The sequence below is a fragment of the Pogona vitticeps genome, chromosome 1 (genome assembly GCF_051106095.1).
Source record: "Pogona vitticeps strain Pit_001003342236 chromosome 1, PviZW2.1, whole genome shotgun sequence".
NCBI lineage: Eukaryota > Metazoa > Chordata > Lepidosauria > Squamata > Agamidae > Pogona > Pogona vitticeps.
This window is the reverse complement of record NC_135783.1, coordinates 82,123,991-82,236,446: the sequence shown is the minus strand read 5'-3', so window position 1 is coordinate 82,236,446 and position 112,456 is coordinate 82,123,991. Positions and strand designations below refer to the sequence as shown.

The following is a 112,456-nucleotide window of genomic DNA, read 5'->3' as shown; positions in this document are numbered from 1 at the left end:
GAGGCAAAAGAAATGAGTACAAACACCATGGGAAATGATGTTGGTGTCCTATCACCTTGAGTTCTCTCAAGAACTATTGTCTGCCTCCTGCCTAAATGGTTTCATGACTAAAACCTTGCAAAACGTAGCTGCCTATGTCAGCCTCATTCAGTCATTACAAATGTGGATGAAAAAAAACAACAGAGCTGTTTCCAAAGAAGTATCTACATACATTAATCTGTCACAGCAAATTGGCAAAATTAAAAAGAAGAAGAAAAAAAGATGTTAAAAAGCAAGGACAAAATATTTTGTCACTTTAAAGACTGACACATTTGTTTCACTGTCAGCTTTCATGGCTCAATATCCATGTGTCTGAAAAAGTTGATTTTGAGCCATGAAAGCTCACATGGAAAGAAGTGTGTTATAATGCCACAGTATTTGGTCCTTGTTTCAGTCTCCTTCCTCCTCTTTAATTTCACCAACACAATAGACAGAATTTGAAGATGGGTGTGCCGGTTATGTCTTGCTTCATTCACAGAATTTTATTGGGGTTCAGACAAGATTGTATTCAACTTGTTACACCCCCGTTTTTACATTGCTTGGTTTTTTAAAAATCCTGCCAAATCTCTGGTGTGAGGGAAGGACAGAATACGTACACAATGTCATTTCATTTATCTGGTAGCAGCTCTTCTTTTATAGGGAAAGTGAAGTTCTGAAGCCTGTTTGAAGGGAACATGTATTGTTATATGCTTTACAATGAGCTGGAACTGTATAAAGAAATATAATGATTACCCTTCCTGCACCCTTTTAGCACATTGTTGCACAGTAGGAATGATTTCTCAGAAGATGCAGTAATGATTGTGCTATGTAACACCAGGAGGATATTACGATTAAAATATAAACATTTGAGGAATACAGAGCATTCTTTTAAAAAAAAATCTGCCTCTGCCAATATGTATTCTCAAGTGTTTTTGGGGCCAGGATTAAAAATCATTTGTTAAAAGAAACATCATTAAGGAAGAGGATTTCATCAGAGGTCCCTTGGTGGCATATTGTGACAGCCACCCAGGTAGGCAGTGAACACTGATGGTTGTTAGAATATGGTGAGGAAATGTCTCTTCATATCTCTGTGTGCAAGGATACGAGGCAGTTGAACAACCTTAACCAGTGTGGTGAATTAAGTGACACAGAAATCACCAATACAAAATCCCCAAGACTTTCTCTTGCCAAAGTGGATGGGGAATGGCTTTCTTCCTTCTTTTTTCCCCTCCTGGCAGGTGGTGTTTTCGTTTTTAATTGTCCCTTGGTTTACATCAGCTCGAAGAGGGTGTAGTTGAGGGACTCAGTTGCACTGATTCTCAGGCAAATGAAGGACTTTGTTGTAGTGGATCCAGGCTTGCTTATCGCTCAGCAGAAACACCAGGAGCAGTTAACTCTACATTCATAACGGTATATCTTGGGCAGAGCTTCCCATCAGCAGAGAGGCACTCATGATCCATCCTAACCCTCACTGGCCAGTGGATTTGGAGGTTACGATTGCTGTCCAAATAAATAAAGAGTGTATTGACTTGTCTAGCTGGAATGTTGTTGTTTTTTAGGTTGTTGTGGTTACCTTAGTTTAGGTACTCATAATTTTCTGCTGTTTTAATATTTAATTGTAACTTTCTTTGATAATGTATCTGAGGGATCAGCACACATTTAAATAATAAACAAACCTATTAAAGTAAATCTCAGTTAATTTTATATACATATTGAACATTTTTCTTGTTTGCCTGTCAGAAAGGAAGTTTTCATCGTTTATATGATTACAAAGTTACTAAATGTCTACATACAAATCAAACTTCGGGCTTCTGAATTTTTGAAAATTTTTAATACAGGCTTGTAGAGGGTCTTTTTAAACTCCTCTTTTCTTATCTTTCTCAGTGAGCACTGTTACAAACAGCTATGATGTCACCTGTCCTTCAAGGTTTAGGCTGGAGTGTTAACATCCAATGGTGGTCAGAAGGTGGGACATCAGGGGGAGGAGCTGGGATATATAGGGGTGTGTATGTGTGTGAGGGTCAGATCAGGATCTGTGAGTGTTGAGATGAGATAGTGATCAGATTATGTGGAGATATGAGTCTGTGTGAGCTAGAGCCTTTCTTTATGTGATTACCTGATTTATTTGTTATACCAATCTTAATGTACCAATCAATAAACTTTAGTTATTTTGTTTGAAATCCATTCCGGCCTGAAGATACTTATTGCAGGGAACGGTTGGTGGCAGACTACCAGAAGAGTAACAGTGGAGTGACGTAGCGACCTTCCTTTGTGAGGTAGAAGGAGGTAGTTACAAAAATAATTCCATCTTCCACATGCCTTCCATCTTCTTCCAGACCACTTGACCCCTGGAACTGTCATTCCACTGAACCTGCAGTGGAATGTATCTTGGATGTATCTTTAAAGCTGGCTTTCCAGAGGAGTTTTTCCTGTAGTTTTAACTCTGTTTCTAACATCTGAAAATGATTGGGCTACTAGGCCAGCACGAGGTCCTGCTGGCAATATTTAGGGCAGCAAGTATGCTTTGAATTCAATTGAGCCAACTCTGGACGAAAAAAAGAAATGCACCGATAGGTTGTTTCAGCAAAAATGTCTAACAGAAACTCTAGTGAAAGAAACTTATCAAAGATCTCAATGTGAAAAAAGATCAATGCACTTTAAGTGACAATATATGTCCTTTCTTCCAAAAACAACCTTTTAAAGGAAAGAGTTAATTTAACCTATTCATTCTTGAATTCAGTCCAGGGCTATGCCATAGACATGTTGGTCCTCAAATTCGATTATTAGCATTACAGCAAAAGTAATGGCATTTTGCCTCCCGATGACATTGCTCTCAGCTTCACTGACACACTCAAACCTCTTCATCATGTAAAGGTGTGCATCCAAGGAGGCTTTTCTTTACAAGAGCTGAGCAGGGCTGTTGAGGACAGGATGTTTTGCAGGTTACTCATTCATAGCGTAGCCATGAGTCGGAGGCAGCTTGACAGCCTGTAACAAGAACAAAAGTAAAGTCTTGATCCCCCCCAAATGGAAATCTAATAACATTTTGCTACAGTGGTTGTGAGACGTTTGACCCCTGCTTAAACTACAAAGTTTAGGGCAAATGAGAGCCTATTCAGGCATCAGGAACCGTGGTGAAGATTCGCCTGTAGAGAGGAGTATTCTACCCTGCTCTCTCTATTGTCACTGCAGTCACTCTTCTGAATGTTCCAGCCATACTCCCTCTCCTCTATTTCATCACCCTTTGACATGTGGAGGGAGGATGGTCGATGAGTTTGAAGAGGAAGAACTCTGCAATCCACAGGGCCTCTCCAGTGGATTACAATCCTGATTTTCCAGTCCCAGGTCATGTGGAGAGCCCTTACAGATAATGGTCTTTCCCTCTTCAGACTCATTGACCTCCACATGTAAGCGAGTGAGAAGGCTAAGGATGGGACTCACACACTCTTCTACTTCTGAGAATTCGCCACGGCTCCTAATGTGTGAATAGGACTTCAGTAGAACAGAGTAACTGAAGAGGCACGAACAGCATGAAAGAAGAGGACAGAGATTGCTGAAGAAGCGTGGACAGAGAGGATACAAAAGCGGCTGCCCAAGAGGTGCAGAAAGGGTGAAAAAGAGGAAGAAGTCATTGATTGCCACAGAGCTGTGAACAAGGAACAAGAAGGAACAAATGCATGTCTCAAGCAGAGAGAAAAAGTAGGTTGTGGCTGCCTTACCGGAGCTCAATCAAGGGCCTTATCTTCCACCTTAACTCTGGTGGCCTCCTTAAGGATGGGAGATTAATCTTCCCATTTCAAACCAGGTTATTAGATAAGGAAGGAGAGATTCCCAGGTCCATTCTAAGACCTTTTCCCTTCTTGCATAGATCCCCGTTGAGCCGGGGGGAATTAACTTCCGTCCTCCCAGACGCTTCCTTTAGCATTCATACTCCAAAATATCTGTCACCAGCACTGAGACCCACAAGGTCTTTATGATAATTAGCTATGGAAACGCTTCTTTTATTTTAAAATTAGCATTTACTGTATGGGCACATTTTGAAGGCAGTGATCTGTTACTCAGAAGGCTTGAAACCTTGGCACTCTACGACACAGATATTGTTACTTCATGTGTTTTCAAATCACATCTGACTTATGGCAATTCTAACAGGGTTTTCAAGGTTTCCAACTGTCACCTCAGGACCTTCCATGGCCAAGTGTGGATGTGAACTCAGGTCTCCTGAGTCCAGCTCCAACACTCTATTCATTAGACCATGCTGGCTCAACACAGATATTACTGTATTATGTTTCTTTCAGGATATTGGTGCTATCAGTTTACATGTTGCATGTTATAAAGTAGGGAAAGCAAAAGAGAGTTCCTGCCCAAAAGAGTTTAGAGTCTAAAATTATACTGCACGGGGCTAGCAACTAGGGCATCAGAGACAAATCTAAAACGAAATCTGATGGACAGAACTCATCATTAAACTCAGGTCCATAGCCTGGCAGGATTGGACAGATCATGGAAGAAACCTGGCAGAAAGTAAAGTTCCAGCCTTTTGAGATTCAGTATTGGCTAGTATGACTACACAATTCAACAGGACTCTCTAACTGCCTGACAACTTTAGCAGCTGGTTGAGGGGTTTTGGAAAGCATTCTGAGTGCCTACTGGCACTAGTTTAAAGAGAGTCACAATTTCATCCGTGATTAAAACCGGTTCTATGTAGCTCATTCATGCTTACCTAGGAAGATGCATTGTGAAGTGGAATTGACTCTAATAGTTTAGTCCAGGTCATTTGGGAAATTTCACTTCAATGTTTGCTTGCTGATTTTAGTCGTAGGAATTTTAGCTTTACTTCTCACAAGGATGCTTCTTTACTGTTAGGAGGCTAGGTGGGAAAAAGGGGAGACTGGCATATTGGAAAATTTCACTGAACTGGAGTGATATAACATTCTTGAACCCACCAATTATTAAAATAAAATGGCTGTTGACTTCCACCTGGAATGGAATATTAAATTCAAATTTGGAATATTTAACTGCTTATATAGGGGAAACAAAGGGCTTTGTGGCACTTTGAAGACTAACCAATTATTCATGGCATGCACTAGAGCACGAATTTTTCATGCATCATCTGATGCTTAAGGCTTTTGTGTCATTTTCCTGAGATAAGGCTAATACTGTTCCCCAGGGAAATATATTTATATAACAGACAGGCTAGAACAAGCCCTGGGATCCTCTTTGCCTTCCTGTCTTGAGAGTGACAAAATATTTTGGAGAACGATGGCTGAAAATTAAAAGGCCTCTTTTCAGTGAGGTGAGGGCTTGCACCCATCCACGCAGTGGGCTTTTTCCACATTTAAAATTACTTCTGAAATTCAAGTTAATTTCCAGACTTGTTTGGCATGTGGGACTGCTGTATGGGAAATAAAGTAAAGCGCCCCTTGGAAGAGCAAAAATAATGGCACTCTGATGCTGGATCAGGTACGATCCCATTAGCTACCCAGACAGTTTTGAAGCTGTACCTGCAACATAAGAGAAAGGAAAGGAATCCATCAACATATTTTTGTATTTATGGAGTGATTTCTCCAGAATTTCTAATCCTACAGGTATGTGCAGTAATCTTTTCAGATCTTATAATCAATACACATAAGTTGATGTGCATTCTGCACTCATCCATGGATTTATTGTGCATGTGAAGAATGCCAGCAGAAAGTACAAGTCATGCTCCTTGTATCTGAGCCATCCAAGTATACTTGGAAGTGATTGATGTACACAGAGAATCGCTCACAGTATCATTTAATGATCCTTTACAGCTGAACATGTGAATGACATTAGCAGAAATAAAATTGTACTTAGGATGATGTAAGATGCTTTGAAAGCAGACTGGACCTAGTCTGCTTCATGAACAGGGATGGAAATGGATTTTGTTGGATTTGGTTTTGATGAAAGTACTGTAGTTTTTGCTCCTTCCAAAACCCACTGTGAGGAGAAATTTACCTCATGTTAAGAATCTGCACTTTTCTGAAAAATAAAGTGTCCATAAAATACTGCAAACATTTTAAAATACAAACAGATACATTTAAGGCAATTGGGGAAAAACCATATCCAACATATAGTACTTTAGGGAAATGTATAAATTAGGTACAAAAAGTAAACAAATGTGCACATTAGGAAAAATATTTAAAAGTATATATATTTTAACATAGGAAGATGAACCTTGCAATCTGATATTAAACAGTGCCTGAAATCCTGTAGCTTGCCATAGTAAGTCAAAACTAGAGTAGGCCTATTGAATCAATGAAACTTATAGAGCTGACTCACCAAATCGCCATTAATTATTTTTATTTTCCATTTTAAAAAGTTTTTCTTGAATGAACAACAACGACAAAAAACAAAATAATACTACAGATTGTTCACTGGAAATGTATACTCTGATATAGTTCATTCACACCATTGTAATCTGTGTGAGAAAATAAGCTGTTATTCTTATTAATATAAAAAATAAAAGGAAACCATGTGTTGAAAAAGTCATCTTGGAAATGAGGTTGTTCAAGTAATTTAAACTGGTGTTTTAATTTTTCCATTAGGGAAATATCCCATATTCAGTTTCTCCATGCATGTACAAACAAATTACAACTTCCCTTCCAGTTTGTGGCAATGAACCTACTGTAGTTGTGACTTATTACACTAAGCAACAGGATTTCAGCCAAAGAGAAAGAGAAAAAATACAGGTGGGATGCAGTAAAACTGAGAGAGATTTTCACATCCTGGTGCCCAGTTAGTTTACATTTGAAGTGTAAGGGGACATGTTTAAAATATTAAGGTTTCAAACATCACATTTTGTTAAGTGAAAAGAACCAGATGGCTTTTTTCTTCTTTCTAGCCCCAATGATTTCATTTTCTGTCTCAAGAGTTTGTAGAAAAAGCTAGTCTCTTTACATTTTATGATATTAATCACACCTTACATTTTAGTATTTGACATTTATCATGCAGAAAACCAGAATGAGCCCCCCCCAAAAAAAACCAAATTGTACTGGCGTGTGGAACTAGTGTTATTCTTTGTAAATCATAAGATTCCCTTCTAGCTCAGATATTCATTATCTAGTGTACTACTTACAGTATGGCCTCTTTGTGTGTGTTTTTTTTAAAGGATTGACATGTCAAGGACTCTAAGCTATTCCTTCAGAAGCTACAGAGAGGAAAGTGGAGAATCTGAAGGAAGGTATTTCTAAGTGGGAGAGCAAAGAATTATGAAACTGGGTGGGGACAGAGGTAGAATGAGGTTCACGTGAAAGACCCTACTGCCTCTGCAATTGTTGTGTGACCACAGCACTGGCTACTAAAATTGTGCAAAGCTAAGCTCTTGCCGCATTTCCTTCTCTGTGATTAAACCTGTGACCTCCAATCCTTGTTTTGAGTTGTTGAATATTTAGGACTGGCTGCAAAGCAATGAAGGAAGCAATAACTTCACAAAATGCTAAAATCTAGCATTACAGTCAAATGATAAGCCAGGAGTGACAGGGCTGGTTTTTGAGGGATTATATTTGGAGTTCTTAGCCTAGAAGACTTACTGTTGAAAAATACACCTATTTAAAGGCTGCACTGCTTCCACATCCTTTGCTTCAGACTAGAGCACAAGGCACGTCCCTCTAATTGTGTGTTTGATCCACTGGCCCTGTGTAATTTCCCCTCCTACAATCAAGTCACTGTGGCAAGCAGGCAATTCATATGTCATAAGATTATAACAAAGCAAAGTGTACTGCTTATATACCACTCTCCAGCACTGAAAGCACTCTCTGGATGACTTACAATTTAGTCATGCAGGTTACACACTGCCCCCTCCCCCAGCAAGCTGGGAACTAAAGTTTATTGACCTTAGAAGGATGGAAAGATGAGTAAACCTTGAGCCGTCTACCCAATCCACTGGGATTGAAAACAAGTTGTGAGCAGAGTTTTTTTAAAAACTTTTTTTTATTATATAAATCCATCCAAATTGGTTTAACATCGTGTCACCAGGGTACAGCTTATAATCATTTGTAAAACAACTACTACACACATTACACTCCTAATCTATACAACATCCTTCTAACCATTGATAGAATAAGTCCCATGTTTGATAATATTTTGTATCTTCTTTTCCTTTGATTTTTAGTGTTAGTCTGTCCATTTCGGCGCAGTCCAATATCTTTTTAATTATTTCTTGAAAGTTGTGAGCAGAGTTTTGACGGCAGAACTGCAGTACCGTGCCATGACGCTCCTGATCGTAAGATTACAATACTGTATGTGGCAGTCCTTCATGGGGAAGTACTGTTGCATGTACAGAGATTTATGCACACAGAGTATCAACATGCAGACACGACCTCACACAGTAAAATCTGATGTGTAGCACTGCTGCACATTGCATTCTACTCTTACACATTACTGTCTTTCATGTTAAAACAGTGTCATATGTGAAATAGTTCTTATTTCTCAACAGGACACCATTTTGGAATACTAGGTTTGTCACTATATTTGGTGTTGGACAAAATTGTGCCCCTGTAACATACAAAAAAGAAGCAGAAAAGGGTATTAAACAGTAATGCTGAAGGATCAGCTCCTTATTGCAACAAAACATAATTGCAGAAAGTAAGCAGGATCAGTTATCTTTCTATCAAAACAAATCCCATGGATACCATTTTCTATTGGTACCAATACACTGTTGGTGAGATAAAGGCCTATATCTAACTGCTACTGAATCAACTGCTAAACACTGAATCAACCAACATGTATGTAACTCCCACTGAATCAATGTCTGCTCCTGTTGGGACTGCCAACTGAATTTAGGCCCTATTTGGGACTCAATTTTTTAAAAACACTTAAAATTTCAGAGCAATCCTATTGGTTTCCATCTTGAGGTTGAGTCCCAAGTTCAGTTGTTCTTCTCAGCTAAGTAAGTAAGCTAAGTAAGTTCAGTTGTTGTTGTTTAGTCGTGAAGTTGTGTCCGACTCTTCGTGACCCCATGGACCAGAGCGCACCAGGCCCTCCTGTAAGTTCAGTACTTAGGCCTTTAAAAGCTGAAATATGATTAGTACTGTTTTTTGCTTTTCCAATCTTAAAATTTATGCCATCTTTATAATTTCCGCACTTCAAGATAGAGCTGCAGTCAACTATTTATACTCTGGAAGACTGAATTATATTATAAAACCAAATGTCTACAACTGCGTAGGCTTGTGCTTGGCAGCCATTCTAATTATTTTGCTGAAAGGGGCCTGTGACTTTTGTCTCGATGGCGTGCTCTGATGGCACCACTTAGCAAAAGGCACTTCAAGGAACTAACACCTCAGATTTCTGCACATGTACTGGGAAGGAAGTCTTGCTGTCTTCATGGTAACAACATATTTTCGCATAAGTAGGCTTAGGAATAGAGCCTAAACCACTTAAAGGTGCTAAGTTTTTAGCTGTACTGCTTAAAAGGAGAACGTTTGCATATTTCACCAATTTCTTTCAAAATGTGAGTCATTTCTGTATTTTGCAAAGTATCTTCTGAGCCACTTTAGAGCATATCAGACAGTCTCCTACGTTAGCAGTAAGAACAAAAAGTCTACTCTCATAAACCGAGAAAAATAAGGGTAAAAAATCCAAGTAGGACTATCATTCAAAGTCAAATACTATTACCTCTTTTTTCACTAATGCTGCCAAATCATTCATAGCAATCCCTCCCTAAACACAATTTTATCCTTATTATTAGTGTTTTTAAATTTTTTTGGTAGAGATTTCAAACAAGAGCAACGTAGTGTTTAAATTGAATAGGAACATACCGGGTAGGTTCCAGAATGTGCTTTATATTGACTGAGAATGGCTGCACCCACAAATAATCCCTCTGAGTGATTTTGAAGGATTCGCCACTCACTCCTGCATCACAATTGACTCCATTCAGCAGAGTCCTCTAAGGCTCTTATCTGTGTTTTTAGGAGGCTACAGAGACTGCCATGCAGAGAAAAAAAAGGGCAGGATTCACCTTCTGTCACCCAAAATGTCTGCCTAACTTATTATACAGAACAGGGGCAAGTGATTTCTAGAGGTCTGCAGGCTGCATGCATCCTGCCAGGACATTGGAAAGCCATTCCATTGATTTTCTCACCCAGATTTTCCTTACAAAAACTGGGTTTGTTTGGTTTTTTGTAACTGATAAGGACTCTTTATGCCCACACTACCTACACACACACAGGAACACACATAGAGAATATTGGGAGCATGTTAGAGGCTCCTTGAAACATGACATATGACTCCCATGCCCCTAGAGGGCAGAAGAGGACTTTTGCACCAAGAATCGTCTTCAAAACCAATGTCAGAAAGTTGGGGCTGTGGGGGGGGGGGTGCAAGGGTACCAGAAAGGCCACATGTTGCCCATCCCAGATATGGATGCTCACCTACAGATCATATTCATACAGATTAACAGGGAGCTCTTACTTATAAATATAACTCACCTATCATAAACTGCAGCCACATAAAACTCATCTAGGGATAACTACCACCAAATATATTTGAGGGGGAATCATTTCTACATAGTTATGCATAATAATGAACGGTTAAAAGGGTAAGAGTATTGAAAAAATTACAGTCTAGGGCTGTTTTGTACTGTTTTTGAGAAACACATAATAGAAAATATGTCCACAAATCTGTCATTGGGCAAATGCATCAGATAGATTATCACAGAAGGGAGAATTGTATCATACACTGCACTTGAATATAAGTGTGAGGATAACCTTCTTCACACATGCAGATGGGAATCCTTGCACATGAATATGACAAATGTGTACTCCAGGGATTTACATGTATGAGAAGTGCCCAGGTTCTCTGCAAGTTCTCTACAGTTAACTTGCAAATCCACGCTGACTCGTATAAATGTGTAGTACAGTACAAATATATCTCAAACACACATATTCACCCACACTGCAAGCTTGACATTTATGAAGACAACACCTCTGTATTCACAGATGGCACAAACTGTTTGTAAACACAGAAGACCTTTGGAGACATAAAGAACTGGTTCACTTTCTAAAGCAAACCCACACAAATGAAAATAGGAAATAAAAATGTATTATCCCTGTGTGTTTTCCTAGTGGACATGTGAGTAGGCTGCTAAACTTTCCATTGCAGCCCACTTGTAGATTCAATTCTAGAAAAAAACACAACCAGTCCTGGAAACTGGTTCCTTCTACACACACTCCCACGTAAATATATTAAAAGAAGCAAGCCATAACATACATGTACCAGATTTGCTCTACTTCAGAACAGTTCATGTACATTCTCGTTTCGTCGTTTCGTCGTTTCGTCGTGTCCAACTCTTCGTGACCCCATGGACCAGAGCACGCCAGGCCCTCCTATCTTCTACTGCCTCCCGGAGTTGTGTCAAATTCATATTGGTTGCTTCGCAGACACTGTCCAGCCATCTCATCCTCAGTCGTCCCCTTCTCCTCTTGCCATCAAACTTTTCCAACATCAGGGTCTTTTCCAGGGAGTCTTTTCTTCTCATTAGATGGCCAAAGTACTGGAGCCTCAGCTTCACGATCTGTCCTTCCAGTGCGCACTCAGGGTTGATTTCCTTTAGAATTGATAGGTTTGTTCTCCTTGCAGTCCAGGGGATTCTCAAGAGTCTCCTCCAGCACCACAATTCAAAGGCATCAATTCTTCGGCGGTCTGCTTTCTTTATGGTCCAGCTCTCACTTCCATACATCACGACAGGAAAAACCATACCTTTGACTATTCGGACTTTTGTTGGCAAGGTGATGTCTCTGCTTTTTAAGATGCTGTCAAGATTTGTCATGTACATTCTAAGAACAGGAATATACCACACAATTATATCTGGTGAAAGACAATATACAATGAGGATGTCTGTGATTTCTTTATGGCTCTCCTTCCTTGGTGAGAAATCAGAAGAAGAGCAGAAAGCACTACAGACGTGTTCAGCTAGGACTTTGCAATTAAACAGCTATGAATTCAGTGGGAACTAGTTCCATAAAGATGCATTCAGACCTAACAGTTTCTCCTTTTTTAAAACTTTATTGAAAGAACATGGAAACAACAGCAACAAAAGAATAGTACAGATTGTTCAACAGGAATGTAAAGTCTGATACAGTACCTTCACACCTTTGCAATCTGTATCACATTAGAATATCACTCAAAAAATTCACATGGGAAGCTGGTGGGAAATAAGTCCTGTCATTCTTATTAAGATAATAAGAACTGTTTCTTTAAAAAAACCGTAAAGTCTGTATTCCAGTTTCTTATTAATTTGTTAATTAATTAAAGTTTCTTATTACTATGGAACTATACATTATATAAAATAGAAGGCTGTGGATATCAAACAGCTGTCTTGTGTCAATTTCCTCTCTGCAACATTCAAGTACTTATTTATTTATTTATTGGACTTATATACCGCCCCATAGCGCTACAAGCACTCTCCGGGCGGTTTACAATTTTAATTATAAAGGCTACACATTGCCCCCCCAGCAAGCTGGGTACTCATTTTACCGACCTCGGAAGGATGGAAGGCTGAGTCAACCTTGAGCCGGCTACCTGGGATTTGAACCCCAGGTCGTGAGCACAGTTTTAGCTGCAGTACAGCGTTTTAACCACTACGCCACGAGGCTCTTTTTCAGCTGAAGTCTTGAATGGCAGTATCATAGAATCACAGAATACTGTAATTGAACTGAAAGGAGTCTATAAGACAATAATGGTGAGCCGATGGCACGTTTGCCACAACTGGCATGCAGAGCCCTCTCTGTGGGCACATGAGCCATAAATCGCCATCGAGAAATACTTACTCGTCCTCCAGTCCTGGATTTTGGCACTCCCCTCTGCTGGTGCTAGTTTGTCAATTGGCAATCCTTACATTTCCGCAATGGTGGCCATTACTGGTCTAACCCAATGGGGGATTGGAGGACCAGAAAGTATTTGTTAATATAGCCCCTGGGGGGGGGGGGGGGAAACCCAAGCATTTAACCCTTGCAGTCTAGGGGCAGTTGTTTTTTTCTAAACTGAAACCTCAGTATTCAGGTTAATTGCAGTGTTGGCACTTTGAAAGAAATAAATTGGTTTTGTGTTACAGTTTGGGCACTCGGACTCAAAAAAGGTTCGCCATCATTGCTATAAAGCCATCAAGTCCAGCCCTCTGTTCAATGTAGGAAGATCTGACAGATGGTTGTCCAGTTTTCTCTTGAAGGCCTCCAAGCACTGAAGCACTCACCACCACGCAAGGTAACTAGTTCCACTGTCACACTGCTCTAACTGTTACATTTTACCTGATATTCAGCCTAATTTGAGCCCATTATTACATGTCCTGTACTCTGGGATGATCAAGAACAGAATCTGCCCCTCCTCTGTATGACTACCTTTCAGGTATTTGAAAAGTGCTATCCTAGCTTCCCTCAGTCTTCTTTTCTCAAGGTTGAACATACTAATGTCTTTCAGTCTTTCCTCAGAGGGCTTAGGTTCCAGTTCCCTGATCGTCCTTGTTGCCCTGCTCTGAACTTTCTCCAATTTCTTGGAATCCTTCTTAAAGTACAGTGTCCAGAATTGGACACGGTATTCTAAATGAGGCCTAACCAGTGCCAAGTAGAAGGGGTTAAGTACCTCACAGGATTTGGAGACTATACAGTACTTCAATTACTGCATCTGAAAATACCATTTATCTCTTTTTTTGCACCCACATCACACGGTCGGTTCATATGTAGCTTGTGATCTACCACAATTTCAAAATCCTTCTCAAAATCGTCATCATTATATTACTGCGCCAAGTATCCCTCATCTTGTAAATGTGCACTTGGGTTTTTCTTCCCCTAGGTGTAGAAGTTTGCACTTATCTCTGTTAAATTTCATTCTGTTGTTTTCAGCAAGGTGCTCATGCCTATCAAGATCTTTTTGAATTATATACCAAGCACTTCTGTACTCCTATCAACAGCAGTCATGCAAAGAGAACAGAAGTACATGCAGTATATTGATGACAGCCAGGACATAAGGAAAGTTGTAGCACACATTGGAGAGGTGGGGAAGGAAGCTTGACATGGGCCCCCCATTAACAGTAGCAGCAGTCCTATAACACCTCCTGCCATTAGGATATGACTGTACTAGCATTTCTCTGATGCATTTCCTTTCATTTTGATTTGCCATCTGTCATTTCTTTGGCCCTCTTTATTCCAGAGCTGCTTTTTACAGTGCCTGCTGATATATCAATCATCACAAGAATAAAAGTGTCATTTGAATCAGCAGGCTCAGGTACCGTATTTTTTGCTCCATAAGATGCACTTTAACCCCCCAAAATATGTGGGTGGGAAAGTCTGTGTGTCTTATGGAGTGAAGGCAGCAATTTCGTCCCTGCTGGCCCTGTGGGGGGGGCATCGCAAGGGTGAGCCTTCCAGGACCCTTGTGACGCTCTCCCCACCCCCCACGGGGCCAGCGCCGGCAAAATCACCAGCTTCCAGGTGGGGGAGTGTCGCAGGGGTCCTGGAAGGCTCACTCGGACCCTTGCAACGCTCCTCCTACCCCCGCATGGGGCTAGCACCAGCAAAATCGCCAGTTTCTGGGAGTTTTTTGAGGCTTCCCAAGCCTTAAAAGACTCCCAGAAACTGGCGATTTCCCCCCTGGCCCCGTGGGGGGTGGGGGAGCATCGCAAGGGTCCGGGTGAGCCTTCCAGGACCCTTGTGACGCTCCCCCCACCCCCGCATGGGGCCAGCGCGGGCAAAATCGCCAGCTTCTGGGAGTCTTTTGAGGCTTGGGAAGCCTCAGAAGAGGCCCAGATTGTGGCGATTTAGCCCCCTCTGACCCCCGGGGGGGCAGGGTGGGTCTCTAAAGGGTCCTGGAACACACCCTAGGACCCTTTGAAGGCTCACCCTCCCCCCCGCTGGGCCAGAGGGGGCAAAATCGCCAGCTTCTGGGATTCTTCTGAAGCTTCCCAAGCGTCAAGAGTCCCAGAAGGTGGCGATTTTGCCCCCTCTGACCCCTGGGGGGCAGGGTGAGTCTCTAAAGGGTCCTGGAATACACCCTAGGACCCTTTGGAGGCTCCCCCTCCCCCCCCACCAGGCCAGAGGGGGCAAAATCGCCACCTTCTGGGACTCTTTTGAGGCTTGGGAAGCTTTAGAACAGTCCCAGAAGGTGGCGATTTCGCCCCCTCTGACCCCCAGGAAGACAGGGTCAACCTCCAAAGGGTCCTAGAGTGTGTTCCATAAGATGGACCTCTCCATAAGGCTCACCAATTTTTAGGAGAAGAAAACAGATATTTTTTCCTGTTTTCTTCTCCTAAAAATTTGGTGCGTCTTATGGAGAGGTGTGTCTTATGGAGCGAAAAATACGATACCTTCTTAGAACCAAATTTGCCCCAGCCTGTAAAATGCAAGCAGTCTGCTTGGAGGGGAGAATACAGTATTCCTTATTCTGTTTGGGACACTGCTGGAAAGTTAGCATTGCTCTTGCTAGTAAAAAGCAGTCAAAAATGAATCAGGAGATAGATCAGGGGTTTTGAAGTCAGTTTAAAGGCACCTGGTAGTCACATAGTTTTTGGGTCAGTGAGTGCATCCTCTTGGGGAAATGTTTAATCCATTTTTAAACTGTGTTGGTCAAGAGGGCTTCCTGAACTCTTAGAATCATTTGAGGCTTTGTCCTGTGCCCACCTGCCTTCCTGTTGGCTGGCTCTCACAGCCACTAGCTGCTGTTGCTATTATGTTGTTTTTAACATTATTATTTCTTGCAGTCTCGTATAATGCTTGTTCACTATGACACAGAGAAAAAAACATTCAAACAGAGGTAGGGAACCAGCAGCTAGGGCCGGCAAGAGGGAAGGAACACCAATGAACAGCAAAAATAAACTGACAGAGAAATTGACAAGCTTGTTAGCTTCTAGGCTTGTCAAGGAGAGAGCACTTTTCCCCACACAATTTTTCTCTTTTTTGCTGGCTCCCTTTTCAGATTGGACTGCAAGGTTTTCCTGCAGCCCAAAACCTGTGATCCTAGCATCCATCAATTGACAAACCTTACAGACAAAATGTACACTGACAGAGCTGTTCACATATGCCAAAATGATTCGGAATAAATCAATTTCACAAGCAATTTGAAATAACAGTAAAATACCTTGTTTCCTGGGCAAAAATAAAAAATAAAAAATCCATGCTTCCCAGTGCATCATGTAGTACAATTTTTTAAAATCAATTCAAAACATGTGAAATCCAATTCAAAAACAGGGGTCTTTTTTCTCCATGTCTAACCTAATCTGAAGTACAATGGTGCCTCAACTTACGGATGACCCTACTTACAAAATTTCGACTTACGAAAAGCTCCAGTCGCAAAATTTTGCTTCAACTTGCAGCCGGAGCTTCCACTTATGAACGGAAAAAGGCAGGGGGAAAGGGCGGGAAATTCAAAACATTGGTGGCAAAGAGGCTGCTTCTTTGCCCCAACGGTTAGGAAAAGGGAGGCTCTGCCTCCCGGGCTTCCAGCGCTGCTGCCACCACCGCCAGGAGGCAAGCCGCCGGACCATCCTGTCTGGGCTCAGCCTCCCAGGGTTCCCCGCTACTGCAACCACCACCGCTGGAGGCCTCCCCGGCTTCCCTGCCACCATCGGAGGCCTCCCCGGCTTCCCCGCCGCCATCGCAGGACTCCCAGGCTTCCCTGCTGCGGGGAAGCTGGTGAGGCCTCCGGCAGCAGCAGTCACAGCAGCAGAGAAGCCCGGGAGCCTTTAGAGCAGTGGTGTCGAACTGTGGCCCTCCAGATGTTCTTGGCCTTCAACTCCCAGAAATCCTAGCCAGCAGAGGTGGTGGTGAAGGCTTCTGGGAGTTGAAGTCCAAGAACATCTGGAGGGCCACAGTTCGACACCACTGCTTTAGAGGCTTCAGACTGATAAGGTGCTTTTTCCTTTTTAAAAAGTTGTTCTGGTTGGGTTTTGAAGGGTAGGTTTGGGCTGGGGGAGTTATGTTTCTGTGTTGTTTTGTTTTTTTGATGATTTTTTTTTTGCAGTCCCAGCGTAGGACTTGCTCCAATGTTTATTTCTGGATTTATTTGTTTTTGGGGTTTTGTTATTGTTGTTTTTGTAGTCCCAGTGCGGGACTTACTCTGTTTATTTTCTTTTCCCTTTTTTGGATTTTTTTTTTCTTTGGCCGGAACGGATTAATTGGTTTTCAATGCATTCCTATTGGAAATGGTGCTTCGACTTACGAAAATTTTGAGTTACGGCTACCGTTCCAATATGGATTAATTTTGTAAGTCGAGGCACCACTGTACCTAATTCTATGAATATGGCCATTCATGCATTGCACATGTCTTTCTTTACATGAGTCATAAAGACATACTAAAAACTCACCAAGAGTCTGTTTCAACTAATTTCACACATCCCCAGCCCAACCATAGAAGCAAACTATGTTACCCTCTGGATTGGAATGGGCACCTGGCGAACCTCCAGGTGTGATTACACTTAAAGTTCTGCAAGTCTTCACCATTAGTTATGTTGACTAGGACTTACAGGTGCAGTAATCTAGCAAAATCTGGAAGGCTGCAGGTTAGCTGTCCATGACCAGAAGTAGGCAAGGTGTGACCCTCCAGTTGTTGCTCGATTGCAGCTCTCATCCTTAGCCAGTCCAGAAAATACTAAGGAATAATGGAGATTGCATTCCAACAACATTGGGAGTGTTGCACTCTGCTGTTAGGGTCTGAAATCCCAAAACTCCACAGTAGCTTTGTAAATGTCTTGGAAATCCATTGCTTCCATTTTTGGAAAAGGCAGATAGTAACAAATGGACAGCTTGTTAGCTGCATACTGAAAGACACACAGTTGAGAATCTTCTGATGACACTTGGTCAGAGACCACCATGCATGACAAGAATTACATGTCATCAAGTCAATTCTGACTTATTGTGAGTCTTGTAAGGGTTTTTTTTTTTAGATGCAGAAGACTCAAAAGTGGTTTACTACTCCCTTCTATCGGTGGCCCTCTGGGACTGTGCAGCTTTCCCAAGGCCACACAGGCTGGTTCTTCTCCTGGGAGGCACAGCAGGGAATCAAACTCCCAGCCTAGACAGATACCTAACTTTCTAAACTATTCAGCCAAACACAAAGACAGCCATAAAAGTGAGAAAATAAACTAGCACCAGACATTTAAACGGAATGGAATACAGTATAAGCACGCTGGTCGACTCTTGATCCTGCAGAGACAATGCAGGATGCTTCTGGTAAGATGGAAACAAAAACACTATTTGCCCAGAGCAGCAAAAACCTTGGGCTAGTCTTCCTCAAAAGAATGCATAAATTGTTCATCCACCCACCTGCCCTGTGTATCACTAGTTTCTCTCATAGATAACTTGGCTGCTGAGAGATAACAGGATAGCAGCCACAAAACAGGGGCACTGAGAAGGCTGGATGATGACTTTATCTGACCACTCAAATCTCACACACAGATCTTCTGTATATGAGATTTTAGTTCATTGACTCTGCAACTCTGAAAATGTATTTCAGGGTGCAAGGAGGGAATGGAATGGAATTATCTGGAAAATCCTGGGGGTGGGGTGGGCTGAGAATGGTTGTTTTGCAGCCGGTCCCTCTCATCAATTATGTACATGGAGTTCACGAACTTAGATGTGAAAAGTGACCAGCGTTTCAATGTTTGCAGCTACCTGCAGAAATTCCTTGCCCACTTTCACGGGTTCGTCTTAACCCGTGTGCAACGGGTGCCTGCTATAGCAGAGAGGCCACTCCCGGATGGGAGGTATGATTTCAAAACCTTGAGGTGGTCTGTCCGACAGCGGAGCGCTAAACACGGCTTCCTGCAGGCTTTCCTCTTAATATCCTTAATCCTAAACTTGCTCTCACAAAACCCGAAGCAGAGTTGCCGCTCTTCTCCCCAGACCCCCCCTCCCGTTCCGTCCCTTCTTTACAGAAACCCAGGGCGTGACATTCTCCTCCTGATCCGGGTGAATTGACAGGAAAAGCTGCGTTCGCACGGTTGGAATCCTCGCCTGCCGGGCAGCTGTTCCAGGCGCGGAAGCCTTCCAGTACGGGGGGGGGGGGTGACCCTCATATTCTCGTTCCAGCCCCCCAAACGACAGGTGGACCTGGCGAGGAGTGAAGTTACACCTTCGAAGCCCAGCTTCCTCCTTGGCCAGCGAGGTCGGGCTGCGCGCCAAGGAAAGTTTTCGCCCCACGCTACCCGTGCCCGCTCCGAAGGGGGTCAAGGGGGGGGAGAGGAGGCGACGGGCGTCCCCCTCATGGAGTTTGACAATGGCGTCACGGGCAGCCTCGACTCCGCTGGTGCGCGCCCGAGGCAGCCCGGGCTCATGCGGCCCCACCGACAGCGTGTGTGTGTGTGTGTGTGTGCGCGCGCGCGCGCGCGCGTCTCGGGAGGGCACGTCTGGGCTGAGCGGGCATTGTGCAGCAAAAGGCGCCTTTCCCGCCGGCTGGCTTGCTCTCCGCCTTGAACTCAGCGCCAGGCTGCTGCTGCTGCTGCTGCTCCTACCGCCGCCACAACCGCGCGCGGCTAGAGCGAGCCACACACCGCGCAGAATGGGGCTGGAAGGAGTTCCCCAGTACCAGCCAGCCAGACCCACGGCCAGCGGCTCCAGAAGCGCCTGCGCACTGCAGGGGCGCCAGATTTGGCGGGAGGGGGAGTGTCCAAAAAGCCCTTTGTTTGATGGCATCTGTTTACAGAGTTTACTCTTTCATCTCAACCTGTTTCCTCCTCCCCTCTCCTGCTCCTGAGAACTTTACGGCGGAGGAGCTCTTTTTAAGAGGCAAGAAACGCCAAGCACTTCTTCCAGCCGCATAAAGCCCTCTCCTCCCCCACCCGCCCTCCCACTTTTCGCCTTTTCCCCAGTGACTAATGCAAGGATGGCCAGGAGACCTAGGCACAGGTAAACAGCAAAAGCCAAAAAGCAAACGTCTTTCCAGCTCGATGCATTTATGTCTCTCTCTCGTTCTTTTTCTAGATATATTTGTCTGTGCGGCGCGCGCGTCTTGTTTCATAGCTGCAGGATTCTTTGGGGAGGGGAGAAGCGCAGTTTGTGTATTTTGAAGGAGTTGCAGATACAGTGCGAACTTTAAGGGAGAGAGCTGGGCTCCCTTTGCACACCTGTCAGCGCGTGCATTAAAACGGTTGCATTTGAATAAAATGCAGGATCTCATGAGTAGATGTGTAGCAGCTTACGTTCTCCTCTGGTAGCCACATCTCTACTCTCTTCCCCCCCCCCCAACGTCCTCCTTCTCACGACCTTCCAAGAGTCTGAAAGAGTGGGCGAAGTTCGGTTCTTTGCAACGTGCAGTTCGAGTGGTGCGGGCTCGGGAATGGGGAGATTTTTTTGTCCCCGTCTACTTGTTGGACGCGGGCCTAAATAATTACATAAAAGCGTAAAGGCCTATTCCCCACTTGCAAAGAAAAACCCGTTGCCTTCGGCGATCGCGACGAGCGCGAACGGCACACGACACGTTCAGAAAAGGGGCAAAATGTCGGAGTTGCTCGGGAGACCTGCAGGTACTAGATCCGCGTTTTCATTCATTCGTCCACTCATTCGTACGCTATGCATGACTGTCAGGTGGATGACAGGCGACGTGGAAGGCGAGCCAAGTCTTTTAATTTTCGCAATTGGGAGCGGGTGTGTGTTTGTGTTATTTAAGGACTCCAGATTCTCCCCAGTTCGTATCTTGCTTTAAAAAAGGTTGAGGAAGATCCAAAAGAGAAATCGGCTGTGCAACCGGGGTCGTGTTCCTAACGCACCCGCCGTTCTCCACATGCAGAAGCCCGAGCCTTCTTTGCAGCGCCGCGTTGGGACTGCCTTGACCGGCGATGTAGCGCAAGGGGAGAGAGAGGAAGGGGGGGGGCCTTGTCAAGAACTGTCACTCGTCGGGCGAACGGTGCCCTTGAGCTTGCACGATCATCGCCCGTTTCTTAAGGGACAACTTTGCAAAAAGAAAATCTTGCAAGGCGCGCGTGTGTGACTGGCGGTATTGGTGGTGGTGGGGGAGGCTAAGACGGCGTCCCGGGCTTAGTTAGGCTGCTGGTTGTGCGGAGGTGCCGCAGGGCTGCCCGTGGCTGCTCCCTCTCAACAACTCCTCCCTTGCCACTCCGCTAGCGTGGCGCGCAGCAGACTGGCCACGAGAAGCAGCGCCTCGTGGTTTGAGGGACTGCTCTGCACACAGTAGTGCGGGATTGTTTTTCTGCCTATCCCGGGACAGCCGCTCGTCCACGTGGAGCCACACTTGCATTTTCTCTTTCGCCGTGCAGCGCTCGCGGGGACGCTCGCCCTCCCATGTCCCAGCCCTTCCCCAGCCCGTCTTTCCGTGGCACCGAAAGCCCAGTCTCTGAACCTCGAGCCCCCATCCCAAAAGTCCCCCCCCCGCGATCTCTGGGGAAAGAAAGGTTAATAGGCGAAGAGGGGGGAGGGAGCGGAAATGCCTCGGTGTGTGGGGAGTGTGCATGGCTGAGGTGAAGCCGAAGGGAGCGCAGCAGCAGCGGCGGCAACCTCCTCACGCACGCAGACGTGGGGTGCCCCTTCCGTGGGGAAGGACACAGACGCCGGCTGATGGGCCCTCACGGGCTAGCTTCCTTCCTGCAGGTCGGCGGGGAAGCGGCGGGCCAATTCAGCCTTGCATTTGCGAAGGGCAGGGCATTCGGGAAGGGCGGCCGAGGGGGAGAGAGAGCGAAGGAGTTGGACGGTGCCAGAGGCGCGGCCTTTGAAACGCGGCGCGGGTATACTTCGGAAAGGGGACGGTCACTTCCTCGGTTGTGCGCCTAGGAAGAGGTGGCTTTACGACCAGGCCCCCCGGGGGGGGGGAGGAGGAATGGAGATTTTTTGGAGGGGAAGGTAGAAGTCAGTTCTCCGAGGGGAGGGGCCGTGTCACAGCCAGGCACTCCCCCCTCCCCCGGTGGTGGCGGCTGGCGAGGCGGGAGAAAGAAGGGGAAACCCTCCGGCTTGCTTCTTTCCAGCACCTGCCTCGCCTCGGAGGGCTCGGCGAGGTGAGAGCGCGTCAGAGCAACGACAGCCTCTGCCCTTTGCCTCACTGGCGGTGGCGCGGCTGCCTTCAATCACAGTGCTACTGATACTTCCTCTCCGGCCCCTCCCTCACTCCCGTCCGTCCGTGTCCCCCCCCCCCCGTTTCAATGAGTTGCACAATCCGGTTTCCTTGGCAAGCGCGTAGCCTTCGTGAGCGCGGCGCGTTTAAAGCCAGCCTGAGCAGGTGGGGTGCTCTGAACCCCATTCGGGGCTTTTCAGACGGGGTTTGTCCCGAGCACTTCGATATGGCACCGTCCGTTAGAGCCAGCGATTTTTTTAAAAAAAAGGAAAGGGGGAATTAAAACGGCGGACCTGCTCCTGGATCCACTTGGTGCTGCTGGCACCTGTCTCGTGGTGCCACCGATTGAAAAAAATTGCTGTGCTTTGCTCAGTCCCAGGCAGCGGGGCCTTGAAGCCCTGGCATGCTTCATTCTTAAGTCCCCCTGGCCCGGCAAGACTTAAAGGAAGTTGCCATCCTGAGCAACTGGAGAGTAAGTGTATAGAAATCAGTAAGATTTCCAAGTAGGTTCCGTGAGTGTCACTGAAAATGAAAGTTCTTAAGTAACTCAGATCTGGACAAAATTCTGTTCAACACAGTGGCTGAAATCCTATTGCTTAGCACAGGAAATTGCAGCTAGAGTAGGCCTGTTGAGTCAGTTGGGATTTGGTGAGTCAGGTCCTTAAATTCCGTTGAATTCAGCGGGCCTGTTTTAGTTGCAATTTACTCCATTAAGCAGCAGGATTTCAGCTAGTGATTATTTATTTATTGTAGTTGTATTTTGCTTCAGTCAAGATTGTCTTACAAAGTGGTTTAATATTATACGTCGCCGTTTAGTTGTTTAGTAATATGCAGTAATCCATCATAAAGTGCCATAAAGTGGGGAAGGTGTTTTCCAAGGAGTAGGATTATACAGTAATTTCAAAGAGCCTTCCATCTAGTTTGGTGATGCTAACTGGGGATTCTAGAAAGTGCAGCCTAAAAAATGTAACTTTTTGAAGCTGTTATGGGAAGTGACTAGTCTTTTCTGGCTTTTGGTGACATAGTCCCTGGTACATATAGTGTGGAGTGCTTTGTATACAGTTGGATTGTGTTATTAAATATTATGTAGTGCTTAAACTCTACAAGCAGTTTTACAGTCCTCAAGGCACTGTCGAGTGAATCACTCAATACTATTAGGAAAACTGAGGCCAAAAGCTAGCTTCTTAACCAGAGATATCCAGGAACAACCAAGGTACATGACCAGCAACCTCAAACATGATGTATCTGCTACTGAAATGTTTAGTCACTTTAGACTGATGATGGGGTAGTATCACCCACATAACATTCTCTCTACCTACAAGATGCCTTGCCAGGGAGAACAGTTCTAACATGGCAGAGATATTTTAAGCACGAAAAACCAATTAAAATAGCATGTGGTGGACAGTAGGACATGCAATCTAAAATGGTACAGCCTAACAACTTATAAACCATGGGAGTCTACTGATGGTATGTTTTGTCTCAAGGGCTTTGTTGGAGCTTGGATTCAAATTTCAAGTGACCCAAACTGAATCCTTACACATGTCTAGCTAGTTTCCTAAGCCAGAGTCTTAGCAGCAGGCTTACCTGTTGAATGGCATGACAGTTTAGTGGCTGGTTATTAAAAGGTGAATGCAGTCAGTGGCTTTAATTAGTGTATACCTACTGTAGGCCTTTAGGAAACTTAAAAACCAGTTACTGTTTTTGTAAAAACCATTAATGTACACTAAATCCCGGAGGTTTTATATCTTTAACAGTGGTGGTGTTCTCACTGTTGTTTAAACCATACTGCATTTATTTGGAAGCTGCTGAGCTTTTGGAAAAGTAATCTGCCCTCTGATATTAGTGCAATTAAACTACAACTTCTCTATTAGTACTTATGGGTAATCCCATTGAGCTAACTGAGACTTCTTCTTTGTAGCTTCTTTAAGGGGCTTGGTCTTAAATATCAGATTGTTTCTGTATTAGACAGGGTTGCTGTAAAAAGTTTGCTGAAGACACTTCAAATATATTTTTAAGTTCTCTCTCTCTCTCTCTCTCTCTCTCTCTCTCTCTCTCACACACACACACACACACACACACACACACACACACACACACACACACACACACACACACACACTTAGTCTCAAACCATCCATATGTCTTCTCTTGCAGATACAGTCTGTAAGCAGAGGTTTCAAAAGTTATGTTTATGTTTTAAAGTTGGAAATAAAAGGTTGCTCAATAGAACTGGCAACTTCTGTTGCAAAACATGATTTTAAATTTACTAAATTTGATGGGTTCAGTGGATGTTTGTGTTTTGTTTTGTTTTTTCCTGCTCATGTTCTGCCTTGGGAGACATCCCGGGGCAGTCAGTTGCCAGTGGAAAATATGTCAATTGGAGTAGAAATAAGAAACTGTTTATAATGACAAAATATGATTGTTCATTTCAGTGCTGTGAGCACTTCTGATTGTACATTTCTCCTCCATTGTAACTGCAGTTGGTCAGAGCTTTGTTGATATTACTCTTTATTTACAAAACAAACCGATCACTTGATGTTGTTAAGGGTTTGATTTGTTGTGAGAGGCCTCTGCCCTCAGATATTTTGTAGGCTGTAGATCTGTGTTTATGTGCAGCTTGCCCCCTGTGTGTGTGTATTTAGGAAAATCCCTCTGAATTAAATGAGAGACATACTTCCATGATTTTCAGTCTTACTTCCAAGCAAGTGCATAGAAATTTTACTTGGCCTAAGTCCAGTGGAACTTGGTAGGACTTGTGGTTAAATACGCATAGAATCAAACTATTAGTCTTCCAGTAATCTGATAGTAGTTTATTAAATATTTTCTCCCTTTTATTGTAGATGCTTATCCCTGTAGTATTAAAAGGTCATTTTAAATTTGAGATTGATTATGCATGGTCCTTTATGAGTAAAAAAAAAAGCATGGCATGTTTTTTAAATGATTGGGCTTAAGTTAAGGATTCTGAGTATGTACTTGGGCAGAGGACACAGCCTCTGCTCTTTTTATTGTCCTCAACATTGTATTTTAATTTGAAACCATCATTGGTTGAATGGCTGCCAAATGTCTAATTTGCCACTGATCTAACAGTATGAGCAGGTCTAAACATGCACAGTAATGAGAAGGTTGCCAACCTTTTGCTTGTATCTGTGGATACCAAAAACAGCAGAACCAGTTCCGAATACTAGAACAGAATGTAGAACAAAATCTTGCAGTGCAAGTTTCTGAACAATTACCCTTGTAACCTTTTCAAAGGCTCTCATGTTTTCCTAGATTTTTTTAAAAAAAATTGTTAAGTCTTGTTCTTCTAAAAAGCCTTGGCATTCTATCCTGTTTTGCCTTTGTCCCCTGTTTCTCCAGCATTTACAGCAGTGATGATGAGGACGAAGATGTCGAGGTTTATGATCACGATTACGACGGTCTGCTGCCCAAAGGTGGAAAACGACATTTAGGCAAAACCCGGTGGACTCGGGAAGAGGTAAAAAGCAGCTCATGTCTCATAAAGAGAAAAGTATGACAAACACCCAAACATCAGTTGTCACAGGGTTTCCAAGGGGAAGTTGCTCTCGTGCTAGCAAATGCAAGGCTAAGCATGACTTGAAAGCTACTTTGGATGGGCTGCATCCAGAAAGGTCAACATTATTGTTCTTATGAATAAATAGTTTAAAAACAAGCACCACATCTTGAAGAAAAATCTCTTTTTAAGGTATGGTCCTGTGGCCCACTGAAGGAGTGTCCATTCACATATGGCCATCACATATGACCATTAAGTGTAGCCATTATGGCAGGAAAGTGGAAGTGAAGGCAGAGGAGGAGACGCAGGTACAATAGGATTCAGAGAAAGATGCAAGAGAAGCATTGATGGGTTCATATGTCCCTTCACTTAAGAGCCCAAGGCCCAGAGTTCCTGGAGCAGATTTGTCGTTAAACAGGGTAATCATAAAGCGGGGCACGACTGTACTAACTGATACAAAGAAAGGGGACGGTTCTGGATGTGACACACCTGTAGCCTCTTTTATTTTAGTCAGAAGACTTGGAAAACAGTGGGAAAACATTAGCCCCTCATCTGGACTTTACTGAAATGACTGGAAACATTGCTGGACATCATTTGTTGTTTAGATTTATATGCCATGTTTTGAGTAAGTTGCGCTATTTCATAGAGTCAGGCCATGAAGCAAAGAAGCATGGTGCTTGGAGTCCGTCACCCTTTAACTTCTGTTTGACTCGTATTAATGCCACTTCTCATGTGTAATGGTTGCTGTTTCTGAAACAAAGACAGCAGCATCTGAGAGCTACAGATAATAGAGCATAAATGCTTGATCTTTTCTGGATGAGTCACTAATCTCTAGGTGTTGCAGTAGCAATGATGAAGGGTCAGTTTTCTGTTTCTGTGCAGACCAGTTTACACAATATTCTTTCATCTCATCTTATTTGAGTGTTAGATTGTGATTTCCCAGATACATCTATGAAAGTTTAGACTGCATTTTTCTATAATTCTCTTTACTCTTCTTTTGAGCTTACTGTTTTGCTTCCTAAACTCTTTGTTAAGGTATTGCTTAACTTATCAGAAGCAGTCCTCAGCCAGTTACATTTAATTGCTGTATTTTGTCAAAAGTAGTTGGAGTTTGCAATCTGTCGCTCAGATCAATAAAACTAAGCCTGTAATTACATATACTGTAATGGTGAGGATGTCAGTTGCAGCATGGCATCTAAACGGGAGGTCAGAGACTGCTAGAGCTGCTGGAGAGCTCAGTGGTTTAGGTCTCTGGCTGCAGAGGCAGAGGTTTGGTGTTCGATTCTCTGCTGTGCCTCTTTGGCTGGACTTGACAATCCATAGGGTCCCTTCCAGCCCTCCACTTCCAAGGTTATCTTCTTCATCAAAAAAAGTTTGTGCTTGCTAATCCTCCATATCATTCCAAGTAGTGACCAAGGAAGAGGGCTTGAGCTTATAGTGAACAACATAATGAAGTTGTGGGCCTAGGTTGTGGCAGCTGTGAAAAAAGCAAATGCCATATTGGAGGAGATCAATGGGAAGAGAATTGAAAATAACCCTGGCTGAATAGTAATGCCCTGCATGCTTATTTGAAATATGGTGTATAGTTTAGATCACTGCACCTTGAAGATATTTTTGAAAACTGGAAAAGATAAAGAAAAGGTCAAATGTGAGTGATCAAGAAGTTGTGTCAACACCCCTGTGAGCAAAGGTTACACCCCTTAGAGTGGGGGGTGGGAGAGAGAGAATAGTAGGGGTTGTAAAATTGTGATTGTAGTAGAGAAATTAGATGAAAGCCAAAGAGAGATTCAGGGTGGATTAAAAGAATCACTTTTTCAGACACTGCAGAATTAAATTGCACAATGTTCTGCCACAAGGTAGAGTAATGTGGAGATCTTTTAAAGATTAAATGCGTACATTGCCTTTGGTGTCAGAGGTATTATACCTCTTACTACCAATTGCTGGGGGACATGAATGGAACAGACAGCTGGAAAATCCTGAGGGATATGGTTTGCCATTACTGTATAGGGAGAATGTTGGACTGTATGGTCATTGGGGCTAATCTGTATGGTTCTTCTGTTTAATGTTTTTGTGCTCCCTTACTGTGCGCATTTGTCCAGTTGAATGTACCATGACTGGCAATCTAGGTAGTTCATGGTTAAGGTATCTGGCTGCAGAGTCAAAAGTTGGCAGTTTTGATTCCCCACTGTGAATCTCAAGAGAAGAGTCAGCCTGTGTGGCCTTGGACACACTGCAAAGTCCCAGAGCTCCCCCAGAAAAAGGGAATGGTAAACTACTTTGAGAACTGCGTATGTAGAAAACCCTGAAAAGGGTTGCCATAAATCAGAATTGACTTGATGGCACATAATTATTATGTACCATACACACACTTTAGCCGGCATGCATGGGAATCTGTTGAATATGGGGTACTTCCCATGTATAGCAGCAGTATGCGTGGAACTTTTTCAGTAGTATCTGCCGGAGGACAAGTTCTTTAAATTTGGCTTCAATCACATTGAGTTGATGAGTGTGAAGTGTCTTGGCTGTGAAAGGATGGCAAAAAGTGGCATCATGACAGAGAAGATTGGTCCTTCTCTATGGTTACTACCACTGACAAAGTGTTTGCCAGTCACATATCTGCTGTAAACAAGAGGGTGCATTAGTGAACTGCCCCATTATGGTTTTTAAGCTTTGTAAACATACTGTTTAACTGTGACAGGATAGAACAGGGATGAGGTGTGGAACTTGGAATGGAAACAATTGTCTTTGAGTCCCTGCTCATACAAAGTTCTTTGTGTGGGTCTTAAAATTACTGTCCGCCTTGAAATAAATGTGGTGATGTACCTCCAGAACTCCAGTTGTTGATTTCATCCCTGTACACAGTTTCAGGGCTCAGATTTCTGAAATGTGCGCCTCTGATCTGAGTCAAAGTTCCTATTTTGAAACTTGTTTTGAACAGGCCCACACTTCTGAACATGAATTTTTGGAATATTGTGTTTCTTTTGCACCACCCACAGTTCTGAATGAAGATCCCATATAGTGTTGACAGTTTTTTGGTGATCACTCATCCCTGCCTTTGGATTGTAAGCAAATAGTTTTGATTGAGTCCCATGCTCGGCATATGACCCAACCAGGCTGTTTTTGTAATGTCCTCAGTCCCATCAGATCTCCCTACTTCTCAAAAATGGGTTTTCCCAAGAAAGAAAGGTGATTTTTCTGTCTTATTTTTAATAAGTCACAAAAGACTCCTTCAGTATTTAACACCATGCAATCAAACTGCAGGTTTCCTTTTTCATATTTGTCAAAGCAAATCTGCATCAACATTCAGTAGCGCATAGTATTTGGCTTAATTTTTATCTTCAAAATGAAATAAGAAGCTCACTTAAGCTTATATTATTGTTCCTTAAAACATCTTAGGATGAGAAGCTAAAGAAACTTGTGGAGCAGAATGGCACAGAAGATTGGAAAGTTATTGCCAATTTCCTTCCTGTAAGTAAGCCTCATTTTCTGTTTATAACCACATATTTATCAGTGGGTGAGAGAGGGAGAGGTTGTTTCATAATTACAGACGGAGACTTAATACGGTAATAGCAATTTGGAAGGTTTGCAGAACTCTCTGCTGTGTACACTCACATTTAAATTTATTTCTTTCACTTCTCATATGAAATGAAGAAAGGAAAATGTTAAAAGCCTTTTGGGGAGAATTTCATGTACAGCAGATGGTTAGTACATCATATGTATGAATTGAACAAAAAAATTACTCCGCTCAGAGTAGAAACTGGCTTTGATCTGTAGTTGCTGCCACTTATTAAATATACTGTTTTGTTAGTAATTTTATTTGATTTAGTAGTCGAAATGTTGCAGTTGAAGCTTATGATTTATTTAATTGTAAATAATAACAGGTATGTTAAGATGCAAGGATAGTGGTGTCAGTGTGATTAGGTGTGATCAAGAATTAGCAGCCAAAGTGTCCATTACTTCCCATTGAGGACTAGGTTTTAGCTCTTTTTGTAGCCCCAGACTTAGGCTTTGTGTCTGGTGGTGATGTGGACAATAAAACAGTGCTCTACAAGAGCACGTTTTGTTCCTGGGTCCAGCCACTCCTGTTGCTTTCCTCTGTTCTGCTTTTGTTTTCTGTTCACAACCATTTCATGTTATAAACCATTTTATGTTAGATAAAATTTATGCCTAATCCCAACCACCTTAAAATATTTTATTTCTCCACTGATGTCTATGAGTAGCTAGTGCTTCCATATCTGTGGACATTTTAAGAAATGACCCATCTGGATAATGTGGTGAAGCAGTTTCCCTCCCCCCCCCTCGCAACTCCATTTGATTATGTACCCCCACACACACACACAGAACTACCTTTGTCACCCTGCCGCCCCTCCACATCTGTCAGCATTCTGTACAGTTGAATTATTTCAGTGTTTTGGGTGAAGGGTGGGTTCCTCCTTTTTTCTGGTTGTTTGGTGTCCAACATTTTTCTGCAGTAGGATTAAGGGAGCTGTGCTGAAATTGCTCAGGTAAGGATGAAAATGCTTAACCTCTTGAGGGAAAAGCAAAATAAATTTAGAACTGCCAACATAATTCCAGAACTGACAGGGACTTGAACTATGCCTGGCCTCCCTGCACCTGTGTTTCCACATAACTCCAGTTTATAAGTGTCACCTAAACTGTCGTTGAGAGAGCTGACATAGTCCTTGATTTTAGCTGGGATGTGTTTTGTGTATAAAATGAATATTTAAATGCCATGACTCATTGCCATTATATTGCATGCAAGTAATTGCAGCATGGGACTTCTGCATACAGCTGAGTGTTTGGTTTGACTTAGCATAGTCAACTTAAGTTTCCCTGCCTTAGGTCCAAAGTGTAATGGTATACTACCTTGCAGGGCTGCTGTATGCCCCTTCTCAGCACAGATTTCTAGTCTGCAGTGGAGGTGTAGAAGTGAGCTGTGCTGGCATGTTCTTTCAGCCTGATCGCCTGGAAAAGTAACATTGATGGATAAAAATGCAGGTTGTTATAAACTACAGTACTTTCCGTATATGCCATATCTCTAAGTATGACTGTGTAGTTGTTTACTCAGAACCTGACCTGAAGTAATCAGTGTGCACTGTACTCCAGCGCTGTCATGAGGACTTCTCTGCCTCAGAAGCAGTTATGGAGGACATTTAACAAAGGTGTATTGTCTTCTTCATACAACTTTATCATTTATGTAATCCGGTTATTTCCCCCTCCCCCCCCCATACTGTTAGAATCGTACAGATGTACAGTGCCAGCATCGATGGCAAAAGGTGTTAAATCCAGAACTTATCAAAGGTCCATGGACTAAAGAAGAAGATCAACGGGTAAGTATGAAAGCAGTTTTAATCTAATTGCTGCATAAGCATGAAATGTTGCGTGACCTTCGAATCTGCATCTGCATGTATCAGAACAATGTCTCTGCTTATTTATAGTCTTGACTTATTTTCATGTAGTTGTATAATTAATCTGTATAACCCTTAGGATTTTGTTTACAATCCAGCCATGCTTAAACCATGTCTCAAGACCTGGTGTAATGGACAGTGGTTGGAAGTCTGAGCTATGAGTCAGAAAGTCCCGGACTCAACCATGATACCATTTAGGTCAGGCTTGTCCAACCTGCGGCCCGAGGGCCGCATGCAGCCCAGGTCGGCTCATAATGCGGCCCAGTGCAATTTTTTATTTTAAAAGAAATTTCAAAGTTTCAAGTTACACTGCCGGCACTTGCGGCCGGAATGCGGCTGGGGCACGTCACAATGGAGGGGGGAGAGGGAAGGAAGGAAGGAGCGGGAGGGGAGGGGAGAAGGGGGCTGTGTGACTGCATTGTGCCATCCCCATCAATAGGTGGACCCCCTCCCAGCCCCATAATGCCGCCGGAGTTGAAGCTGGCAGCCTCTGCTATCTGAGATCGCAGCTGCCGGTAAGCGCGCTTGGAGCGGGGCTGCAGAGGATGGCTAGGGCTGCACCCCCCATGTGGCCCAAACCAAATTTATGTGCGGCCCAAACCAAATTTTCATCTTCTAATGTGGCCCAGGGAAGGTGAAAGGTTGGACACCCCTGATTTAGGTGGTCTAGGGTGAGCCACCCTCCTTTGGCCTCAGCCTTTTCTTCTTTTGGTTTTGGAATAAATTTACTAGGGAAGCTGTGTAGGACAAGACAACAAAAATAATACAGTTTAGCTTTGTTTCCTGCATATTTATTCTATTCCTGTTTTCCTTCTCATTGGGCTGTTGTAAACAGTTTTGATGGGATTATGCACATGCAGCTCTTCAAGGATTTATGAAATGTACCGTTAATGATTATGATGATTATGATGTAAACTGTGATTATTATGGTGGTGATGACTAGAAATTGGTTGAACTGTCACTAGGGCTGCAGTGCTCATTTGAAATAACCAGTTAGTTTGGTAACTAAATATTTTAACCAATTGAATAGTAGTTGTTAATTTAAAAAATTACTGCTTTGATACAAATATGTACAGAAACCACAGCAAACTCAATTTTAGAAGGGGCATTTATCTTTCTTTCAAATAAAAGGAACACGTAAGGGTGATGCCTGTTGTGACGTGTATATATAACCTAAAAAATGAAGATATTTTTCCTCATCAGAATTAATTATTTTATGCATAGTTAAATTTGTAGCCTGGTCTCATTAGTTAAGAGTAAGTGTCATTGTGTTCTAGATAACTTACTTGTCAAGCTAGTGTGTTTAGAACAGTAGCCTTAATAAATTAAAAATACGGGAGCCAAAGTCCTGTTTTGTAGGTATACTGGTAAAGGATACTGTACATGGGAAACTACTGTTAATTAGCAAGTCTCTGTGTAGATTCCTCATTGCATGTGGATCAGGTGGCTTGGTGCATGATCGAGAATCCAAGTGAGGACTCATTAATGAGTGGCAGCTCACTTCTGCAAGTTTACACCATTTCCCTTCTGCCAGTGTTAAGTTCACAACAGGATTTTGGCCAAGGTGAGATTCAGTAGCACTCATCTGCCCACAAAAAATGGACACTATGGGTGAAGCAGATGCACCTCCTTGTGCAATCCCTGGAAGACACTTCAACCAATTAAAAGGTGATCCCAATTAATTGGGTGGTAGTTGGGAACATGTAGCAGAGAAGAGAAGAAAGGAAGTCCCTCATAAAAGTGAAGGTGTGTTCATGCACTGTTGGAGTTCACCCATCTGATTATCCACCTAAGATACCTGTTTGGCAATTAATCCTGAAAGGTGACAGCCCTAGTCTTCACTCAAGCAATAGAAAATAATTACGGTTTGGTGCTATTTATGGAAACATTTAAAGGCTAGAGGCAATGCTTTTGTGCTTGTTTGAAGGTGATAGAGCTCGTGCAGAAGTATGGCCCCAAGCGCTGGTCTGTCATTGCTAAGCACTTGAAGGGAAGGATCGGAAAACAATGTAGGGAGCGATGGCACAATCACTTGAATCCAGAAGTCAAGAAAACCTCCTGGACGGAAGAAGAAGATAGAATTATTTACCAGGCACACAAGAGGCTGGGAAACAGATGGGCAGAAATCGCCAAGTTGCTACCTGGGAGGTAATGAATAACATGTAGCAATGTACAGAAAGGTCTATTTGGGGGGGTGGGGGTTGCGGACTGATGAGACACTTTCTCTTTGCTATTCTTCCCAGAAAAACACATTGTATGTTAAGAGTGAAATGTATGCAAGCTGCTACAGGGTCATGCCAGATGACATAAGTGTGCAATATTATTAAGGTGACTGGAAGATAAAGCAATTTACTTTCTATAGTTTCTTTAAATGATAACTGTGCATTGGAACAAGCAGCTTGGATGCTTCTGTGTAAGGAGTGGAGAAAAACCTGTTGCAAATATTTTAAGATGGAGTGACTCTCTGGAGATCAAAGATCCCTGCCATATGACCATGTTGGTTATTTCTTATGTGACAGAGAAGAAAGGAAATGTCATCTTCAGCATTTCGACCGTAATGGGGATTTGTGGAGCGCAGGACCTATGGAGGGTCTGTTTCCCGCTACCCAATTCTGGGAGAAGGGAGGAAAGAGGAAAAAACATGACTGACTTAGTACTTCCTTTTTGGAAACATACGAACACCTGCAATAAATAGAAATATATTTGACATAACAGCATAATCACAAAATCCATCCGACTTAATAGCACAAAATAATAACGATAAGGTTATGATGATGTTAACTCTACCTAAATATCTTTTGGATCTTCAAAGGGCTTTGCAAAAACAAAACAGCTCTTTAAATGATAGTATTTCTTTAGCATTAATTGCAGTGTCATATAAGATCTGTCCTAAGATTTTTGGAGGAGTAGCGAAGGAACAGACCTAGATGAAAGCAATCTTTGGCTACTCATCTCTCACTTTTTAAAAATAGAAATGATTAACATGTTTGTTTATATGTTTGTTTGTTGCTTTTCTCCCAGTGAAAGGACTCAAGGTGGGAGACTGGGTAAATAGCACCTAGGGAGAAAGTGTTTGAAGTTCTATTCCTTTCTTGATCCTGTCAGAGTTCAAATTCCTGTCATATTCAGGTTTCTGAAATCATTTAGTTAAGAAGATCATACGTTACTTAGTTTTAAGTGTTTGTGAAGGTAGCTGGCATTTGAATTTCACTCTTAAGTTGCACATACAGCTTGAAGCTAGGTAGAACTTAACTATGCTCCTAGAAAATTTGTTTAGGGAATCACTGTTTTCTTTGCATGATCTCTGTGCTTAATTCCCTTTGGAATGGCAGTAGGCATTTAACAAAGTTGATGGGGCCGATACACCAAAAAACCAGGAAGTTGCTCCACATGCTTGTTGCATCACACACAGCATGAGGGATGAGGTACAACTGAAGTGATTAATTCCCCTAGCTGGAATATGGTGTGACAGTAGAGTAATAGCAGCTGGCGTCAGAATCTGAATCAAGAATGCACCGAGACTTGTTTCGTATGCCAGTATTTGATTTCCTTAGTTTTTAATTCACCCCCCATCCAAAAAAAAAAAAGATAAAAGAGTCTGTTGAAATTGAGTATGGATAGCTGCATATTTTAAAAACAGCAGTAGAAGTTCATGCCATGTGAACATAATGGCATAATGTGATATAAGCACCGTTAAATTGTGCAAGAGATTCCTAGATGATTATGGAAATGTTGCATGTTAACTACTGTCTCTTGCCAGTTAGCCAGAATCATGCCTGCAAATTCAGTAATTTTTTTTCATGTACTTGTGTTTTTGTGCAGAACTGATAATGCTATCAAGAACCACTGGAATTCTACAATGCGTCGAAAGGTTGAACAGGAAGGTTATCTCCAGGAGTCTTCTAAAATCAGCCAGTCATCAGTAGCCACAGCTTACCCAAAAAATAACCACTTAATGGGCTTTGCCCACACGCCGCCTTCTGTGCATCTGTCAGCAGACCCCGCCACTCCGGCTACTAGTGACTACTCTTACTATCATATTTCTGAGGCACAAAATGTAAGCTGATGGAAACAGTTTTAATGGCTTGAGACGAGCTAGATTTCCAAGTCACTCTTGGCCATGATTGAAAAATGATGTGTGTACCTGCATAGAGTATGTGTTTATATGTACATGGACCTACTAGTCTCTGTGGTTGGGAAAAGTACTTGGGTAGGATATCTCAGTGTAGATTGCAGCTCTGTACACTGAATAGAAATAAATTGCACATAAAATAGAAGTAAATTGTACAGGGAAAGATCTTAGACGTGCTCTGCCAAGCAGCATTTTTTTCATCACTTTAGAAATAAGCCCCAGTAAAACAATGGTATTTACTTCTATAGGATTGCCTAAAACATGCTTAGTAATTTTTTATCTTTTAAAAAATACATTTCCAACTTGAAATCAGTGAACTTGTTTAATCGCCATTACTCAGGGAGACTTACTTTTGAGTGTAAACATAAGATTGGCTCACAGGGCATTTAGTGTTAGCTACTAAATGCTTTTTCAATTTTGAATTTTTGACACAAGCTAGCTATTGGTCCAATGGGTACTGTGAATCGTTATTAAGTACCATATTTTTCCTATGGCCAGTATCCTGTTGTGTCCTGCTTGTGCAACACAATTTTACACAAGCAGCTGGACAGTAACAGAGCTTCTGTAAAGAGGTGTCTGGTTCCTCCTCAGAAAATTTTTATTAATGGGTACTTTCCACAACCCATGCTTATAGAATGGAAAGCACATAGGTTAAGCACAGCATTCCATGCCCATGCAAAGAAGATACATTTCTAAGGAAATATTTTGAAGTCCCTTCTCAAAGAAACAAAACAAAAAAATCTGGCCAGAACCCATCTCTTGATGTACTGTATTTGAACTGGAAGTCAGTTATACAGTGGTGCCTCGACTTAATTGGTTCCGGAACTCCAGTCGTAACTCGAAATGGTCATAAATCGAAGCACCATTTCTCATAGGAATGCATTGAAATGCAATTAATCTGTTCTGGCTGAAGAAAAAAATCAACAAAAAAACCCACAACACTGTAAGATCCATCAGAAATGCAATTAATCTGTTCCAGCCGAAGGGGGAGGGGGAAGGAAAGAAAAGCAAATGAACTATGCAAGACCCTTCGGAAATGCAGAAAAAGCAAAGCAGAAAGCAAACTGCAAGACCCATTGGAAATGCAAAAAAAAAAAAAGCAAAAAGAAACCGTGAAAGACCCATTGGAAAGGCAAAAAAAGGAAAAGCAGAAAGCAAACACTCTGCAAGACCCATCGGAAATGCAAAAAAAAAAAGCAAAGCAGAAAGCAAACAAACCATGCAAGACCCATTGGAAATGCAAAAAAAGCAAAGCAGAAAGCAAACAAACTGTGCAAGACTCATCGGAAATGCAAAAAAAGCAAACTGTGCAAGACCCATTGGAAATGCGAAAAAGCAAACTGCACGAGCCATCGGAAATGCAAAAAAACAAACCGTGCAAGACCCATCGGAAATGGGAAAACACAAAAAGCAAACAAACCGTGCAAGACCCATCAGAAATGGGAGGGAAAACCCCAAAAAGCAAACAAATCGCGCAAGACCCATCGGAAATTGGGGGGGGGGAATAAAAAAGCAAAAAAACCCGCAAGACCCATCACAGCAAAGAAACATAATCCCACCACCTTGCATTACCAAGCAGTCCAAAGCCTCCTCTGATCACACTCACTAACCGTTGGTGCGAAAGAGCTACAAAGAAGCCTACCAGTGGTTAGCAGTTTGAATTCCCTGCCTTTTTTCCCTGTCTTTTTCTGTTCGTAACTGGAAGTTCCAGCTGCAAGTTGAAGCAAAATTTTGCAGCCAAAATGGTCGTATGTCAGGACGTTTGTAAGTCAAGGCACCACTGTACACCATGTTCATCTTCCTCTTATTAAGACTTAAGTTCTCTTTTGTTATGCTGTATGTGTGGTGGATTCAGGGATTGTGCAACAACATATTAACTTAGTTTGAATGAACAAGAAAGATTGCTTGCTGAATGATAGGAAGATAAACAGTGGCCCATCAAATCTGTAATCCCTGTTTCCCACTCTGGCCAAGCAGATGCTTATGGGAAGCAGGACTTTTATTCCTTTCAAGTATTAGAAGTCAAGCCATGCACTCATTTACTCTCAGATGCTTAGCTTGCATCCCAGCACAAAATGTCCTCACCCCATTTGTGTCTTGTTTGGTTACATCCCTTTGTTGTTGATAAACAGATTCTTGCTATAAGGTAGTTTGAGAACTCCTATATTAAGGAGATATTGACATGGTTATGTATGAAAAGGGATATTGTTTTTATTTCAGGAAAGACCTCAGTATGTTTGATGTTACCGTCAAGCATGTCCACCACAAAAATAATTTGGACCATTTTGTTTTGTTTTGTTTTGGCCTAGGTCTCTGCTCAGATGCCGTATCCAGTAGCACTTCATGTAAATATTGTTAATGTTCCTCAACCAGCCACGGCAGCTATTCAGGTTGGTCATTTTAAAGATAATTTGAGGAGTCAATTTGCTATATATTTCAAATGCAATTTGGATGCAGAAGCCTTAGCTCTTCCCCCTGGATAAATAAATAATTAAAAGGCACAACTCTTTAACATAGGGACCTGTCCGTATGCAGCACTGTCCAAGCATGATGGCAGCAAGTGGCGTGCCAGTCTAGAAAACTCACAGTCCTTCCTTGCAGCTTCTCTCCCTTCTGGGAAACAAATGTTTCCCTACCCAGAACCCACTTCACACATTCGTCTTAACGCAGGTGGGTTTGAATGGGTAGTAATGCCATAGGCGGCACACTCATTAGCCCTGCCCAAAGATGTCTCATGCACCCAGCAGCACCGTAGGCCGTAGGTTTAGCACAGAGGCCTGCAAACAGCTTTGTAACCATGTTCAGATTGTATTTACTGGAAATCCTGTGACCAGGAGAGCTAATGTTTGAGTTCCCACGTGTTCAAGTGAACATGGTAACAAAGCCTTCTGCAGACTTTCACACTCAGTGTGTGGAGGTGTGAGTTATTTAGCAGCATGTGCAGATGTTCAGAGGGCAGAGCCTGTGTGCCCATGTCCCTACCCCTTTTTTTAGTCCTATATGTGTTCAGATAAAGGCCTGAACTGGGCTTGTGTGATTTAGCATTTTGTCGTCGTTCATAGCAGTTACGACTACTCAAAGATTTCCCAAAACCAAATTTTGGATTGATATTGCAAGAGATGTCCTAGCTAGCTTTAAATATACTTATCTTTTGTACAAATAAACTACAAGGGGTTGTAGCTCCAGGAAAGAGGGGAAGCAGACATCCCCAAGACTGGCTTCTGATTTGCTTGCCATATTTAACAGGAGCCAAGTGGCAAAACGAAAATGGGACTGGGGGAAAAAGGTTTTGCTCATAAATAAATGGTTAGCAGGGCAAACTGTGTCCACTTCAACAATAACCAGAATGCTGTCTTTAAAATCTCATGCTTCTGACTATAACATCTGTGGACAGGTTTAGCAGAGGCATCAGATTTTGCACAGCAATGGCTAGTTCAGCTGTAATTCTTCAAGGTAGCAAGCCATCGTTACCGTTTTGACTGCAGCAGCCAACCAGGCCTTTACTTTCTCTTTTTCCCTACCTCTTAATTGCAGAGACACTATAATGATGAAGATCCTGAGAAAGAAAAGCGAATAAAGGAATTAGAGTTGCTACTTATGTCGACTGAGAATGAACTGAAAGGGCAACAGGCATTACCAGTAAGGATGTCACCATGTGCTTGGATGGAGGGATAACAGCTTTACCCCAGTGCTTCTTTCTTTCTTTCTTTCTTTCTTTCTTTCTTTCTTTCTTTCTTTCTTTCTTTCTTTCTTTCTTTCTTTCTTTCTTTCTTTCTTCTGGCACTAATCAAGGCTCTATATTTCCATTTGAATGGAACAAAACACCGTGGCTTGCATCCCTCACCTGCTGCCTGTGTTTGCCACCCACCTCCAAATTATAACAAAACTGGGGAGATACAGGTTCTGGTCGCTAGGTGACCTCGGGCCAGTTACTCTCTCTACATTAACAAGATTTCGGAGGATAAAAGTGGAAGGAGGAGAGAGCGATGCATCTTGAGCTCATGGGAGGGAATGTGGGATGTAAATGTAAGAAATAAATAATTGGGAGCAGCAACAGCCACCCACTGTTTCAGCTTTTCAGAATAGTAACAATCAGTCTCCGCCTGACTTTATACTCTCAGGGTAAAATCCGTGTTTCTGACAGCTTGAAATGCTTTCCATAATGAAAATGTAGTGCCTGTTTTCTTGCCTATTTCCCGTCTGCTGTGTTCCGTTGCTTCAGTGATATATTATGCCCTGGGCCTTGATCCTCAAACTACTGAAGACACTTCGGTTCAATAGGTTGCATGTGTGAAATGGTGTCTACTCTAAAGAAGTATGCCATTCCTTGCTCCATCCCCCAAAGTCTTGGAGTGGTTTTGTTTTTAGTCTGCTAAGCCAGTGGGCGTCTGTGCATGAAGTAGATAAACAAAGAGCACAGGCCTGGATCTGTCTACACATGAGGCCTGTTTGCTCTGTCCATACCACTTACATGCCACTGCTTGGGTATGCACAGTCAAACTTAAGTGCCTAGGAAGACTTAATATTCCAACTCCAGGTGGTTTGGGAATCTCGGCCCAAATAACGTCATGATTTTTGCATGTTTGGTAATGTTTCTGCATGGAGAAAGTTAGATTCTGCAACTGCGTGTGTGGAACTAGAGCTGGCCATTACTTAACTCCTTTATTTTATTTCTTAAATAAAGTTTATATATTTATTGTGTGATTGTGAGAAATAGCAAACCAACTTACATATTGAATTAATGTGGAAATTGCAGATAATAGCCAGCAAAGAAGTTGGAAGTATAATTAATTCATTAATTTGTTTTATAGTTATCTTCAAAGGAATGTGTGCATGACATGTTAGTTTGGCCACTTCTGATTTCTAATTCACGTTTTGCAACTTCTTCTTTTGCATGGTCATCCTGGAAAGAGACTTCTGTTAATTTGCTCTTCTGCTTTCCTAACCACATCGATTGTACAGCCTTTTCACTGCATTGGTGTAAGCTGTAATTCTAGACAGAAATAGGAGAAGGACAAAGAGGTGTGCAAATGAAAAGTGCAACTCTTCTTTTAATCCAGGTCTGCAAAAATCAGCAGAAAGTTCAGCAGCAGCCTTAAATGTGTTGTGGATTTTACCATCTTTAATTTTTAAATCCTACAGGTTAGGCTGAGTTCATGACAGGAAAATCTTGCCAGTTTTGAATTTCTCAGAACACCTCCCCCCCCCAAAAAAAACCAGGCTTTTCACAGACCTTGCAGGTAGAGTGTATGAGTGTAGCTATAGATTGCTCATTATCCTATATAGATTCGTGCCCAGGATGCAGAGCTGTTGCACAAGATGAGGTAATGCCAAAATGAGAGCAATAAATTCACTACCCTTTCAAACAAACTCTTGCTGCACTGATGAAAGGAAACATCTTGACAACTGTTTCATAGGCATTAAGTGCTTAAATGATGCAACCACATTTATCTTTTCCTTCAACAGTCATCCGATGCCTTGTGCAATTTCATTGCTAAGTTCCTTCTACCTCTCTTCCTCCCACCCCACCTCCCTGGCTTCCCCCCTTCCTTTAGACACAGAATCACACTTCAGATTACTCAGGATGGCACAGCACCACCATCGCAGATAGTGGCAGAACTAGTGGCAACAGGGCAGCCATTTCCTCTCTGGGGGAGCATCATCACTGCACTCCATCTCCACCAGTGGACCACGGTTGCTTGCCTGAAGAAAGCGCCTCTCCTTCAAGGTGCATGATTGTCCACCAGAGCAGTTTCCTGGATAATGTGAAGAACCTCTTAGAAATTGCAGAAACACTTCAGCTAATAGATTCTGTGAGTAAAATGGTCATCCTCTAAGACGTGGATCGCATTGGGTTGGCGTTGAATGCCAATTTTACATTAATATTTTTGTCATATACTGTTCTTCAGTGAATGATATGGTGTCCAGTGTTAGTACAGGCAGTGATGTATAATTACAAAGGAAGGGCAGGGGGAGGGAACTACACACTGCAAAAAGAATGTTTGCAGACCATCCTGATCATGATGATTTGATGGTAAATCCTGTTGAATGACATGAGTAAACATTTAATTCCTGAGTAAACATTAGGCAGAGTTTACTACAGTATAGTAAGCTTGGCTTATGGTTTGCAAGCTCCAGCATTCATCAAACATGGATAGAGAGTTCTCTTTAAGAAGTGTATGTAAAACCCTTGTAGTAGATAATCAGAATTTGCCCACTTGTCTTCAAAAAATAAATACTGTATAACAATGAAATTGTATTGTAGGATTTAAAAAAAAGATGTGGAATATATTTCTAGTTTTCTTGAATAGAACTGAGGTATATGAACTATGCATACTTACTTGGATTTCTATATTTTATTTTATTTTTATTTGTTTATTTACAAATACATAGCATTGGTACTTTTCTTTCTTGAAAATATCAAGGAACCACACAAGATCTTAAAAATTGTTTCTACTGAGCTGAAGAGTGTAATATTCATATAGTGGTCTTTAGGCCAAATGTTTTTTGAAACAAATCCGTCACAATAATATCATGAAACGTTGATTCATTCTTTTTTCATTTAGCAGGACTGCTCACTTGTAAGCACTTTTACCACACAGCACATTTTTGTGCAATGGTAGCTTTTTTCTTTTACAGATTGAACTATTGGTTAAGAAAAAGTCTTAATGTTTATAAGAATCCATAATTTGGATGGTTTGCTTTTGATTTTCATGCATTGGCTGAAATCATGTTGCTTAGTGTCATAAGTTGCACAGGGCCCTCTGAATCAGTGGGGATTCAGTGAGTCAACACCTCCTTGATTCAATGCTACAGTAAGTCACAATTAAGGTAGGCCCATTTGAATCAACTTATGGGGGGGTTGGCTCACCAAATCCCCACTGATTCATTGGCCTACTCTAGTAATTTATTACACTAAGCAGCAATATTTTAGCCAAAGGAAAAATTCAAAACTGGATAAAAATGGATTTAAATGACAAACAGTGGGTTTTTCCTTTCCTTTTCTTCCTTCTGTTGGAGCAAATTACTGCTTTACCTATTTACTTATTTTTACAAGGGAGGGTGATGTACTGTCTCATAGACCTGTGGCTTCCCCCTCCCCCCTCCACATTGTTTCCAGGATCCTTCATCATGGGGTGATCTCAGCAGTTTTGAATTCTCTGAAGAAGCAGACACCTCGCCCAGCCAAGCTCCCTCAGGCAAAACAGAGGCCAGCGCCTGTAGGCCTGAAGAATGCCCTCTCTCAAACATGAGCAAAACCCCGTTGAGTCAGGATTCCCTTGCTTTGCCAAAGTTCTTGCCTGACTCAAAATGCAGCACAGCTCCGTTGGTCATTCTGCGCACCAAGAGAGGGCATCCCAGCCACTTAGCCAGTGACCATAATAAGTTCTTCATGCTTGCTGGTGTCAGCAGCTCAACTCCTAAGCGCTCCCCTGTCAAAAGCCTGCCCTTCTCTCCCTCCCAGGTAGAGCAAGATTTCTGCGCCCATGCTACTAATTCTCAAAGCTGCGGAGGTGTTAACATAGAGAAACTAATCTTTGGAGCAGTTGACTAATCAATGTTGCACTCGTCAATGACGTTTTGATTTTGAATCTCCTGCTCACTCTTTGTCATTGACTTCAGACTGTGAACAGTCTAACTGACAATTTCCTTTTCCCTGTGTGTCTGATTCCTGGTGCTTTTTAAGGGGTTAGTGGCTTGTTTGCTTTGCACGTAACTTTAAATTCCTTTGGCTGTTGAATCTAACATTTCTCTTCCTGATAACTGATTATTATTCTGTGTTTTTCAGAGTAGGGACTCCACCAAAAGTCAGACTAAACAGGCAGTATAAAATAGTCATGTTACACCACAATGTAACAAGTTTTGTTTAAAAAATTCAACATTAAATTATTATTGATATTGAAAACATTTGGGTGATTTAGAAAGTACATGACTGCATAGTGTCATCTGTAAACCAGCTTGAATTGGACATACTTGAACTGTCTTCATCTTACTGAATTCAGTGGGATAAAGCAGATTTAAAGATGCATTAATTTAAGTGCATTAATTAATTTTGCAGACTACCACCTCAAAATATGAGTTAAAATACATTTAATTAGTTCATCTTTGCTGCCACTGAAATTCTGTTTCCAAAATTGTACCGTAACAGCTTTGTCTTTCCATAAATGTAAATTCTACACTACAAAATGCTGTTTACATTCTTTACTTATTATAATATAGAGGAAATAGGACTGTGGTGGTATTAGGCATTTTTAAATACAGTACTTAATTGCATGATATAGTATTCAGTATTATTCAGTGGGCAAATGTCAAAGTCCTATATTATTAGATTTCCTAGAATGGGTCAAGTACCCAATTAAGTTCAATGTGATAAAACAGAAATACTAGGTTCCATGCATTATCTTGGAGTAGAATTCATTTGCATAGACCTAAGAAATAGAAACTTGCCTTTGGGAGTCCTACAAGCAAGTGTTACCCTTTTGCCAGGCAGTGCTAGTCCTGATACACACAGTTAGAGTGTGAGTCAGTAGAAGCACTTCTCTTCATTTATCTTGAGATTACTTTTATTTTGTATGATATACTTACCTCTGAAAGCCATCTTTTAAATTTTTTTTTCCAGTTTTTGAACACCTCGTCCAGCCAAGAAAGTCTGGATCTTGACAATCCTACTTTAACTTCCACTCCTCTCTGTACTCATAAAGTCACTGTCACAACACCGCTTCACAGGGACCAGGCATTTAAGACACAGAAAGAGAACAATATGTAAGTCATTTTATCTTTTTTCCTCAAGCACCTCTGTATCATTATCGTCACCATCACCAACAACACAATTATTGGCTACTGTTGGTATGGTTTAGAGATTCTTCCATCCAGATCAAATGCTTGTTGGTATACACAAAATCCCCAGAGGTTTTGTAAGATGATTTATCCATTCACTTCAATGGAAGGCAACTTGACACATGTGCTTGTCTGCTCATTTGGAGCTGCTACTTTTGTATAGATGCATTTTGCACCAACTATCTCTGATACAGCTTACTTAACCAATTCAGCAGACCAGTTTTAAAATAATAAATAGTGGCCAAAATCCTCTTGTGTATCTACACAACTGGTGTAACTTCGAGGGGCAAATTGCCCCAAATTAAGAAATCACCATACACATTATCAGTTGCATGCTGGATCACACAACTCAGTTACGCCAGGGGTTGCACCATTTGTTTTACACCACTGTTAGTAGGCAAGAGGATTTGGGTCACTTTTTTATATCATATGTTTCTTAAGTATTCACAGAGCTTTCTACATATCGTTTCACAATCCATGAAACAGCCTTGCAAAGCAGGGCCTTGTGAGCATCCTTATAGTATGGAGAGTTCACAGGAACTGGGAAATTGTTGTTGTAACTATTGCTAAATTTTAACTAAATCAGAATCATGACTATTCAAACTACTTTATGTAATTGCTCTCTTTTTGTGTCCTTTTTTCACATTGTGGTCTCAGCTTCAGAACTCCAGCTATCAAAAGATCAATCCTGGAGAGCTCGCCAAGAACACCCACCCCATTTAGAAATGCACTTGCAGCTCAAGAATTCAAATATGGACCCTTAAAAGTTCTGGTAAGAAATAAAGGCAGTGTGATATAAATGAAATTCATCAGGAAGAGGTGCTGCAAGGAGTTTCCTGCTGCTGAAAAACTCATTCTCTTCACTTTGAATGCAGTCAATTTGGATCACTTAAGTATGGATTTTGCTTCCCCCCCTCTTTTTTTTTAAGCCTCAAACGCCAACTCATCTTGTAGAGGACCTGCAGGATGTTATCAAGCAAGAGTCTGATGAATCTGGCATTGTGTCAGGCCTACGTGAAAGTGGATCTCCTTTGCTGAAGAAAATCAAACAGGAGGCAAGTAAAACCGTGTATTTACTTTAGGCCACACTAAACCAACCTCAAATTGCCAAGAAATGGCTATAAATCAGATTATTTCCTGCAACAAGAAGTCAAGTTAGCAAATGCTTTCAGAAACTTGCCATATTTTATTTGTCGAGGTAGTTAGGAAATGAATTGGATTATTCATAGTTAGATTGTTAGAAGCAAGCAGTAATGATAAATGAGGGTAGTAGACAGAGGGTAATAGCCCTAGTACCTTAATTAGAACTTCTGCCTTCCGTTTTCAGAGACATCCATAACTTCTACAGTAAAACATAAGTCATTTGTGTCTGGTTCTAACTCTTGAGATTAGATTGCTTCTGATATGGATGTGCATCTTGCAATATCCTGCTTTGGGCAAGAATCAGGAGCAAAAACCCTCTTTTCTCTTTGCAGGAAGATTTATTTGTGCAAAAGTCCTGTTCCCCTCTCCCCTCCGCATGTGAAATCTTGTAGGAAATTGGAAGAAATGCCAGACAGTGCACAACTCCTGCACAGAATGGCAAACATTCCTACACAGGATTCATCTGGAAGGAGCAGAAGTAACTCCAAGATGTGCATAATCATTATAGTTCCTATGTAGGATTCCCTGAAAAGGGAATAAAGCTGTACAGAACAACAGATGAGAAACAACAGGGGTGGTGTAGTTTCTAAGACAGAGTCTCATTTTCAGCGGGGAGCTGGGAACTCTCATTGGTGCAGCAAAGAAATTTGTTATGTCAAGATACAGAAAATGAGGGTGAGATTTTTATTTTTAATTTCCCCCTGACTGAGGTCTTTAAAGCACTGCAGTAATTTTCTACTTTACAACAGGCCTTATTTATTTATTTATTTATTATTTGATTTCTACCCCGCTGCTCTAGACAGAGTCTACTCGGGGCGGCTTATGAACAGTTATAAAACATAATTAAAATTAGTCCCCCCCAAGATGGGGGGGGGAAGGAAAACTAAAGAGAAAAAAGCAAGTGTTGGCTGGAGGGAAGGCCTGCCTAAAGAGCCAAGTCTCTTCAGTGGCCTAACTGAACCAGTTACAGTGGTGCCTCGCTTAGCGATCGCTCTGTTGAATGATGAAATCGCTTAGTGATGGGGTTTTGGCCATAGCCATAGCCAGAGCGATCACTTAGCAATGGCCCCTATGGGGAAAAATTGCTTTGCGATGATCGCGGGGAATGAGTTTCTATGGGCTTTTTAAAATCGCTTAGTGATTAAATTGCTTAGCAACATTTTTCCTAGAACGGATTAACGTCGCTAAGCGAGGCACCACTGTACTGAAATTACTTAGAGTATGCAGTCTTTGAAATGACCCTGATGGCTTTTGTGACTATCTCAGGATTAATAAGGCTAAATTGAAAGCTAAATCTTAGAAATCTAGTTATGCAGCGTTATCTGATATAATCATGTTTCATTAATGATCATCATAATTGCAAGTTTTCCATGATTTAATGGTAGTTGTAATAATGTTTAAAATAAATGATTGAATACTGAATGCAGATTCATTGGTCATTGCTTAGGTATTACAGAGAGAGAGAGACTGTCCTGGAAATTATATACCAATCAATTTCAGTGATAATAAGATTTATCTGAAAATAATGTTGGATCCTTTTTTCTTCTTTTTTACTTGCAGGTGGAATCGCCAACAGGCAAAGCTGGAAACTTCTTTTGCACAAACAGTTGGGAAGGTGAGGGGCTGAACACACAGCTCTTCACGTACACATCTGTTGTGGACGATGTGCCGGTGTGTATTAATTAGCACAATGGATCTTGTAATTTTTGCAACCTTCTCTGTTCTGAAGCAGAGAGACAGGCAAGGTATTGCCCAGAATCCCCTACCTGGCCATGTTGCCACTGGGAGATCTTCATCCCACTGCCACGTAGCAACTGACCAAGAGACTCAGGTTTTCTGCAGAAAAGGTGTGTGGAAATGCTTTTCCACATTAAAAGCCTTGGCACTTGGGATGCAGCCTATTCTTCCTTTGCCCATCTTGCCCCTATAGCACAGGCCGTCCTGTCACAGACAGACACACTGACCTCTCACTGGTTTCAGTCTTAAGACAGTTCAACTCTCCCAATGAAACCAACAGGGCACAAAAGTATAACTTCGGTTGGATTGTGCCAAAATATCATGTTGTTTTCTGCTCCTTCCCCGGCAAGTCCCTCTGCTCCTCTTCCTATTTTTATACAAAAAAGAGAACTCTGCTGGTGAGTGGTTCATTTAAGATGTATAAAAAGCCGAGGCAAAATTTTACCTTTAATTGGATCACTGAAGTGTTTGCTGAACTCAGTGAAATTATTAGGCAATGAAATGTTTACTTCCCTTGCCCAGCATCCTTTGTAAATGACAGAATCTAGTTTTTAATATAAATGGGATTACAGCCTAATATAACCCGATCAGCAAGACAATTTAACTAAGTACTTGAGCCAATTTTACTGCAATTTAACTCTTCATTTATGCTGTTCCAGTAAAGAGACTAGTACCGAAAGCAGCCCCACGTATTTTCAGTATGACTGTGCTGTGTGCGTCAAACACTGTCTCAGTGAAGCAGTATGTGTTGCTCTCCAGCAAATTAGGACAACCAAGTGATAATCAAAGTCCTGAATTGGTACAGGGGGTGTGCCCTCACCTTTCAGTTCAGTTATTTAGCATCAGATATTCTCCAGTGAACAATTTACTTTCTTCCCAGGCCAAGATTGGAGAAATTACTTTTTCTTTTGAATGGAAACCCCCAGAACCCCTTTGCCAGCATGGCCAGTGGCAGTGAAATATTTCCTGATCCTTATTTATTTTGCCTTTTTTCTCATCTGTTCACTGCTCTTTGCAGCTACAGGTCCTATTCTCATATTTGTAGTAGCTTCCTTTCAGGGGACTTTCAGGGACCGATTATAATTAGAGGACTGTAGGGCTGGAAGGTACCTCTCGGGTCATCTGGTCCAGTTTCCTGACAAAGCAGAAACTCCAAAGCCAAAACAGGACTGACACGTAGCCCTGTAACTTTTGCTTTAAAAACCTCCAACAGAGAGAGTCCACCAGGCAACTTAGTGTCAAGAACCTTTTCCTAAAGTTTAGCAGAATTTGTTTGAACACAATATCATGACCCAGCAGCCATCAGATTGAGATAATGACACCACAGCAGATGATTTCAAATGAGACTTCTGTGTAAATTTACAAAGAAGTTTCATTTGAAAAGTCCTTCCAGCAAGTTTTGCTAAGAGGAGGTTCTTCATCGTGGTCTTCTGTGAATGCACACAAAAGGGTTAACCAAGCGCCAGCGTTGGTCCTCTCGGAATATTCTCGAGCTGTAAGAGAAATGTAACAATTGTAGGGCTGCCTACATTGCGCATGCTCCGCCCACCCGAGCCTTAGTTCCATTTTTCCGCGTTGCGGTTGGGACCTCTCGTTTCAAGCTCCATTCTTTTTCTCTCTATTTCGTGAAAAACTACCTGGTTTTGACCCAGACTGTTCTTCGACTCTGTCTACTTCTGTGCCCCTTGACTCGGACTGTTTTTTTTTTTTTTTTTTTGGACCATCCGATTCGGTTTTCCCTTCAATAGAGCGGCTTCTATATTTTCCCGCTCTTTTCTCCTTTAGCGCAACGGCCATTAATCTAGCCTATGCCTTCTGGGCCCTTTAGCCGTTGTGTGGACTGCAGTAGGAAGATTCCCCATCAAGATCCCCACAATCGCTGCCTTTTTTGTCTGGGTGAAGCTCACCAGATGAAGTCTTGCTGCCATTGCAAAACTTTTACTAAGGCAGCGCTTAAAGCAAGGCAGCAGCGGCTTAAATTCCATCTGTGGGAATCAACCCTCGCAGCCACTAAACCGACCGATTCCGAAATGGCGTAACCGTCGGCAGCTCTCCTGTCTGAGGCGAGCGTCTCTTCACAGCCTGCACCATCCAAGGCTGTACAGCAGAAAAAGACGATCCCTTCGAAAAAGTCATCGGCGAAAGCCAAGACGAGTTCCTCCTCGATGCCTGTAAAACAAAAAGCAAAGGCGTCTGAAAAATCTAAAGACACGACTGCTCAGCTCCCTCCAATATCGCAGTCTCTACCGTCGCCTATCTTAGAGGACTCGTCTCGGGATCGAGATTTCTTGTCGGAGATAGCACCCTCTCTGCCTCCTCGACAAGCAGAGCCGACTTTGCCGCGCGGAGAACCCTCTCCGACGCCGAGTCAACTCGCTGGTGTTACAGCGGGTTTGACGTCTGCCCCTAACAGCCCATCCTCTCATGGGCGGGGATCTCCGGCTCCTTCGACCTTGTTGGCACCTTCGAGGTCGAAATCACCTAGAAAGAAGCGTTCCTCGAAGAGGAAGCGCAGCCCATCCAACCGGCGCCGAGACAAGCGCCGGCGTTGACGGAGTCCCTCCTCGTCGAACGACTCCGACTTGGTCCGCAAACATCATCGACGCTGATCCAGTTCCTCGACGTCTTCATCCACATCGACAGAGCCGCGTCGGAAGAAGCACAGGAAGATTAAATATATCTACATCTCATCTTCCTCCAGCTCTCCCGAGGTGCATTATCGACGCCAACATCGACGTCGGGAAGTCGGTGCCAAGATGCATGCACCACCGCAGCCGCAGTTGCCGGAGCCCGTCCCGCCTATAGCTCCCCCTATTACTGGTCCTCCCGTACAGCCGATGACGTCGGCCCACATCGTCGGGGTCGAAAAAACACCCCGAAAAAACAAAGGAGACGTTTTTTCGTCAGACCCCGATGAAGCTTCCCTCGGTCCTTTCTTCTGACTCGGACCAGGATTTACCAGTGCAGTCTGTCCCTGCCCCTTTGCCTGAAGGAGAAGTGGTTGGGTCTGACATCGGAGATGCGAACGGCTCTTCTCCATCAGAGGACTTTTCATCCTACTCTCAGACGTTGGGAAGACTAGCTTGAGCCCTAAAGTTAGAACTCGACCAACCTACACTCCCTGCAGAAGACCTCATTTTTGGGGACATAAAGGAGAAGTCTCCACCACCTAGCTTAAATTTTGTCCTGGTGATCATGGACATAATTAAGGAATGCTGGGAACAACCGGCTAATACACCTCCATTACCTCGGTGTACCGAGAACTTCTATAGGGTACATGGGCCCGATACATCCAATTCCAAACTCTTTGGTTGTAGAAACTAGTTGCACTAAACCTACTGGTAAATCGCATGTTACACCGACAAATAAGGAGGGCAAGAAATTAGAAGTCATTGGAAGGAAGATTTACTCTCTTGTCGCCTTCTTGTTGAAAGTCATTAACTACCAAACTGCTCTCAGTGCTTACCAAAAGCAGCTTTGGATGAAAATCTTGGCTGGCCTTAAACTAATTCACGAGAAATTTAGACAACCCTTCTTGAATTTTTATGAGGAGGCTCAGACAGTGTCGAGGTATCAAAGGCTAGCAACTAGGCATGCGGCGGAGGCCTCCGCCAGAGTTCTTATGTCTGCTGTAACTTTGCGTAGGCATGCCTGGCTTCGGGCGGCTAACATCCTGGAGGACGTCAAAAATAAAGTAGAAAGTCTCTCCTTTGATGCTGTTGGCCTCTTCAATGAGAAAACTGACTCTCACCTTGAAGAACTTCATAAAGCTAAGAAAACGGCCAAATCCTACTCAATACAGCCACAACCTCGCTACCAAAAGTTCCAGTGGCGTAGGTCCTATGCGCAATACCAACAGTCATCACAACAATTTAGACCATACTCCAACTTACCTCATCAGAGATCCTCTCAGGCTTCTTCTTCTGCGCCCAGCTACAAGTCCCAGCGTTCTCAGCGCAGACAATCCTTTAAACCTCCTGCAAAGAAAACTAGGCGTTATCTTTGACTCGCCTCCAAGTTACTGTCCATACACAAACAATACAAGACTTTTTCCATTTCTTTCAAACTGGCGCGCGATTACAAACGACACATGGGTTCTACACATCATCGAACATGGTTACCGTCTAGAGTTTATCGAGTTACCACCTTTAGGGTACGTAAATCCTACCTCTTACAACGTGGCCCTTGAAGAAGAAGTATTCTCACTCCTGCGAAAGGTGGCCATTCACACCAGCAGCAGACTTAAAAAACGGTTTTTACTCGAGATACTTTGCCGTGGCGAAAAAAGACGGAGGAATAAGACCTCTCTTAGACCTAAGACTTCTCAATACTTACCTTCGTCCTCGACGGTTCCGCATGGTCACGTTAGACTCCATTCTCCACCTGCTAAAGAAAAACAACTGGTTCACAGTCATAGACTTAAAGGATGCTTACTTTCATGTGACGATCCAACCCTCACATCGCAAGTACCTCCAGTTTTTCTTCTAGGACACCATTTATCAGTTCCTAGCCTTACCCTTCGGACTTTCGACAACCCCCAGAACCTTCACGAAAGGCATGGCTCCTGTAGCAGCGTACCTAAGGCTCAAGGGTATTCACATCTACCCTTATATAGACGATTGGTTACTAGTGTCAATGTCCAAGAAACAAGCTATCAAGGACACAAAATTTGTCCTACGACTGCTCCCACAACTCGGCCTCACCATCAATCAGAAAAAGTCACACCTCTCACCGTCCAGAGTGGTACACTACATAGGTGCCCGCCTCGATGCGACCAAGGCAAGAATTTTCCTCCCCAAAGAAAGGATAAGAAAGATTCAAAGAGCCATAAGAAAGTTCTATCCAGCAGCGCGTGTTACAGCAAAACATGCTCAACATCTGCTGGGCCTCATGGCGTCAACTACCTCGACACTGGCTCATGCTCGGCTCAAGCTACGCTCTCTGCAGTCATGGCTGCTAACGCTATTTGACCCCATGACAGACAGCCAGCACAAACGGCTTCGGGTGACTCCCGAATTGGCCAGCCAGTTACAGTGGTGGACTTTTCCTCCTCACTTACAAATTGGCAGACCCTTCAAACCACTGCAGTTGACTATACAAGTGACTACAGACGCCAGCCCCACAGGCTGGGGTGCGCATTGTGCTCACCACAAAATGCATGGCCTCTGGTCTCCTCGGGAACTGACTCTTCATATCAACCACCTAGAGATGCTGGCGGTCATCAAGGCATTATGCACATTCCTTCCCATGGTGCAAGGTCGTGGTGTTCAAGTAATAACAAACAACACCACGACCATGCACTATATCAACAAACAGGGAGGGACCCGCTCCCAGTCTCTGCTGTATCTCACCATACACCTTTGGGAATGGTGTTACCTCCATCAGGTTTTCCCGGTAGCCATACACGTGTCGACGACGGACAACACACTGGCAGATCGCCTCAGCCGCCTCCCATATCAGATGCACGAATGGGAACTCAACCAGCGGGTGTTCCGCGACCTCTGTTACCTTTGGGGGACTCCTTCTGTAGATCTTTTTGCCTCGGATTGCAACGCCAAGTGCACAGCTTATGCGTCTAGAGCCGGGATCGGCAAGAACTCTCTAGGGGACGCCTTTATGATTCACTGGAATCTGGGGCTCCTTTATGCCTTCCCACCCATGCCGTTAATACAGAGAACTCTGGTGAGGCTTCGACATTTGAATACGACAGCGATCCTCATAGCTCCTTATTGGCCGTGTCAGGCATGGTTTCCAACCTTGACAAGCATGTTCATCGAGTTCAAGAGGTTACCTCCGATTCCAGACCTCTTGACGCAGGATGCAGGGACGGTACTACATCCAGATGTGCAAACATTACAGTTGACAGCGTGGAGGATCTGCCCCCGATCAAGGAGGTGCGAGACCAAGCAAAAAAGCCATCCACAAATAAACTCTCTCATAAATGGAAAGGGTTTGTTAAGTTTACAAAAGACAAGGGACTTGTGTCGTGCCCTGTGTCTCTTTCCACGTTGTTACTGTACTTACGCTATCTCTTCGATTTCCAGTGATCCCTTTCTACAATTAAGGTTGATCTGGCCGCCATAGTGTCATTCCAACCCAGGAATTCTACTTCTGCAAAACTTTTTTCTCATCCTACGGTTAAATCCTTCCTGAAGGGACTTTCTAACCTACGGCCTCCTGTGAAACCGCCGTTGCCGCAGTGGTCTCTACAATTAGTTCTCCGGCCCCTTACCCGTCCTCCTTTTGAACCTATGGCCACATGTGACCTTAGGTTGTTGTCTTTTAAGACATTGTTTTTAGTAGCTGTTACGTCAGCAAGACGAGTTAGTGAACTCGCTGCATTACGTTCTGACCATCCCTTTTTACAATTTTTCAAGGACAAGGTTCAGCTGTACCCAGACGTTTCGTTCCTACCCAGAGTTGTGTCGGATTTCCATCTCAGTCAACCTCTGTCTTTGCCTACTCTGTTTCCTGAACCTACTACTGACATCGAACGCATGCTTCATACACTGGATGTCAGGAGGGTTCTAACTTTTTATGTGTCTAGAACGAAGGATATCAGGGCTTCTACCAGGCTCTTCATTTGTTACGCTGGTCACAAAAAGGGTTTACCTACAGCGAATTCTACACTCTCCAGATGGCTCGTCTCTACTATCGCGTTGGCATATGAACTTCAACATAAATCTCCACCTGACGGACTGCGCGCTCATTCAACCAGAGCTGTTGCATCCTCTACAGCCTTGGCGTGCGGTGTCGATGTTCCAGAGATCTGTAGGGCTGCCACGTGGTCTAATGTGTCAACGTTCATTACTCATTACAGGCTTGATGTCAGAGCCAGACGAGAGACGAGTTTTGGGAGAGCTGTACTAACGTCGGTACTTCAGTGACATCCCACCGTCCGGTGAGTAAGCTTGCTAATCACCCTTTTGTGTGCATTCACAGAAGACCACAATGAAGAAAGAGAGGTTACTTACCTGTAACCATGGTTCTTCAAGTGGTCATTCTGTGAATTCACACAATCCCGCCCGGCCTCCCCTCTATCTGTCACTGTGTTTACCTCATGTCCAGGTACCAGTGGCAGATAAATGGAACTAAGGCTCGGGTGGGCGGAGCATGCGCAATGTAGGCAGCCCTACAATTGTTACATTTCTCTTACAGCTCGAGAATATTCCAAGAGGACCAACACTGGCGCTTGGTTAACCCTTTTGTGTGAATTCACAGAATGACCACTTGAAGAACCATGGTTACAGGTAAGTAACCTCTCTTCATAAGTGACACTTGGCATTATACCTTTAAAAACCCTTGAAATAATATTTGATGTCAGTTTCATTTGTAGTCTCTTGCTTTATGTAGTAAGTTGCAGTAGAATAGGTCCATTGAATCAATGGGGATTTGCTAAGCCAACTACTAAAGTTCCATTGATTCAAATTGCCCTACTTTAGTTACAACTTACTATGTAAATTAAGTTGCAGACAGGACAGGCCCATTGAATCAATGGAACTTACAGTACAGAACTATTGACTCACCAGATCTGTGCTGATGCAATGGGTCTACTCTAGTGCTACTTACTATGCTCATGGAAATAACATTTCAGCGATAAACTTGCTCATTCGTTTTCTTTCCCTTTGTGGCTGTTTGCCTTGTTTCTTCAGAATCTACTTACCAGTTCTGGTCTAAAGATGCCTCTATCAGAAGAAGAGGAGAACACTCATAAATTGTTAACATTACACCGAAACAAGTCATCCGGAAGCCCGCTGCAGGTAAAATTCCACTTTATTTTATGGTAAAAGTAAAGGTTCCCCTGGACATTTAGTCTGGTCATGTCTGACTCTAGGGTGCGGTGCTCATCCCCCCTCTCCAAGCCATAGAGCCAGCGTTTGTCCATAGACAGTTTCCATGGTCACGTGGCCAGTGCGACTAGATACAGAACACCGTTACCTTCCCACCGTGGTGGTACCTGTTTATCTACTCACATTTGCATGCTTTTGAACTGGCAGGAGCTGGAACAAGCTATGGGAGCTCATTCCATCGCGTGGATTCAATCTTATGACTGCTGGTCTTCTGACCTTGCAGCACAGAGGCTTCTGCGGTTTAACCCGCAGCACCGCCATGTTGTTTTATGGTAACCCCCACCCTCCAAAAAAAGGAGTGAAGCAGTTATGCTTGGCTAAGGGCTGAATATAAACTTGGTTTGCTATTGGATGCAATAGAAAGTTTCAAGAAGCCTTTGCAGGAAAACTGACTTGCGGACCTTGATGACATCTTGGCACAGTGATTCAGAGATGGCATTTTTTTCTTCTTCTGCAACATTGAATAAGAGTTCTTTATGGTCTCTGTGACTCTCACACACGGGCCACCTCTTGAACATCTCACATACCTCAGAAACCCTTTTAGGATAAAGCCCCACTCCCTGGCACACCCAGGAAGCACTTGGCCAGAGGCTCCTGACTGCAGTCCTAGAGAGCTACCGTCATTGGCAGCAACTAGACACACATAATACTACAACAGTGTTCCTAATAAACAAAAAGTTCTAGTCATAAGAATAGAAACAGCACCTGGCAAATCAAACCAAATGACTCTCCCAGAGGTGAGCAGTCTCCTGCCATCCTGGAACCAACATTCAACAACCAGAATGCATCACAAGCCTTACGTGGCCCCAGAATGTAGGATAAGTTAAAGCTGGAAGTGGCCCAGTGTCCAGTTCCATCTTCCTTGGAAAAGGGAGTGCTCTGGGGGAATAGATAAAGTACTGGGTAGGCCTGCACCTTGTTCTGACAAAAAATAATTGATTCTGTGGTCTTTGGGGAATTTTTTAAACCTTTTTGCAAATAGATGCTTTTGAGGAGAGAATGGGAAGATCTGAAGACCCCCTTGGGACCTTATGTGACCCCCCCAAGCTGCACTTTGCCAGCCCCCCAGCGTGTCTAATTCAGCACTGTTTCCTCCCTCTCTCAATGGCAGTAAGATGCCTGTGGCAACCCCACAGTCCCATTCTGCTGATGCCCCCCAGCAATCAGCCTTTGGAAGCATCGTGCTTCAGATTCTGAAAGTAGTCCTTTGAGGAAGAGCAGCTTTACACCCTGCCTCTTTGCAGTTTTCTCAGCCAAAGTGGTGAAGGATTCCTTTCTGCAGAGGAAGAAATAATGCACGATTAGAGTGACATTTCAAGTGTGTGACTTGGAAGGTTTGAAACAGGGTAGTTTGCCACCAGCTTTTATATCTGCAGAGATAAATTGAATGGCAGTTGCCCATAGAATAGTTTTACTGCTCTGGCTGAGTACTTCTTTTTTAAATCACCTCTACAAAGCTGAGCCAACAAAATATGTAGACTATTTTATTACTGCTACTTAGGCAAATAAGCACATTATGACCAATTATTCCTTAAGTAAATGAAGGAGAATTGGTTTATTGCCTTAACTTGAAATTTGCATTAGATTTTTATTTGTTAATCAAGTGCTGATAAACGAGCTTGCTCCCATCCCAGGAAATGGGAGGCAGGAAAACTTAAGAACTATAGATTTATGTGTAATTGTTTTGACCTGCAGATATGCAAAGTCAGCAAAAGAAAATGTACAAAAGGCTACACTTCCAGAACTCCCCTTCCTCTCCCTCAGAGAGACCCACAGCTGCCTGTCAGGTCATCCGGGAGATTGCCAGGGAGAAATAGGGTGGTGCCTGATCCTGCACTTTGTGTGCCACTTCACTCCTTCCTTAATGTAGAATAGTTAGGGAGCAGCATTGTCTCTGAGAAGAAGGGAGCTGGGTACACAAGCTGGATGTCATTCCTCCACCTGGCTGTCCTAGTCACATCAGGTGTGCAATGGCACTGAATATTCATGAATAAATTGCTATTTCTGGGTTACAGTTGTTTGCTTCATTACTAGGGCATTCCATTGCATTATTGCAGGACATCGATTATGGAACTGAGGTTTTTGATGGCATTTCCATTTTCTCTGGAGGAATAAGTTTTAAGGGGGGGGGAACTATATCTGTATGCAGGGTAGAAAAAGCTTACTACCTTTTCGTTCATGGTTGGCATGGAACCCTAACTGTGCGTGTCTCGTTTTGACATCATGATGATTATGTTTCCTAGTGGGATGGATAGGTGAGATTTTGTTCTTGACAGAGCTCTTATGAAAAAATGGTTTGAGAAAATCCATGGATTACCTTTTTGTTTGTAAATCTGAGAAGTGCTGCTGCTGAAAAAGAAAACCTGAATTAATAAATAGTTTGGAGGTCACACTTGTCTAAAAATCACTTGAGAAGATATAATCCTAAAATTTTGATGGCAGTTTTGCAGTTTAGGAATCATGGACCGCAGCCATTTTGTTTTCATTAGTTTGTTTCTTTGTAAAACAATCAGGTTAGTGTTCTGCTCATTTGCATCTGTTCAAGTGCAGCGTGACTGAAGACAATGCAGTAATTGCTGTTACTTCACTAAATTAATTGTTTGTGTTGGCCCGAGGTAAAATCCAGCTCCAATTAAAAAGTGTTTCTCCTGTTTGATTCCATATGGAAACCCATTGTTTTGAATGTGGAGTTGACAAAAATTAACACTTCTATGTACTCCAGATTCATATAATCACTTATTTTTCTTAAGAGTTATGTTACAGAAAATATAACATGTGAATCAGCCTTTAATGTATAGAGCAGGGAAACGAACACACCTTTTCACAGACTTGCCTTTACCTCTCTATTTTTCCCTGGAGGGTTCACTTTTCTTTAAAGTGCTTTAACTGGATATCCCAGTTAAAGCTTTGGCTTTTGTTTACTGTTCACTCTTGCCCGAGGCAACAGAAGGCACGTTACAGGATAAGTGAGTCAATTGTGCTATCAGCAGAAGGATGTGCTGGTAGAACTACTGATGTAACCAAATGAACTGAGGTGACACAGCTGAAACTGTACCATGGTTTGACAATCAAATATGAACTTAATGTAGTTAACTTTTCTTATCTATAATTTTAGCATTGGAAGTATAGCTAACAGGAAATCTGATATAAAAGAATTAAAGATGTTGTTTTAGAAATACTTGTAGTAGATTAGCGAAAGACTTCTCGTCACTGTATAGCTAAAGGTGCTGATCCAAATCAGACAGGTGTCGATAGATTTGTGCCAGCTTTGGGTTACGTGCCCTTTGGGTTATGTGCATAATGTGTGCAGAAACCTGTGACACAATCAAGCAAGAAGCAGTGGTGACTTAATTGTGCTGAAGTCAATGGAAGGAGGAGTAACAACCAGCTTTGCTTGGTTGCCTTTCCCTTTTTGCACAGCATGTTCTCACAAACAGTGGCTATTCTGTCTTTGGACCAGTAGCAGCTTGTGCAAGGTACAGAATGTTAAAGAAGGGTTTCTGCTTCTGTGAAGGGACATAAAGGGACTGGGCTACTGTGCCTTTCCCTGTGAACATCTTGGGATGGTTAGATGGCTCTCCTGCCTAACTAGGTGATGGCCTCCCATGAAACTGCCTTCAGGATGAAACAGCTCATGGAAAGAGGCTGCCAGCTTTGAACAATGTCCTAGAGCAGCGTTGCCCACCAGTTGTAGTTTGAACACAACTCCCTTCACAAATGGCTGGGCAGATTTGGAAGGCCCACACTTCTCAACTCTTGTCTTAGGAGTAGGAGAAGGTAGCCCTGTAATGTCTCAATGAAAATGTACACGCTCCCTGGAAGGAAATCATTCATGAGTGATGCTGAAGACCCATTCCTTTGCAGCTAAGAGAGAAAGAATTGTGTTTACAACTCCCTGTGTTTCTGTCTGTAGAAGAGCTTGATTCTGAACCTTAATGACGACTTGATGCTTTGCCTTTTATTTCTATGTACTGTATATGCTAGGCTTGGTTTTTCTGTTCAGGAGTAAAAACATCCTTTTAACCTAAGCATCAGCAACATAGCTGTTAAACTGCCAGCGTCACAACAGTAGCCCTTCATGTGAACTTCTTTTAAGTGGCTTTTCAATTACGTATCATAGCTTCCTGGATGCACTTACTTCTGTTGTGAAAAGTGTGTCCCAGATTTCAGTGGCTGATCAGTGTTTCATTAGAGAAGTTCATAAAAGAGTAAAACAAAACAAACAAGTATTTATTTATTTATTTATTTATTTATTTATTTATTTATTTATTTATTTATTTATTTATTTATTTATTTATTTATTTATTTATTTATTTATTTATACCCCGCCTATCTGGTCATTCCATCCACTCTAGGCAGCTAGAAGTGAAACAGTAGCTACAACATTATATTAAAAACTGCACACCCTAGAATAGAAATGTTTGGATTGCTTCTGTGGCATGGTACATACATACACATATGCATGCATGTATGTACCATGTTTGCAAAACTAGGCACTAAAACTTGCTTAACAACAGCAACTGTAATAAAACTCAGCTACCAAGAATGAGACAGTAGGATTCCTCTCCTCTCTCTTACAATAATGGAGTCATGTTTTTTTTTTGAGCTGTGTATGTTGGATTTCCAGATGTCTACTATTCGATTATTAGTCTGTGCCTACACCTCAGGGGGGGCTGGCGTGCTTTGGTCCAAGGGGTCACAAAGAGTCAGACATGATTTAAGGACTAAACAACAACAACACTTCAGGGGTGCTGGAGATAAGAAAACTGCTTTGATCTTCACCTCACCCACTGCTGTCATCTTATGCATAGGGAGGAAATGATGGAAAGCATTCATTTCTGAACTAGGCCAGAATTGTTCTCATGAACAAGCCGCCTTTGTTTACACACTGAGAGAATCCCAGGGTATCATAGTAAGCAATAGGGTGTGGCTACTGCTGGTTACTATCAGGTCACAGTGAATTTCCAGTAAATTCAGATATCTACCCATTTCTGCATATTTTAGATAGTGGAGCCCAACCAATGTTTATATGCTGTCTTATCACCAAAAGAAGCTGCAGCTAGACTTAAGATCCTCTGTAATGTTCCATCTACTTCATCATATTTTATTTATTTATATTGTTTGTGTTATTCATTTATTTATTTATAACAGTTGCTGTCTTCACTTCTTACCAAAATACAGGACCCAGGGCAGGTTGCAAAATACAAACAACATATTTAAATCCCAGGAAATAGTTCCATAAAATTTTTCAACATATTCAAGATAATAGTGCTTTTTGAATTTACTTCATTCTCATTAATACTTAGAATAAGCAATGATGTAAGCGTTTGAAGAGAATTCCTATAAGTAAGCAAGTGGGTATTTTTTAAAAATGTAAAATGAAGCACACGGAAGGGGCAAAAAAACAACAGCAAAGTAATTATATATAGACTTAATGAGACGTTTCAGCTGGTAGCAACTAACCAGGAAAGAGATCAGAGATCTTGGGGTTGTAGATGATAACTATATGAAAATATTTACTCAGTATGTATCTGCTTTGAAGAAGACACATTTCTTGTTAGGAGGAGCATGATTCAGAAAGTAATAAAAATAAAGCTGCCAATGGCATAATATTTCCTCTTTCATAGTACAGTACTACAACTGAGAGCCATCTACTGGAATTGAAAGGTGAGAATTTCAGAAGAAATAAAAGGGCATGCTTCACAGAACAGATAGTTCCTCTGTGGAATATAGACTACCTCAAGCTGTAGTTCTGTGAGCAAGGTTCAATGGCCTTTTAAGGGAAATTAAATACATTTATGCAGAATAATGCTACAGCAAGTTGACTACTAGCTATGATGGCTCTATGTCTCCTCCGGTATCCTAGGTAGCATGCCTCAGAATATTAAGTACTGGATAGTATTGGGTAGTGTGGGCGGCATATAAATTAAATAAATAAATGAATAAATAAAAAGAGCAGGTGAGAGAGAGGGCTAATGTCCTCACATTCTGCTGGTAGGAATCTTGTTGTCAGTGGTGGGAAACAGTGGTGGACTTGACAGGCGTTTTGTGATCAGACACAGCTCTTACATTCATAATGGAATGGTTTTGTCAGTCACACCTACAAAACAATTTCAGATAAGACTGCATAATTGTGATTTGCTGGTGTTTTAAAACTTAAATTGGAGTTCTGGAATTCTAGCAAGAGATGGATTTGTTGAGGCTCCAAGCCCAATGAGCTTTCCATGCTATAATTATTAAGGATGTGCCATTTGGACTCCAACTCCTGGGGTTTTCCCAGAATTCCCCCAGTAGAATTTTGAGAGTTTGATCTATAGGCCCAAACTTACAGACACCTACAGTTTGCTCACCTGGACCAGATTCTGTCTTGTAGGCTCTATTCCTCTATTTTTAATGTACACAAAATATAAACACAGTGCTTTCTGAGAGCTGTTGTCTTGCTGCCCTTTAGATTCTATAGAGCAGTGGTTCCCAACCGTGGGTCCCCAGATGTTTTTGGACTGCAACTCCTAGAAATTCTTCTGAGAATTGTATCCCAAGAACATCTGGAGACCCATCTTGGGAACCACTGCTCTATAGAGTACACCTGAAGAGCTGTGACATGTAGAAAGCACAATAGCAGCTTCCATTTTTATACATTAATAACAGGAAGTAGGCCTGAGACAGACATGGAGCCTCCAAGGTAGGCCCAGTTCAAGTAAACAAAATTTAGGTGTCTGTAAGTGTGGATATGTGGGCTAAAACTCCCCAAATTCTGCCTGGAAAATGCTGGGAGCTGGGGTCCAAAATCTGAAAATTTAGTGATCATATGTCTCTCTTCTACATAAGCAAACCATTCTCTTTAGATCTGCTTAGTAGATATTTATCAAGAGCAACTAAGGTGAGTTTAAAAGGTCTACCAAATGATCTATCATGCATATTCCTTCTAGTTTGATTATTACAATGTGACCAAAAGCATAGAAAATCTGGCTGCCATGTTCACTGGAGTCCTGCACCTGAGAATAAGTTGTACTGAGTCACCAACAAACATTATTACGTAAACCATAGTTCTAAAGAGTAATATACAATATGTGTAAATAAAATGTAGATGAATTTCCATAGAGATGCAGGTATATGTAGACTAGCATTTAAAAGATCTGAAGGAGGACTGTTCACCACATTATTTGGAACCTCAAGGGGACTTCAAACCCAATTTTCTCAGCCCTTTGATAGAAAAACATAGTCATAATTTTTTACCCACATGCTTTTTCCCAAGGGGCAGCAGCTTCATCCTTCCAAGAATTCCTCAGACATATTTTACGAAAATAGGTTGGTCATCCTGACAGCGCTTGCTCTCTCCCCTGTGCTGTTGGACTTTTACCAACGATTAACATTGTCCAGAGTGTGGCAAGATTCCCAAAAAGGTGGACAATGCTTGTTGAATCTCTAAAGAGCAGACAGTCCTGGGTGGCATGTTTGTAAAGTGAAAAGTATAATACACCACCTCTAAACTGTGATTCACAATATCCCACTTTGAATAACATCTAAGGGAGTGGGATATACTATGCCTCTAACTTACAGACGTATAATTCCTGTTCAGTTTAGTGGCCCAGCAGTTTCGAAATGGATTTAATATCGCTCTCGAGGGGGCATCAGATGGATTGCACAGTGTGAGGACTGTTCAACGTGACCCAAAGTCCTTAATGGAGAATGAGAAGCATATGCATCAAAGAGAAATTACTTTAGTCACATCCTGTCCTTTTATCATTGGAAGAGTCATCTTAATAGGCAGCCTCTTTCACCATGTGAATCATTTGTTTTCCCCTTTGACGAACTGCGATACTGAATTCCATGTGTTGGTGATGTACCATGTGTATCTCAAATTTTCTGGGCCACAAGAAAACTACAACCATCAAGACATAAACATTTTAGTTTTGTTTTACCTTACTACATGTTTATACATGTATGCTAGATGTAGCTTTCTTGTCTGAAACAGTTTAATGGTTCTTGGCTAGAAACTTGGTTATGTATGCAACCCCGTGCTTAGATATAACTGAAGCTCCAGTAGTACCAGGGCTAATTAATTTATTTTTCATCTCACCCAGAGGCTTGTTAATGTTACAAACATGGTAAAGTAAAATGAACCCCTAGTTGAGTTAACCTAAGCCATGGTATACCAGCTTACATAACATTGTGTCCTGTCAGTATTCATGGCACTTGACAGAGTATTATAAATTTTAAAAAAGCTCTTGCCTTCAAAACCTTACAGCCCCATGTTTGGTAGTGATGGTAACTCTTGTGCTTGCATATACCGGCAAAAAACTTGGATATGTTCACAACATATGGTCCAAAGTCATGGTTATTTAGCTCAAACAGTAGCTGCTCACTTCATCGATGGAATGTAATGGAGGATCTGACTCCTAGTGGGTAAGGCTGTAGTTCCCATCATCCTACTATACATTATGCTTTGATGTGTTTTTCACAAAGGCAAGGAACTGACTGCAAATCTCCTTCATCACTTCCTCCTTTATAGATGTCTGGCATTTGTGTGGTCTTTTTTATATTGTGGTTATGTGCCATCAAGTCACATCCGATTTATGACAAATCTTAATGAGAGTTTTTGAAGTATGTGAGATATATACGAAGTGGCTTTACCCGGTCCACACACACCCTGGTGACTTTCCATGACCAAGCAGGGATTTGAATCCAAGTCTTCTGCGTCCTAGCCCATCACTTTACCCACAGTGTGACACTGTCACCTTCTCCTTTACTTGCTCACTTATAAATTTACACTCTGTTGGTTGTGATTGTAACACAGTTGTGTTTATTTCAGAGCATGGAGGCCTTGGGTAGCTAGCTCCATATATTAGAAAAAGGGCTTTAATGGCTTCAGCAACCTGAATAGTTCTGATAGCAAAGCAACACATTAAAAATGTGCTGGGGAAGAAATGGATATCTGTATTGACAAATTCCATGGAGCACTGAAACTTTTACTACGCTTGAGGCACTAAAAGATATTTCACGTGTCTGAGGAACAAACATGTCTCCTGGATACAGCCCTCAGAGTAGATAGGTTTATCTCTTTGCAGCAATGTGCTAAGTAGGTCTCCCAGCCTTTGTCAATAACCACAAGAACAAAATGGTCCAAACTGTTCATTTCCTAACCATAAGAAGTAGCTTGTTTTTGCAGTACTTTTCACTGTGGAAGATTTACATTTGGTTATGTGCCAATACATGATTGAAAATACCTTTAAATGATGAACTGTTTTGTTACTGGATTCTTAGGTCAAGTGAGCTGAATCATCACCTGCGACTAGGCTGTACAAATAATCTCACACTTAACCCACAAGTCCAGCAAGTCTACATAGTTGCATGCTTCCTAAAGTAGTTCATAGTGCTACTATTACACTTAACCTGCTCTGAAATATTTTTTGCATTTCTTACCTGTTTAGTTGTTCTGTATATTTTCCACACACCACACTTCAAACAAAGGCTCAAAGAGCAGCCAACTAATTTTGTAAAGAACAACAGTATGTCAAAAACAGTGAAACATAGTCAAATCATATTAAAACCAGCAGCTCATGTTACATAGGATTAGAATCACACATCTAAACAGGAGATGTGAATGGGCTTGGTAGATAAAGATCTTTGTCTTCGTCTAAAATGTCCCTTTCTAAACAGAGCGTTCCCAACACTGACCATGTCTTGGTTTACCATTTTCCATTGGAAGGAACAACAACTTGAAACAACTCCTGAAGAAGGTTAAAGTGAAGAAGCAGGATTGAAGTAAAAAAAATTTATAACTAAAGAACTACATAACTTTAATGTTGACAATGAAGAAATTGAAGATGTTAGAAGAATTCTTGCATCTCAGTTTAATCATCAGTCCAAATGGAGACTGCAGCTGAGGAGTCAGAAGAAGACAGAAGGGCAGCTGTGGAGAAATTAGAAAAGATCATCAAATGCAAAGGCACTTAAATTGATACCAAGATCATCCATGCTATATTATTCGTAAGCACTATGTACAGATGTGAAAGATAGCCCGTGCAGGAAGCTAATAGGGAAAAAAGATTCATTTGAAATATGGTCTTGGAGGAATGTTTTACAGGTAGCTTGATCTGGCAGACAGGCAAACAAGTGGGCCTTAGATCAAATCAAGCTTGAACTCGCCCTAGAAGCAAAACTGATGAGACTGAAGCCGTTGTAATTTGGGCACATCATGAGAAGACAAGACTTGCTGGAAAACACAATGCTTGGAAAATAATCATGTCCTCCTGTATAGGTCCTAAATGATCATAACATCCAGGCAGCTGGGTCTCAGTAAGCACAACCGATAATTCTTCAAATATGGTGGTAGAAGCAAACTAGATCAAAGGCATATAACAAATACCTGTAGTTTCTAGGTGGAAGGACACAGAGGTTTAGAGAGAAGTGCCAGCCATGGTAGAATGTCTCTGTTTCAAGTTGACTTAGCTGTGAATAGAGCTTGGAAACTTGCCAGTTGTTATGTTAAAATCCATAACAATCTACCAATAATTCCTGATGCTTCTGCCCACCCTGTGCCTGTAGCATGTCCATGTTAATGGATCTTCATTCCAATGCATACCTTATTTTTTAAAACTAAAGTGCAAATGTACTGGAGTTTGTATGAAAAGGCCTTCATGATATACTTGCAAATGTGAATGAATTTCCTTGAACTGAAAATAACTCATCTGAAATAATTGTGATAGTAAGAAGGATTTACTGCCTTGATTAATCTTGACGGAAGTCTTCAGACATTGGAATAAATGCATAATCAATATGTGTTCTCTTGGCTTCCTTTTGTTTGAACAACAGTCACAAGTGCAGCTGATCTGTTAGATTGACAAAGGAGTTTCTACAGGATACCTGTATTTTAAAAGTTCAAAGGTTGGCCAAAGTTTCTTGTTCTAAAGACAAGGTCAAAACTGTGAGAAATGTCTCTATCCAAGGTCTTGTTGGGTTTCACCTTCCTTCAGCCTAGTCAGCAAGTTTTGTTCTAGTGCTAACAAGCAGTGGAAGTCGTGCATTTAAACCTTGCCTCTCTAAGTTTCCTCTCTGTTTATTTTTAGCATTTTACCAGCACGTGGGATTCAGCCTCCTGTGGGAAGACGGAGGATCAGCTGACCTTCTCTGATCCAGCCCGCAAATATATGAATGCATTCTCAACTCGAACACTGGTTATGTGAAAGGGGTCCTCCATCAAGCATTATGTTTTCTTTACAAAACACTTCCAGTTGATTTGGATTTACTGTTCCTCTACATGGGAGAATAGCCTTTTGTCGTTTGTTGTTGTTGTTGTTATTGTTATGGTACAACATTTGGGAGCAGCACCAAGTGCATATAGTCACAAAAGCATATATGTATATATTATTCATGTTGGATTTACCCAACTTTAAAAAAAAAAAGAAAGAATTCTCTTTATTGCTGATGCTTACCTAAATTATTAGGTACTGAATTTTATGCAATTAAATAATAATAATATGAATGCTCTTCTTTTTTTAAAAAAACACACTGATTTTTTAAATATGATTTCAAGTGAACTTTTTTGGGAGATCAAGTGCAACAGTATTAATTCAGTGAGGAGTGGCTACAGAAGTTTCCATGCCAGTGAAGATGCTTTTCAGGGTTGTTGAAGTTTTCTCGTTTCTCTTTTTAAGAGCTGGCACCCAATCAGTAGCTTATTCTGAATCATTGAACCAAACATCTTGGGAGAAAATACTGCAAGAAAGCATTACTGCAAATGCTAATCTAAAGGTATAGGCTAGAGGCATATCATGAGACAGTGAATGCTGACACGGCCGTGCCGTTTGAAGTACTGTCCCACACATTAGAGTGCTAGACTGTTGGTGTGTGTGTGTTTTGTCCTTGTCTCACTTAGCTTGCTTTTTAAAATTATTACTGTATGAAAAATAGTTTTGAGAACAAATTATATTTTTTATTCTATAATTTAATTTTGTAATGCCAAATGGATACTGTGGATGTTGTGTTCCATTTTGTTCTGTTTTGTTCTCGCTGCTACAGATGTACAGCATGCAGATGAGCTACTAAAGAGCCACAGAGGTTTATGAAAGAAAAAAGAAACTGGGGACTAGCTATGCACTAGGATTTCTGACTTTTGAAAAAGTACTCCTTTTATCTTTTCATTCCCTGTTGCCCTTCCCCCACCTTTTTTTTCTTTTCTTTTTTCCCCCCATATTTTTTTAAAAAAATAAGCAACACTTAGAAACACTTCTTGGGAGATTTTACGTGCCTATATATGTATACATTCTCACAGGTTTGCAACAAGAAAGAATGCAGACTTCACACATTTGGGAGAAGGCGGTCTTGCTTATGTATTCAGTTTTTGTCTCATGTTTAAATCTAAATATGCCCTACCTTGGATTCCACAGAAGCCAAGGTAGAGACAGAGTTCCTTTTTAAAAAAAGAGGATGGTCTTCTAGACGCCTGTGTCTAAGCTTTGCCCAATACTAAAAGAAGGCTGCTTTTTTTCTTTCTTATTACAGATTCTGACTTTGCTGCCTTAATAGGATTAGGTACAGCCTTGTCTGCACTTAACTTTTTATGATACACTGTACTGCCTTGTAGATAAATAAAGCGTGTCATTTTGTAAAAACCTACAATTTGCCGTACTATCTTACGTGTACTTCAATTTAAGTGTATTCATCAAACACGTTCATAGAATCATAGACTAACGAAGTTGGAAAGGGGTGTATAAGGCCATCGGGTCCAACCCCCTGCTCAATGCAGGAGTACAAATCAAAAGATATCTGCCAGGTGGTTGTCTTAAGTTTCTCTTGAATGCCTTCAGTGTTGGAGTGCTCAGCACCTCTTGAGGTCATTGGTTTCACTGTCGTACTGCTCTAACAGGAAGTTTTTCCTCATATTCAGTCACAATCTGCCTTTCTGTAACTTGAACCGATTGTTGCATGTCCCGCACTCTGGGATGATTGAGAACAGATCCTGTCCCTCTGTATAACAGCTTTTCAAGTATTTAAAAAGTGCTGTTATATGTCTCTCCCCTCAGTCTTTTCTCAGGACTAAACATACACAGTTCTTTCAGTCTTTCTTCATAGGATTTGTTGTCCTCCTCTGGGCTTATTCCAATTTGTCAGCAACCTTCTTGAAGTGTGGTGACCAGAACTGGACACAATACTCAAGATGAGGCCTAACCAGTACCAAATAGAAGGGAACAAGTACCTCGTGAGATTTGAAGATGATATATTGGAGATTTGGAGATGATAATATTGCTGAGCCAGGTATCCCCCATCTTGTAACACTGTGTCTGGGGCTTTTTTTCCTAGGTGCAGTACTTTTCACTTATTCCTGTTGAATTTTATTCTGTTGTTTCCAGCCCATGTTGTTTCACTGTACCCATCTGATTGACAGTGAAAACTTGCACATAACAAAATGGACCAGCAGCACTAGTGTCAAACAGTAATGGAGAACTGGAAAAGTAGGGCTGTGCAAAATTAAGTCTGGTTAAGGAGCCCAGCAAATGGGAAGGTGCAATATTATACAGTGAGAGGAGGACTGACAGAACAAGCTTTATTGCTTAAAACCATAGGTCATCACAATATATAAACAGCAACACAAAACATAAGGGCACTAACATTACATATTTACACATAAACATAAGATGGCATAGCACCTCTCAAGTCTTTATGCTTGTCATTGAGAAGAGAAAAAGGGGGAAATCAGATTGTTTGGGTTGGATAAAGCCTCAGAGTGGCATTTCGCACCTAGAATATGAGCGAGAATAGACAATTCCAAATAACAACAGCATAAATTGCAAGCTTGAAGTCAAATTAATGCTGCATCTCCCATATTCCCAGAACCTACTGCCTTCCTTCCCTCCAATATCTCTCACCCAGCATTAGCCTTGTTCTCCCAATTAACCTGCCACACACTCCATTTTATGGGAGTCATGCAGCAAAGCATAACTTAGTGCCTTTGTTTCAGAATCAGCATTCTTGAAAGTTGAAGTATTAGAGCAGTGGTCCAGAAATGCAGGACCATGGATATGGCTGGACTTCAACTCCCAGATGAGGAGCTAGCCTGGACAGTGGCCAAGGATTCTGGGAATTTCACCAGCAGCTGAGGACCTAGCTTCAGGAGCCAACATGTTAGAGGCATGTGTACTCAAATGTTAAGACGGTTTTTTTAAATGACCCAAAAACATGCCCAATGAAATGTGCTTATCCACAGCCATATGACTTCTGGATATATGACGAGCACATCAATGTATTTTGCATTGCATAATATCTGTAAAATATTTATATGCAGAAGTCAAACTTGTACTTTGCATTGGTACATGGGCATCTCTGAAATATAGTCAAATGAGCACCATTTTTGGTGAATCCTGCTGACCTAGGTTACATTGCTGCAAATTATGGAAAAGGATTAAATAATGCTGCATTCCACACTGTTAAAATGGGCTTCATTTGCCCCCGGAGCATAGAGTGACAGCCAAAAAGGAACAAGAGCTGCTTCTTGAACCACAAAATTGCTTGCAAAATATTTTTTGATTATTTTGTTAATTAAGTGTGGGTTATCTCACATTTCCACAAAATGTGTTATAATTCTGTGAACAAGCAGGGTATATACAGTACTTTGGAGGAAAATATCAAGCCTTGTGCTGTAAAATGACATAACTTTTAGTGTTTATACTGTACATAGTTGCTGTACAGCACAAACTGCTGTAATACTATCTTGTTTATCTTCAGAAAAACCTTATAAAATAGATTATTTTGGAACAAGCAGGTTTTAGAACAAGCAGGACAGAAGATGTAGTGAAACAACAACTGGAGATTCTGTCTGTCTGTCTGTTTCCTGAGAAGTGGATACTGGAGGATGCTTTAAAGGCACACAAGTGGGAAGTATTCTGAAAAAAAATCTAGAGAAAAGTATAAGTATATAGAGACCTTGGAATTAATAACATAAAACAGACGATGTTATTTACACTGGATGCTTGTTATGTAATTGCTATCTTATACTTCTATAATTAAAAAAAAGCAGGATAGGCAATAAATGAAAAATAGTAGCAGGAGGGAGAGCCCCATGTGGAGGTGGCAAAGTGGAGGAGCGGGCTCAATCCTGACTGTCACCTTTCTGCTACACTATTGGGGGCAACTCTAGTTGTGGGAAAAGATAGGAGGAGATGGTGAAGTAAAAGATGAGTGTAAAACGAAGCATCACTACAAACCTTTGAAATGACAGGCGGTGTGACAAAGATCCAGGCTCTCAGACCGGGCTGGAATCATCCAGTTGTTCCTAATAGAGCAACACAACCACTGCTGTTTCTTTCACATCTGTGACTTACTTCCCCCCCCCCCCCCTCATGCCAACATCTTACTTCCTTTTAGGCAGGAGATGTGCAGCTCAGATCATTCACTGGCAGGAGGCTTGGAGAGAAATTGCAGTGATCATTCATGTTACTTTAATTTTAAAAATTGGTATCTGAAAATTCCCTACTTATGGGGAACTTTGAATATGTCCTTGACAATTTTATTTTATTTATTTTATTCATTACATTTATACTCCACCCATTTAGTACTGAGGCACTACTCTGGGAGGCTAACAAGATTTAAAACAGAACCGCAGCTACGAAGGTAATGAGGTAAGAAGCTGGATGGATAGATAGCTCAGTGAGTTGAGTATCTGGCTGTGGAGGGAGAAGTTAGAAGTTCAGTTCCCTATAGTGCATCCCAGCCCGTGTGGCCTTGGGCAAGCTGCACAGCCCCAGAGAATCCCCCAGAAGAAGGGAATGGTAACCCACTTTTGAGAACTAGAAGAAAATCCTGGAAAGGGTTGCCATATGTCAGAATTGACTTGAAACAAAAAAAATAGTGAGATAAGAATCTTCCATTTCTTTCATGGAGATGTCTAAGGCTGCAAAACTAAGCCTACTTTTTTGGAAGCAAACCTAATGAATGTCAGTGGAACATTTCTAAGAAAACATGCTTTTGTCTGTGATTGTCAGATTTCAGACTACAACTGCCTTGCATGTCTGCTCTGGATTGCTAGATCACTTGGCTATGCCTAAATTGATCATGTTACTGAAATGCATAAAGCAGAGTTTGAGCAGAAACATCACTTTTAATTAAGTTACTGGTCCTCTTGATGGTAACCAAATTCCACTCCATGCTAATTTTCACTCCAGACAATGATTGCTTGATTGCTCTACCAGGGAACTCCTCCCCGGTTATTGAATCTCAGGCAAGATTCAACATAAGATCTAATAATCATTTTAGCTTTCTTTATCTCCTAATTTGGTTTAGTTGCCAAACAGAAGTAAATACGATGTTGGCAGAAATGCGATTGCTAGTTGGTCTCTGAAAACATATAGCACATAGAAGTAAGCAAAAGTAAAATGCCCAGTTTTGTTTATTAGTCTGATCGATGTCTTACATGCATTTTGGTAGATTCGTTGAATGTTGAATCTAGATGGGCAGGGTAAAAGCCGAATAAATAAATAAATAAATTTCCCAGACATTGGTTGGAGTCTCTGTCACTCATCTGACTATTTACAAGTTACAAAAGCCTTGTGCAAATGCAAATGATCACTGTATGAGGTGCTCATATTGGGCTCACAGAAAATGGCTATGTGAAAGCATTGAATGACATGTTGGCACAAGATAAATCTGAAGCAGGAGGAACTCTGGGAGTTGTAGTCCAAAAAGGTAATTTTCCCAGTTCTGCCTGAGGATACAGTAAAGAGCAGTAGGGATGGGTTTCCCAGTATCACTGTAGTTACGTCAGTGGTTCTGTAAAGAAAGCTACCTTATACTGTGCAGCTTGCTAAAAGCTGCTCCAAATCTGAAGACCATGTTCTCTAAAAGCATTCCTTAAGTAGAAGCAGGGTGGAGGAGCAGGCTTTGGAAATGTCTCCAGGCTCACATGGAAGGGATAGCTGTACCTGCCCAAGGAGCAGGAGACCTAGGAGAGTAGCCTGTGTTTATCTACTCCTGTTTGAGAAGGAGCAAAGGGAGATAGTGATGTCATAAGAGGGGAGATGGGAGGACGGGATGCAGCCGAGCAACACACAGTTCAGAAGTCATTCAAGAATATTCAAGGCCAAAGAAACGTGCAAACAAAGAAACTCTGCTAGATACGTTTGAGCTGCTCTTCACAGGGAGCATTGTTTACCAAACAATCTGAGAGAGACAGATAGAGAGACAGGTCCTCACCACCACCACTATTTCAAGTTGTTACTTTTGGACTCGGGTAATGGATATGAAACTAGTAGTAGAAGTACCCTGTGAGATAAATCTGCCTGGATGATCTGTCACCTGTGGCATAGTGTGGTTATCTGTAGGGTGCCTGGAATGCTGAATAGCCCTCAATTGAGGAACACGTACTAATGCAAACCTGGGCAAAGTGCGGCCTGAGGGTCACATACGGCCCACGAGCCGCTCCAATAGCTTTTTGTCTAAAGTTAATCAGTTGCTTATCTTTAACATACCACAAAAAAAACTCTTTAGTATTTGTGAAGATTAACAAATTTAAAATAAAAACAATCATAATGTCACTGTTTCATTTTATTTTTAAGTAAAGCTGGTTCGGCCCCTGAACACAGTTCAGATTTTTCATGTGGCCCCCCCTATAGAAATTAACTGCCCAACCCTGTACTAATGTAACACTTTTAAGTTCTATGGGGCTTTTTGCTTGCTATTGATGAATCTTGCAAACAGAATTTCACAAAATGAATCTCTTCTTATCTTTATTTATATAACAGGCAAACCATGAGTAATTATAACAACAAAATGCTACAGTTTGGGCACCCAAGACAGCACAAGTATAGGAGTTGCTGGTAGACTTTGCAAAGTTCAACTGTCCCTTTGATTTCAAAGTCAGACCAAAATCCAAGACATCTTCCTCGACTGAGTTGGGTATCCATAGCATAGGAGAATCTTCAAAATCCTAAAATAAAATATCAATACAATTGTATGCACTTCCTGAATTTACTATCTAGATTCAACCTTCCAACACATACATACGGTGGACCCTCGACCTACGGAATTAATCCATATTGGAACAGTGGCTGCAGGTTGAAAAGTCTGTAGGTCGAATATGCATTTCCCATAGAAATGCACTGAAAACCATTTAATCTGCAACTGAGCCAAGAAACCCCCACACACACACTACACAAAAAATGGAAATAAATAGACTTTACCTTTCCGAAGCCTTCCAGGGGTCCCCCGCCGCCATCATTGCCATTGCCCGAGGCCTCCGAGGGCTTTCCCGCTGCTGCCGGAGGCCTCTCGGAGGTCCCCCACCCCCGCCAACGCAGGCTTTCCTTTCCACATGGCATCACTCCACCATCTCCAACCCTACAAGAGGTAATAAAAAATTTACTCCTCAAAGACGACATCACAACACAATTTCTCTCACTATTTCAATGTACCCGAAAAGGATGGAGGTCTTTGCCCTTAGACCTATGAGAGCTAAACAAATACATCATTACCACAAAGCTCTGTGTGGTTACCCTCGAATCAGTTCTCCCTTTACTCCACAAAAATGACTGGTTCACTGTCATAGATCTTAAAGATGCATACTTCCGTATTTCCATACATCCCTTGCACAGAAAATTCCTTCAATTTCAGCTAGGATCACAAGCCTACCAATTCAAAAGGCTTCCTTTCGGTCTTGCAACAGCTCCAAGAGTATTCACCAAGTGCATGGCACCAGTAGCTGCTTACCTCAGGTTGCAAAAAATTCTCATATTTCCATATACTATCTACAATTGGCTCCTTGTAGCTCATTCCCATCACAAGGCCCAACAAGACACTCACTTCACCCTTACCCTCCTTTGTGATCTCGGTCTCGCTGTCAACGAACAAAAATCAAATTTGAAACCTACAAAGATTATTCATTATATAGGTGCATGCATAGATTACACACAAGCTCATGCCTTTCTTCCTCCAGACAAGAGAGAAAATCTCATTGCATTACTTCAAGTTTTCACCCCTCATGCTATGGTACCCACCGTGACTCTGCAACGTGTACTAGACACAATGGCCTCTATGACTTCAGTAGTCCAGCACATACGTCTCAAGGTGAGATCTCTTCAGTTGTGTTTTCCCACTCACAGACCCTCCTCACAATCTTTTAAGGGTCACCCCAGAACTCACCTCCCAACTTCAGTGGTGGCATTTTCCTCTCAACCTATCCATTGGGCGGCCGACGACCACAACCACAAATACAGGTCATCAACGATGCCAGCCTCACGGGCTGGGGAGCTCACTGCAAAACTCTAAAAATCCATGCCAAGTGGTCTTCCAGAGAGAAATTGCTTCACACCAACAAATTAGAGCTATTGGCGTTTATAAAAGCTTGCAAAGCTTTCAGAAATCTCCTTGCTGGCAAGATGGTACAAATTGCCACCAACAACCCCATGGTGATGTACTATATTTTGGAACAAGGTGGCACCCTGTGGCGTTCACCCTTATTATGCTGAATGGGTTATGCATTATTCATGTTTTATGCTGATGTGGTTGAGAGATGGGGTCACTAGAGATGTTAAAAGGCAGAGCCTGAGAGGAGAGGAGGAGAGTTCAGTCAGAGTTAGAGAGAGAGAGAGAGAGAGAGAGATGGGAGATCTGAGGTGTGATTAGTCTGAGGAGTGAATAGTAACCTGTAAGATAATATAGAAGATTGTTATTGATGTTTGATGAACCTGAAGAAGATACAGTACTTATGAATTATTATAGAAATATCTGTAATCAATAAACCTGTTTTATTTAAAAGAAAGTGATGAATGGAACTTCATCTTTCCTAAGTAAAGTACGTTGGTAAATCAACTGGTGGCAGCGTGTGAAAAGGTGGTTTTTCTTTGTTTGCCTTCATGAGCTCTCTGTTTTGTGGAGACAAACAGGGGCCACGAGGGGCAAACATCACACACCCACTCTCCAAGTCTCTATTTAGCGGTCAACCTCTGGGAGTGGTGCCTAGCACATCATATCTGCCTCACAGCTTTACACATTGCCGGGCACGACAATGACTTGGCCAATCTACTCAGCTGCACAAACTCTCAAACACATGAATGTAAGTTAGACCAATCAGTTTTTCTTCACCTATGCAAACGATGGGGCAAACCAACTCTCGACCTCTTCGCCTCCCGTATGAATTGGAAATGCAAACGATACTGCTCCTGAGCTGGCATTGGCAAACACTCCCAAGGAGATGCATTCATTGGCCGATGGCCCAAGACCCTCACTTGCCTTTTTCCGCTGTTCCTGCTTCTCCACAAGGTTGTGGTTCGCCTACAACAAGACAAACTTGATGACATTGTTATAGCCCTTGGTGGCCGAGACAACCCTGGTTTCCAGTCCTTCACAATCTCTCATCAGACATTCACCACCTCCCTCACCTGCCCCACCTCCTCACACAGAACAACGCCCAAGTACTCCACCCAGACTTACCTGTTCTGCACCTGGCAGTGTAGAGGATTCTGCTTCACTAATGAATGTCCTCTGTGAATCAAGGAAGCCCTCCACTAGAAAGGCTTACCTGTATAAATGGAACAGATTCAAATCTTTCACTGAAGCGTCTTCGTTGCCTTCTATCAACCCATCACTTGCTACTGTTCCACGTTTTTTGCTTCATCTCAAGTCTAGTGGCCTTTCCCTCTCTCCCTTGAGAGTTTACCTCTCCACCATAGTTTCTTATCAGCCCCCTAATTCTCCGGCATCTGATTTCTTCAAGCATCCAACATTGAAACGTTTTCTTAAAGGTCTATCTCATATCTACCCAGATACCTGCCCATCTTCCCCACAATGGTCACTAACACTGGTGCTGCAAAAACGTACTAAAGCTCCCTTCGAACCTTTAGCTTCAACTGATTTATGGCTACTTACTTTTAAAACAGTTTTCTTTGTTGCCATCACCTCAGTTCGACGAGCTAGTGAGTTAGCGGCCTTGTGTCACGACTATCCTTATTTACAGCTTTTTCCGGATAAAGTCAAACTATCCATGGATATTTCTTTCCTCCCCAAAGTCATATCTCAATTCCATCTCTCTCAGCTGTTTTTCCTTCCTTCCTTCTTGCGTCACCATCCACAAATCAAGAAAGAATCCTCCATACTTTAGACGTTAGGCGAGCCCTTGCCTTTTACGTCCACACCCAACCTTTCAGGCCATCACCTCGACTTTTCATAAGTCACCAACCACCTACCAGGTGTCTTCTCAAACTATATCTAGATGGGTTGCTTCAACTATTCACCTCGTGTATCAGGTGGCACACAAACCAGTCCCGAAGGTGATTCACTGTCACTCCACCAGAGCAGTGGCGACCTCACGGCATTCCTACATGGTGTACCTCTTCCAGACGTCTGTGCCTCTGCCACCTGGGCACAGCCGTCCACCTTCATCCAGCATTATAGACTTGATCTCTGGCAGAAGTCTGAAGCAGCCTTTGGATGAGCTGTTCTAGCCTCTCTACCTTGGCATGACACCCTGCCTCCCAGTAAGACAGCTTTTTAGTCACCCAGGGTGTGATTCGCAGAGGCCACAAAGAAGAATGACAGGTTACACACTTGTAATTGTAGTTCTTCGAGTGGACCTCTGTGATTCATACATCCTGCCTGTCCTCCACACTGTCACACTATTCTGCTTAATGTAGCAGCGGTTGACACAATTGAAAGGGGAGCCTTGGCACCAAGGTACTTATACGAGGGGGAGGGGCCTTATTCTAATGTGGTTTTTTTCTACTGCAGAAACTCTGTAACTTTCTGATGAGGCTCTGCTCAGGTGCGGATCACCCAGAGTGTGAATCACAGAGGTCCACTTGAAGAACTACAATTACAGGTGGGTAGCCTGTCGTTTTGGTGGATGGATACACTCTTGTTCTGCACTTAACTAATAGTTTTGAGGACAATGACCATATTCATATCCCGCAATACATGAAACAAAATAAATCCTAGAAGTCACTCAGCCACGAGACTGTTCTTTATGTTCACTTCACAGGTGAAAATCATAGGACTTCCATTTTCTGCTTGAGATGAGTTGGAGACAATATCATTTATGTCTTACACTGTCCTGCTGTGCTAGAAGCAGGGCCACTCCATCTTCAACACAAATGTGCTCTGATACCTTTTGTCCATAATGCATAAATAGTCCTCTCTGTACCTGAGTTACTGTTGATTAGATCCTCCTACACTGTGTTATGTATGACAGTGGTGGGGAGCACTAGGTTCTCCAAACATTAGCCTGTAAACCCCATTAGCGAGCATAATCAATGGAGACGGATGGTGAGGAGGTGCAGTCTAACACATTCTTGAGAGCCGTATCTTCCCCATCTCTAATATAAAGACTGAGGCAATACAGTGTGCACACTACAAGGCCTCTGCATGTCCAGAGACCTACATTCCCAAACAAATTCACAGTATACAACGCTTCAGAACACAAGAGTTGATGCACACTAGGAGACATAGAGGAAACTCCAAGAGGCAGTGGAAGACAGGAGGGCCTGGTGTGCTCTGGTCCATGGGTTCACGAAGAGTCGGACATGACTTAACGATGAAACAACAACAAAAGAAGAGATATAGGTTCTACTTAGCACACTGCTATGTAGCTTCTGTGTGCGTTTCCATGGATCCATGCCAGTGAAAAAGGATGGAGTTTGCTATCTTTCTCTACTTTCCATGTGTGTATACAATCATTAATCTTAATCAGACATGCTTTTACAGCGTTCCCTATCTTATGCTCCCAGCATTAGATCAGTGGTGTTTAATCTCTGAATCTCTGGAAACTGACACACAAGATTAAGCTATGTTGCTGCTGCTAGCCTGCTTTTGTAACATGACAATTATATGAAGATCTAGCAGTTGCTCCTTCAGATTAATTTGACATCATCCATGTTATTAACATTCACAAAACTTGATAGATGACTCTGCTGATTATTACCTTAAAAATTACATTTTTCCAAGTTAGCCACCACTTTCCAAAGCATGAGCACTGTTGCAAGCACAAAGTTCTCTTACCAGGCACGTTTACTTTGTGGTCATAAATAAGTCTGTTTGCCACAGTTGGAGAACGTCTGGCTCTCCAGTGTTCTGACTTTCGTGGATGGATCTCCTCTTGTTTCTACAGTTACAGATCACTCCTATTTCTGCACTTGACAGTTTTGTGGATAAGGAGCAATTCACATCCATCCTGCTCCATGTCTGATAGAATTATGAGCATTGATGTCCAACAATAGCTGGAGAACCCCAGGTTCTCCAACTCAACCCTAGATTGAAACAAATGGGGTTATTCCAAGGGGAAGGGGGTAAGATGTCTGTACTTAGATACATACATTCAACTTTTATTTTAGACATGTGGATAAATTTTACATCAACACTTACAAGCTACCAGAAACAAAGGGCTCTTCCAGATGCATTTGTTCTTCCTATTACTCCAAATTCTTCATTCATCTCATTGGAATTGTTCCTGGTGTCCTAATGATAAGCTTCTTATCTCACTCTGTACTTGATGGGGGTGGCAGGTTCTTCCATCTTTTCTCCCCTCTCAAGCCTCTTGTTCTCACTTTGTGCCACTTTGAACTAGGGGTAGATTTTAGTGCTATGGTGCTTCCCAGATGTTTTAGCAGACAAGTTCAAGTTCAGCATTGAAACCACTGCTCCTCCTCTGCCGGGTTTATCTAAAGAGGAGGAGGAAGCATTTCTTGCTCAGGGCAAAAAGTCATCAAAGTTTCTTTTCATCTCTTGAGTTCCAGGTTAAGCATTACAAAACACACACACAAACAGACACACACACACACACCCTTACAGCTATTTTCTCACTGGTACTGCCCTTGTGTCACCTTGCCAGCTGTCCTAGAGTACTGATTGCATGAAAATGTAGTGAAAACATGCCCTCACCATCCCCACCCCGGTAGCCAAGCTCTTACTCATTGTACCTCTCCAGCAGAGGGGATGAGGGTGTTGTAAGCATTTGGCTCATCTTACTGCTAAACAGTTAACACTTATGATGTACAGTATCTCCTGTTAGCAACTGGGGGGAAAAGGAGGCAAAACAAGATTAAGCAAACACTACATCTGGAAGACCACCTAAGTCTCAGATTATCTGTGAAAGCCCCTAAAAGAGAACATTTGAAATGTGCCACTTCATTGATTCCCTGCTTCCCATCTCAGTCTTGAATGCCAGATTGTCAGCCAGATTTTTGGTACTATACTATGTACTGAAAACATTTTAAAAAAACACCAGCTCCCACTGACATGCTCAAAACCCTCTGACAGCTACAGTGCCTCTCGTATGCCTCCTTTCTATCCTTCTGGTTTTTTCCATTCTGATCGGTCGTTTTGTGATGAAATACATCTTGCACTTTGGCTTTTGAAGAAGACATAATTTTAGGCTATTTCATGAATGAAATCAGTTTTGCAGCGTGACTTTTAGTATATCTCATGCATGTCAGATTCAAATAACACCTGGTTAACCTCTCGGCTTTAAATGAATGGTGTTTCACCAAAGCCGTGTCCTATGAGTGTGTTTGCATTTCTCTAGTGCTGAGAAATGACTGACCCCCAAACACCTGTGACCTACATTTCCCTCTCAGGCACTACTTGTTTACTTTGTGTGTATATGTGTGCGCGTGTGTTTTTGTGCATATCGGTCTTTTATCTATGCTGCATATCTTGTGTATTTGTCTTTCTGTCTATGGTGATATTATAGTAATAATTGTGTGCCATCAAGACAATTCTGACTTACAGCAACCCTTACAGCAACACACACAAAAAACCACAACAGCTTCAAGTCTTCTTTTATTGGTAAGTGGTCCCTTCTGAGATCTGCTGGAACCAGTTTCGAGAGAGAAAAAGATATATTTTCCACAGGTGTATTTGTGATAAATTAGGTTTGAACATTAAATCTGAAAGTGACAAACTCTGAACGCTGCTTTACATGTTACATTGAATGTGGTGGCTAGTCTAAATAACCAAGAGCTGTCATTAAAGGGTGAACCATCCGTGTTGTTCTTCCTACAGCAGGTGGGTCCCGGGGGACTGTTGTAGTTGAGCAGTGAGGCCCAATCTTCAGGGGAAATCGAAAGGATGAATATCAATTGATGTTTCCATTTGACTCCCATCAGTCACAGACTAAGGCCCTGGTCACACAAGTGATATGCTTTCTAGTTCTTCCGATACTTTCCATATCACTGTTGTACTGAATCATGGCCACATGGTTTATAATCCCGGGACAAACATCCCATGAACTTTTAGCAGTACTGATTTATTTCCTCCTGTTTGTATCATTATAGCAAGCTACACCACAACACAGCTTTCCTCTTCCCCATTTAACCACAGCTACCTTTTCCAGCCCCTTTTGTTCTGGTTGCAACGGGACTCCAAGTATGTGTGTAGTGGGGGGTGGGCTCGCACATGGGTTTGGTTGGTGTTGAAATTAGAAGGAACATTGATTGGGAAGGGGTTTCTGTTTAGGAAAGTGTCTCTCTGTTGCACTGCCTACTCCTGCAGAAATGCATTGCACACAATAGACTTGGGAAATCAGCGCAACAGTACTGGCAATCACACACACACACACCCCTGGTGACATTGGCATACCAATGTTTCATTGTATCTTCCTACAGGAAAAAAAATTCTCACCAGGAATGTAATGGCGGTGGCCCCCTGGTGACATGCTTTTACCAATATATTGTATCAGGCACATTTTTTTAAGTAAAAAAAGCATGCTGTAGTAATGGCGGCCACCTTCCTGGCTTTGATTCTGAAAAGAAGTGGGGCAGGTTGTGCACACAGGCAAGGAATGCAACAAAGGTACAAAATAACACAATCTTCTTGCTCATGGGGAAATGTTCCAGTTGCACCACTAGTTGAGAATATGTCTCGGTCTTGACTCTGCGTCGTGTGACCAGGAAAAAAAAAACCCTGATATAACTGGGTGATAACTACATCCCTCATGAGACCAGGGCTTAAATTTAAAAGATATAGAATGATTGGGTAACATGGTGTCCTATAAAAGTTGTAGGATATGATGTAGGATATCTCCAGAGAGGAAAAATCTATAGTTGTAAAAGTGCCGGGTTTTGCATTGTTTGCTTCTGTGCTTTTCCTCTTCTTCAGACAACAGAAGCTTCGATCTACTGTCTTCAGAGACCTCTCATTGCTTTTCCTGATTGATTGATTGATTGATTGATTGATTATTACTTCTTCAGGGCATGGTTTATTTTGTTGCTGGGATTTGCTCAGATTTGTTCTGGGAAACCAAGGTGATGCAACTGAAGCTTTGCCAAAATTTAAAAAGACATCAACATCTAGAGGTAGATGCATTGGTGAGTGTTAAGAAAGTAAATAGCTACACCTCCCATCCTGTTCTCTCCCCCTTTTGGGGGGGGAGCATAAATGTTCTCTTTCTTTTGGGAGGACTGCAGATTCTCCTTCTCCTTTTTCATGACGAGCTCATGCCCACATCTCACAAGCAGACTGGGTGGCAGATGGCTTCTGCCCTGGGCGCTAGAATAGCTACTTACAGCTCTGGTGTTACAGCACTTTTATCTTGGTGTTAGGGGATCTAAGTTGGAAGTGTTTCATTTCTTCACAAATATTAATCCCTTTATTGGGAGACAGGTGGCCTATAAATGAGACAAATAAATAAATATTAAATGAATATTAAGCACATTTCTCCATATACAACAGATAAGATTGCAGTGGACTCCCCCCCCCCCCCCGCTCCATGGCTTTTCAAGATTTTCAGGTGTCAGTGTTTTTCAAAGTAATGGTTGGCTGAATCCTGGAAAGCTGCACTTCCCTTCGTAAGGAACCGGGACTAAGCATGACCATTTGGGGAGGCACCTTTCCCCTATGTACATAAAAGATGGTATTGAGAACCACTCGTCTATGGCACACAAGTTGTTCACTCAGCTGGTTACAGTAAACAATTCAGTCTCAAAATCTGACATGTCTGTAGTTCTTGAACATACGATGTTGAACATTCTCAGCTTTTTTGTTCCAAATGCCATCTCTGCAATACTTTGCTACTTTTGTAACCTGGCCTTCCTTCCATTTACTATATGTACCTCTTTTTTTCAGGTCCTCTCTGAGCTTTTTGTGAAGCCACAATGGTCTTCTTTGCTATCTTCCATCTTTTTTTCTTGTTGGAATTGTTTGTAATTGTGCCTTTAGAATTTCCTTTTTAAGAAACTTCTACTCATCTTGTGCTCCTTTTTAAAATCTGAATTGTAGAAACCACTAGCCTGTGGTATCCATCTTATTATGACCTTAACACCCCTTGCAGTGTAAAACACAGCATAAGCCAGGGCTTGTGTGATGAGATATTCCTCCACCATATAGAGAAATGACAATGAGGTAACCATACAGCTAAGGGTGAGTGGGATGAGGCAAGCATGGCAAAGCTGAGAGTCATTTTCCAGATTAACCAGGCATTTTATACTTCTAGGGAAGTTTGGTTGAATTGGAAAGAAAAGTGATCCAAATGGATAATGAGCCAAAAAGCTATTTTAATTTTTTTTTAGTAAAGCACAATGAAAGGTGAAAACAATATTTAATAAGTAAAAACAAACGACCCCTTCATGGATTGCTGCCTTGTCATGGCGAAGGGGCTTGAATAATTCAGAGAACCTATGGGTTATGCCATGTAGGGACACCCAAGACAGACAAGACATAGTGGAGAGTTCCGACTAAACGCAATCCACCTGGAGTAGGAACTGGCAAGCCACTCCAGTATCTTTGCAAAGAAAACTCCATGGACAGAAACAAAAGGCTAAAAGATATGACGCTGGAAGATGAGCCCTTCAGGTTGGAAGGCATCCAACATGCTACTGAGGAAATGGGGAGGACAAATGCAAGTAGCTCCAGAGCTAACAAAGTGGTTGGGTCAAAGCAGAAAGGACGCTCAGCTGCAGATGGGCCTGGAAGTGAAAGGAAAGTCCGATGCTGCAAAGAAAAATACTGCATAGGAACCTGGAATGTAAGATCTATGAACCTTGGTAAGCTGGATGTGGTCAAACAGGAGATGGCAAGAATAAACATTGACATCCTGGGCATCAGTGAACTAAAATGGACGGGAATGGCCAAATTCAATTTGGACAATTATCATATCTACTACTGTGGGCAAGAATCCCATAGAAGAAATGGAGTAGCCCTCATAGTCAACAAAAGAGTGGGGAAAGCTGTACTGGGATACAATCTCAAAAAATGATAGAATGATTTCAATACGAATCCAAGGCAGACTTTTCAACATCACAGTAATCCATTTTTCATTCCAGTCGAACTATTTAATATTTTAAAAGATGTTAAGGTGCTACACTCAATATACCAGCAAGTTTGGAAAACTCAGCAGTGGCCAGAGGACTGGAAAAGATCAGTCTACATCCCAATCCCAAAGAACGGCAATGCCAAAGAATGCTCCAACTACCGTACAATCGCACTCATTTCCCACGCTAGCAAGGTTATGCTCAAAATCCTACAAGGTAGGCTTCAGCAGTATGCGGAGCAAGCTCCCAGAAGTACAAGCTGGATTTCGAAGGGGCAGAGGAACTAGAGACCAAATTGTCAACATGCGCTGGATTATGGAAAAAGCCAGAGAGTTCCATTAAAATATCTACTTCTGCTTCATTGACTATGCAAAAGTCTTTGACTGTGTGGACCACAATGAACTATGGCAAGTTCTTAAAGAAATGGGAGTGCCTCACCACCTTATCCATCTCCTGAGAAATCTCTATGTGGGACAGGAAACAACTGGATATGGAATCACTGATTGGTTCAAAATTGGGAAAGGACTACGACAAGGCTGTATATTGTCTCCTTGCTTATTTCACTTCTATGCAGAATACATCATGCGAAAGGCTGGACTGGAGGAATCCCAAACTGGAATTAAGATTGCCAGAAGAAATATCAACAACCTCAGATATGCAGATGATGCCACTCTGATATCAGAAAGTGAGGCGGAATTAAGGAACCTCTTGATGAGGGTGAAAAAGGAGAGCACAAAATATGGTCTGAAGCTCAGCATCCAAAAAACTAAGATCATGGCCACTGGTCCCATCACCTCCTGGCAAATAGAAAGGGAAGATATGGAAGCAGTGACAGATTTTACTTTCTTGGGCTCCATGATCACTGCAGATGGTTACAGCAGCCACGAAATTAAAAGACATCTGCTTCTTGGGAGAAAAGCAATGACAAACCTAGACAGCATCTTAAAGAGCTGAGACATCACCTTGGCGACAAAGGTCCAAATAGTCAAAGCTTTTTTTTCCCCAGTAGCAATGTATGGAAAGGAGAGCTGGACGATAAAGAAGGCTGAGTGCCAAAGAATTGATGCTTTTGAATTGTGGTGCTGGAGGAGACTCTTGAGAGTTCCCTGGACTGCAAATAGAACAAACCTACCGGTATGTTTTGAAGGAAATTAACCCTGAGTGTTCACTGGAAGGACAGATCCTGAAACTGAGGCTCCAATACTTTGGACATCTCATGAGAAGAGAAGACTCCCTGGAAAAGCCCCTGATGTTGGGAAAGTGTGAAGGCAAGAGGAGAAGGGGATGACAGAGGATGAGATGGTTGGATAGTGTCATCGAAGCTACCAACATGAATTTGACCAAACTCCGGGAGGCAGTGGGAGACAGGAGGGCCTGGTGTGCTCTGGTCCATGGGGTCATGAAGAGTTGGACACGACTTAACGACTAAACAACAACAAAAAAGCAAATGAATATTTAGAGATTTATTTGTAATGTATATATTTCAAGTATGCCGGGTAGGTGGGGCTCGTCAGCCATGTAAGGCAGCCCATCTAGGAGAAGGAAAACTCCGATTTCAAACCTCCACTGCCTTGTGGCTATATCCACTCATGGAAAAGGCTTCAGGAGTTAACCTCGAGGCAAAATCCGGAGCTGGAGTCCCGAAGGCAGCATGTGTTGTTCTGCCAACTCCTGCGACATTGCTGGAACCAGTTGTATTGGCTCTTGCCTTTCCATTGGACCATTTCAGCAATGTGGAGAGGGAGGATCTGCTGCTTGGGTAACAGCCTATCCTCCATATTACCTTACCCGGGCTTCATGCTCTGGAGAGGACACTCCTCCATTCAGAGCATGTTACCATAGTCTCTCGAGACTAAAGGATGCCTATGCATGATTTCAAGTATGCATGTAACATATGTAGAGCTGATACATAAACTATTTCACCATCATACATCTGTTTCTAAATATACTGTATGTCATTAACTATTATTCATTATATAAAATCAATTTTGGAGCATCTTTGAATTCCCAAGCCCAAATACAGGCACACATAAATAATATGTGATAAATAAAAGATTTTAAAAGTTACAATTTAATTTTGTTTAATAAAATATTTTTCAACTGGTGACAATCTAACTTATCCCCTTGTGCTAATTTATTAAATAGAATCCAAGCACTAATTTCTACCTTTATTTAATTTCCAAGGAAGTAACTGTGCTTGTTTGTCTCAGTATGTTTGCAAAAATAAGGAGGGGAGGGAATAGAAAAAAATGAAATTTGACCCAGAAAAGTTTTCATTGAAATAAATCCGTTAGCTTCAAAGTGCTGCTGTATTTTACCTGTTTTACTCCCCCACAAGCTTTATTTTACTTATTCAGAGTATTTATGAAGCAGCATTGAGCAACACAAAGCTGGAGCAGGAGCAACAACAGCAGGAACCATTTCTGTGGTTCTCCTATGGTTAATGATCACTCAGACATAAATTTCTTTAAAGTAACTTACCCTCCTTCCTTTACCCTCTTAAATAACAAAAGGCTTAATTCTCTACAATAACCCTTCATTCTTTTTCTTTTTCTTTTTCTTTTGGTGACACACTGGTATTCCTAAGAAGCTCTAGGGCCACAATAAAGGTTTTAGGGGCCACAATTTTACCATCTCTGCTATAAACCTAACTACACATTATGTTTGACCCACAAATAGATTTAAATTATCCTTTGCTGAGTTACAGTCATAACTGAGTACGAATGTTCTACCTTGGTTATCGGGGAAATGAATTAATAATAGCTATTTGTAGTAACAATTTCCACACACTGAAAAGAATGGTATATGAACTGTATGAGTTGTGTGGATGATCCCTTTGAAGGAAATCTCTCTATGTAGATGTGCTCTTGGGAATCAACAAGTGTTCTAGTGTCCGTCATCAGACAAGATTCAGCTATATTAGTTCCATCTACTGCTAGGGATCCCTCTGAAGTTAGTCAGAGCTAACACAGTGAATTAGTCAAGCTGGCTCCTAAATCCTCATTTGTGGGTCAGGGTTGGTTTGCTTTGCTCACGCTAGAGCTTGGCGAAATACCAGCGGAGAATGGCCTTTTTCCGTGGTCCATTTCCAAGAGATATAATGATACTACCAAACCAGCAGGACTGGATGCACATAATGAAATGTGACAATGTGTTCATTTGTGAGAGCCCTGGTAGTTAGAGTAACATTTGCATAATCACATTAACTTTAAGGACCCAGTTTAAAATTGACCTAACAATGCCTCCCATTGTTGAAACCCACAGCTGTCCGGGCAGATCTGATGCGAAGTTGAGTTGCTCTGTCACAGAGCAAACATCTTCACAGCCATTCAGACTTGAACTCCAAATGTGAAAACTGTAGAACGACCGGCAGCCCAGAGAACTTTTGCCTTCCAGGAACACCTGGGTTGTAAAGTTCTGCCAACATCCTATTTCCTTCTTTGGTTATGCTTATCTAATTGCCATCACATTTAAGACCACAGTGTATGAGAAAGAGAACACAACCCAGCAGACATAAAATTGCTTATTAACATGTTGTGAATAAGAATGAACTGTGTTTCATAAACATGAACTAGCTTGGGGTTGTTCACTTTTGGCTCTAAAGAAGGTGTTTTTAGGAATGTGATCATTTCAAACAAATATGCTATACATCACATACCTGAGGAACATTATTGCTGCCTTTAGAGATTTAATTTGGCGTTCTTCCATCTCTGTTTTGATCTTCTTCCCCTTAGAGGATTGCCCTGCCCAACTGCATAATGTATTAAAACAACCAAAAGGAAATGAAGCACAATCGGCAAAAGACCTTGTTGTTTTACCCGCTACTTATTAAACCAATGCAACTACGTATTGTACTATGAAACCATACTTCCCTCACCTCTCAAGAAGAACAAGAGAGTGGCATGAAACTTGAAAAACTGCTGCCCAAATGCATCATAAAATGCTCTTTAAAAGTTAAGTTTGAAAGTGAACCACAAATTACTCATATCAAAATGTAACTAAATGTAACTGCTTGTTTATATTGTTTTTTTGCAAGGTGATTTTGTAACAACTTCCTTCTCCCCAAAGTAGTTAGGTTTACCCAAAGTATGTGTTTATTATAATTAGTTATTTCAACACTCTGGCAAACATCTCATACAATGCACATGTGCAAAATCTTTCTGTATTTGAAAAGGAATCCCAATATCTTCAACAGTCAGGTTGCATTTTGACAAACAGAACCAGTAGTGGGCACATTTTGCAGGGAGAAACATTACATTTGTCCTCCTTCACAACCATAGTTCCAATTTCATCTGCCTTTTCTCATCATTTTTTTTGCAAAGTGCCGAACTGCCTGTCCTACACGGGAGAGTCTTTGCTTCTCTGTGTAGAGAATGGGCAAGGGGATGCCACCTATTCGAAACTAGAAAACATTTGTTTGGATTGTTCACATATGTACATCTAATTGATTTCTGCATTTTGATGAATAATGTTTCTATCCCTTGATGATTCCCTCATATATCAGGTCCTCTGCAGTGCAAAAAAGGGCTGATTTCATTATGGCTATTCCTGTATTCTAGCCTTTGTGAGGCTGACCTGAGCAACTCAAATTCAAATGCAAAAGTGCTTTCTACCTTGTCCCGGGTGCAGCTTGTGGTCTGAGCGATGGAGGGGGGCTGTACATCTCAGGTTTAAAGGCCCCATTATAATCCACCCAGTCCTAGGGATGTCCCAACATTTGAAGATGAGAGTGAGGCACCCCCCACCCCAACCCCCCACAAATCAGACCACTGGCTGTGAAACTGTGAAACCTCCACTGAGAAGGACAAATAGTTGTCATATCTGATTATGACTGGATCATTCAGTACATACAATACATGTAGCTACTACAGGTAACAACACTTGCAACCCTGTTGGTTTCCTGATGACAGTTTCAAAACGTGTCAAATCTATTTTCCCATTAGCCTCAATACTAAAATAGGGATATGGTTCCTGGAGGATTTTCATACACCCTCACACCTCCTTTCTCTTTCTTTCTTGTTTGTTGGCTGCTCCTCTGCAGTCTTCTCTTTCTCCTCATTTCTCTTTCATACTGCCTTTCCTTTCCTGCTTGTTAGGTGCTCCCTTCCAACCTCTTGTGTCTCTCATTTGTGTCCTCTTGCTGCTGTGCTTGATGATATAAATGTGCCCTTCACAGTGGTTGCAGAAGTGAGTTTTGGATGCCCAAAAGGGTAATGTTGTAAAAGTTGTAAAAGTGAGGTTCCAAAGTATGCCATTGTAAATCGGGGGGGGGGGGGGGGCTCTGTACTTTCTTCTTCATGACCTCTGTGAATGCACACAATTGGGTTGTTCTGCACCTGTGTAGGGAGTCTTGGAAGTTTCTAGAGCTTAAAGATATGTGATTAGTAGGATGTTCCCACATCGAGCGCATGCTCCGCCCTCCCAAAGTCCCCTCAGTTCCTTTTTGCCACCGCTTTGGAACACTAGAGCGAGTACTGAGATCAATTTAACTATTTCAATAATTTCTTTTATATTTTCAGTCATCTCTTTTATTGGACATTCTCCTGTAAATTATCCATTTCCTTTTTTAATCTCCTCCATTTGTTTTTTCTTCTCTTCCCACATTTTTCTTCCCCCCATCACCACCTTTCCCTTCCCCTTTCCCCTACTTTTATGCCCCCCAGGACCCTTCAAGCAGTGCATGCTTGGCACAAACAAGATCCCGCTTACCGACGGTCACGACCGTTGCCTCTTCTGCTTAAGGGAACAACATCAAACGCACACCTGCCCACTTTGAAACTACGCCTGCAAAGACTTTGCTCTTACCTTTCAGAAAGGTCTCTTAATCTGGCCTCTATGGATCCAACAACTTCTCCAACTCTGCATTTGGAACGTCAACAACCCTCTCACCCAATACCCAGCCCGACAACTCCATCACCTCGACAAAAAGACCCTTCGAAGTCCGCTTCAAAGTCAAGCTCAACTTCCACGTCGAAAACTCCAACCCGTCCGGATGACTTGTCTAAGAAAAAGAAAGACAAAATTAAACCTAAGAAAACTAAAAAGCCTACAAAATCGACCCAAATAGATCCATCTCAAATGGCGATCCCATCACCCATCCTCGAGGAGTCATCCAGAGGCTCAATCTCAAATAGAGATGACCAGACTCTAATACCAGCTCAAGCTGCAGCCTCCATTGCTAGCCTCTCGCCGAGTTCTGGCCTATCTCTGGCTGATGTTCACTCCAGCCTTGCCTCGGGCCATTCAAGCCCTACATCATCAGGCTGGGCAATACCTATTTAGGTTTCTGACTCAGAGTAGTCTTATCACTCTCCTCATAAACACCGGACGAAGAAATGACACCTTTCTGCAATTCAATATGCCCCCTCACACAGGAAATTGTACTATTATCCCAAACTATCTCAGTATCCGACCAGAGATGACTATGGGGAGCGGTATCATCACTACGACCCTTACTATTCTGAAAACCTCACTGAACAGGCCTATTACAATGAACCAAGGAGAGCGAGATATGCTTTTTCTCCACGATATTCACCCTCCATATCACCTTCACCACCACAACATCAACACTGTTCAACTTTGGCTTACCCAACATCGACTCACCATAGGTCAATCCCTACAAAATCAGCCCTTAAATGTACTCTTCTGGTACCAGGATCTCAACCACAACCCAAGCAAGCCAAGCACTTTTGACATCATACCTCTCTCTACGTTACCACCACCTACAAAGAGCCTCCCCCGGCTCCTGACATTGAACATTGTCTGGTATACCTCCCACACATCAAGTACCTTCACCATCACTACCATCGACGTAGGCAACCAAACCACCACACGGATCATCCTCACAATCATCCCTTTCCTTTTAAGATTCTACATTCGGAATCACCCTCTAATCTGCCTACTCTGATCTTCTGATGCTAGTGAGAACCACCCTCCATCCCCACCAGAAAATTTTACATCTCATTCCCAAATGGTTATGCAAATGGCAAAATCTTTACAGCTTGACATTGAAGAGCCACCAGTAAAAGGATCTGATGACCTGAATCAAGATAAAATACCATTCTTGGAAGACGGCTCTATTCCCTTACATCATTTATTATGAGGGTCGCTAATTATCAAGATGCTATGGGTGCGTACCACCGCCAGCTATGGAATAGGATTCTACCTATCATTCAAGCAACTACAGACACCACCAAAATAGAAGCCTTCAATATCCATGCCGAGGCTTCAACCTTGGCTAAACAGCAAAGAATCGCTGCCCGCCATACCACAGATGCAGCCTCTAAGGCTACGTCCACTTCTGTTGCCTTGAGGCATCATGCCTGGCTGAGATCTGCAGGCCTTTCAGATGATACTAGAACGAGGATAGAAGACCTTGGTGCTCGCCTTTTCAATGGCAAAATGTACGAGGTCATGGACAATCTCCACAAAATCCACAAAACGGCACGCTTATATTCCACCCACAACCTTATTGGTATCAGCATCCTCAATTCTAAAGACAACCCTTCTTTCGGCATCAGTTTCAATCATACCAGCAACCATATCGACCATTCAGCCCCATCTACATCTACCGTGCCTTCCTTTCGACCTCAACAGCCACAACCACGTTGACAGCACTTTCGACGCCCACAAAAGAAGGGTAAGCAGTATCCATAGACCCCTTCTATATACATTTCAAACCAGACTCCATCCCTTCATCAGTGGGTTCTTTCTATTGTCCAAAACAGCTATTTCATTGAGTTTCAATGTACCCCACCCTCTGGCACTATTGGATGACTCCATACTTACTAGCTCTCTGCGAAGAAGTTTCCCTTCTTCTCCAAAAGCAAGCCATACTCATAGTCTCTTCCCCTACATTGCATGATGGATTTTACTCCAGATATTTTACAGTCCCCAAAAGGATAGAGGACTCCGCCCTATTCTTGACCTCAGAAGCCTTAATAAATTCATTCGACCCAGACGCTTTAGAATGCTGACCCTCAACACTATCATCCCTCTCCTTTCACAGGGAGACTAGTTTGTTGTCATCGACCTTCAAGATGACTACTTTCACATCTCTATTCATGCACTCCATCACAAATTTCTATGATTCCAATTTGACAATGTTTCATACCAGTTTTGCTCTCCTGTTCAGACTTTCCATGGCACCAAGGACCTTTACGAAATGCATGGCACCAGTCGCAGCCTACCTCCGACTACAAAGTATCACCATATTCCCGTACATAGATGACTGGTTAATAGTCTCTAATTCTTATCATGACGCAATCAGAGCTACCCAACTAACTCTTGATACTCTTCAAGATCTCAGACTCAAAGTAAACCTTGCCGAATCTCATCTCAAGCCTGCACAAACCGCCACCTACATCGGGGCGTATTTCGACTCCCGTCGAGCCAGAGCCTTTCTCCTCCAAGAGAGAATCACCAAACTAACATGAGCCATCCAACCCTTCTGACCTCTAGCTTCAGTATCGGTGCATCAAGCCCAACACCTCCTCGGGCTCATGGCTTCTACCACAGCCATTATCCAGCACGCAAAGCTCAAAATGAGGTCCCTACAATCATGGTACCTATCACTATTCAATCCCATAACAGACCACCCTTCTAAATGTCTCATAGTAACATCAGAACTCACCAGTCAACTCACCTGGTGGATGTTCCTTCCTCATTTGATGGTAGGCAGACCCTTTCAACCTCTACAGCTCTCCATACAGGTTACCACCAATGCCAGCCCATCGGGATGGGGAGCTCACTGTCGACATCACGAGATACATGGTCTATGGACAAAATGAGAATTATTACACACCAACCATCTCGAACTCTTAGCAGTTATCAGGGCCTTCCATGCCTTCTTACCTCTCATTGCAGGACGAGCAATACAGCTAGCTACAGACAATACTACAGCGCTGTATAAACAAGCAGGGAGGTACCCACTCCTTCTCGCTCCTTTATCTGGCAGTCGAACTTTGGGAATGGTGCTACCTACACCACATCTTTCCCGTAGCAGTCCATGTCACCGCACACGACAACCTTCTCACAGACCATCTCAATCGTTTTACCACAAGGACACACGAATGGGCACTGAACAACGAAGTTTCGATCTCCTCTGCCACTGATGGGGTGTTCCACCCATCAATCTCTTTGCCTCTGAGATCAACACCAAGTGCCAATGGTATTGCTCCCAAGCCGGTGTCAACACAAACTCACTCGAAGATGCCTTTATGATAGAATGGGTTGGAGGCCTATTTTAACTATTCCCTCCAATTCCACTCATACAATGAACCGTCATTCGACTTCAAAAATTCCACTTGAATGCCATCCTCCTCACCCCATGTCAACCTCTACACATCTGCTGTGCAGCTACATGGTTTAATCCATTGACCTTTGTGAGGCACTATCATCTTGATGTCCATGCAAAGAAAGATGCTGCTTTTGGCAGAACAGTCTTGACATCTCTTCTACTGTGACGTCCCATCATCCAGTAAGTGAGCTTGTCAGTCACCCAATTGTGTGCATTCACAGAGGCCATGAAGAAGAAGGAGAATTTACCTACCTGTAACCATGGTTCTTCTAGTGGTTGTCTGTGAATCCACACATCCTGCCCATCCTCCCCTCTGTCCGTCACATTGTCTTTATATAAGCCTATGACAGCAGCGGACTCTTACAGAAACTGAGGGGACTTGGGGGGGGTGGAACATGCACTCCATGAGGGAACATCCTACTAATCACATGTCTTTAAGCTCTGGAAACTTCTGAGACAGGCACGGAACAACCCAATTGTGTGGATTCACAGAGAACCCCTAGAAGAACTATGGTTACAGGTAGGTAACCTCTCTTTTCTGCACACCTAGTTCAGTGTTGAGTACACAAAAAGATGGATTCCTCCAAAATGGATCTAACAGTCACAGACTTAAAAAATGTAGCCTCAGGGATGATTATTGTTGTCTGAAAGGCTATGTCTAGCCCTTTGAAAATGTCTGGGAATCCTTCTCACTTCACTTCTTTTTACTTAAACTCAGTTTCTATGCATAAAAATAAGTTGGATGCTATTTTATGAGGTTGCTTTCCATGATATAGAAATTAATAGGCACACATAGCTCTATACCATGTGCACCTGCAGTGCTCCCTACAATCTGAGAAAGTAATTTGTGGCCTTAAAAAAACAAAACAAAACAATCCTAGGGTGTTAGGTGCCATATACATATATAGGCAGTAAGAGAGAGACTTTTAGCAAGATAAAAACAAGAGGCATCAAGGGCAAATTCTCTATATGATAGTAGGCAAGAGGCAAAAAATCCAGCAGGGTCAGTATGGAAGGCCTCACTGAAAAAGTGGTGTTTTAAGTTGCCTTCTAGACATTAACAGGGAAGGGCCCAGGTGTAGCTCCGTTAGGAGCTGCTTCTACAAAGTTGGTGCCGCTATGAAGAAAGCCTGATTTCTTGTGGATGATTTCCAGACCTCCCTCATGGTGGCTACCTGGAGGAGCCTAGCCTAGGAGGATCTGGTGCGTCAAGCAAATGACCTTGGTGAGAGAGACTAGTACTGCGGTCCCCAACTGTGAAGGGCTTTATATGTAAGCATCAAAACCTTCAACTTGATCTGGGACACAATGGGTAACCAGTGGAGATGAGCCAGAACTGGAATGAGCCACCAGTTCTCCAGGTCAGCCTCAGAGGAAGCTCCACATAGAAAGCATTACAGTAGTTTATCTGGGAAATGACCGTTGTATGCACCAGCATTCTGGGTGAACCCTCATCTAGGTAGGGATGGAGTTGGGCAATAAGGCTCATCTGGTGAAAGGCAGATCTGGACACGACTGCAATCTGGGAATCTCAAAAAAGAACCAGGTCCAGAAGAATCCAAATTATGAACTTGATTCCTAAATGGGAAGGCCATACCGTCCAGTCTAGATGTATCACCGGGGCCTCCCAGGAGCAGAATTTCCATCTTGTCCAGGTTCAGTTTGAGCTTATTGGCCTTGTTCCATTCCAGAACTGAAGCTAGTCATTGCTCAAGCATCCAAACAGCATCCACTGTTATGGTGGTGAAGGAGTCGTAGAGTTGTGTGTCATCAGCATACTGATCACACCTTACTCCAAATCTCCTGCTGCTACCCCCAGCATAGATGGTAAACAGCATTGGGGATACTGATGACCCCGAGGCATCCCCCACTTGAGGGTTCAAGAAGCTGAAAAATTGTCCCCAAGCTGGACTCTCTGGACACAGTCCTTGAGGAAGTAGCAGGGCCAGCTGAATGCTGGACCTCTGATCACGATCTCTGTCCAGAAGGATACCATGGTCAACAGTATCAAAAGCTGCTAAGAGATAAAGAAGAACCAGCAGGATACATCATCCCCTGTTGACCTTCCGTAAGAGGCCATCATGTAGTGTAACCTGTGCCATCTCAGTATCACACCATGGCTTGAATCCAGATTGGAATGGGCCAAGGCAGTTCACCTCATGTACAGTACAGTGAACATTTACAACAGGGACTGATATCATGTACTGCATACAGAAGTTTTATCAATTTATTGCATTTATATCCTACAGTTCATCCAGGAAGCTCAACAGAGTGTACATGGTACCCTATCCCAGCCTATTTTTAAATTCTCACAGTTTTCTGGAGAGCTAGATCAGGCTGTTGTACAGCTGAAAGCAACATTGTGAGGGCATTTTCTCTTGGCAAGAGCAATAGAAATAATGTTGGATGGCATAAAAAAGGCACTTCTTGAAGGAGGTGAGGCAACGGCAGTTCTTATATTTAGGATACTCTCACCTGATACCATATCAAGCTTGGCACCAAAATAGTAAAACAGCACATGTAGTAGAATGCTGTTTTTCCTTTTGTTATCTGAGTTTGTCAGTCTGTTACCCAAACCCATCATGCTGTAGCATTGGTTGTGGGAGGCAAAATTTAGCTGCAGGACTGCATGAGGCTCAACAGCTAATTTTTGTGCCTTATTTTATTCCCTCTCCTGTTGTTGTTTTTAAAAGGGCAATTATTATTATTTTTTCAATTCCTGGAAAGAATGGAGCTTTTAGAATAGAATGGATTGCAACTCCCACCCTCACAAAACCCCAAAATGAAACAACTGGTGCTGATATTTTGTAACTTTTTCTTGTTTAGGGTGTGGTGTTACCATTGAAGAGTCCTGGGGGTCTGTAGAACAGACGGTGGAAATAAGCCCCCTGCTACTGTATTGACCAAAGGTCAAAACAAAGGCCGTGGCAGAAGGCTTCTGTGGTGACCTTTGCAAGCCAAGAACTCAGCAGGATATTTAAAGTCTGCTGCTTATATGCCACCCCATAGTGCTTATGGCACTCTGGGTGGTTTACAGTTTAATTATGTAGGCTACACATTTCATCATATTCCTAATCATGTGATTATGAATTTCTCATGGAATTGAGGGCTGCCCATGTTTCAGATCAAATGCTCTTTGGTATAAAAAAATGTAAGCAAAACAAGCATTATTAAAACATGATCATATTTCTAAAAAAGTTCTCAGTAGTGGGCCCTTGGAAGCTGTTGAGCCTTCACTCTGTCCCCCACAAAACAAAACATGAAGTGGTGCCCTTCTTTGGAAGACTAGGGCCTTGTGATCCTCCTCCAGATTTGTTGTCTTTTTAGGAATCTTGATTCATGGTGGCTGCTTTTTCTACTGTGCCAGGAAGCTCAACGTTCAGTAGCAGGTGGATCTTTTTAATTTCAACAAACAAAGACACAACACAAATCTGCATGATCTTTGTGAGGGCTGCTCTGCTGGCCGTCGTTCATGAGAACACTCCTACAAGCTTGTGGAGTGATCCATCTCACCCCATTCGCCTATATGCATGGAAACAATAGCTCCCTGGTCAAAGAAGGACATCACATTCCTATGTGGGAATTAATTTATCTGAATTGGATACTTGGCCCAAATATGTGCTGTGGCCCCATTGTGGGCAGCTAGCTGTACTCTCCAATTCCTTTTACCCACACAAAAATGTACAAAATCTGTACATATTTTCTTTTTGTCACAGAGAGACCTCCATCTTCAGTTTCTCTCCCCCCTGCCTCTCTGCTTGCCCACACTGCACACTCTTTCTTGCTAGCATAGCGATAGACTAACTTTGATCCCTCGGGAGCTGAAGCGGAAGTTGCCTTTCACTAATTTTTTAAAAATATGTTTTTATAGATAGCAAAGTCCATCTTTCCACCTGCATCCAAAGCAGCTGGCAGAACAAAGCATGCGAGCAAAATAGCTGTCCAGAAATGGGTCTGTCTGCCAGTGCCAGCATCCAGGTGCAAGCTTGTTTTTATCTTACTTGAGGGAGTCCCTGGTGGCTGTCAATGTTTTACTGAGACTAATTAACCCTTTCTTCCCCAGGAGAGATAGCTAAGCTGTGTTTACATTTCTCTAGTTGCTGTTAAAGCCACATGGTCATAACTGAGTTAACAGTTAGGAGTATTTCTGCCTTTCTTACACTCCCAAGCTCTTCTGGTTATACATCTTTCCCAGCTAGGATAACCACGTGTCCTCTTGTACAGAGGATAGTCCTCTGTTTGAAAGGCTGGCAGAGGACAGCCCCCTTTTTGAAAATATCCATCTTTAAATTGGCCTGTGCCTGATTTCAAGACAGAGCCACAGAAGTGTAGATGATAGACCTGAAAGTTCCCCCTCAACACTTAGCACACAGGCCACATGGTTGCAGTCTTCTCACTTGAATTTAAATTATTTTTTTTTAAAAATCCTTCTATTATTTTGCATCTGAATGTAAATATTAGCATGTTCAGTTTTATGGGAGATCATTTTCCTCTTTGTCATATTTTTTGTTGATGTGTTCAGCAGCTATCACTCCGATTGTGGTCAGTTAAGGAGCAGGAACTGTAGTGGCAATTGGTCATTATAGTAGTCGCTGTAATTCACACAGATTTTCTTCAACATATAGAGGTCACACTTCCTTATTATGACAAGGCTAGTCTGAGACTTTCTTATTTCTTTCTTTCCAGGTCAACGATTAAGATATGTTTTCCCCCCCCCTCCACTTCTCCACCTATAAAACTTAACTGGGATAGTAACTGAACAATACGACAGATCAATTTTTGCAAAGTGTTCTAGAGTTGTGTGAAAATTCAGCTAATAAACTGCTGGGCAAAGGGGATGTATTATTTTTGTAACCACTGATAAATGAAATGTTAGCAATATGTGCAACTGGAGAACCTATGGAATTATTTGTGGTGAAGCTATTTGAAACATATTAGAAGTAAAACAAATAAAAATGAGATCATGTTTCTCTTAGGAAATGTAGCAGCAAGCATTGAAACAGGCAGACAAAAGACCTGGAGACTTCAAACTTTCCTCAAATGTATCATTGAATTTAAAACCTGGTAATTGAAAAATAATAATTGAGAGAGAGCAACCTTCTAGTATATTTCAGACAATGTGTAAATACATGTAATAATTTATTATGAGCAGAACCAGATGAGTTGGGAAGAAATTGAAACGTAAAGAAGCAACCAGATAATTATGTGTCCTGCAGTTTTCTTTGTATTTGAACTGGAGTGTTGCTACTTTGTCTGTGTGCATATGTGTGTGTGCCTATGTGCATATATGTCTATTTCATGCATACCGATAATTGATATAACAATGCACAGGATGTTGCTGCCAAGTGATTACATCATAGCCTTGCCTGGCTTTCCAGGACCACCCATTCAGTTGTCACTGCCTGGCCAGCTTCTTCTTCTGAAAGCCAGTGGCTCAACTTGATGGTGTTTTTGCTTGACAGAAATGGGGAAGGACAGCATTGTTGTGGTGGGAGCAGGAGTATGACTCCAGCCATGGAGAGCTGATCTGTTTCCTGTGAGCCATATTCTATATATTGAAGGATTTCAAAGGAATTAATTAAGCGGCAATCAGCACATCTACCCTCGATGCCAACAATGGAAGCTCCACTGCTGGGATGCACAAAACCCTTCCTCTTGCTCTGCCTGGGTGCTGGAGAGTGGAACATAAAAATGGACGAAGCGATGGGGCCCTTTAGTCAGAGCACAGCCAAACAGGGCTTCTATGTTCCTTGCGCTCCCAGCCCCAGTTCCTTGGATCCTACCTCCTCCTCCCATAGTTCTTCTTGCTTCTTCCCCCACACAAGCACTGCTGTTCTTTTAAAGGTTTTAGAACAGCATGAAATCACAATTTGGGGACAGAACATCTTTTTCAGAGAAGAAAAGTGTTGAGAACAACTCTACAATTTAATTCTTCCAAAGATCTCTGGTTTATAAATGTTGGATACTGTGCTTCTATATCCATGATTCAAAACAGCAAGGAATGGCCCCATATTGTTGCACAATATTTTTTGTTGAAAAACAGCCCTAGCAATTGTTTTGTGTTTGGTCGAGAAATGGTCAACTGATGAAAACGGGAATCGAGTTCTGGGATTTTTCCCTGCTTGGTATCTCTTTGTGAATACTAGTGAGCACAAAAGGGTATCCTATAGACTATCTTGACTGCTGACATGGGTCTCATCAATATTCCATCAGCCTTTTCTATATACAGCTTGGCATCTTTTTTCCTGCTGGCAACATGGGCATAGTATTGAACAAGAGTATTGTGACATTTCCTAGCATTTTGAGTCATGGATAGAGAAGCAAAATACCCCACTTTCATAAACAGTTTTTTTTTTTAAATGAATTTCCTGGCTTTTAAAAATGAATGTTTAAGTATAGTTACATGACACTAACATTCCAGTAGCAATTTCCCTCAAAGAATTACCTAGTGCTAGGGAATCCCAGAAGGTAATCTGTACTATGGTTGCTGTAGTTAAAGTTAGGGTACCAAGAACAGCAAGGGATGTGGTGGCACTGGTGTGTGTGTGTTAAACCGCTGAAGCCTTTGTGCTGCAAGGTCAGAAGACCAGGAGTCATGAGATCGAATCCATGTGACGGAGTGAGCTCCTGTCGCTTGTCCCAGCTCCTGCCAGCCTAGCAGTTCAAAAGCATGTAAATACGAGTAGATAAATAGGTACCACCGTGGTGGAAAGGTAATGGCCTTCCGTGTCTAGTCGTGCTGGCCACATGACCACAGAAACTGTCTACGGGCAAACACTGGCTCTACAACTTGGAGACGGGGATGAGCACTGCACCCTAGAGTCAGACACAACTGGAATAAATGTCAAGGGGAACCTTTACCTTTACCTAACCAAGAACAGCTAGGATGCGGCTGTCATCCCTCTGTGCCAAAATATTTCAAAGGGCTGTATTTGGACTTAATGAAATGGCAAAGCAAAAGTGTGAGTAGTTACAACACATACACTGGAGAAACATTTATACTCTCTAACCTCTCAGGCAAACAAGTCTTGCCACACCCACTCAGAATGCTGACGAGAAAGCTATTGTTCTGTCCCTTTCCTTGGAGTAGGCAGCCTGAGGGAGTTAGCAAAGATTGCCACTCGGAACCAAGGTCATACTACATATATCCTACTAGGCACATATATTGAGAATAGAGAACTGACCAGAAAAGACAATATTGCTGGGAAAAGGAGGGCAGTAAGAAGAGCTAACATAGGATAGATTGACTTGAAAAAGGAAGCCACTGCTGCAATATTTGAGCAGAACCTGCTGGAAAAGGCCTTATTTCTAGGAAGGGAGAGGGGCAGTAGGAAAAGTGGTTGACCTAACAAGAGATTCAATAAAGAAAACTACCGCTCTTTGTTGGCAAGTTCTCTGCAGAGCTATTCATGACAGTAAACTTTAGAGATAATTAACTCATATAATCATAACACATCAGAAGTGAGTCGGAAATCACAATCCTGACTGATAGGTTCAAAAGTTCCGATGGCCCCAGACCTGGAGCTGATTTCCCCTGTGAAAACTTTTGTCAAACTGCACTCAGAAATCCTAAGAAAATGCTTACAGAAAGCACTAGGACAAAACACAATACTTGGAATGTGCCTTACCAAACTATATGCTAATTGTATTCTTGAAGGCTTTTGAGAATATGCTAATTCCCTGAAGATACATAGCAGAATATCCCCCCTTCTGCTACACTGTCACTCTATTACCTTCTTTAAAGCAGATCTGGGTTGTTGTTTCTTTACTTCTTCTGGTAATAACTGTGACCTCTGGTTACAGTTCTCACTGACCAAGCTACAATGTATCAAAACTGTGGCTGGCAAATCTCTACCACACACACTCAGTGTGAGAAGAAATCACTGTTTCTCTTTTTTGAAAGACCTTTTCTCAGGACCAGTATTTCAGTCACTACAGCCTGTATTCTTTCCAAATAAACAAAAATTCTCTTTTAAAATAAGGAAGATTGGTACAGTGGTGCCTTGACTTACGAACTTAATCCGTTCTGGAAGATGGTTGTAACTTGGAATGGTTGTAAGTCGATGCACCATTTCCCATAGGAATGCACTGAAAGGCAATTAATCCGTTCCTGCCAAAAAATTTACAAAAAATCTTACAAAACATTAGAAGCCGCATCGGAAATGCAATTAATCCGTTCTGGCCGGGGGGGAGGAAGAAAAGCAAGCCAAGCATGCAAGACCCATCAGAAATGCAAAAAAAGCAAAGCAGAAAGCAAGCCAAGAGTGCATGACCCATCAGAAATGCAAAAAAAGCAAAGCAGAAAGCAAGCCAAGCATGCAAGACCCATCGGAAATGCAAAAAATGCAAAGCAGAAAGCAAGCCAAGCATGCAAGACCCATCGGAAATGCAAAAAATGCAAAACAAAAAGCAACCAAACCCTGTAAGACCCATCAGAAAAGGGGGAAAACTCCCAAAACACAAACAAACCCTCCAAGACCCATCACAGCACAGAAACATAACCCCCCAGCCCAAAACCATGCTGCATAACCCACAACAGTTTTTTAAAAGCAGAAAGCAGCACCTTACCTTACCAGGCAGTCCGAAGCCTCCTCTGATAGCACTCACTCTAACCATTGGGGCGAAAGAGTTACAAAGAAGCAACCTCTTCGGTTACCAATGGTTAGCAATTTGAATTCCCTACCTTATTCCCCTGCCTCTTTTTGGTTGCAACTCGAAGCTCCAACCGCAAGTCGAAGCAAAATTTTGCAGCCAGAGCTAGTCATAACTCGAAATGGTTGTAAATTGGGACATTCATAAGTCAAGGCACCACTGTATTTTCAATTTATGTGAGCAATTTTAAATCTGAGTAGTTTAGAGTCACCTATTTCTGAATGGCGGACATAAAATGGTTTTGTTTTTTTTAAAAAAATCATAACTTATATACCCTTTCTCCAAATCTTCCCAAATTTGGCACAGATCAAGAGCATACTGTCTGCTACAAATGTACAAAATTTGGTGCTCATATAAAGCCTAGTTTAATAATCATATTTTTCTGTTTGTGCTACCCCCATTTTTAGAAATGCATTGTAGAATGTGGAATTGCTCAGCTGAGCAATATTATTGCTGCACTCTCATGCAGCAATAATGGCTACCACTGGCAGTGGCATGCAATTAAAACTGTTGAATTCTCACCAGTGGATTACGTTGGTCCTTGACTTTCTGTGCAGAGGGAAAGGCCCAATGCTACCTACTAGCCTGGCTCTCAAACTCCAGATTCTGATGAAGCCAGCACAGAGCAAAGGTGGGCAGCTACTGTTCCATATCGATCACTCTGCAAGCCTCTGGCAACTGCATCATTTTCCTGACATGACAAGCATTGCATTGGAGAACTTTATCATATTATTTACTAGCTTAGCATAAGACAGAACATTGTTTACCAATATTGTTTGATGGTTTGATATCAGTTGGTGATACATTTTTATTGATACTTTTGTATATAATATACTGATGTTCTAATTTTTGTCCAGCTACACTGCACAATGGCATTTACTGCTGAAATACAGCAGCAAGTATGGCAGCAAGCAGTCAGTGGGAAGCCTGCTGTGCTTCCTGGAAGAAGAGTCCACCTGTATAGCCTTGGGCCTACTGCACAGCCCCAGCGTGCCTCCAGATATAGGGACTGGTAAAGTACTTCTCAGTACTGTGTAACTAGAAAACCCTAGGAAACATTGCTATGAGTTGGTAATTTTTATAGCAGCTCAGTGGCGTGAAAGCTTCCTGGAGCATCCTCTTAGCTCAAAGAGCCTTGTTCCACCATGATTTTTGAGGGGATTGTTGTGCTTGTTATTCTTCTTTCATTTGAAGGAACATAGGAGTTCTAGGAGCTTTGGAACTCCCAACCTCTGACCACTGAGCTATCCAGCAGTTTAGTAATACAAGGCCTCTGAATGAGAAGCTGCCTCCATTCAATTTTTAGGTATTCCTTTTCACTGCAACGCACCCCATTACAGAGGGTCCTGTGACCCTCTTGTAGCATTTGGGGAGCTGGCTGAACTTCTGGAGGTAGGAAAGAGCTTCCACCAGTTCCACTTGCACGCACCCATGTCCAGAAACTATCTGTGTGAAGCTTAGGAATAGAGCAGAGAGGTCCTACTCCTGTGTTTTCTCACTAGCTGTTGATTTCCCCCTTTGCAGAGACACCAAAGGTCCATTAGAAGTGGGAGTGGGAACTTGAAGAATGGCTGCTTCTCTCAACTCCTCCTCCACCTGGATTCAGATGGAGGTCAGTGAAGTGAGCACCAGTTTTCCAGCGTGCCAGCTCTGTAGCAGACTACACCAGAGCGACTGTGTTTATGGGGGAGTGGAATGCTTGCATTCTGTTGCTGTGAGGAGGAGCAAAGGAGATGAGGTAGGTAGGTAGGTAGGTAGGGGGGGACACAGAAAGAGACAAGATGTGCTATGTGGGATAAGAGAGAGAAAAAGAGTAATGGCATGCATGGAAGAGAGAGGGGGAGAGAGGAAAAGGGATGTTATAACAAAGATTGAGGTTCAAAGAGGTTTGTGGTGCTGAAGAGAGGGACGGGAAATTGAAGACACAACAAGAGGGAGGGGGCTGGCCCTACAAGTAGGGAAATAGGGCTGGGGAGAAGATGAGCAGTTGAGAGATGGGGAAAGAGAGAACCGGGCTTTGTGCTCCGAATAGGCTTTTGGGGCATCAGCAGGCAATTGCAATCTTTTAAAATCTGTTTGATAGACTTTCTATTTGCATCTTACAGTTTCAATTTGTGTGTGTGTGTGTGTGTGTGTGTGTGTGTGTGTGTGTGTGTGTGTGTGTGTGTGTGTGTGTGTGTGTGTGTGTGTGTGTGTGTGTGTGTGTAATTTTTTTTATTCAAAAACTCCAAACATATAATCAAAAATACACAGCGTAAAACAAACCAACCAACAAAAAGAAAAATAGAAGACTACCAAACTAACCATCTCCATCACCACCCCTTTTGGGATAGAGATTCCATCGTTGTCTGAACCTTGGGTATCTCCAAGAGCAGTGGTCCCCAACCTTGGGCCTCCAGATGTTCTTGGACTACAACACCCAGAAGCCTTCAACACCACCTCTGCTAGCTAGGATTTCTGGGAGTTGAAGTCCAAAAAATCTGGAGGCCCAAGGTTGAGGACCACTGTCCAAGAGGATTCTGGTGGGCACTGAGTTCATAAAATACTAAGTTTCACCCTAAGCTCCTGTCTTTTTCTGGGCCCAGTCATATATCAGCTTCCAGCTTTGCTTTACATAGTCTCTTGGTTGATCCCGTAATGCTTCTGAGAATATATCTAATTCTGCTACATCCAACAGCTTCTTTAGAAGCTCCTCCATTATTGGGGTCTCTTCATTCTTCCATTTTTTGGCCCCAGAGTAACCTAGCTGCTGTAAATATATACAATATTTTATTGTCTTATCAATAATATTCAATAATAACATTTCAGGTTTAAAATTTAATTTTTGTTGAATAATTTCTTTTGCCATTCCCCACACCTGTATCCAGAATCTTTTGACTTTTTCACACATCCACCACATATGCTAATAGGTCCCTGGATTTTATTTGCATTTCCAACAAACATTGCTGTTACCCTCTGACATTTTTGCCGATCTTACAGAGGTATAATGCCATCTGTAAAACATTTTGAGGATATTTTCCCTAAGATTCACTGGCTTAATCATTTTATGACACTCTTTCCACATCTTTGTCCATTCATCAATATCAATATTATATCCGAAATTACTTACCCATTTTACCATCATCTCCTTCAATGAATGAATGACAGTTTCAAATTTTTATTGGTATGTCTTTAATAATTTGTGGATGTTAACTATTTTTGTATGCTACCTAAGGGAGAAAGGCGGGATAAACGTAAAATAAAAGAACCAACCAAACAAATACATGTTATTGATGTGTGACACTATGAAATACTTAGGTGCATAACGAGGCTGTGCCAAACATAACAAAGTGTTTAAAAACATCTACTCTGTGAAGAGTTTCTTGAGCACACTTAGTAGGCTCTGGAATGAGCAGCAATGAAAAGGGTCAGGGGTGCTGGCTTACTTGGATTAGTGACCTGCTCTCTCAGACAGATCTACTCACAGAGTTGCTGTAAGGCTAACGTGAGCAGGAGAACCATGTCTGCATCTTGAGCCTTGAGAGGAAAGGCAGAATTTAAATGGAATAAATAAACATTTTTTCTATGGGAATTGACATACAGCTAGAAGAGCAGAGTCTTCTATCACTCCTACAGCGACTGCTACAAAATTACAAAGTGAGAGATCTGTTATAGAAAATGGTTGGAGTCCAAGTTTTTATTTCACTCATGTGAGTTTCCTTTGGTAAAGTTGAGCTTAAGTGACTCCCATCAGCCAACATCCTCTTGTCTAGCTACACAAATAGTGTAATGTTTGCAGCCAAATTGCTTCAAGAAATCACTATAGATATTATTAGTTGCATAATGAGCTGCACAACCCAGTATGCAACAGATAATGGCTTCAGTAACTTCTTAAGTTGAGGCAATTCCTTTCCAAAAGTTAAGTTATTTGTATTATGCTGGTATAACTAGACAAGAGGATTCTGGCTACTAATGGAAATGAGTTTCACCCTTCCCTTAACAGTGCGACTTCCGCCACAGTTTTCACAAGATTGGGGGAGTTTAAGGGATTTTAGAATTTGTTCGCCCTCTGTTTCAGAAAATTCTGCTAGATTGAAAACCATCCACAGGCAGAAAAACCCTTCCGTCTACAGGAAGGTTTGCGGGATTGATCCCAACCCAGGCAACCATTCAGGCACCTTGAGAATGTGCTTTAAGGGAAGAGTGCACACCTTAATGATAGGTAGGGTAAAGAAATAAACAATTATGCTGTTAGTATCCAAACAGTCTTCTATTTGGATTACCAGGTTTTACATTCCCATTGTGCTATAACTTTCCACTATCTTCACTATCTGAACAAGCTGTGTCCATTACTTACTCTGTATATTAAACAGGAGAGTAGAAACATAACCTGTCAACCTCTCTTGTGATAAGAAAATCAAGGCCATTTTGCATAAAAACAGGTGTGGCCAAACTTTTATTCAGTTTAGGAAATAGTTTGCACCTTTCATTGACAGAGATTAGATGGGAGACACAGATAAATACTTCACTTGATGCCTTGAAATTCATGGACTGTGCAGGAACTGAACCTTTAGCACCATGGTGATAATCTAATGATACAAAGAACTTGGACACTCTTCAATTGTATCGGAACAATAGGAGCTGTCAAGCTCACCTAGGCAAGCCCTAACAAATGGCAATACACAGCTCTCATTTCTTCCTGTGTTCCCTGTTGCCTGTAAGCATTACACCTCATTATTCAGTCAGGGAATTTTATATATGGGTCAAGGAGAACAAAACAGGATCTGCTTGATAGGAAGACTCTCACTTTGGCCTTCTACTAAACGTGTTCTCACTGATTAGATCTAGGGCACCCATTTGCTCAGGAAGACCTTTGTGGTTAAGACATACTTGGAGGACAAAAATGTGTGGCATGCACCTTTGTCTCTCCACTGGTGAAAGTGAGGGTACAATACCTTGCAGAAGGGAGCACAACTTTTGCTTTTGTTAGCACTATGGGCTGCCAGTGCTCTGTGCATACAAAGCCAACCCAAGATGTCTTGCAGCCTGAGATTAAAAAAACAACAACAATGCTAATCTGTCTCCCCCACCCCACCCCCACCCCCGCTCAGTTCTACCTATAGAAGACAACTGGATGAGCAGTTGAATCTTGCTTGAACACTGATGATTGGACAGCCTGGCAGCTCACCTGAAGGCAACAGGCTAGTTTGGGGTCCACTGCTGTGTCCTCTGGTCATGAGGAGGAAGGGAAGAGCAACTCAGGTGCCCTCCACAACATCCAGCATTTGGCCACAGAGGCAACTGCTTAATGGTAGGGCTAGTTCTGATGCCTTTGAACTGTGGTGCTGGAGGAGGCTCTTGAGAGTCCCCTGTACTGCAAGCAGAACAAATCTATCCATTCTCAAGGAAATCAACCCTAAGTGCTCACTGGAAGGACAGATCCTGAAGCTGAGGCTCCAGTACTTTGGCCATCTCATGAGAAGATTCCTTGGAAAGACCTTGATGTTGGGAAAGTGCGACGGCAAGAGAAGGGGACGACAGAAGACGAGATGGTTGGACATTGTCACCGAAGCTACCAACATGAATTTGACTAAACTCTGGGAGACAGTGGAAGACAGGAGGGCCTGGCGTGCTCTGGTCAATGGGATCACGAAGAGTCAAACACGACTTAACAACTAAACGACAACGATGAGTCCTGCATAGGCAATTACAGATGCCTAACAAAAGTGTCACCTGCCTTTTCTTTCCAGTGTAAGCCTCAATATGTTGTTTCCTCAGAAATAAACTTCACTGAATTCAAATAAGTCTTCTTTGAATTGTGTAGGTTCTCAGGACTACAGCTTTGTTTCTCACATCCTTCCCATTCAGAGCACATTGTGTCTCCTCTGCCCACAATAAACCAACCTTCTCCTAGTCCATGATATAAAACATGGTTTGCTACAGCAGAACCGAGGTTCATGTTCCTGACTCCTAGAAGCAGGGATGGAGATCTTTCACCTGAATCCCTGGAGAGCTGCTGCTTGGCAGTGTTGACCATATGGGGCAGAATGGTAAAAGTAGCTCCTTCTGTCCCCATCCTCCCCAGCCAGAAAATCTGATCTTGCTGGTTTGGGAAGATTGGCATTATAATCTAATACTCCTGAGGGCAACAGATTGAAGAACAACAACATGGGTTTTCTACACTGTCATGGGAAATGGTGAAGAGTTTCAAAGGGTTAAATATTTCAGAAGGACAAAGCTGAGCACTGAACAAGTTCTCCTTACAACATGGAGATGTGCAAATGTGAACCTTTGTTTATTCAGAAATATGCTCCATGGGCTTCAAAGGTACAGTAATTACTCTCAGGTAAGTGTTACTTATAGCCATCAGTAAGCAGGAAGTGATTCATACCAGGTCAGATTATTCTTCCGCCTAGCCTTTTCTTCCAAGAAGAAGTTTGAATGGCAACTTCTACAATTCCTAACTATTGTCCAGGTTGGCTTTGGCAAATGGTGTTTGTAGTCCAGCATATCAGGAGGGGACCAGACAGAAACTGAAAGCATTTCTTTTTTGGGGCCCAAAGCTGACAGCCAGTCTAATTTAGAGCAAAACTATTGTATCAATGGGATGTATGCAAGTACTGTATTGATTTACCATGTAGTAATTGATTTAGACTAGGGAAACCTGAGTTTGAATCCCAATTTGGCTATGGAAGCTCACTGTGGGGTGTGTGCCTATGTGGCACTGACAAGACCACTTCTTAAATACCTTACATACATTGAATACCCTATTAGGGTCATCTTCGGTTGGAATCAACTGACAGCACATAATACACACAATTGAATGGATATATTTTTAGCTGGGACTAGCTAGTGGGTTTAGGTCTTGGGCTATAACTTACAAAATCCTCTATCCAGCATTCTATCCAACATAGGCACTGATTGCACTGGCTGGAGGATTCTGCAGTTCCTCAGATCTACCTCTTCATCTAGCACCAGGTTGGAAAAGGCTGATCTAGCAGCCCACGGATGTCTGAGCTGACAGCAGTTCTCTGGGATCTTGGACATTTTCCATCACCTGCAACTTGATCCTTTTCAAGCCACAGATGTGAAGAACAACCTAACCTTGGACCTTCTGCATGCAAAGCATGTCATCTGCCTCCAAGCGATAGTCTCTCCTCAAGAACTGCAACTCAGTGGTATGTGACAAAGCAGGGTTTGTTACCAGACTGGGAATGAAAAATATAGCATCGGCACATTTATTCATGTAAGAAAAACCACAATTCTTTCTTTCCCTTCCCCACCCTTAGGATAACTATGTGAAACACATCATTACAGCCCTGTTTTTCAGCAACACCAGATAAAGCCACAGTCCTATGTCCACATTGGAAACCAGTGCTACTTATTTTTTTTCCCAGCTAAACATGCATAGAATCAGGTGTATGCCTATGCTACATTCAAACTAATCCAAATTTCAATTTTGCTTCTCTTCAGTGAGTCATGGAAATGTTAGCATAGCAAGAGGGATCTGTGTTAGACAATTCCTGAACCAGGACGGCTTGGAATATTCTGTGCCAGAATAATTTACACTCCCTGGGAGTATGTTGTATAGAGGCTAGAATGTTGGACTGGGAATGCAGGCATTACACTCAGTGGGAGACCTTTGGCCAGTCACACTCTCGGCCTGACCTACATCACAAGGGTGTTGTAAGGAGAAAGTAGGGAGAAGGGGAGCCATGTAGACTACCTTTAGCAACTTGTAGAAAAAGAAGGAGAGACAAGTAACTAATAAGTAATAAAGAAGCCTGCATGCAGGCTTCTAAAATTAACCTCTACTGGTGTAGGTAAGGGGGATACCTTCTGGAGCTCATTCACAAGGCTGAGTGAGAGCATTTGAACACCACTTTGGAGAGAACAGCCATGAACAGAACAGAAGAGTATTTTGTGCTTATGCCCTGGCTTGTTGTCTTTCGGAAAGCAACCAAAGGCTCACATGTGGGAACAGATTGCTGGACTAGATAGGCCCTTCATCTCATCCAGCATGGTTCTTCTTACGTTTTTGAGTTCTCATTTATGAAGTGTTTTAAGCCTGAATTCTGTCTGAAATTCTGCGTTGATCTAGTTCCTTGCTGGAGTGGAGTGGAGTGGCAAAAGGAAAACAAAATGGAACAAAGATTATTTTTTTTAAAGTAAATTATGGCTTAATGATTCATACAAGGAGCAGATCATAAAATTCACCAGGGAAGTGTTTTCCCCGTACTTTCCTCTATCTACAGTAGAGTACAAGCTCATTCTGTGATGGCTGGGGAGGTGGGGCCACCTATCTTCAGGCAGATCCCTCTAACATGTACGTACCTCTTATCGCTTGATCATAATTACATCTTCATTTAAAACTACAATAAAGCCCGGGGAAAGCAGAACCCTTCCTCTTTCCAAGAGAACAAAGACTCCAAGGCGTTCAGCTGTCCTGGCCATGCTCCACCCCAGCCTTGAAGCAAAATCGGCCCACAATGGTGTAACTACTGAAGAGAAGACAATAGTTGCAGTGGGGAAATCATCTTCAAAAACAACTCAAAGCCATTCACCTGGGCTGAGATATTTAAAAAAGCCGAATTAAGCAGACGGTAAAAGTAGTTAGGGGCCAAATTTTCTAGGGCCACCTGATGTTACATGCAAAATCCTGAATGTTAACCACCTTCCTCCTCCCGCTTGCTGGAACTGGTCCATGTTATCTCTTCTTTAGATGAAAACAGCAGTAAATATTTTGGGCTCTGTCTCCTACATGTTACCTGTGAATCCTGATATGAATGTAGAGAGTTTTGAAAAGAGGCAGGAATCTTTGGCTCTCCATACATCATGGCTGGTCTGTCCAGCATAGCCAATGCTGATAATCGGAAATGTAGTGCAAAACCTTTGGCTCCCCACTGTTGCTTCGGGAGGTAACCCTTCCAACTTGCCATGTCATACGGCACTTCCTCCACCTTGTCAGGTAGTCCTGTACTGTTCTTTGCACACATACCCTGAAAACGTGCAAAGCCAAGCATGGGTATCTGCAGGAATTTCTCCTGGAGAGGACAAAGGGACATGGGGAATGCGAGCACATATTGCAAACATTTGCTACAAGAAGACATCTGTGCATATATGCTTTATTCTTGAGCATCATATTGAGCAATGTTTAATAGCCTATGAATAGCTGGGGTGGATCACCTGGATGTGGATTTCAAAAGCACTAATTCCAACGCAACTTTATTTGTAATGGGAAACATAAAAAGATGGAGAGAGAACAAAAACGTTACCAATATAAGTAGACTATAGCCTTTTTCAGGCACTGGCTTAAACGTGTGAAGGGTTACATTTGTGGTGGAGACAAGGGACAGGAGAAATTAGAGTAGTTGGCAGTTACAATGGTACAGGACAAAAGATGATCAGAGGTCAATATTTCTAGGGCCATCTAACATTGCCTGCAAAATTCTGAACTTCAACGATCTATCCAGTTATCTAGGTTTCAGGTGAATAATAATTGTGTGCTGCCAAGTCAATTATGGTAACCCTTTCCAAGATCTTATAGGTACCGAGTACTCAGAAATGGTTTATCATTCCCTTCTTTTAGAAGCGCCCTGGGATTTGGAAATTTCCCGTAAGCTACATCGGCCAACTCTTCTCCTGAAAGTTATAGTGGGGAATTAAACTCCCAAGCGATACCAAACTCACAGAGCTATGCAGCCAGCTTACAGTAAATGTTGTGGGGACAACCTCTTCTAACACATTACTAGTAAGTGCTGACAAGTGAAAAGATCTTTTTGAGCAGAACTAGGGAAAGTATGGCTTTCCCACCCATAGTGCCAACCTTTGCATGTTGAACAGGATGCTGTATATGCATCTGTGTAATGGAATTTACTTGCGATCAGTTAGGAATGTTCTACAAGCACATTTCAGCAGAAAATGTTTACGAAGTCCTCTTCAGAATTTCATACTCAAAGCTTGAAAGTCTAACAGACTCCAGGTAGAATGGACAATGAGGGATAATTGGCTAATAATAATTTAAACATGCAAATCTCAAAAGCTTTCTAGTAGCTAAGAAAATGAATTAAATTCTCATAACTATATATGAGTCTAATAATGACAATATTACTACTACTTGGAAGACTATTAGGGCTCAGCAGTTTGGGACACAGCTTGGAAAAGTTACTTTTCAGATAGTAACCATATCTGGGAGGGTTGTCCCCAAGAACTGTATTCTAAAAAGTTACTTTTTCAAACTCCAGTGAATACAGGATTCTCAGGATAAGCCAAGATCTCAGTGAGTATGTACTACAGAGATCAGCAGACCGCAGGGGTTGAGGAGATGCCTTTGGGCTATGAAAGCAAGGTTTCTCCATGCATCCCCGTAAAATGAAGAGAGGGAATGGACAAGACAGGAGCCAGCTCCTCAAGCATGGACTGGCTGGAAGCTTGAGCAACCACCAGTTAAGTCCTGCAGATGATGACGGATGTATTAGATATGTCCTCACTCAGAAGGGAGGGTGAGGAGAGACTCTTCTAGCGCCCATGACACACTCTTGATTCATTTATTCTTCATTGTGTGTACTTTTCAAATGTCACTTTCTCATTATGTCATATTACCAAACCTTAATGAGGATTAACCCCCCATTTCCCTCCTCCCTGTTTTATAAGCCTATTAAAGGCTTATGCATGTGACGGTAACTCTTCTATAGAAATCATTTTAGAGCCTGATGTCACCCACAATCATCACTGGCACAATTGCATGGTGACAAGACAAGTTAGAGTAACTCATTACAAGAGAAGGAAGCCCTGAGACAAAATTAAAGCTCTCGTCTTTGTTGCTTATCGATAAGTGCTTATTACAATTCCCTAGATGACATACAGAGTAGTCTACACGAACAGCTGAGACTCTGCTGGTAAAATCTATATATGTAGACAAATGTTCTGGCTATTTCACTGAATGGATTGGATGCAAATAACTATTGTTATGAAGGTAAATATTTAAATACAGACAATAAGTTTGTTTATTACAGCACTTCTCTTAGCTGTTGCTATACCCAAAGCCATTTATTTCACTTATTGCAAGTAATTTGCTCTCTCCAAATCTTTCAGTAGGTAAAGCGGTTTAGGTCTCTGTCCGCAGAGCCAGAGGTTTTGAGTTCGAGTCCCCACTGTGCCTCCTCAAGAGGGGCTGGACTTGATGAACCTTAGGGTCCCTTCCAGCTCTGCAGTTCAAAGGTTATTATTATAAAATGCAGAAGTCCTAAGAAGTCAAGACAAATCATCTAGGGATGTACAAACAATTTCCTAGTTTTCCCACTTCCCCATCTTGTTCCAGAAACACTTTGCTCCTCCTACCCCACATTTATGGCTTATTCTAAAAAGTGGCTTGGTATTCATAACCTGCACTGGCAGCTCAGTTAGGAATGGCTTTAGAAGGTATAATCCACAGGGATGGAGAACTGCTAGATAAGCTGTTTTATTCGGCATGAGCTGAAAGTCAAGTTCATGCCAGGCAGAATGTGTTAAATTTTAAAGGTGCCACAAGGCTCTTTGCCACTCTGGCTGCCACTCAATGAAACAGCCACATCTTTAAATAACGTACGCAGGCTTTCAGGGCTTGTCTTCCACTGCCCCATCAAAAAGGTGCAGTTCAGAACATGATTACACAATGAAAATGAAC

At 42.3% G+C, this 112,456-nt stretch overlaps 1 protein-coding gene and 3 long non-coding RNA genes across 5 annotated transcripts; 1 reads left to right on the top strand and 3 right to left on the bottom strand.

Moving 5' to 3' along the window:
* Window positions 1–19,510: 19,510 nt before the first annotated feature.
* On the top strand, window positions 19,511–67,257 carry MYB (MYB proto-oncogene, transcription factor). Of its 2 annotated transcripts, XM_020779662.3 has the most exons (16): window positions 19,511–19,862; window positions 25,375–25,492; window positions 28,925–28,996; window positions 30,766–30,858; window positions 32,864–33,084; window positions 34,759–34,993; window positions 37,378–37,458; window positions 38,603–38,707; window positions 40,624–40,881; window positions 42,189–42,533; window positions 43,689–43,831; window positions 44,564–44,678; window positions 44,836–44,961; window positions 46,610–46,720; window positions 54,439–54,546; window positions 65,706–67,257. In XM_020779662.3, exons 1-16 carry the CDS (start codon window positions 19,840–19,842, stop codon window positions 65,820–65,822), a joined length of 2,271 nt encoding a protein of 756 aa, XP_020635321.2. In that variant the 5' UTR covers window positions 19,511–19,839; the 3' UTR covers window positions 65,823–67,257. The 2 variants fall into 2 exon arrangements, with proteins under 2 accessions (XP_020635321.2, XP_020635326.2); XM_020779667.3 differs by lacking the exon at window positions 42,189–42,533 and having other exon boundaries at window positions 19,627–19,862.
* Window positions 54,542–72,866, bottom strand: LOC144585961 (uncharacterized). The gene is made up of 2 exons (XR_013540613.1): window positions 72,810–72,866; window positions 54,542–64,549 (listed from the first exon to the last, which is right to left on the bottom strand). It is a non-coding gene; the product is annotated as an uncharacterized LOC144585961 (long non-coding RNA).
* A 90-nt stretch (window positions 72,867–72,956) lies between these two features.
* Window positions 72,957–81,307, bottom strand: LOC140706308 (uncharacterized). Its single transcript, XR_012085952.2, has 3 exons — window positions 81,120–81,307; window positions 77,980–78,275; window positions 72,957–75,145 (listed from the first exon to the last, which is right to left on the bottom strand). It is a non-coding gene; the product is annotated as an uncharacterized LOC140706308 (long non-coding RNA).
* A 5,210-nt stretch (window positions 81,308–86,517) lies between these two features.
* On the bottom strand, window positions 86,518–100,688 carry LOC144585960 (uncharacterized). Its single transcript, XR_013540612.1, has 3 exons — window positions 91,507–100,688; window positions 88,668–88,863; window positions 86,518–86,613 (listed from the first exon to the last, which is right to left on the bottom strand). It is a non-coding gene; the product is annotated as an uncharacterized LOC144585960 (long non-coding RNA).
* Window positions 100,689–112,456: the final 11,768 nt, after the last annotated feature.

Excerpts from the sequence above, each read along its gene's own strand:
- MYB (XM_020779662.3), top strand. The coding sequence starts at position 19,840 with ATGGCCAGGAGACCTAGGCACAG. Across the intron at positions 28,997-30,765 it reads TTATTGCCAATTTCCTTCCT|AATCGTACAGATGTACAGTG; the intron begins GTAAGTAAGCCT and ends CCATACTGTTAG. Across the intron at positions 34,994-37,377 it reads ATATTTCTGAGGCACAAAAT|GTCTCTGCTCAGATGCCGTA; the intron begins GTAAGCTGATGG and ends GTTTTGGCCTAG.